Raw genomic sequence first — 144,179 nt, 5'->3', positions numbered from 1 at the left:
AGATAACGCATGTTAGGTCTAGGTTAGGCCTGCGATTTGCCCTCATCAGGGTCATACTTTCGCAGTTTTAACATACATGTTGACCTGATCGAGGGTTTTTTCTGCTTTGGATCACGCAGTAAAGTGGTACCACACTGAAACATTCCATTGAACCTGGTTTCGATCAATATTTTAGAGGATAACGCATGTTAGGTCTAGTTTAGGCCTGGGACTTTCACTCATCAGACTCATACTTTCGCATTCTTCACATACTTGTTGAACGGACCCTATGTTTTTACTGGTTTGGATCACGTAGTAATGTGGTACCACATTGAAACATTCAATTAAACCTGGTCTTGATAAATATTTTAGAGGATAACGCATGTTAGGTCAGGGTAAGGTCTAGGATTTGCCCTCATCAGGCTCATTCTTTCGCATATTTCTCATACTTCATGGCTAGATCCTCGGCTATTTCTGGATTGGATCACGTAGTAATGTGGTACCACACAGAAACAGTCAATTAAACCTGGTTTCGATCAATATTTTAGAGGATACCGCAAGTTAGGTCTGGGATAGGTCTGGGATTTGCCCTCATCAGGCTCATACTTTCGCGTTCTTCACATACATGTTAACAGATCCTGGGATTTTTCTGGTTTTGGATCACGTAGTAATGTGGTACCAGACTGAAACATTCCATTAAACCTGGTTTCGATTAATATTTTAGAGAATAATTAATGTTAGGTCTAGGTTAGGTCTGGGATTTTGTCTCATCAGGCTCATTCGTTCGCATATTTCTCATACTTGATGGCCAGATGCTGGGCTTTTTCTGGATTGCATCACGTAGTAATGAAGTACAACACTGAAACAGTCAATTAAACCTGGTTTCCATCAATATTTTAGAGGACAGCGTATGTTAGGTCTAGGTTAGGCCTGGGATATGCCCTCATCAGACACATACTTTCGCATTCTTCACGTACTTGTTGAACAGCTCACGGGTTTTTTTCTGGTTTGGATCACGTAGTAGTGTGGTACCGCACTGAAACAGTCAATTAAACCTGGTTTCGATCAATATTTTAGAGGATAACGCAAGTTAGGTCTGGGATAGGTCTGGGATTTGCCCTCAGCAGACTCATACTTTCGCATTCTTCACATACTCGTTGAACGGGTCCTGGGTTTTTACTGGTTTGGTTCACGTAGTAATGTGGTACCACACTGAAACATTCAATTAAACCTGGTCTTGATAAATATTTTAGAGGATAACGCATGTTAGGTCTGGGTAAGGTCTAGGATTTGCCCTCATCAGGCTCATACTTTCGCATATTTCTAATACTTCATGGCTAGATCCTGGGCTATTTCTGGATTGGATCACATAGTAATGTGGTACCACATTGAAACAGTCCATTAAACCTGGTTTCGATCAATATTATTGAGGATAACGCATGATAGGTCTGGGTTAGGTCTAGGATTTGCCCTCATCAGGCTCATACTTTCGCATATTTCTCATACTTCATGGCTAGATCCTGGGCTATTCCTGGATTGGATCACGTAGTAATGTGGTACCACACTGAAGCAGTCAATTAAACCTGGTTCCGATCAATATTTTAGAGGATAACGCAAGTTAGGTCTGGGATAGGTCTGGGATTCGCCCTCATCAGGCTCATACTTTCGCGTTTTTCACATACTTGTTGAACTGATCCTGGGTTTTTTGTGGTTTGGATCACGTAGTAATGTGGTACCACACTGAAACAGTCCATTAAACCTGGTTTCGATCAATATGTTAGAGAATAATTCATGTTAGGTCTAGGGTATGTCTGGGATTTGCCCCCATCAGGCTCATACTTTCGCGTTTTTCACATACTTGTTGAACAGATCCTGGGTTTTTTCTGGTTTGGATCGCGTAGTAATGTGTTACCACACTGAAACAGTCCATAAAACCTGGTTTCGATAAATATGTTAGAGAATAATACATGTTAGGTCTAGGGTAGGTCTGGGATTTGCTCTCATCAGGCTCATTCTTTCGCATATTTCTCATACTTGATGGCTAGATCCTGGGCTATTTCTGGATTGGATCACGTAGTAATGTAGTACAACACTGAAACAGACAATTAAACCTGGTTTCCATCAATATTTTAGAGGATAACTCATGCTAGGTCTAGGTTAGGCCTGGGATTTGCCCCCATCAGACCCATACTTTCGCATATTTCTCATACTTCATGGCTAGATCCTGGGCTATTAATGGATTGGATCACGTAGTAATGTGGCACCACACTGAAACAGTCAATTAAACCTGGTTTCGATCTATATTTTTGAGGATAACGCATGTTAGGTCTAGTTTAGGCCTGGGACTTTCACTCATCAGACTCATACTTTCGCATTCTTCACATACTTGTTGAACGGGCCCTATGTTTTTACTGGTTTGGATCACGTAGTAATGTGGTACCACATTGAAACATTCAATTAAACCTGGTCTTGATAAATATTTTAGAGGATAACGCATGTTAGGTCAGGGTAAGGTCTAGGATTTGCCCTCATCAGGCTCATTCTTTCGCATATTTCTCATACTTCATGGCTAGATCCTCGGCTATTTCTGGATTGGATCACGTAGTAATGTGGTACCACACAGAAACAGTCAATTAAACCTGGTTTCGATCAATATTTTAGAGGATACCGCAAGTTAGGTCTGGGATAGGTCTGGGATTTGCCCTCATCAGGCTCATACTTTCGCGTTCTTCACATACATGTTAACAGATCCTGGGATTTTTCTGGTTTTGGATCACGTAGTAATGTGGTACCAGACTGAAACATTCCATTAAACCTGGTTTCGATTAATATTTTAGAGGATAAGGCATGTTATGTCTAGGTCAGGTCTAGGATTTGCCCTCGTCAGGATCGTACTTTCGCATATTTCTCATACTTGATGGCTAGATCCTGGGCTTTTTCTGGATTGCATCACGCAGTAATGTAGTACCACACTGAAACAGTCGATTAAACCTGGTTTCGATAAATATTTTTGAGCATAACGCATGTTAGGTCTAGGTTAGGCCTGGGATTTTCACTCATCAGACACATACTTTGGCATTCATCACATACTTGTTGAACTGATCCTGGGTTTTTTCTAGTTTGGATCACGTAGTAATGTGGTACCACACTGAAACAGTCCATTAAACCTGGTTTCGATCAATATTTTTGAGGATAACGCATGTTAGGTCTGGGTTAGGTCTAGGATTTGCCCTCATCAGGCTCATACTTTCGCATATTTCTCATAATTCATGGCTAGATCCTGGGCTATTTCTGGATTGGATCACGTAGTAATGTGGTACCACACTGAAACAGTCCATTAAACCTGGTTTCGATCAATATTTTTGAGGATAACACATGTTAGGTCTAGGTTAGGACTGGGATTTGCTCTCATCAGGCTCATTCTTTCGCATATTTCTCATACTTGATGGCTAGATCCTGGGCTTTTTCTAGATTGGATCACGTAGTAATGTAGTACCACACAGAAATAGTCGATTAACCCTGGTTTCGATCAATATTTTAGAGGATAACGCATGTTAGGTCTAGGTTAGGCCTGGGATTTGACCTCATCAGGGTCATACTTTCGCAGTTTTAACATACATGTTGACCTAATCCAGGGTCTTTTCTGCTTTGGATCACGTAGTAATGTGGTGCCACACTGAAACATTCCATTAAACCTGGTTTCGATCAATATTTTAGAGGATAACGCAAGTTAGGTCTGGGATAGGTCTGGGATTTGCCCTCGTCAGGATCGTACTTTCGCATTTTTCACATACTTGTTGAACAGATCCTGGGTTTTTTCTGGTTTGGATCACGCAGTAGTGTGGTACCACACTGAAACATTCAATTAAACCTGGTCTTGATAAATATTTTAGAGGATAACGCATGTTAGGTCTAGGTTAGGCCTGGGATTTGCTCTCATCAGGCTCATACTTTCGCATATTTCTCATACGTCATGGCTAGATCCTGGGCTATTTCTGGATTGGATCACGTAGTAATGTGTTACCACACTGAAACAATCCATTAAACCTGGTTTCGATGAATATTTTAGAAGATAACGCATGTTAGGTCTAGGTTAGGCCTGCGATTTGCCCTCATCAGGGTCATACTTTCGCAGTTTTAACATACATGTTGACCTGATCGAGGGTTTTTTCTGCTTTGGATCACGTAGTAAAGTGGTACGACACTGAAACATTCAATTAAACCTGGTCTTGATAAATATTTTAGAGGATAACGCATGTTAGGTCTAGGTTAGGCCTGGGATTTGCTCTCATCAGGCTCGTACTTTCGCATATTTCTCATACTTAATGGGCAGATTCTGGGCTTTTTGTGGATTGGATCACGTAGTAATTTACTAGCACATTGAAACAGTCGATTAAACCTGGTTTCGATCAATATATATGAGCATAACGCATGTTAGGTCTAGGTTAGGACTGGGATTTGCCCTCATCAGACTCATACTTTCGCATTCTTCATATACTTGTTGAACGGATCCTGTGTTTTTACTGGTTTGGATCACGTAGTAATGTGGTACCACACTGAAACATTCAATTGAACCTGGTCTTGATAAATATTTTAGAGGATAACGCATCTTAGGTCAGGGTAAGGTCTAGGATTTGCCCTCATCAGACACATACTTTCGCATTCTTCACGTACTTGTTGAACAGCTCCAGGGTTTTTTTCTGGTTTGGATCACGTAGTAATGTGGTACCACAATGAAACAGTCGATTAAACCTGGTTTCGCTCAATATTTTTGAGGGTAACGCATGTTAGGTCTGGGATAGGTCTGGGATTTGCCCTCATCAGGGTCATACTTTCGCAGTTTTGACATGCATGTTGACCTGATCGAGGGCTTTTCTGCTTTGGATCACGTAGTAAAGCGGTACCACACTAAAACGGTCAATTAAACCTGGTTTCGATCAATATTTTAGAGGATAACGCATGTTAGGTCTAGGTTAGGCCTGAGATTTTCACTCATCAGACACATACTTTCGCATCTTTCACATACTTCTTGAACGGATCCTGGGTTTTTTCTGGTGTGGATCACGTAGTAATGTGGTACCACACTGAAACAATCAATTAAACCTGGTCTTGATAAATATTTTAGAGGATAACGCATGTTAGGTCTGGGTTATGTCTAGGATTTGCCCTCATCAGGCTCATACTTTCGCATATTTTTCATACTTCATGGCTAGATCCTGGGCTATTTCTGGTTTGGATCACGTAGTAATGTGGTACCACACTGAAATATTCAATAAAACCTGGTCATGATAAATATTTTAGTGGATAACGCATGTTAGGTCTGGGTTAGGTCTAGGATTTGCCCTCATCAGGCTCATACTTTCGCATATTTCTCATACTTCATGGCTAGATCCTGGGCTATTTCTGGATTGGATCACGTAGTAATGTGTTACCACACTGAAACAATCCATTAAACCTGGTTTCGATGAATATTTTAGAAGATAAAGCATGTTAAGTCTAGGTTAGGCCTGCGATTTGCCCTCATCAGGGTCATACTTTCGCAGTTTTAACATACATGTTGACCTGATCGAGGGTTTTTTCTGCTTTGGATCACGTAGTAAAGTTGTACCACACTGAAACATTCCATTAAACCTGGTTTCTATCAATATTTTAGAGGATAACGCAATTTAGGTCTGGGATAGGTCTGGGATTTGCCCTCGTCAGGATCATACTTTCGCATTTTTCACATACTTGTTGAACAGATCCTGGGTTTTTTCTGGTTTGGATCACGCAGTAGTGTGGTACCACACTGAAACATTCAATTAAACCTGGTCTTGATAAATATTTTAGATGATAACGCATGTTAGGTCTAGGTTAGGCCTGGGATTTGCTCTCATCAGGCTCGTACTTTCGCATATTTCTCATACTTAATGGGCAGATTCTGGGCTTTTTGTGGATTGGATCACGTAGTAATTTAGTAGCACACTGAAACAGTCGATTAAACCTGGTTTCGATCAATATATATGAGCATAACGCATGTTAGGTCTAGGTTAGGCCTGGGATTTGCCCTCATCAGACTCATACTTTCGCATTCTTCATATACTTGTTGAACGGATCCTGTGTTCTTACTGGTTTGGATCACGTAGTAATGTGGTACCACACTGAAACATTCAATTGAACCTGGTCATGATAAATATTTTAGAGGATAACGCATGTTAGGTCAGGGTAAGGTCTAGGATTTGCCCTCATCAGACACATACTTTCGCATTCTTCACGTACTTGTTGAACAGCTCCAGGGTTTTTTTCTGGTTTGGATCACGTAGTAATGTGGTACCACACTGAAACACTCGATTAAACCTGGTTTCGATCAATATTTTTGAGGGTAACGCATGTTAGGTCTGGGATAGGTCTGGGATTTGCCCTCATCAGGGTCATACATTCGCAGTTTTGACATGCATGTTGACCTGATCGAGGGCTTTTCTGCTTTGGATCACGTAGTAAAGTGGTACCACACTAAAACGATCAATTAAACCTGGTTTCGATCAATATTTTAGAGGATAACGCATGTTAGGTCTAGGTTAGGCCTGAGATTTTCACTCATCAGACTCATACTTTCGCATTCTTCACATACTTGTTGAACGGATCCTGTGTTTTTACTGGTTTGGATCACGTAGTAATGTGGTACCACACTGAAACATTCAATTAAACCTGGTTTCGATCAATATTTTAGAGGATAACGCATGTTAGGTCAGGGTAAGGTCTAGGATTTGCCCTCATCAGGCTCATACTTTCGCATATTTCTAATACTTCATGGCTAGATCCTGGGCTCTTTCTGGATTGGATCACGTAGTAATGTGGTACCACAATTAAACAGTCCATTAAACCTGGTTTCGATCAATATTTTTGAGAATAACACATGTTAGGTCTAGGTTAGGACTGGGATTTGCTCTCATCAGGCTCATTATTTCGCATATTTCTCATACTTGATGGCTAGATCCTGGGCTTTTTCTGGATTGGATCACGTAGTAAGGTAGTACCACACTGAAATAGTCGATTAACCCTGGTTTCGATCAATATTTTAGAGGATAACGCATGTTAGGTCTAGGTTAGGCCTGGCATTTGACCTCATCAGGGTCATACTTTCGCAGTTTTAACATACATGTTGACCTAATCCAGGGTCTTTTCTGCTTTGGATCACGTAGTAATGTGGTACCACACTGAAACAGTCCATTAAACCTGGTTTCGATCAATATTTTAGAGGATAACGCAAGTTATGTCTGGGATAGGTCTGGGGATTTGCCCTCATCAGGCTCATACTTTCGCGTTTTTCACATTCTAGTTGAACAGATCCTGGGTTTTTTCTGGTTTGGATCACCTAGCAATGTGGTACCACACTGAGACAGTCCATTAAACCTGGTTTCGATCAATATTTTAGAGAATAATTCATGTTAGGTCTAGGTTAGGTCTGGGATTTTGTCTCATCAGGCTCATTCGTTCGCATATTTCTCATACTTGATGGCTAGATCCTGGGCTTTTTCTGGATTGCATCACGTAGTAATGAAGTACAACACTGAAACAGTCAATTAAACCTGGTTTCCATCAATATTTTAGAGGACAGCGTATGTTAGGTCTAGGTTAGGCCTGGGATTTGCCCTGATCAGGCTCATACTTTCGCGTTTTTCACATACTTGTTGAACAGATCCTGGGTTTTTTCTGGTTTGGATCGCGTAGTAATGTGTTACCACACTGAAACAGTCCATAAAACCTGGTTTCGATCAATATGTTAGAGAATAATACATGTTAGGTCTAGGGTAGGTCTGGGATTTGCTCTCATCAGGCTCATTCTTTTGCATATTTCTCATACTTGATGGCTAGATCCTGGGCTATTTCTGGATTGGATCACGTAGTAATGTAGTACAACACTGAAACAGACAATTAAACCTGGTTTCCATCAATATTTTAGAGGATTACGCGAGTTATGTCTGGGATAGGTCAGGGGATTTGCCCTCATCAGGCTTATACTTTCGCGTTTTTCACATTCTTGTTGTACAGATCCTGGGTTTTTTCTGGTTTAGATCACCTAGTAATGTGGTCCCACACTGAGCCAGTCCATTAAACCTGATTTCGATCAATATTTTAGAGAATAATTCATGTTAGGTCTAGGTGAGGTAAGGGATTTGCTCTCATCAGGCTCGTACTTTCGCATATTTCTCATACTTGATGGGCAGATTCTGGGCTTTTTCTGGTTTGGATCACGTAGTAATGTGGTACCGCACGGAAACAGTCCATTAAACCTGGTTTCGATCAATATTTTAGAAGATAACGCATGTTAGGTCTAGGTTAGCCCTGGGATTTGCCTTCATCAGACACATACTTTCGCATTCTTCACATACTCGTTGGACAGATCCTGGGTTTTTTTCTGGTTTGGATCACGTAGTTATGTGGTACCACACTGAGACAGTCCATTAAACCTGGTTTCGATCAATATTTTAGAGGATAACGCATGCTAGGTCTAGGTTAGGCCTGGGATTTGCCCTCATCAGACTCATACTTTCGCACACTTCACATACTCGTTGACAAGATCCTGGGTTTTTTTCTGGTTTGGATCACGTAGTTATGTGGTGCCACACTGAAACAGCCCATTAAACCTGGTTTCGACCAATATTTTAGAGGATAACGCATGTTAGGTCTGGGATAGGTCTGGGATTTGCCCTCAACAGGGTCAAACTTTCGCATTTTTCACATACTTGTTGAACAGATCCTGGGTTTTTTCTGGTTTGGATCACGGAGTAATGTGGTACCACACCGAAACAGTCCACTAAACCTGGTTTCGATCAATATTTTAGAGGATAACTCATGCTAGGTCTAGGTTAGGCCTGGGATTTGCCCCCATCAGACCCATACTTTCGCATATTTCTCATACTTCATGGCTAGATCCTGGGCTATTAATGGATTGGATCACGTAGTAATGTGGCACCACACTGAAACAGTCAATTGAACCTGGTTTCGATCAATATTTTAGCGGATAACGCAAGTTATGTCTAGGATAGGGCTGGGATATGCCCTCATCAGGCTCATACTTTCGCGTTTTTCACATACTTGTTGAACAGATCCTGGGTTTTTTCTGATTCGGATCACGTAGTAATGTGGTACCACACTGAAACAGTCCATTAAACCTGGTTTCGATCAGTATCTTTGAGGATAACGCATGTTAGGCCTGGGTTAGGTCTAGGAATTGCCCTCATCAGGCTCATACTGTCGCATATTTCTCATACTTCATGGCTAGATCGTGGGCTATTTCTGGATTGCATCACGTAGTAATGTAGTACCACACTGAAACAGTCAATTAAACCTGGTTTCCATCAATATTTTCGAGGATAACGCATGTTATGTCTAGGTTAGGCCTGGGATTTGCCCTCATCAGGCTCATACTGTCGCATATTTCTAATACTTCATGGCTAGATCCTGGGCTCTTTCTGGATTGGATCACGTATTATTGTTGTACCACACCGAAACAGTCCATTCAACCTGGTTTCGATCAATATTTTTGAGGATAACACATGTTAGGTCTAGGTTAGGTCTGGGATTTGCTCTCATCAGGCTCATTCTTTCGCATATTTCTCATACTTGATGGCTAGATCCTGAGCTTTTTCTGGATTGGATCACGTAGTAATGTGGTACCACACTGAAGCAGTCAATTAAACCTGGTTTCGATCAATATTTCAGTTGATAACGCAAGTTAGGTCTGGGATAGGTCTGGGATTCGCCCTCATCAGGCTCATACTTTCGCGTTTTTCACATCCTTGTTTAACTGATCCTGGGTTTTTTCTGGTTTGGATCACGTAGTAATGTGGTACCACACTGAAACAGTCCATTAAACCTGGTTTCGATCAATATCTTTGAGGATAACGCATGTTAGGTCTGGGACAGGTCTAGAATATGCCCTCATCAGGCTCATACTTTCGCATATTTTTCATACTTGATGGCTAGATCCTGGCTTTTTCTAGGTTGGATCACGTAGTAATATAGTACCACACTGAAACAGTCGATGAACCCTGGTTTCGATCAATATTTTAGAGGATAACACATGTTAGGTCTAGGTTAGGCCTGGGATATGCCCTCATCAGGGTCATACTTTCGCAGTTTTAACATATATGTTGACCTCATCGAGGGTTTTTTCTGCTTTGGATCACTTAGTAATGTGGTACCACACTGAAACAGTCCATTAATCCTGGTTTCGATCAATATCCTTGAGGATAACGCATGTTAGGTCTGGGTTAGGCCTGGGATATTCACTCATCAGACTCATACTTTCGCATTCTTCATATACTTGTTGAACGGATCCTGTGTTTTTACTGGTTTGGATCACGTAGTAATGTGGTACCACACTGAAACATTCAATTAAACCTGGTCATGATAAATATTTTAGTGGATAACGCATGTTAGGTCAGGGTTAGGTCTAGGATTTGCCCTCATCAGGCTCATACTTTCGCATATTTTTCATACTTCATGGCTAGATCCTGGGCTATTTCTGGTTTGGATCACGTAGTAAAGTGGTACCACACTGAAACATTCAATTAAACCTGGTCATGATAAATATTTTAGAGGATAACGCATGTTAGGTCTGGGTAAGGTCTAGGATTTGCCCTCATCAGGCTCATACTTTCGCATATTTCTCATACTTCATGGCTAGATCCTGGGCTATTTCTGGTTTGGATCACGTAGTAATGTGTTACCACACTGAAACAATCCATTAAACCTGGTTTCGATGAATATTTTAGAGGATAACGCATGTTAGGTCTAGGTTAGGCCTGCGATTTGCCCTCATCAGGGTCATACTTTCGCAGTTTTAACATACATGTTGACCTGATCGAGGGTTTTTTCTGCTTTGGATCACGTAGTAAAGTGGTACCACACTGAAACATTCCATTAAACCTGGTTTCGATCAATATTTTAGAGGATAACGCAAGTTAGGTCTGGGATAGGTCTGGGATTCGCCCTCATCAGGCTCATGCTTTCGCGTTTTTCACATACTTCTTGAACAGATCCTGGGTTTTTTCTGGTTTGGATCACATAGTAATGTGGTACCACACTGAAACAGTCCATTAAACCTGGTTTCGATCAATATTTTAGAGGATAATGCATGTTAGGTCTAGGTTAGGCCTGGGATTTGCCCTCATCAGGGTCATACTTTCGCGTTTTTCACATACTTGTTGAACAGATCCTGGGTTTTCTCTAGTTTGGATCACGTAGTAATGTGGTACCACACTGAAACAGTCCATTAAACCTGGTTTCGATCAATATTTTTGAGGATAACGCATGTTAGGTCTGGGTTAGGTCTGGGATTTGCTCTCATCAGGCTCATTCTTTCGCATATTTCACATACTTGATGGCTACATACTGGGTTTTTCCTGGTTTGGATCACGCAGTAATGTGGTACCACACTGAAAGAGTCCACTCAACCTGATTTCGATCAATAATTTAGAGGATAACGCATGTTATGTCTAGGTTAGGCCTGGGATTAGCCCTCATCATATTCATACTTTCGCATACTTCACATACTTGTTGAACAGATGCTGGGTTTTTTTCTGGTTTGGATCACATAGTAATGTGGTACCACACTGAAACAGTCGATTAAACCTGGTTTCGACCTATATTTTTGAGGATAACGCATGTTAGGTCTAGGTTAGGCCTGGGATATTCACTCATCAGACTCATACTTTCGCATTCTTCATATACTTGTTGAACGGATCCTGTGTTTTTACTGGTTTGGATCACGTAGTAATGTGGTACCACACTGAAACATTCAACTAAACCTGGTTTCGATCAATACTTTAGAGGATAACGCATGTTAGGTCAGGGTAAGGTCTAGGATTTGCCCTCATCAGGCTCATACTTTCGCATATTTCTAATACTTCGTGGCTAGATCCTGGGCTCTTTCTGGATTGGATCACGTAGTAATGTGGTACCACACTGAAACAGTCCATTAAACCTGGTTTCGATCAATATTTTTGAGGATAACACATGTTAGGTCTAGGTTAGGACTGGGATTTGCTCTCATCAGGCTCATTCTTTCGCATATTTCTCATACTTGATGGCTAGATCGTGGGCTTTTTGTGGATTGGATCACGTAGTAATGTAGAACCACACTGAAACAGTCAATTAAACCTGGTCATGATAAATATTTTAGTGGATAACGCATGTTAGGTCTGGGATAGTTCTGGGATTTGCCCTCATCAGACTCATAGTTTCGCACACTTCACATACTCGTTGAACAGATCCCGGGTTTTTTTCTGGTTTGGATCACGTAGTAATGCGGTACTACACTGACACAGTCGATTAAACCTGGTTTCGATCAATATTATTGAGCATAACGCATGTTAGGTCTAGGTTAGTCCTGGGATTTTCACTCATCAGACTCATACTTTCGCATTCTTCACATACTTATTGAACGAATCCTGTGTTTTAACTGGTTTGGTTCACGTAGTAATGCGGTACCACACTGAAACATTCAATTAAACCTGGTCTTGATAAATATTTTAGTGGATAACGCATATTAGGTCTGGGTTAGGTCTAGGATTGGCCCTCATCAGGCTCATACTTTCGCATATTTCTCATACTTCATGGCTAGATCCTGGGCTATTTCTGGATTGGATCACGTAGTAATGTAGTACAACACTGAAACAGTCAATTAAACCTGGTTTCCAACAATATTTTAGAGGACAACGCAAGTTAGGTCTGGGTTAGGCCTGGGATTTGCCCTCATCAGACTCATACTTTCGCATACTTCACATACTTGTTGAACAGATCCTGGGTTTTGTTCCGGTTTGGATCACGTAGTAATGTGGTACCACACTGAAACAGTCGATTAAACCTGGTTTCGAACAATATTTTTGAGCATAACGCATGTTAGGTCTAGGTTAGGTCTGGAGATTTGCTCTCATCAGGCTCGTACTTTCGCATATTTCTCATACTTGATGGGCAGACTCTGGGCTTTTTGTGGATTGGATCACGTAGTAATGCAGTAGCACACTGAAACAGTCGATTAAACCTGGTTTCGATCAATATTTATGAGCATAACGCATGTTAGGTCTAGGTTTGGCCTGGGATTTGCCCTCATCAGACACATACTTTCGCATTCTTCACGTAGTTGTTGAACAGCTCCTGGGTTTTTTTCTTGTTTGGATCACGTAGTAATGTGGTACCACACTGAAACAGTTGATTAAACCTGGTTTCGATCAATATTTTTGAGGATAACGCATGTTATGTCTATGTTAGGCCTGAGATTTTCACTCATCAGGGTAATACTTTCGCATTCTTCACATACTTATTGAACGAATCCTGTGTTTTTACTGGTTTGGTTCACGTAGTAATGCGGTACCACACTGAAACATTAAATTAAACCTGGTCTTGATAAATATTTTAGTGGATAACGCATATTAGGTCTGGGTTAGGTCTAGGATTGGCCCTCATCAGGCTCATACTTTCGCATATTTCTCATACTTCATGGCTAGATCCTGGGCTATTTCTGGATTGGATCTCGTAGTAATGTGTTACCACACTGAAACAGTCAAGTAAACCTGGTTTCGATCAATATTTTAGAGGATAACGCAAGTTATGTCTGGGTTAGGTCTAGGATTTGCCCTCATCAGGCTAATACTTTCGCATATTTCTCATACTTCATGGCTAGATCCTTGGCAATTTCTGGATTGCATCACGTGGTAATGTAGCACAACACTGAAACAGTCAATTAAACCTGGTTTCCAACAATATTTTAGAGGACAACGCAAGTTAGGTCTGGGTTAGGCCTGGGATTTGCCCTCATCAGACTCATACTTTCGCATACTTCACATACTTGTTGAACAGATCCTGGGTTTTGTTCCGGTTTGGATCACGTAGTAATGTGGTACCACACTGAAACAGTCGATTAAACCTGGTTTCGATCAATATTTTTGAGCATAACGCATGTTAGGTCTAGGTTAAGTCTGGAGATTTGCTCTCATCAGGCTCGTACTTTCGCATATTTCTCATACTTGATGGGCAGACTCTGGGCTTTTTGTGGATTGGATCACGTAGTAATGCAGTAGCACACTGAAACAGTCGATTAAACCTGGTTTCGATCAATATTTATGAGCATAACGCATGTTAGGTCTAGGTTTGGCCTGGGATTTGCCCTCATCAGACACATACTTTCGCATTCTTCACGTAGTTGTTGAACAGCTCCTGGGTTTTTTTCTTGTTTGGATCACGTAGTAATGTGGTACCACACTGAAACAGTTGATTAAACCTGGTTTCGATCAATATTTTTGAGGATAACGCATGTTATGTCTATGTTAGGCCTGAGATTTTCACTCATCAGGGTAATACTTTCGCAGTTTTGACATGCATGTTGACCTGATCGAGGGCTTTTCTGCTTTAGATCACGTAGTAAAGTGGTACCACACTAAAACAGTCAATTAAACCTGGATTCGATCAATATTTTAGAGGATAACGCAAGTTATGTCTGGGTTAGGTCTAGGATTTGCCCTCATCAGGCTCATACTTTCGCATATTTCTCATACTTCATGGCTAGATCCTGGGCTATTTCTGGATTGGATCATGTGGTAATGTGTTGCCACACTGAAACAGTAAAGTAAACCTGGTTTCGATCAATATTTTTCAGGATAACACATGTTAGGTCTAGGTTAGGTCTGAGATGTGCTCTCATCAGGCTCATTCTTTCGCATATTTCTCATACTTGATGGCTAGATCCTGGGCTTTTTCTGGATTGGATCACGTAGTAATGTAGACCCACACTGAAACAGTCAATTAACCCTGGTTTCGATCACTATTTTAGAGGATAACGCATGTTAGGTATGGGATAGTTCTGGGATTTGCCCTCATCAGACTCATAGTTTCGCACACTTCACATACTCGCTGAACAGATCCTGGTTTTTTTTCTGGTTTGGATCACGTAGTAATGCGGTGCCACACTGACACAGTCGATTAAACCTGGTTTCCATCAATATTATTGAGGATAACGCATGTTAGGTCTAGGTTAGTCCTGGGATTTTCACTCATCAGACTCATACCTTCGCATATTTCTCATACTTCATTGCTAGATCCTGGGCTATTTATAGATTGGATCACGTAGTAATGTGGCACCACACTGAAACAGTCATTTAAACCTGGTTTCGATCAATATTTTAGAGGATAACGCTTGTTAGGTCTACGTTAGGCCTGCGATTTGCCCTCATCAGGGTCATACTTTCGCAGTTTTAACATACATGTTGACCTGATCAAGGGTTTTTTCTGCTTTGGATCACGTAGTAAAGTTGTACCCCACTGAAACAGTCCACTCAACGTGGTTTCTATCAATATTTTAGAGGATAACGCATGTTATGTCCGGGTTAGGTCTAGGATTTGCCCTCATCAGGCTCATACTTTCGCATATTTCTAATACTTCATGGCTAGATCCTGGGCTCTTCCTGGATTGGATCACGTAGTAATGTGGTACCACACTGAAACATTCAATTAAACCTGGTCATGATAAATATTTTAGTGGATAACGCATGTTAGGTCTGGGTTAGGTCTAGGATTTGCCCCCATCAGACCCATACCTTCGCATATTTCTCATACTTCATGGCTAGATCCTGGGCTATTTATAGATTGGATCACGTAGTAATGTGGCACCACACTGAAACAGTCATTTAAACCTGGTTTCGATCAATATTTTAGAGGATAACGCAAGTTAGGTCTGGGTTAGGCCTGGGATTTGCCCTCATCAGACTCATACTTTCGCATACTTCACATACTTGTTGAACAGATCCTGGGTTTTTTTCCGGTTTGGATCACGTAGTAATGAGGTACCACACTGAAACAGTCGATTAAACCTGGTTTCGATCAATATCTTTGAGCATAACGCATGTTAGGTCTAGGTTAGTTCTGGGATTTGCTCTCATCAGGCTCGTACTTTCGCATATTTCTCATACTTGATGGGCAGATTCTGGGCTTTTTGTGGATTGGATCACGTAGTAATTTAGTAGCACACTGAAACAGTCAATTAAACCTGGTTTCGATCAATATATATGAGCATAACGCATGTTAGGTCTAGGTTAGGCCTGGGATTTGCCCTCATCAGACTCATACTTTCGCATTCTTCATATACTTGTTGAACGGATCCTGGGTTTTTTTCTGGTTTGGATCACGTAGTTATGTGGTACCACACTGAAACAGTCGATTAAACCTGGTTTCGATCAATTTTTTTGAGGATAACGCATGTTACGTCTAGGTTAGACCTGGGATTTGCCCTCAGCAGGGTCATACTTTCGCAGTTTTGACATGCATGTTGACCTGATCGAGGGCTTTTCTGCTTTGGATCACGTAGTAAAGTGGAACCACACTAAAACGGTCAATTAAACCTGGTTTCGATCAATATTTTAGAGGATAACGCATGTTAGGTCTAGGTTAGGCCTGCGATTTGCCCTCATCAGGGTCATACTTTCGCAGTTTTAACATACATGTTGACCTGAACGAGGGTTTTTTCTGCTTTGGATCACGTAGTAAAGTGGTACCACACTGAAACAGTCCATTAAACCTGGTTTCGATCAATATATTTGAGGATAACACATGTTAGGTCTAGGTTAGGTCTGGGATTTGCTCTCATGAGGCTCATTCTTTCGCATATTTCACATACTTGGTGGCTAGATACTGGGTTTTTCCTGGTTTGGATCACGCAGTAATGTGGCACCACACTGAAACAGTCCACTCAACCTGGTTTCTATCAATATTTTAGAGGATAACGCATGTTATGTCTAGGTTAGGCCTGGGATTTGCCCTCATCAGACTCATACTTTCGGATTTTTCACATACTTGTTGAACAGATCCTGGGTTTTTTATGGTTTGGATCACGTAGTAATGTGGTACCACACTAAAACAGTCCATGAAACCTGGTTTCGATCAATATTTTAGAGAATAATTCATGTTAGGTCTAGGTTAGGTCTGGGATTTGCTCACGTCAGGCTCATTCTTTCGCATATTTCTCATACTTGATGGCCAGATTCTGGCCTTTTCTGGTTTGGATCACGTAGTAATGTGGTACCACACTGAAGCAGTCCATTAAACCTGGTTTCGATCAATATTTTTGAGGATAACGCATGCTAGGTCTAGGTTAGGCCTGGGATTTGCCCCCATCAGACCCATACCTTCGCATATTTCTCATACTTCATGGCTAGATCCTGGGCTATTTATAGATTGGATCACGTAGTAATGTGGCACCACACTGAAACAGTCATTTAAACCTGGTTTCGATCAATATTTTAGAGGATAACGCAAGTTATGTCTGGGTCAGGTCTAGGATTTGCCCTCATCAGGCTCATACTTTCGCATATTTCTCATACTTCATGGCTAGATCCTGGGCTATTACTGGATTGCATCACGTAGTAATGTAGTGCAACACTGAAACAGTCAATTAAACCTGGTTTCCATCAATATTTTAGAGGACAACGCAAGTTAGGTCTGGGTTAGGCCTGGGATTTGCCCTCATCAGACTCATACTTTCGCATACTTCACATACTTGTTGAACAGATCCTGGGTTTTTTTCCGGTTTGGATCACGTAGTAATGAGGTACCACACTGAAACAGTCGATTAAACCTGGTTTCGATCAATATCTTTGAGCATAACGCATGTTAGGTCTAGGTTAGTTCTGGGATTTGCTCTCATCAGGCTCGTACTTTCGCATATTTCTCATACTTGATGGGCAGATTCTGGGCTTTTTGTGGATTGGATCACGTAGTAATTTAGTAGCACACTGAAACAGTCAATTAAACCTGGTTTCGATCAATATATATGAGCATAACGCATGTTAGGTCTAGGTTAGGCCTGGGATTTGCCCTCATCAGACTCATACTTTCGCATTCTTCATATACTTGTTGAACGGATCCTGGGTTTTTTTCTGGTTTGGATCACGTAGTTATGTGGTACCACACTGAAACAGTCGATTAAACCTGGTTTCGATCAATTTTTTTGAGGATAACGCATGTTACGTCTAGGTTAGACCTGGGATTTGCCCTCAGCAGGGTCATACTTTCGCAGTTTTGACATGCATGTTGACCTGATCGAGGGCTTTTCTGCTTTGGATCACGTAGTAAAGTGGAACCACACTAAAACGGTCAATTAAACCTGGTTTCGATCAATATTTTAGAGGATAACGCATGTTAGGTCTAGGTTAGGCCTGCGATTTGCCCTCATCAGGGTCATACTTTCGCAGTTTTAACATACATGTTGACCAGAACGAGGGTTTTTTCTGCTTTGGATCACGTAGTAAAGTGGTACCACACTGAAACAGTCCATTAAACCTGGTTTCGATCAATATATTTGAGGATAACACATGTTAGGTCTAGGTTAGGTCTGGGATTTGCTCTCATGAGGCTCATTCTTTCGCATATTTCACATACTTGGTGGCTAGATCCTAGGCTTTTTCTGGATTGCATCACGTAGTAATGTAGTACCACACTGAAACAGTCATTAAATCTTGGTTTCCATCAATATTTTAGAGAATAATTCATGTTAGGTCTAGTTTAGGTGTGGGATTTGCTCTCATCAGACTCATTCTTTCGCATATTTCTCATACTTGATGGCTAGATCCTGGGCTTTTTCTGGATTGCGTCACGCAGTAATGTAGTACAACACTGAAACAGTCAATTAAACCTGGTTTCCATCAATATTTTAGAGGACAACGCATGTTAGGTCTAGGTTAGGTCTGGGATTTGCTCACGTCAGGCTCATTCTTTCGCATATTTCTCATACTTGATGGCCAGATTCTGGCCTTTTCTGGTTTGGATCACGTAGTAATGTGGTACCACACTGAAGCAGTCCATTAAACCTGGTTTCGATCAATATTTTTGAGGATAACGCATGCTAGGTCTAGGTTAGGCCTGGGATTTGCCCCCATCAGACCCATACCTTCGCATATTTCTCATACTTCATGGCTAGATCCTGGGCTATTTATAGATTGGATCACGTAGTAATGTGGCACCACACTGAAACAGTCATTTAAACCTGGTTTCGATCAATATTTTAGAGGATAACGCAAGTTATGTCTGGGTCAGGTCTAGGATTTGCCCTCATCAGGCTCATACTTTCGCATATTTCTCATACTTCATGGCTAGATCCTGGGCTATTACTGGATTGCATCACGTAGTAATGTAGTGCAACACTGAAACAGTCAATTAAACCTGGTTTCCATCAATATTTTAGAGGACAACGCAAGTTAGGTCTGGGTTAGGCCTGGGATTTGCCCTCATCAGACTCATACTTTCGCATACTTCACATACTTGTTGAACAGATCCTGGGTTTTTTTCCGGTTTGGATCACGTAGTAATGAGGTACCACACTGAAACAGTCGATTAAACCTGGTTTCGATCAATATCTTTGAGCATAACGCATGTTAGGTCTAGGTTAGTTCTGGGATTTGCTCTCATCAGGCTCGTACTTTCGCATATTTCTCATACTTGATGGGCAGATTCTGGGCTTTTTGTGGATTGGATCACGTAGTAATTTAGTAGCACACTGAAACAGTCAATTAAACCTGGTTTCGATCAATATATATGAGCATAACGCATGTTAGGTCTAGGTTAGGCCTGGGATTTGCCCTCATCAGACTCATACTTTCGCATTCTTCATATACTTGTTGAACGGATCCTGGGTTTTTTTCTGGTTTGGATCACGTAGTTATGTGGTACCACACTGAAACAGTCGATTAAACCTGGTTTCGATCAATTTTTTTGAGGATAACGCATGTTACGTCTAGGTTAGACCTGGGATTTGCCCTCAGCAGGGTCATACTTTCGCAGTTTTGACATGCATGTTGACCTGATCGAGGGCTTTTCTGCTTTGGATCACGTAGCAAAGTGGAACCACACTAAAACGGTCAATTAAACCTGGTTTCGATCAATATTTTAGAGGATAACGCATGTTAGGTCTAGGTTAGGCCTGCGATTTGCCCTCATCAGGGTCATACTTTCGCAGTTTTAACATACATGTTGACCAGAACGAGGGTTTTTTCTGCTTTGGATCACGTAGTAAAGTGGTACCACACTGAAACAGTCCATTAAACCTGGTTTCGATCAATATATTTGAGGATAACGCATGTTAGGTCTAGGTTAGGTCTGGGATTTGCTCTCATGAGGCTCATTCTTTCGCATATTTCACATACTTGGTGGCTAGATACTGGGTTTTTCCTGGTTTGGATCACGCAGTAATGTGGCACCACACTGAAACAGTCCACTCAACCTGGTTTCGATCAATATTTTAGAGGATAACGCATGTTATGTCTAGGTTAGGGCTGGGATTAGCCCTCATCAGATTCATACTTTCGCATACTTCACATACTTGTTGAACAGATCCTGGGTTTTTGTCTGGTTTGGATCACGTAGTAATGTGGTACCACACTGAAACAGTCGATTAAACCTGGTTTCGATCTATATTTTTGAGGATAACGCATGTTAGGTCTAGGTTAGGCCTGGGATTTGCCCTCATCAGACTCATACTTTCGGATTTTTCACATACTTGTTGAACAGATCCTGGGTTTTTTATGGTTTGGATCACGTAGTAATGTGGTGCCACACTAAAGCAGTCCATGAAACCTGGTTCGATCAATATTTTAGAGAATAATTCATGTTAGGTCTAGGTTAGGTCGGGGATTTGCTCACGTCAGGCTCATCCTTTCGCATATTTCTCATACTTGATGGCTAGATCCTAGGCTTTTTCTGGATTGCATCACGTAGTAATGTAGTACCACACTGAAACAGTCATTAAATCTTGGTTTCCATCAATATTTTAGAGAATAATTCATGTTAGGTCTAGTTTAGGTGTGGGATTTGCTCTCATCAGACTCATTCTTTCGCATATTTCTCATACTTGATGGCTAGATCCTGGGCTTTTTCTGGATTGCGTCACGCAGTAATGTAGTACAACACTGAAACAGTCAATTAAACCTGGTTTCCATCAATATTTTAGAGGACAACGCATGTTAGGTCTAGGTTAGGCCTGGGATTTGCCCTCATCAGGGTCATACTTTCGCATATTTCTCATACTTGATGGCCAGATTCTGGGCCTTTTCTGGTTTGGATCTCGTAGTAATGTGGTACCACACTGAAACAGTCCATTAAACCTGGTTTCGATCAATATTTTTGAGGATAACGCATGTTAGGTCTGGGTGCGGTCTAGGATTTGCCCTCATCAGGCACATACTTTCGCATATTTCTCATAATTCATGGCTAGATCCTGGGCTATTTCCGGATTGCATCACGTAGTAATGTAGTACCACACTGAAACATTCAATTAAACCTGGTCATGATAAATATTTTAGTGGATAACGCATGTTAGGTCTGGGTTAGGTCTAGGATTTGCCCTCATCAGGCTCATACTTTCGCGTTTTTCACATACTTGTTGAACAGATCTCGGTTTTTTCTGGTTTGGATCACGTAGTAATGTGTTACCACACTGAAACAATTCATTAAACATTGTTTCGATGAATATTTTAGAGGATAACGCATGTTAGGTCTAGGTTAGGCCTGCGATTTGCCCTCATCAGGGTCATACTTTCGCAGTTTTAACATACGTGTTGACCTGATCGAGGGTTTCTTCTGCTTTGGATCACGTAGTAAAGTGGAACCACACTGAAGCATACCAATAAACCTGGTTTCGATTTTTATTTTAGAGGATAACACATGTTAGGTCTAGGTTATGTCTAGGATTTGCCCTCGTCAGGATCATACTTTCGCATATTTCTAATACTTCATGGCTAGATCCTGGGCTCTTCCTGGATTTGATCACGTAGTAATGTGGTACCACACTGAAACAGTCCATTAAACCTGGTTTAGATCAATATTTTTGAGGATAACACATGTTAGGTCTAGGTTAGGTCTGGGATTTGCTCTCATCAGGCTCATTCTTTCGCATATTTCACATACTTGATGGCTAGATACTGGGTTTTTCCTGGTTTGGATCACGCAGTAATGTGGTACCACACTGAAACAGTCCACTCAACCAGGTTTCGATCAATATTTCAGAGGATAACGCATGTTATGTCTAGGTTAGGCCTGGGATTAGCCCTCATCAGATTCATACTTTCGCATACTTCACATACTTGTTCAACAGATCCTGGGTTTTTTTCTGGTTTGGATCACGTAGTAATGTGGTACCACACTGAAACAGTCGATTAAACCTGGTTTCGATCCATATTTTTGAGGATAACGCATGTTAGGTCTAGGTTAGGCCTGGGATATGCCCTCATCAGGGTCATACTTTCGCAGTTTTGACATACATGTTGACCTCATCGAGGGTTTTTTCTGCTTTGTATCACGTAGTAAAGTGGTGCCACACTAAAACTGTCAATTAAACCTGGTATCGATCAATATTTTAGAGAATAATTCATGTTAGGTCTAGGTTAGGTCTGGGATTTGCTCACACCAGGCTCATTCTTTCGCATATTTCTCATACTTGATGGCTAGATCCTGGGCTTTTTCCGGATTGCGTCACGCAGTAATGTAGTACAACACTGAAACAGTCAATTAAACCTGGTTTCCATCAATATTTTAGAGGATAACGCATGTTATGTCTAGGTTAGGGCTGGGATTAGCCCTCATCAGATTCATACTTTCGCATACTTCACATACTTGTTGAACAGATCCTGGGTTTTTGTCTGGTTTGGATCACGTAGTAATGTGGTACCACACTGAAACAGTCGATTAAACCTGGTTTCGATCTATATTTTTGAGGATAACGCATGTTAGGTCTAGGTTAGGCCTGGGATTTGCCCTCATCAGACTCATACTTTCGGATTTTTCACATACTTGTTGAACAGATCCTGGGTTTTTTATGGTTTGGATCACGTAGTAATGTGGTACCACACTAAAACAGTCCATGAAACCTGGTTCGATCAATATTTTAGAGAATAATTCATGTTAGGTCTAGGTTAGGTCGGGGATTTGCTCACGTCAGGCTCATCCTTTCGCATATTTCTCATACTTGATGGCTAGATCCTAGGCTTTTTCTGGATTGCATCACGTAGTAATGTAGTACCACACTGAAACAGTCATTAAATCTTGGTTTCCATCAATATTTTAGAGAATAATTCATGTTAGGTCTAGTTTAGGTGTGGGATTTGCTCTCATCAGACTCATTCTTTCGCATATTTCTCATACTTGATGGCTAGATCCTGGGCTTTTTCTGGATTGCGTCACGCAGTAATGTAGTACAACACTGAAACAGTCAATTAAACCTGGTTTCCATCAATATTTTAGAGGACAACGCATGTTAGGTCTAGGTTAGGCCTGGGATTTGCCCTCATCAGGCTCATACTTTCGCATATTTCTAATACTTCATGGCTAGATCCTGGGCTCTTCCTGGATTGGATCACGTAGTAATGTGGTACCACACTGAAACATTCAATTAAACCTGGTCATGATAAATATTTTAGTGGATAACGCATGTTAGGTCTGGGTTAGGTCTAGGATTTGCCCCCATCAGGCTCATACTTTCGCGTTTTTCACATACTTGTTGAACAGATCTCGGTTTTTTCTGGTTTGGATCACGTAGTAATGTGGTACCACACTAAAACAGTCCATGAAACCTGGTTTCGATCAATATTTTAGAGAATAATTCATGTTAGGTCTAGGTTAGGTCTGGGATTTGCTCACGTCAGGCTCATTCTTTCGCATATTTCTCATACTTGATGGCCAGATTCTGGCCTTTTCTGGTTTGGATCACGTAGTAATGTGGTACCACACTGAAGCAGTCCATTAAACCTGGTTTCGATCAATATTTTTGAGGATAACGCATGCTAGGTCTAGGTTAGGCCTGGGATTTGCCCCCATCAGACCCATACCTTCGCATATTTCTCATACTTCATGGCTAGATCCTGGGCTATTTATAGATTGGATCACGTAGTAATGTGGCACCACACTGAAACAGTCATTTAAACCTGGTTTCGATCAATATTTTAGAGGATAACGCAAGTTATGTCTGGGTCAGGTCTAGGATTTGCCCTCATCAGGCTCATACTTTCGCATATTTCTCATACTTCATGGCTAGATCCTGGGCTATTACTGGATTGCATCACGTAGTAATGTAGTGCAACACTGAAACAGTCAATTAAACCTGGTTTCCATCAATATTTTAGAGGACAACGCAAGTTAGGTCTGGGTTAGGCCTGGGATTTGCCCTCATCAGACTCATACTTTCGCATACTTCACATACTTGTTGAACAGATCCTGGGTTTTTTTCCGGTTTGGATCACGTAGTAATGAGGTACCACACTGAAACAGTAGATTAAACCTGGTTTCGATCAATATCTTTGAGCATAACGCATGTTAGGTCTAGGTTAGTTCTGGGATTTGCTCTCATCAGGCTCGTACTTTCGCATATTTCTCATACTTGATGGGCAGATTCTGGGCTTTTTGTGGATTGGATCACGTAGTAATTTAGTAGCACACTGAAACAGTCAATTAAACCTGGTTTCGATCAATATATATGAGCATAACGCATGTTAGGTCTAGGTTAGGCCTGGGATTTGCCCTCATCAGACTCATACTTTCGCATTCTTCATATACTTGTTGAACGGATCCTGGGTTTTTTTCTGGTTTGGATCACGTAGTTATGTGGTACCACACTGAAACAGTCGATTAAACCTGGTTTCGATCAATTTTTTTGAGGATAACGCATGTTACGTCTAGGTTAGACCTGGGATTTGCCCTCAGCAGGGTCATACTTTCGCAGTTTTGACATGCATGTTGACCTGATCGAGGGCTTTTCTGCTTTGGATCACGTAGTAAAGTGGAACCACACTAAAACGGTCAATTAAACCTGGTTTCGATCAATATTTTAGAGGATAACGCATGTTAGGTCTAGGTTAGGCCTGCGATTTGCCCTCATCAGGGTCATACTTTCGCAGTTTTAACATACATGTTGACCTGAACGAGGGTTTTTTCTGCTTTGGATCACGTAGTAAAGTGGTACCACACTGAAACAGTCCATTAAACCTGGTTTCGATCAATATATTTGAGGATAACACATGTTAGGTCTAGGTTAGGTCTGGGATTTGCTCTCATGAGGCTCATTCTTTCGCATATTTCACATACTTGGTGGCTAGATACTGGGTTTTTCCTGGTTTGGATCACGCAGTAATGTGGCACCACACTGAAACAGTCCACTCAACCTGGTTTCTATCAATATTTTAGAGGATAACGCATGTTATGTCTAGGTTAGGCCTGGGATTTGCCCTCATCAGACTCATACTTTCGGATTTTTCACATACTTGTTGAACAGATCCTGGGTTTTTTATGGTTTGGATCACGTAGTAATGTGGTACCACACTAAAACAGTCCATGAAACCTGGTTTCGATCAATATTTTAGAGAATAATTCATGTTAGGACTAGGTTAGGTCTGGGATCTGCTCACGTCAGGCTCATTCTTTCGCATATTTCTCATACTTGATGGCCAGATTCTGGCCTTTTCTGGTTTGGATCACGTAGTAATGTGGTACCACACTGAAGCAGTCCATTAAACCTGGTTTCGATCAATATTTTTGAGGATAACGCATGCTAGGTCTAGGTTAGGCCTGGGATTTGCCCCCATCAGACCCATACCTTCGCATATTTCTCATACTTCATGGCTAGATCCTGGGCTATTTATAGATTGGATCACGTAGTAATGTGGCACCACACTGAAACAGTCATTTAAACCTGGTTTCGATCAATATTTTAGAGGATAACGCAAGTTATGTCTGGGTCAGGTCTAGGATTTGCCCTCATCAGGCTCATACTTTCGCATATTTCTCATACTTCATGGCTAGATCCTGGGCTATTACTGGATTGCATCACGTAGTAATGTAGTGCAACACTGAAACAGTCAATTAAACCTGGTTTCCATCAATATTTTAGAGGACAACGCAAGTTAGGTCTGGGTTAGGCCTGGGATTTGCCCTCATCAGACTCATACTTTCGCATACTTCACATACTTGTTGAACAGATCCTGGGTTTTTTTCCGGTTTGGATCACGTAGTAATGAGGTACCACACTGAAACAGTCGATTAAACCTGGTTTCGATCAATATCTTTGAGCATAACGCATGTTAGGTCTAGGTTAGTTCTGGGATTTGCTCTCATCAGGCTCGTACTTTCGCATATTTCTCATACTTGATGGGCAGATTCTGGGCTTTTTGTGGATTGGATCACGTAGTAATTTAGTAGCACACTGAAACAGTCAATTAAACCTGGTTTCGATCAATATATATGAGCATAACGCATGTTAGGTCTAGGTTAGGCCTGGGATTTGCCCTCATCAGACTCATACTTTCGCATTCTTCATATACTTGTTGAACGGATCCTGGGTTTTTTTCTGGTTTGGATCACGTAGTTATGTGGTACCACACTGAAACAGTCGATTAAACCTGGTTTCGATCAATTTTTTTGAGGATAACGCATGTTACGTCTAGGTTAGACCTGGGATTTGCCCTCAGCAGGGTCATACTTTCGCAGTTTTGACATGCATGTTGACCTGATCGAGGGCTTTTCTGCTTTGGATCACGTAGTAAAGTGGAACCACACTAAAACGGTCAATTAAACCTGGTTTCGATCAATATTTTAGAGGATAACGCATGTTAGGTCTAGGTTAGGCCTGCGATTTGCCCTCATCAGGGTCATACTTTCGCAGTTTTAACATACATGTTGACCAGAACGAGGGTTTTTTCTGCTTTGGATCACGTAGTAAAGTGGTACCACACTGAAACAGTCCATTAAACCTGGTTTCGATCAATATATTTGAGGATAACACATGTTAGGTCTAGGTTAGGTCTGGGATTTGCTCTCATGAGGCTCATTCTTTCGCATATTTCACATACTTGGTGGCTAGATACTGGGTTTTTCCTGGTTTGGATCACGCAGTAATGTGGCACCACACTGAAACAGTCCACTCAACCTGGTTTCGATCAATATTTTAGAGGATAACGCATGTTATGTCTAGGTTAGGGCTGGGATTAGCCCTCATCAGATTCATACTTTCGCATACTTCACATACTTGTTGAACAGATCCTGGGTTTTTGTCTGGTTTGGATCACGTAGTAATGTGGTACCACACTGAAACAGTCGATTAAACCTGGTTTCGATCTATATTTTTGAGGATAACGCATGTTAGGTCTAGGTTAGGCCTGGGATTTGCCCTCATCAGACTCATACTTTCGGATTTTTCACATACTTGTTGAACAGATCCTGGGTTTTTTATGGTTTGGATCACGTAGTAATGTGGTACCACACTAAAACAGTCCATGAAACCTGGTTCGATCAATATTTTAGAGAATAATTCATGTTAGGTCTAGGTTAGGTCGGGGATTTGCTCACGTCAGGCTCATCCTTTCGCATATTTCTCATACTTGATGGCTAGATCCTAGGCTTTTTCTGGATTGCATCACGTAGTAATGTAGTACCACACTGAAACAGTCATTAAATCTTGGTTTCCATCAATATTTTAGAGAATAATTCATGTTAGGTCCAGTTTAGGTGTGGGATTTGCTCTCATCAGACTCATTTTTTCGCATATTTCTCATACTTGATGGCTAGATCCTGGGCTTTTTCTGGATTGCGTCACGCAGTAATGTAGTACAACACTGAAACAGTCAATTAAACCTGGTTTCCATCAATATTTTAGAGGACAACGCATGTTAGGTCTAGGTTAGGCCTGGGATTTGCCCTCATCAGGGTCATACTTTCGCATATTTCTCATACTTGATGGCCAGATTCTGGGCCTTTTCTGGTTTGGATCTCGTAGTAATGTGGTACCACACTGAAACAGTCCATTAAACCTGGTTTCGATCAATATTTTTGAGGATAACGCATGTTAGGTCTGGGTGCGGTCTAGGATTTGCCCTCATCAGGCACATACTTTCGCATATTTCTCATAATTCATGGCTAGATCCTGGGCTATTTCCGGATTGCATCACGTAGTAATGTAGTACCACACTGAAACATTCAATTAAACCTGGTCATGATAAATATTTTAGTGGATAACGCATGTTAGGTCTGGGTTAGGTCTAGGATTTGCCCTCATCAGGCTCATACTTTCGCGTTTTTCACATACTTGTTGAACAGATCTCGGTTTTTTCTGGTCTGGATCACGTAGTAATGTGTTACCACACTGAAACAATCCATTAAACATTGTTTCGATGAATATTTTAGAGGATAACGCATGTTAGGTCTAGGTTAGGCCTGCGATTTGCCCTCATCAGGGTCATACTTTCGCAGTTTTAACATACGTGTTGACCTGATCGAGGGTTTCTTCTGCTTTGGATCACGTAGTAAAGTGGAACCACACTGAAGCATACCAATAAACCTGGTTTCGATTTTTATTTTAGAGGATAACACATGTTAGGTCTAGGTTATGTCTAGGATTTGCCCTCGTCAGGATCATACTTTCGCATATTTCTAATACTTCATGGCTAGATCCTGGGCTCTTCCTGGATTTGATCACGTAGTAATGTGGTACCACACTGAAACAGTCCATTAAACCTGGTTTAGATCAATATTTTTGAGGATAACACATGTTAGGTCTAGGTTAGGTCTGGGATTTGCTCTCATCAGGCTCATTCTTTCGCATATTTCACATACTTGATGGCTAGATACTGGGTTTTTCCTGGTTTGGATCACGCAGTAATGTGGTACCACACTGAAACAGTCCACTCAACCAGGTTTCGATCAATATTTCAGAGGATAACGCATGTTATGTCTAGGTTAGGCCTGGGATTAGCCCTCATCAGATTCATACTTTCGCATACTTCACATACTTGTTCAACAGATCCTGGGTCTTTTTCTGGTTTGGATCACGTAGTAATGTGGTACCACACTGAAACAGTCGATTAAACCTGGTTTCGATCCATATTTTTGAGGATAACGCATGTTAGGTCTAGGTTAGGCCTGGGATATGCCCTCATCAGGGTCATACTTTCGCAGTTTTGACATACATGTTGACCTCATCGAGGGTTTTTTCTGCTTTGTATCACGTAGTAAAGTGGTGCCACACTAAAACTGTCAATTAAACCTGGTATCGATCAATATTTTAGAGAATAATTCATGTTAGGTCTAGGTTAGGTCTGGGATTTGCTCACACCAGGCTCATTCTTTCGCATATTTCTCATACTTGATGGCTAGAACCTAGGCTTTTTCTGGATTGCATCACGTAGTAATGTAGTACCACACTGAAACAGTCAATAAATCTTGGTTTCCATCAATATTTTAGAGAATAATTCATGTTAGGTCTAGTTTAGGTGTGAGATTTGCTCGCATCAGACTCATTCTTCCGCATATTTCTCATACTTGATGGCTAGATCCTGGGGTTTTTCTGGATTGCGTCACGCAGTAATGTAGTACAACACTGAAACAGTCAATTAAACCTGGTTTCCATCAATATTTTAGAGGACAACGCATGTTAGGTCTAGGTTAGGCCTGGGATTTGCCCTCATCAGGGTCATACTTTCGCATATTTCTCATACTTGATGGCCAGATTCTGGGCCTTTCCTGGTTTGGATCACGTAGTAATGTGGTACCACACTGAAACAGTCCATTAGACCTGGTTTCGATCAATATTTTTGAGGATAACGCATGTTAGGTCTGGGTGAGGTCTAGGATTTGCCCTCATCAGGCTCATACTTTCGCATATTTCTCATAATTCATGGCTAGATCCTGGGCTATTTCTGGATTGCATCACGTAGAAATGTAGTACCACACTGAAACAGTCAATTAAACCTGGTTTCCATCACTATTTTAGAGGACAACTCAAGTTAGGTCTGGGATAGGTCTGGGATTTGCCCTCGTCAGGATCATACTTTTGCATTTTTCACATACTTGTTGAACAGATCCTGGGTTTTTTCTGGTTTGGATCACGCAGTAGTGTGCTACCACACTGAAACATTCAATTAAACCTGGTCTTGATAAATATTTTAGAGGATAACGCATGTTAGGTCTAGGTTAGGCCTGGGATTTGCCCTCATCAGGGTCATACTTTCGCAGTTTTAACATACATGTTGACCTAATCGAGGGTTTTTTCTGCTATGGATCACGTAGTAAAGTGGTACCACACTAAAACAGTCAATTAAACCTGGTTTCCATGAATATTTTAGAGGACAAGGCAAGTTAGTTCTGGGTTAGTCCTGGGATTTGCCCTCATCAGACTCATACTTTCGCATACTGCACATACTTGTTGAACAGACCCTGGGTTTTTTTCCGGTCCGGATCACGTAGAAATGTGGTACCACAATGAAACAGTCCATTAAACCTGGTTTCGATCAATATTTTAGAGAATAACGCATGTTAGGTCTTGGTTAGGTCTGGGATTTGCTCTCATCAGGCTCGTACTTTCGCATATTTCTCATAGTTGATGGCCAGATTCTGGGTTTTTTCTGGTTTGGATCACGTAGTAATGTGGTACCACACTGAAATAGTCGATTAAACCTGGTTTCTATCAATATTTTTGAGGGTAACGCATGTTAGGTCTAGGATAGGTCTGCGATTTGCCCTCATCACGCTCATCGTTTCGCGTTTTTCACATACTTGTTGCACAGATCCTGGGTTTTTTCTGGTTTGGATCACGTAGTGATGTGGTACCACACTGAAACAGTCCATTAAACCTGGTTTCGATCAATATTTTAGAGGATAACGCATGTTAGGTCTTGGTTAGGCCTGGGATTTTCCCTCATCAGACACATACTTTCGCATTCTTCACATACTTTTTGAACGTATCCTGGGTTTTTTCTGATTTGGATCACGTAGTAATGTGGTACCACACTGAAACTGTCGAATAAACCAGCTTTCGATCAATATTTTTGAGAATAACTCATGCCAGGTCTAGGTTAGGTCTGGGATTTGCTCTTATCAGGCTCGTACTTTCGCAAATTTCTCATACTTGATGGCCAGATTCTGTGCTTTTTCTGGTTTGGATCACGTAGTAATGTGGTACCACACTGAAACAGTCCATTAAACCTGGTTTCGATCAATATCATAGATGATAACGCATGTTAGGTCTAGGTTAGGCCTGGGATTTGCCCTCATCAGGGTCATATTTCCACGTTCTTCACATACTTGTTGAACAGATCCTGGGTATTTTTCTGGTTTGGATCACGTAGTAATGTGGCACCACACAGAAATAGTCGATTAAACCTGGTTTCGATCAATATTTTAGAGGATAACTCATGTTAGGTCTAGGATAGGTCTGGGATTTGCCCTCATCACGCTCATAGTTTCGCGTTTTTCACATACTTGTTGAACAGATCCTGGGTTTTTTCTGGTTTCGATCATGTAGTAATGTGGTACCACACTGGAACAGTCCATTAAACCTGGTTTCGATCAGTATTTTAGAGAATAACGCATGTTAGGCCTTGGTTAGGTCTGGGATTTGCTCCCATCAGGCTCGTACTTTCGCATATTTCTCATAGTTGATGGCCAGATTCTGGGCTTTTTCTGGTTTGGATCACGTAGTAATGTGGTACCACACTGAAACAGTCGATTAAACCTGGTTTCTAACAATATTCTTGAGGGTAACGCATGTTAGGTCTAGGTTAGGCCTGGGATTTTCCCTCATCCGACACATACTTTCGCATTCTTCACATACTTCTTGAACGGATCCTGGGTTTTTTCTGGTTTGGATCACGTAGTAATGTGGTAGCACACTGAAACAGTCCATTAAACCTGGCTTCGATCAATATTTTAGAGGATAACGCATGTTATGTCTAGGTTAGGCGTGGGATTTGCCCTCATCAGACACATACTTTCGCATTCTCCACATACTTGTTGAACAGATCCTGGGTTTTTTCAGGTTTGGACACATAGTAATGTGGTACCACACTGAAACATTCAATTAAACCTGGTCTTGATAAATATTTTAGAGGATAACGCATGTTAGGTCTGGGTTAGGTCTAGGATTTGCCCTCATCAGGCTCGTACTTTCGCATATTTCTCATACTTGTTGAACAGATCCTGGGTTTTTTCTGGTTTCGATCATGTAGTAATGTGGTACCACACTGGAACAGTCCATTAAACCTGGTTTCGATCAGTATTTTAGAGAATAACGCATGTTAGGTCTTGGTTAGGTCTGGCATTTGCTCTCTTCAGGCTCGTACTTTCGCATATTTCTCATAGTTGATGGCCAGATTCTGGGCTTTTTCTGGTTTGGATCACGTAGTAATGTGGTACCACACTTTAACAGTCGATAAAACCTGGTTTCGATTAATATTTTAGGGGATAACGCCGGTTATGTCTCGGTTAGGTCTGGGATTTGCCCTCATCTGGCTCATACTTTCGCATTTTGGCATACATGTTGGCTAGATCCTGGGCTTTTTCTGCTTTGGATCACGTAGTAATGCGGTGCCACACCGAAGCAGTCAATTAAACCTGGTTGCGATTAATATTTTGCAGGATAACGCTGGTTATGTCTCGGTTAGGTCTGGGATTTGCCCTCATCTGGCTCGTACTTTCGCATTTTTCGCAAACTTGTTGGCAAGGTCCTAGGCTTTTTCTGGTTTGGATCGCGTAGTAATGCGGTACCACACTGTAACAGTCAATTAAACCTGGTTGCGATTAATATTTTACAGGATAACGCTGGTTATGTCTCGGTTAGGTCTGGGATTTGCCCTCATCTGGCTCGTACCTTCGCTTTTTTCGCCTACTTGCTGGCAAGGTCCTAGGCTTTTTCTGGTTTGGATCACGTAGTAATGCGGTACCACACTGTAACAGTCAATTAAACCTGGTTGCGATTAATATTTTGCAGGATAACGCTGGTTATGTCTCGGTTAGGTCTGGGATTTGCCCTCATCTGGCTCGTACTTTCGCATTCTCCACATACTTGTTGGCCAGATCCCGGCCTTTTTCTGGTTTGGATCACGAACTAATGCGGCACCGGACCGATACAGTCAATGGTTGCGATTAATATTTTGGAGGATAACGCCGGTTATGTCTTGGTTAGGTCTAGGATTTGTCCTCATCTGTCATGTACCTTCGCATTTTTTGCATACTTGTTGGCCAGATCATGGCCTTTTTCTGGTTCGGATTACGTAGTAATGCGGTACCACACCGAAGCAGTCAATTAAACCTGGTTGCGATTAATATTTTAGAGGATAACGCTGGTTATGTCTGGGTTAGTTCTGGTATCTGCCCTCATCGGGCTCGTTCTTTCGCATTTTTGCATAATTGTTGGCCAGAACCTCGCCTTTTTCTGGTTTGGATCACGTAGTAATGTGGTACCACACCGAAACAGTCAACTACAGCTGGTTGCGATTATTATTTTAGTGGATAACGCCGGATATGTCTCGGTTAGGTCTGGGATTTGCCCTCATCTGGCTCGTACCTTCGCATTTTTCGTCTACTTGTTGGCAAGATCCTGGGCTTTTTCTGGCTTGGACCACGTAGTAATGCGGTACCACACCGATGCAGTCAATTAAACCTGGTTGCGATTGTTATTCTAGACGATAGCGCCGGTTATGTTTGGGTTAGGTCTGGTATTTGCCCTCATCTGGCTCGTACTTTCGCATTTTTCGCATACTTGTTGGCCAGATCCTGGCCTTTTTCTGGTTTGGATCACGTAGTAATGCGGTACCACACCGAAACAGTCAATTAAACCTGGTTGCGATTAATATTTTAGAGGATAACGCTGGTTATGTCTGGGTTAGTTCTGATATTTGCAATCATCTGGCTCATACTTTCGCATTTTTTGCATACTTGTTGGCCAGATCATGGCCTTTTTCTGGTTCGGATCACGTAGTAATGCGGCACCACACCGAAGCAGTCAATTAAACCTGGTTGCGATTAATATTTTAGGGGATACCGCCGGTTATGTCTCGGTTAGGTCTGGGATTTGCCCTCATCTGGCTCATACTTTCGAATTTTGGCATACATGTTGGCCAGATCCTGGCCTTTTTCTGGTTTGGACCACGTAGTAATGTGGTACCACACCGAAAGAGTCAATAGAAGCTGGTTGCGATTAATATTTTAGAGGATAACGCCTGTTATGTCTGGGTTAGGTATGTTATTTGCCCTCATCTGGCTCGTGCTTCCGCATTTTTCGCGTACATGTTGGCCAGATCCTGGCCTTTTTCTGGCATGGACCACGTAGTAATGTGGCACCACACCGAAACAGTCAATAGAAGCTGGCCGCGATTAATATTTTAGAGGAAAACGCCTGTTATGTCTGGGTTAGGTCTGGTATTTGGCCTGATCTGGCTCGTGCTTTCGCATTTTTCGCATACTTGTTGGCCAGATCCTGGCCTTTTTCTGGTTTGGACCATGTAGTAATGTGGGACCACACTCAAGCAGTCAATAAAAGCTGGTTCCGATTAGTATTTTGTAGGATAACGCTGGTTATGTCTGTGATAGTTCTGGTGTTTGCAATCATCTGGCTCGTACCTTCGCATTTTTCGCCTACTTGTTGGCAAGATCCTGGGCTTTTTCTGGTTTGTATCACGTTGTAATGCGGTACCACACCGTAACAGTCAATTAAACCTGGTTGCGATTAATATTTTGGAGGTTAACGCCGGTTATGTCTCGGTTAGGTCTGGGATTTGCCCTCATCTGGCTCGTACCTTCGCATTTTTCGCCTACTTGTTGGCAAGATCCTGGGCATTTCCTGGTTTGGATCTCGTAGTAATGCGGTACCACACCGAAACAGTCAATCAAACCTGGTTGCGATTAATATTTTAGAGGATAACACCGGCTATTTCTCGGTTAGGTCTGGGATTTGTCCTCATCTGTCATGTACCTTCGCATTTTTCGCATACCTGTTGGCCAGATCCTGGCCTTCTTCTGGTCTGTGTCACGTAGTAATGCGGTACCACATCGAAACAGTCAATTAAACCTGGTTGCGATTAATATTTTAAAGGATAACGCTGGTTATGTCTGGGTTAGTTCTGGTATTTGCATTCATCTGGCTCATACTTTCGCAATTTTCGCGTACTTCTAGCCAGATCTTGGGTTTTTTGTGGTTTGGATCCCGTCGTAATGTGGTTCCACACCGAAGCAGTCAATTACACCTGGTTGCGATAAATATTTTGGAGGATAACGCTGGTTATGTTTGCGTTATTTCTGGGATTTGCCATCATCTGGTTCGTGCTTTCGTATTTTTCGCATACTTGTTGGCCAGATCTTGGTCTTTTTCTGGTTTGGATAACGTAGTAATGTGGTAGCACACTGAAACAGTCAATAGAAGCTGGTTCGAATAGTATTTTAGGGGATAACGCTTGTTATGTCTGGGTTAGTTCTGGTATTTGCTCTCATCTGGCTCGTACTTTTGCTTTTTTCGCATACATGTTGGCCAGATCCTGGCGTTTTTCTGGCTTGGACCACGTAGTAATGTGGTACCACACCGAAACAGTCAATAGAAGCTGGTTGCGAATAATATTTTAGAGGATAACGCCTGTTATGTCTGGGTTAGGTCTGGTATTTGCCCTCATCTGGCTCGTGCTTTCGCATTTTTCGCATACTTGTTGGCCAGATCCTGGCCTTTTTCTGGTTTGGGCCATGTAGTAATGTGGGACCACACTCAAACAGTCAATTCAACCTGGTTGCGATTAATATTTTAGAGGATAACGCCGGTTATTTCTCGGTTAGGTCTGGGATTTGCCCACATCTATCACGTACTTTCGCATTTTTCGCATACATGTTGGCCAGATCCTGGTCTTTTTCTGGCTTGGACCACGTAGTAATGTGGTACCACACCGAAACAGTCAATAGAAGCTGGTTGCGAATAATATTTTAGAGGATAACGCCTGTTATGTCTGGGTTAGGTCTGGTATTTGCCCTCATCTGGCTCGTGCTTTCTCATTTTTCGCATACTTGTTGGCCAGATCCTGGCCTTAATCTGGTTTGTATCACGTAGTAATGCGGTACCACACCGAAACAGTCAATCAAACCTGGTTGCGATTAATATTTTAGAGGATAACGCCGATTATGTCTCGGTTAAGTCTGGGATTTGCCATCATCTGGCTCGTGCTTTCGTATTTTTCGCATACTTTTTGGCCAGATCTTGGGCTTTTTCTGGTTTGTATAACGTAGTAATGCGGTACCACACCGAAGCAGTCAATTAAACCTGGTGGCGATTATTATTCTAGAGGATAACGCCGGTTATGTTTGGGTTAGGTCTGGTATTTGCCCTTATCTGGCTCGTGCTTTCGCATTTTTCGCATACTTGTTGGCCAGTTCATGGCCTTTTTCTGGTTCGGATCACGTAGTAATGCGGTACCACACCGAAGCAGTCAATTAAACCTGGTTGCGATTAATATTTTAGAGGATAACGGCGGTTATGTCTCGGTTAGGTCTGGGATTTGCCCTCATCTGGCTCGTACTTTCGCTTTTTTCGCATACATGTCGGCCAGATCCTGGCCTTTTTCTGGCTTGGACCACGTAGTAATGTGGTACCACACCGAAACAGTCAATAGAAGCTGGTTGCGATTAATATTTTAGAGGATAACGCCTGTTATGTCTGGGTTAGGTCTGGTATTTGCCCTCATCTGGCTCGTGCTTTCGCATTTTTCGCATACTTGTTGGCCAGATCCTGGCCTTTTTCTGGTTTGGACCAAGTAGTAATGTGGGACCACACTCAAACAGTCAACTAAACCTGGTTGCGATTAATATTTTAGAGAATAACGCCGGTTATGTCTCTGTTAGGTCTCGGATCAGCCCTCATCTGTCACGTACTTTCGCATTTTTCGCATACTTGTTGGCCAGATCCTGGCCTTTTTCTGGTCTGTATCACGTAGCAATGCGGTGCCACACCGAAACAGTCAATTAAACCTGGTTGCGATTAATATTTTAGAGGATAACGCTGGTAATGTCTGGGTTAGTTCTGGTATTGGCAATCATCTGGCTCATACTTTCGCAATTTTCGCGTACTTGTTGGCCAGATCCTGGCCTTTTTCTGGTTTGGACCAAGTAGTAATGTGGGACCACACTCAAACAGTCAATTAATCCTGGTTGCGATTAATATTTTAGAGGATAACGCCGGTTATTTCTCGGTTAGGTCTGGGATTTGCCCACATCTGTCACGTACTTTCGCATTTCTCGCCTGCTTGTTGGCAAGATCCTGGGCTTTTCCTAGTTTGGATCAGGTAGTAATGCGGTACCACACCGAAGCAGTCAATTAAACCTGGTTGCGATTATTATTCTAGAGGACATCGCCGGTTATGTTTGGGTTAGGTCTGGTATTTGCCCTCATCTGGCTCGTACCTTCGCATTTTTCGCCTACTTCTTGGCCAGATCCTGGGTTTTTTCTGGTTTGAATCCCGTAGTAATGTGGTTCCACACCGAAACAGTCAATTAAACCTGGTTGCGATTAATATTTTAGAGGATAACGCTGGTTATGTCTGGGTTAGTTCTGGTATTTGCAATCATCTGGCTCATACTTTCGCATTTTTTCTATACTTGTTGGCCGTTCCTGGGCTTTTTCTGGTTTGGATCACGCAGTAATGCGGTACCACACCGAAGCAGTCAATTAAACCTGGTTGCGATTAATATTTTAGAGGATAACGCCGGTTATGTCTCGGTTAGGTCTGGGATTTGCCCTCATCTGTCTCGTACCTTCGCATTTTTCGCCTACTTGTTGGCAAGATCCTGGGCTTTTTCTGGTTTGTATCACGTTGTAATGCGGTACCACACCGTAACAGTCAATTAAACCTGGTTGCGATTAATATTTTGGAGGATAACGCCGGTTATGTCTCGGTTAGGTCTGGGATTTGCCCTCATCTGGCTCGTACCTTCGCATTTTTCGCCTGCTTGTTGGCAAGATCCTGGGCTTTTCCTAGTTTGGATCACGTAGTAATGCGGTACCACACCGAAGCAGTCATTTAAACCTGGTTGCGATTATTATTCTAGAGGACATCGCCGGTTATGTTTGGGTTAGGTCTGGTATTTGCCCTCATCTGGCTCGTACCTTCGCATTTTTCGCCTACTTCTTGGCCAGATCCTGGGTTTTTTCTGGTTTGAATCCCGTAGTAATGTGGTTCCACACCGAAACAGTCAATTAAACCTGGTTGCGATGAATATTTTAGAGAATAACGCCGGTTATGTCTCGGTTAGGTCTCGGATTAGCCCTCATCTGTCACGTACTTTCGCATTTTTCGCGTACTTGTTGGCCAGATCCTGGCCTTTTTCTGGTCTGTATCACGTAGTAATGCGGTGCCACACCGAAACAGTCAATTAAACCTGGTTGCGATGAATATTTTGGAGGATAACGCCGGTTATGTCTCGGTTAGGTCTGGGATTTGCCCTCATCTTGGTCGTGCTTTCGTATTTTTGCCTACTTGTTGGCAAGATCCTGGGCTTTTTCTGGTTTGGATCACGTAGTAATGTGGTTCAACACCGTAACAGTCAATTAAACCTGGTAGCGATTAATATTTTAGAGGATAACGCCGGTTATGTCTCTGTTAGGTCTGGTATTTGCCCTCATCTGTCTCGTACTTTCGCATTTTTCGCCTACTTGTTGGCCAGATCCTGGGCTTTTTCCGGTTTGTATCACGTAGTAATGTGGTACCACACTGAAACAGTCAATAGAAGCTGGTTCCGAATAGTATTTTATAGGATAACGCAGGTAACGTCTGGATTAGTTCTGGTATTTGCAATCATCTGGCTCATACTTTCGCGGTTTTCGCATACTTGTTGGCCAGATCCTGGGTTTTTTCTGGTTTGGATCCCGTAGTAATGAGGTTCCACACCGAAGCAGTCAATTAAACCTGGTTGCGATTAATATTTTAGAGGATGACGCCGGTTATGTCTCGGTTAGGTGTGGTATTTGCCCTCATCCGGCTCGTACATTCGCATTTCTCGCATACTTGTTGGCCAGATCCCGGCCTTTTTCTGGTTTGGATCACGTACTAATGGGGTACCAGGCCGAAACATTTCATTAAACCTGGTTGCGATTAATATCTTAGAGGACAACGCCGGTTATGTCTGGGTTAGGTCTGCGATTTGCCCTTATCTGGCTCGTACTTTCTCATTTTTCGCATACTTGTTGGCCAGATCCTAGGCTGTTTCTGGTTTGGATCACGCAGTAATGCGGTACCACACCGAAGCAGTCAATTGAACCTGGTTGCGATGAACATTTTGGAGGATAACGCTGGTTATGTTTGGGTTTCTCCTGGTATTTGCAATCATCTGGCTCGTACTTTCGCATTTCTCGCATACTTGTTGGCCAGATCCCGGCCTTTTTCTGGTTTGGATCACGTACTAATGGGGTACCAGGCCGAAACAGTTAATTAAACCTGGTTGCGATTAATATCTTAGAGGACAACGCCGGTTATGTCTTGGTTAGGTCTGGTATTTGCCCTCATGTGGCTCGAACTTTCGCATTTTTCGCATTCTTGTTAGCCAGATCCTGGCCTTTTTCTGGCTCGGACCACGTAGTAATGTGGTACCACGCCGAAACTGGCAATTAAACCTGGTTGCGACTAATATTTTGGAGGATAACGCCGGTTATGTCTCGGTTAGGTCTGGGATTTGCCCTCATCTTGGTCGTGCTTTCGTATTTTTGCCTACTTGTTGGCAAGATCCTGGGCTTTTTCTGGTTTGGATCACGTAGTAATGTGGTTCAACACCGTAACAGTCAATTAAACCTGGTAGCGATTAATATTTTAGAGGATAACGCCGGTTATGTCTCGGTTAGGTGTGGTATTTGCCCTCATCTGTCTCGTACTTTCGCATTTCTCGCATACTTGTTGGCCAGATCCCGGCCTTTTTCTGGTTTGGATCACGTACTAATGGGGTACCAGGCCGAAACAGTTAATTAAACCTGGTTGCGATTAATATCTTAGAGGACAACGCCGGTTATGTCTCGGTTAGGTCTGGTATTTGCCCTCATCCGGCTCGTACTTTCGCATTTCTCGCATACTTGTTGGCCAGATCGTGGCAATTTTCTAGCTTGGACCACGTAGTAATGTGGTACCACACCGAAACAGTCAATAGAAGCTGGTTGCGATTAATATTTTACAGGATAACGCTGGTTATGTCTGGGTTAGTTCTGGTATTTGCAATCATCTGGCTCATACTTTCGCAATTTTCGCGTACTTTTTGGCCAGATCTTGGGTTTTTTCTGGTTTGGATCACGCACTAATGGGGTACCAGGCCGAAACAGTCATTTAAACCTGGTTTCGATTAATATTTTAGAGGATAACGCCGGCTATATCTCGGTTAGGTCTGGGATTTGCCCTCATCTGGCTCGTACATTCGCATTTCTCGCATACTTGTTGGCCAGATCCTGGGCTGTTTCTGGTTTGGATCACGTAGTAATGCGGTACCACACCGAAGCAGTCAATTAAACCTGGTTGCGATGAACATTTTGGAGGATAACGCTGGTTATGTGTGGGATAGTTCTGGTATTTGCAATCATCAGGCTCGTACTTTTGCATTTTTCGCCTACTTGTTGGCAAGATCCTGGGCTTTTGCTGGCTTGGACCACGTAGTAATGTGGTACCACACTGAAACAGTCAATTAAACCTGGTTCCGATTAATATTTTAGAGGATAATGCCGGTTATGTCTGGGTTAGGTCTGGTATTTGCCCTCATCTGGCTCGTACTTTTGCATTTTTCGCATACTTGTTGGCCAGATCCCGGCCTTTTTCTGGTTTGGATCACGTACTAATGGGGTACCAGGCCGAAACTGTTAATTAAACCTGGTTGCGATTAATACCTTAGAGGACAACGCCGGTTATGTCTCGGCTAGGTCTGGTATTTGCCCTTATCTGGCTCGTACATTCGCATTTCTCGCATACAGGTTGGCCAGTTCCTGGGCTTTTTCTGGTTTGGATCACGTAGTAATGTGGTACCACACTGAAACAGTCAATTAAACCTGGTTCCGATTAATATTTTAGAGGATAATGCCGGTTATGTCTGGGTTAGGTCTGGTATTTGCCCTCATCTGGCTCGTACTTTTGCATTTTTCGCATACTTGTTGGCCAGATCCCGGCCTGTTTCTGGTTTGGATCACGTACTAATGGGGTACCAGGCCGAAACTGTTAATTAAACCTGGTTGCGATTAATATCTTAGAGGACAACGCCGGTTATGTCTCGGTTAGGTCTGGTATTTGCCCTCATCTGGCTCGTACTTTCGCATTTTTCGCATACTTGTTGGCCAGATCCCGGCCTTTTTCTGGTCTGGATCACGTACTAATGGGGTACCAGGCAGAAACATTTCATTAAACCTGGTTACGATTAATATCTTAGAGGTCAACGCCGGTTATGTCTGGGTTAGGTCTGGGATTTGCCCTTATCAGGCTCGTACTTTCGCATTTTTCGCATACTTGTTGGCCAGATCCTGGGCTGTTTCTGGTTTGGATCACGTAGTGATGCGGTACCACACCGAAGCAGTCAATTAAACCTGGTTGCGATGAACATTTTGGAGGATAACGCTGGTTATGTTTGGGTTTGTCCTGGTATTTGCAATCATCTGGCTCGTACTTTCGCATTTTTCGCATACTGGGTGGCCAGTTCCTGGGCTTTTTCTGGTTTGGATCACGTAGTAATGTGGTGCCACACTGAAGCAGTCAATAAAGGCTGGTTCCGATTAGTATTTTAGAGGATAACGCTGGTTATGTCTGGGTTAGGTCTGGTATTTGCCCTCATCTGGCTCGTACTTTCGCATTTTTCGCATACTTGTTGGCCAGATCCCGGCCTTTTTCTGGCTTGGATCACGTAGTAATGCGGTACCACACCGAAACAGTCAACTAAACCTGGTTGCTGTTAATATTTTAGAGGTTAACGCTGATTATGTCTCGGTTAGGGCTGGGATTTGCCCACATCTGGCTCGTACTTTCGCATTTTTCGCATACTTGTTGGCCAGATCCCGGCCTTTTTCTGGTTTGGATCACGTACTAATACGGTACCAGGCCGAAACAGTTAATTAAACCTGGTTGCGATGAATATTTTAGAGGACAACGCCGGTTATGTCTCGGTTAGGTCTGGTATTTGCCCTCATCTGGCTCGTACTTTCGCATTTTTCGCATACTTGTTGGCCAGATCCCGGCGTTTTTCTGGTTTGGATCACGTAGTAATGCGGTACCACACCGAAGCAGTCAATTAAACCTGGTTGCGATTAATATTTTAGAGGATAACGCTGATTATGCCTCGGTTAGGTCTGGGATTTGCCCTTATCTGGCTCGTACATTCGCATTTTTCGCATACTTGTTGGCCAGATCGTGGCCTATTTCCGGCTTGGACCACGTAGTAATGTGGTATCACACCGAAACAGTCAATTAAAACTGGTTGCGATTAATATTTTGGAGGATAACGCCGGTTATGTCTCGGTTAGGTCTGGGATTTGCCCTTATCTGGCTCGTACATTCGCATTTTTCGCATACTTGTTGGCCAGATCGTGGCCTATTTCCGGCTTGGACCACGTAGTAATGTGGTATCACACCGAAACAGTCAATTAAACCTGGTTGCGATTAATATTTTGGAGGATAACGCCGGTTATGTCTGGGTTAGGTCTGGGATTTGCCCTTATCTGGCTCGTACATTCGCATTTCTCGCATACAGGTTGGCCAGTTCCTGGGCTTTTTCTGGTTTGGATCACGTAGTAATGTGGTACCACACTGAAACAGTCAATTAAACCTGGTTCCGATTAATATTTTAGAGGATAATGCCGGTTATGTCTGGGTTAGGTCTGGTATTTGCCCTCATCTGGCTCGTACTTTTGCATTTTTCGCATACTTGATGGCCAGATCCCGGCCTTTTTCTGGTTTGGATCACGTACTAATGGGGTACCAGGCCGAAACTGTTAATTAAACCTGGTTGCGATTAATATCTTAGAGGACAACGCCGGTTATGTCTCGGCTAGGTCTGGTATTTGCCCTCATCTGGCTCGTACTTTCGCATTTTTCGCATCCTGGGTGGCCAGTTCCTGGGCTTTTTCTGGTTTGGATCACGTAGTAATGTGGTGCCACACTGAAGCAGTCAATTAATGCTGGTTCCGATTAGTATTTTAGAGGATAACGCTGGTTATACCTGGGTTAGTTCTGGTATTTGCAATCATCAGGCTCGTACCTTCGCATTTTTCGCCTACTTGTTGGCTAGATCCTGGGCTTTTTCTGGTTTGGATCACGTAGTAATGCGGTACCACACCGATGCAGTCAATAAAACCTGGTTGCGATTAATATTTCAGAGGATAACGCTGGTTATGTCTCGGTTAGGTCTGGGATTTGCCCACATCTGGCTCGTACTTTCGCATTTTTCGCATACTTGTTGGCCAGATCCTGGCCTTTTTCTGGTTTTGATCACGTACTAATGCGGTACCACACCGAAGCAGTCAATTAAACATGGTTTCGATTAATATTTTAGAGGATAACGCCGGTTATATCTCGGTTAGGTCTGGGATTTGCCCTCATCTGGCTCGTACCTTCGCATTTTTCGCATACTGGGTGGCCAGTTCCTGGGCTTTTTCTGGTTTGGATCACGTAGTAATGTGGTGCCACACTGAAGCAGTCAATAAAGGCTGGTTCCGATTAGTATTTTAGAGGATAACGCTGGTTATGTCTGGGTTAGGTCTGGTATTTGCCCTCATCTGGCTCGTACTTTCGCATTTTTCGCATACTTGTTGGCCAGATCCTGGCCTTTTTCTGTCTTGGACCACGTAGTAATTTGGTACCACACTGAAACAGTTAATTAAACCTGGTTCCGATTAGTATTTTAGAGGATAACGCCGGTTATGTCTCGGTTAGGTCTGTTATTTGCCCTCATCTGGCTCGTACTTTCGCATTTTTTGCATACTTGTTGGCCAGATCCCGGCCTTTTTCTGGCTTGGATCACGTACTAATGCGGTACCAGACCGAAATAGTCAATTAATCCTGGTTGCGATTAATATTTTAGAGGATAACGCCGGTTATGTCTCGGTTAGTTCTGGGATTTGCCCACATCTGGCTAGTACGTTCGCATTTTTCGCATACTTGTTGGCCAGATCCCGGCCTTGTTCTGGCTTGGATCACGTACTAATGCGGTACCACACCGAAGCAGTCAATGAAACCTGGTTGCGATTAATATTTCAGAGGATAACGCTGGTTATGTCTCGGTTAAGTTTGGGTTTTGCCCACATCTGGCTCGTACTTTCGCATTTTTCGCATATTTGTTGGCCAGATCCTGGCCTTTTTCTGGCTTGGACCACGTAGTAATTTGGTACCACACTGAAACAGTTATTTAAACCTGGTTCCGATTAATATTTTAGAGGATAACGCCGGTTATGTCTGGGTTAGGTCTGGGATTTGCCCTCATCTGGCTCGTACTTTCGCATTTTTCGCTTACTTGTTGGCCAGATCCCGGCCTCATTCTGGTTTGGATCACGTACTAATGCGGTACCAGGCCGAAACAGTTAATTAAACCTGGTTGCGATAAATATTTTAAAGGATAACGCCGGTTATGTCTCGGTTAGGTCTGTTATTTGCCCTCATCTGGCTCGTACCTTCGCATTTTTCGCCTACTTGTTGGCCAGATCCTGGCCTTTTCCTGGTTTAGATCACGTAGTAATGCGGTACCACACCGAAACAGTCAATTAAACCTGGTTGCGATAAATATTTTAGAGGATAACGCCGGTTATGTCTCGGTCAGGTCTGTTATTTGCCCTCATCCAGCTCGTACTTTCGCATTTTTCGCATACTTGTTGGCCAGATCCCGGCCATTTTCTGGCTTGGATCACGTACTAATGCGGTACCAGACCGAAACAGTCAATTAATCCTGGTTGTATTTAATATTTTAGAGGATAAGGCTGTTATGTCTCGGTTAGTTCTGGGATTTGCCCTCATCTGGCTAGTACCTTCGCATTTCTCGCAAATTTGTCGGCCAGATCCCGGCCTTTTTCTGGTTTGGATCACGTACTAATGCGGTACCAGACCGAAACAGTCAATTAATCCTGGTTGCGATTAATATTTTAGAGGATAACGCCGGTTATGCCTCGGTTAGTTCTGGGATTTGCTCTCATCTGGCTAGTACCTTCGCATTTTTCGCCTACTTGTCGGCTAGATCCTGAGCCTTTTCTGGTTTGGATCCCGTAATAATGACGCTCCACACCGAAACATTCAATTAAGCCTGGGTTCGATTAATATTTTAGAGGATAACTCCGGTTATATCTCGGTTAGATCTGGGATTTGCCCTCATCTGGCTCGTACCTTCGCATTTTTCGCATTCTTGTGGGCCAGATCCTGGCCTTTTTCTGGCCCGGACCACGTAGTAATGTGGTACGACGCCGAAACAGGCAATTAAACCTGGTTGCGATTAATATTTTAGAGGATAACGCCGGTTATGTCTCGGTTAGGTCTGGTATTTGCCCTCATCTGTCTCGTACTTTCGCATTTTTCGCATACTTGTTGGCCAGCTCCTGGCATTTTTCTGGTCTGTATCACGTAGTATTGCGGTACCACTCCGAAACAGTCAACTAAACCTGGTTGCGATTAATATTTTAGAGGATAACGCTGGTTATGTCTGGGTTAGTTCTGGGATTTGCCCTCACCTGGCTCGTACTTTCGCATTTTTCGCATACTTGTTTGCCAGATCGTCGCAATTTTCTAGCTTGGACCACGTAGTAATGTGGTACCACACCGAAACAGTCAATAGAAGCTGGTTGCGATTAATATTTTACAGGATAACGCTGGTTATGTCTGGGTTAGTTCTGGTATTTGCAATCATCTGGCCCATACTTTCGCGTTTATCGCATACTTCTTGGCCAGTTCCTGGGCTTTTTCTGGTTTGGATCACGTAGTAATGTGGTACCACACCGAAGCAGTCAATTAAACCTGGTTGCGATTAATATTTTAGAGGATAACGCTGGTTATGTCTGGATTAGTTCTGGTATTTGCAATCATCAGGCTCGTACCTTCGCATTTTTCGCCTACTTGTTGGCAAGATCCTGAGCTTTTTCTGGTTTGGATCACGTAGTAATGCGGTACCACACCGAAACAGTCAATTAAGCCTGGTTGCGATTAATATTTTACAGGATAACGCTGGTTATGTCTCGGTTAAGTTTGGGTTTTGCCCACATCTGGCTCGTACTTTCGCATTTTTCGCATACTTGTTGGCCAGATCCTGGCCTTTTTCTGGCTTGGACCACGTAGTAATTTGGTACCACACTGAAACAGTTATTTAAACCTGGTTCCGATTAATATTTTAGAGGATAACGCCGGTTATGTCTGGGTTAGGTCTGGGATTTGCCCTCATCTGGCTCGTACTTTCGCATTTTTCGCTTACTTGTTGGCCAGATCCCGGCCTCATTCTGGTTTGGATCACGTACTAATGCGGTACCAGGCCGAAACAGTTAATTAAACCTGGTTGCGATAAATATTTTAAAGGATAACGCCGGTTATGTCTCGGTTAGGTCTGTTATTTGCCCTCATCTGGCTCGTACCTTCGCATTTTTCGCCTACTTGTTGGCCAGATCCTGGCCTTTTCCTGGTTTAGATCACGTAGTAATGCGGTACCACACCGAAACAGTCAATTAAACCTGGTTGCGATAAATATTTTAGAGGATAACGCCGGTTATGTCTCGGTCAGGTCTGTTATTTGCCCTCATCCAGCTCGTACTTTCGCATTTTTCGCATACTTGTTGGCCAGATCCCGGCCATTTTCTGGCTTGGATCACGTACTAATGCGGTACCAGACCGAAACAGTCAATTAATCCTGGTTGTATTTAATATTTTAGAGGATAAGGCTGTTATGTCTCGGTTAGTTCTGGGATTTGCCCTCATCTGGCTAGTACTTTCGCATTTTTCACATACTGGGTGGCCAGTTCCTGGGCTTTTTCTGGTTTGGATCACGTAGTAATGTGGTGCCACACTGAAGCAGTCAATTAAAGCTGGTTCCGATTAGTATTTTAGAGGATAACGCTGGTTATGTCTGGGTTAGTTCTGGTATTTGCAATCATCTGGCCCATACTTACGCGTTTATCGCATACTTCTTGGCCAGATCCAGGGTTTTCTCTGGTTTGGATCCCGTAGTAATGCGGTACCACACCGAAACAGTCAATTAAACCTGGTTGCGATTAATATTTTAGAGGATAACGCCGGTTATGTCTCGGTTAGGTCTGGGATTTGCCCTCATCTGGCTCGTACCTTCGCATTTTTCGCATACTTGTTGGCCAGATACTGGCCTTTTTCTGGTCTGTATCACGTAGTAATGCGGTACCACACCGAAACAGTCAATTAAACCTGGTTGCGATTAATATTTTAGAGGATAACCCTGGTTATGTCTGGGTTAGTTCTGGTGTTTGCAATCATCTGGCTCATACTTTCGCAATTTTCGCGTGCTCGTTGGCCAGATCTTGGGTTTTTTGTGGTTTGGATCCCGTCGTAATGTGGTTCCATTCCGAACCAGTCAATGAAACCTGGTTGCGATGAATATTTTGGAGGATAACGCCGGTTATGTCTCGGTTAGGTCTGGGATTTGCCCTTATCTGGCACGTACTTTCGCATTTCTGGCATACTTGTTGGCCAGATCCTGGGCTGTTTCTGGTTTGGATCACGTAGTAACGCGGTACCACACCGAAACAGTCAATTAAACCTGGTTGCGATTAATATTTCAGAGGATAAGGCTGGTTATGTCTCGGGTAAGTCTGGGATTTGCCCACATCTGGCTCGTACTTTCGCATTTTTCGCATACTTGTTGGCCAGATCCTGGCCTTTTTCTGTCTTGGACCACGTAGTAATTTGGTACCACACTGAAACAGTTAATTAAACCTGGTTCCGATTAATATTTTAGAGGATAACGCCGTTTATGTCTGGGTTAGGTCTGGTATTTGCCCTCATCTGGCTCGTACTTTCGCATTTTTCGCATACTTGTTGACCAGATCCCGGCCTTTTTCTGGCTTGGATCACGTACTAATGCGGTACCAGAACGAAACAGTCAATTAATCCTGGATGCGATTAATATTTTAGAGGATAACGCCGGTTATGTCTCGGTTAGTTCTGGGATTTGCCCTCATCTGGCTAGTACCTTCGCATTGTTCGCCTATTTGTTGGCCAGATCCTGGCCTTTTCCTGGTTTAGATCACGTAGTAATGCGGTACCACACCGAAACAGTCAATGAAACCTGGTTGCGATAAATATTTTAGAGGATAACGCCGGTTATGTCTCGGTTATGTCTGTTATTTGCCCTCATCTGGCTCGTACTTTCGCATTTTTCGCATACTTGTTGGCCAGATCCCGGCCTTTTTCTGGCTTGGATCACGTACTAATGCGGTACCAGACCGAAACAGTCAATTAATCCTGGTTGCGATTAATATTTTAGAGGATAACGCGGGTTATGTCTCGGTTAGTTCTGGGATTTGCCCTCATCTGGCTAGTACCTTCGCATTTTTCGCATACTTGTTGGCCAGATCCCGGCCTTTTTCTGGCTTGGATCACGTACTAATGCGGTACCACACCGAAGCAGTCAATGAAACCTGGTTGCGATTAATATTTCAGAGGATAACGCTGGTTATGTCTCGGTTAAGTTTGGGATTTGCCCACATCTGGCTCGTACCTTCGCATTTTTCGCCTACTTGTTGGCTAGATCCCGGCCTTTTTCTGGCTTAGATCACGTACTAATGCGGTACCAGAACGAAACAGTCAATTAATCCTGGTTGCGATAAATATTTTAAAGGATAACGCCGGTTATGTCTCGGTTAGGTCTGTTATTTGCCCTCATCTGGCTCGTACCTTCGCATTTTTCGCCTACTTGTTGGCCAGATCCTGGCCTTTTCCTGGTTTAGATCACGTAGCAATGCGGTACCACACCGAAACAGTCAATTAAACCTGGTTGCGATAAATATTTTAGAGGATAACGCTGTTATGTCTCGGTCAGGTCTGTTATTTGCCCTCATCCGGCTCGTACTTTCGCATTTTTCGCATACTTGTTGGCCAGATCCCGGCCATTTTCTGGCTTGGATCACGTACTAATGCGGTACCAGACCGAAACAGTCAATTAATCCTGGTTGCGATTAATATTTTAGAGGATAACGCCGGTTATGTCTCGGTTAGTTCTGGGATTTGCCCTCATCTGGCTAGTACCTTCGCATTTCTCGCATACTTGTCGGCCAGATCCCGGCCTTTTTCTGGCCCGGACCACGTAGTAATGCGGTACCAGACCGAAACAGTTAATTAAACCTGGTTCCGATTAATATTTTAGAGGATAACGCCGGTTATGTCTGGGTTAGGTCTGGTATTTGCCCTCATCTGGCTCGTACTTTCGCATTTTTCGCATACTTGTTGGCCAGATCCTGGCATTTATCTGGTCTGTATCACGTAGTATTGCGGTACCACTCCGAAACAGTCAATTAAACCTGGTTGCGATTAATATTTTAGAGGATAACGCTGGTTATGTCTGGGTTAGTTCTGATATATGCAATCATCTGGCTCGTACTTTCGCATTTTTCGCATACTTGTGGGCCAGATCCCGGCCTTTTTCTGGCTTGGATCACGTAGTAATGCGGTACCACACCGAAACAGTCAATTAAACCTGGTTGCGATAAATATTTTAGAGGATAACGCCGGTTATGTCTCGGTCAGGTCTGTTATTTGCCCTCATCCGGCTCGTACTTTCGCATTTTTCGCATACTTGTTGGCCAGATCCCGGCCATTTTCTGGCTTGGATCACGTACTAATGCGGTACCAGACCGAAACAGTCAATTAATCCTGGTTGTATTTAATATTTTAGAGGATGAGGCTGTTATGTCTCGGTTAGTTCTGGGATTTGCCCTCATCTGGCTAGTACCTTCGCATTTCTCGCAAACTTGTCGGCCAGATCCCGGCCTTTTTCTGGTTTGGATCACGTACTAATGCGGTACCAGACCGAAACAGTCAATTAATCCTGGTTGCGATTAATATTTTAGAGGATAACGCCGGTTATGCCTCGGTTAGTTCTGGGATTTGCCCTCATCTGGCTAGTACCTTCGCATTTTTCGCCTACTTGTTGGCTAGATCCTGAGCTTTTTCTGGTTTGGATCCCGTAATAATGACGCTCCACAACGAAACATTCAATTAAGCCTGGGTTCGATTAATATTTTAGAGGATTACTCCGGTTATATCTCAGTTAGATCTGGGATTTGCCCTCATCTGTCTCGTACTTTCGCATTTTTCGCATACTTGTTGGCCAGATCCTGGCATTTTTCTGGTCTGTATCACGTAGTATTGCGGTACCACTCCGAAACAGTCAACTAAACCTGGTTGCGATTAATATTTTAGAGGATAACGCTGGTTATGTCTGGGTTAGTTCTGGGATTTGCAATCATCTGGCCCATACTTTCGCGTTTATCGCATACTTCTTGGCCAGTTCCTGGGCTTTTTCTGGTTTGGATCACGTAGTAATGTGGTACCACACTGAAACAGTCAATTAAACTTGGTTCCGATTAATATTTTAGAGGATAATGCCGGTTATGTCTGCGTTAGGTCTGGTATTTGCCCTCATCTGGCTCGTACTTTTGCATTTTTCGCATACTTGTTGGCCAGATCCCGGCCTTCTTCTGGTTTGCATCACGCACTAATGGGGTACCAGGCCGAAACAGTTAATTAAACCTGGTTGCGATTAATATCTTAGAGGACAACGCCGGTTATGTCTCGCTTAGGTCTGGTATTTGCCCTCATCTGGCTCGTACTTTCGCATTTTTCACATACTGGGTGGCCAGTTCCTGGGCTTTTTCTGGTTTGGATCACGTAGTAATGTGGTGCCACACTGAAGCAGTCAATTAAAGCTGGTTCCGATTAGTATTTTAGAAGATAACGCTGGTTATGTCTGGGTTAGTTCTGGTATTTGCAATCATCAGGCTCGTACTTTCGCATTTTTCGCCTACTTGTTGGCTAGATCCTGGGCGTTTTCTGGTTTGGATCACGTAGTAATGCGGTACCACACCGATGCAGTCAATAAAACCTGGTTGCGATTAATATTTCAGAGGATAACGCTGGTTATGTCACGGTTAGGTCTGGGATTTGCCCACATCTGGCTCGTACATTCGCATTTTTCGCATACTTGTTGCCCAGATCCTGACCTTTTGCTGGCTTGGACCACGTAGTAATTTGGTACCACACTGAAACTGTCAATTAAACTTGGTTCCGATTAATATTTTAGAGGATAATGCCGGTTATGTCTGCGTTAGGTCTGGTATTTGCCCTCATCTGGCTCGTACTTTCGCATTTTTCGCATACTGGGTGGCCAGTTCCCGGGCTTTTTCTGGTTTGGATCACGTAGTAATGTGGTGCCACACTGAAGCAGTCAATAAAAGCTGGTTCCGATTAGTATTTTAGAGGATAATGCTGGTTATGTCTGGATTAGTTCTGGTATTTGCAATCATCAGGCTCGTACCTTCGCATTTTTCGCCTACTTGTTGGCAAGATCCTGAGCTTTTTCTGGTTTGGATCACGTAGTAATGTGGTGCCACACTGAAGCAGTCAATTAAAGCTGGTTCCGATTAGTATTTTAGAAGATAACGCTGGTTATGTCTGGGTTAGTTCTGGTATTTGCAATCATCAGGCTCGTACTTTCGCATTTTTCGCCTACTTGTTGGCTAGATCCTGGGCGTTTTCTGGTTTGGATCACGTAGTAATGCGGTACCACACCGAAGCAGTCAATTAAACCTGGTTGCGATTAATATTTTAGAGGATAACGCCGGTTATGTCTCGGTTAGGTCTGTTATTTGCCCTCATCTGGCTCGTACTTTCGCATTTTTCGCATACTTGTTGTCCAGATCCCGGCCTTTTTCTGGTTTGGATCACGTACTAATGCGGTACCAGACCGAAACAGACAATTAACCCTGGTTGCGATTAATATTTTAGAGGATAACGCCGGTTATGTCTCGGTTAGTTCTGGGATTTGCCCTCATCTGGCAAGTACCTTCGCATTTTTCGCCTGCTTGTTGGCTAGATCCTGAGCTTTTCTGGTTTGGATCCCGTAATAATGACGCTCCACACCGAAACATTCAATTATGCCTGGGTTCGATTAATATTTTAGAGGATAACGCCGGTTATATCTCGATAAGGTCTGGGATTTGTCCTCATCTGGCTCGTACCTTCGCATTTTTCGCATTCATGTGGGCCAGATCCTGGCCTTTTTCTGGCCCGGACCACGTAGTACTGTGGTACGACGCCGAAACAGGCAATTAAACCTGGTTGCGATTAATATTTTAGAGGATAACGCCGGTTATGTCTTTTAGGTCTGGGATTTGCCCTCATCTGTCTCGTACTTTCGCATTTTTCGCATACTTGTTGGTCAGATCCTGGCATTTATCTGGTCTGTTTTACGTAGTATTGCGGTACCACTCCGAAACAGTCAATTAAACCTGGTTGCGATTAATATTTTAGAGGATAACGCTGGTTATGTCTGGGTTAGTTCTGGTATATGCAATCATCTGGCTCATACTTTCGCAATTTTCGCGTACTCGTTGGCCAGATCTTGGGGTTTTTGTGGTTTGGATCCCGTCGTAATGTGGCTCCACACCGAAGCAGTCAATTGAACCTGGTTGCGATTAATATTTTAGAGGATAACACTGGTTATGTCTGGGTTAGTTCTGGTATTTGCAATCATCTGGCTCGTACCTTCGCATTTTCCGCCTACTTGTTGGAAGATCCTGGGCTTTTTCTGGTTTGGCTCACGTAGTAATGCGGCACCGCACCGTAACAGTCAATTAAACCTGGTTGCGATTAATATTTTGGAGGATAACGCCGGTTATGTCACGGTTAGTTCTGGGATTTGCCCTCATTTGGCTCGTACCTTCGCATTTTTCGCCTACTTGTTGGCTAGATCCTGGGCTTTTTCTGGTTTGGATCACGTAGTAATGCGGTACCACACCGAAGCAGTCAATTATACCTGGTTGCGATTAATATTTCAGAGGATAACGCTGGTTATGTCTCGGGTAAGTCTGGGATTTGCCCACATCTGGCTCGTACTTTCGCATTTTTCGCATACTTGTTGGCCAGATCCTGGCCTTTTTCTGTCTTGGACCACGTAGTAATTTGGTACCACACTGAAACAGTTAATTAAACCTGGTTCCGATTAATATTTTAGAGGATAACGCCGTTTATGTCTGGGTTAGGTCTGGTATTTGCCCTCATCTGGCTCGTACTTTCGCATTTTTCGCATACTTGTTGACCAGATCCCGGCCTTTTTCTGGCTTGGATCACGTACTAATGCGGTACCAGAACGAAACAGTCAATTAATCCTGGTTGCGATTAATATTTTAGAGGATAACGCCGGTTATGTCTCGGTTAGTTCTGGGATTTGCCCTCATCTGGCTAGTACCTTCGCATTGTTCGCCTACTTGGTGGCCAGATCCTGGCCTTTTCCTGGTTTAGATCACGTAGTAATGCGGTACCACACCGAAACAGTCAATTAAACCTGGTTGCGATAAATATTTTAGAGGATAACGCCGGTTATGTCTCGGTTATGTCTGTTATTTGCCCTCATCTGGCTCGTACTTTCGCATTTTTCGCATACTTGTTGGCCAGATCCCGGTCTTTTTCTGGCTTGGATCACGTACTAATGCGGTACCAGACCGAAACAGTCAATTAATCCTGGTTGCGATTAATATTTTAGAGGATAACGCGGGTTATGTCTCGGTTAGTTCTGGGATTTGCCCTCATCTGGCTAGTACCTTCGCATTTTTCGCATACTTGTTGGCCAGATCCCGGCCTTTTTCTGGCTTGGATCACGTACTAATGCGGTACCACACCGAAGCAGTCAATGAAACGTGGTTGCGATTAATATTTCAGAGGATAACGCTGGTAATGTCTCGGTTAAGTTTGGGATTTGCCCACATCTGGCTCGTACCTTCGCATTTTTCGCCTACTTGTTGGCTAGATCCCGGCCTTTTTCTGGCTTAGATCACGTACTAATGCGGTACCAGAACGAAACAGTCAATTAATCCTGGTTGCGATAAATATTTTAAAGGATAACGCCGGTTATGTCTCGGTTAGGTCTGTTATTTGCCCTCATCTGGCTCGTACCCTCGCATTTTTCGCCTACTTGTTGGCCAGATCCTGGCCTTTTCCTGGTTTAGATCACGTAGTAATGCGGTACCACACCGAAACAGTCAATTAAACCTGGTTGCGATAAATATTTTAGAGGATAACGCTGTTATGTCTCGGTCAGGTCTGTTATTTGCCCTCATCCGGCTCGTACTTTCGCATTTTTCGCATACTTGTTGGCCAGATCCCGGCCATTTTCTGGCTTGGATCACGTACTAATGCGGTACCAGACCGAAACAGTCAATTAATCCTGGTTGCGATTAATATTTTAGAGGATAACGCCGGTTATGTCTCGGTTAGTTCTGGGATTTGCCCTCATCTGGCTAGTACCTTCGCATTTCTCGCATACTTGTCGGCCAGATCCCGGCCTTTTTCTGGCCCGGACCACGTAGTAATGCGGTACCAGACCGAAACAGTCAATTAATCCTGGTTGCGATTAATATTTTAGAGGATAACGCCGGTTATGCCTCGGTTAGTTCTGTGATTTGCCCTCATCTGGCTAGTACCTTCGCATTTTTCGCCTACTTGTTGGCTAGATCCTGAGCTTTTTCTGGTTTGGATCCCGTAATAATGACGCTCCACACCGAAACATTCAATTAAGCCTGGGATCGATTAATATTTTAGAGGATAACTCCGGTTATATCTCGGTTAGGTCTGGGATTTGCCCTCATCTGGCTCGTACCTTCGCATTTTTCGCATTCTTGTGGGCCAGCTCCTGGCATTTTTCTGGTCTGTATCACGTAGTATTGCGGTACCACTCCGAAACAGTCAACTAAACCTGGTTGCGATTAATATTTTAGAGGATAACGCTGGTTATGTCTGGGTTAGTTCTGGGATTTGCCCTCACCTGGCTCGTACTTTCGCATTTTTCGCATACTTGTTGGCCAGATCGTCGCAATTTTCTAGCTTGGACCACGTAGTAATGTGGTACCACACCGAAACAGTCAATAGAAGCTGGTTGCGATTAATATTTTACAGGATAACGCTGGTTATGTCTGGGTTAGTTCTGGTATTTGCAATCATCTGGCCCATACTTTCGCGTTTATCGCATACTTCTTGGCCAGTTCCTGGGCTTTTTCTGGCTTGGATCACGTACTAATGCGGTACCAGAACGAAACAGTCAATTAATCCTGGTTGCGATTAATATTTTAGAGGATAACGCCGGTTATGTCTCGGTTAGTTCTGGGATTTGCCCCCATCTGGCTAGTACCTTCGCATTGTTCGCCTACTTGTTGGCCAGATCCTGGCCTTTTCCTGGTTTAGATCACGTAGTAATGCGGTACCACACCGAAACAGTCAATTAAACCTGGTTGCGATAAATATTTTAGAGGATAACGCCGGTTATGTCTCGGTTAGGTCTGTTATTTGCCCTCATCTGGCACGTACTTTCGCATTTTTCGCATACTTGTTGGCCAGATCCCGGCCTTTTTCTGGCTTGGATCACGTACTAATGCGGTACCAGACCGAAATAGTCAATTAATCCTGGTTGCGATTAATATTTTAGAGGATAACGCCGGTTATGTCTCGATGAGTTCTGGGATTTGCCCTCATCTGGCTAGTACCTTCGCATTTTTCGCATACTTGTTGGCCAGATCCCGGCCTTGTTCTGGCTTGGATCACGTACTAATGCGGTACCACACCGAAGCAGTCAATGAAACCTGGTTGCGATTAATATTTCAGAGGATAACGCTGGTTATGTCTCGGTTAAGTTTGGGATTTGCCCACATCTGGCTCGTACTTTCGCATTTTTCGCATACTTGTTGGCCAGATCCTGGCCTTTTTCTGGCTTGGACCACGTAGTAATTTGGTACCACACTGAAACAGTTATTTAAACCTGGTTCCGATTAATATTTTAGAGGATAACGCCGGTTATGTCTGGGTTAGGTCTGGTATTTGCCCTCATCTGGCTCGTACTTTCGCATTTTTCGCTTACTTGTTGGCCAGATCCCGGCCTCATTCCGGTTTGGATCACGTACTAATGCGGTACCAGGCCGAAACAGTTAATTAAACCTGGTTGCGATAAATATTTTAAAGGATAACGCCGGTTATGTCTCGGTTAGGTCTGTTATTTGCCCTCATCTGGCTCGTACCTTCGCATTTTTCGCCTACTTGTTGGCCAGATCCTGGCCTTTTCCTGGTTTAGATCACGTAGTAATGCGGTACCACACCGAAACAGTCAATTAAACCTGGTTGCGATAAATATTTTAGAGGATAACGCCGGTTATGTCTCGGTCAGGTCTGTTATTTGCCCTCATCCGGCTCGTACTTTCGCATTTTTCGCATACTTGTTGGCCAGATCCCGGCCATTTTCTGGCTTGGATCACGTACTAATGCGGTACCAGACCGAAACAGTCAATTAATCCTGGTTGTATTTAATATTTTAGAGCATAAGGCTGTTATGTCTCGGTTAGTTTTGGGATTTGCCCTCATCTGGCTAGTACCTTCGCATTTCTCGCAAACTTGTCGGCCAGATCCCGGCCTTTTTCTGGCCCGGACCACGTAGTAATGTGGTACGACGCCGAAACAGGCAATTAAACCTGGTTGCGATTAATATTTTAGAGGATAACGCCGGTTATGTCTCGGTTAGGTCTGGTATTTGCCCTCATCTGTCTCGTACTTTCGCATTTTTCGCATACTTGTTGGCCAGATCCTGGCATTTTTCTGGTCTGTATCACGTAGTATTGCGGTACCACTCCGAAACAGTCAATTAAACCTGGTTGCGATTAATATTTTAGAGGATAACGCTGGTTATGTCTGGGTTAGTTCTGGGATTTGCCCTCACCTGGCTCGTACTTTCGCATTTTTCGCATACTTGTTGGCCAGATCGTCGCAATTTTTTAGCTTGGACCACGTAGTAATGTGGTACCACACCGAAACAGTCAATAGAAGCTGGTTGCGATTAATATTTTACAGGATAACGCTGGTTATGTCTGGGTTAGTTCTGGTATTTGCAATCATCTGGCCCATACTTTCGCGTTTATCGCATACTGGGTGGCCAGTTCCTGGGCTTTTTCTGGTCTGGATCACGTAGTAATGTGGTGCCACACTGAAGCAGTCAATAAAAGCTGGTTCCGATTAGTATTTTAGAGGATAACGCTGGTTATGTCTGGGTTAGTTCTGGTATTTGCAATCATCAGGCTCGTACCTTCGCATTTTTCGCCTACTTGTTGGCAAGATCCTGAGCTTTTTCTGGTTTGGATCACGTAGTAATGCGGTACCGCACCGCAACAGTCAATTAAACCTGGTTGCGATTAATATTTTGGAGGATAACGCCGGCTATGTCTGGGTTAGTTCTGGGATTTGCCCTCATCTGGCTCGTACCTTCGCATTTTTCGCATACTTGTTGGCCAGATCCTGGCCTTTTTCTGGCTTGGACCACGTAGTAATTTGGTACCACACTGAAACAGTTAATTAAACCTGGTTCCGAATAATATTTTAGAGGATAACGCCGGTTATGTCTGGGTTAGGTCTGGTATTTGCCCTCATCTGGCTCGTACTTTCGCATTTTTCGCATACTTGTTGGCCAGATCCCGGCCTTTTTCTGGCTTGGATCACGTACTAATGCGGTACCAGACCGAAACAGTCAATTAATCCTGGTTGCGATTAATATTTTAGAGGATAACGCCGGTTATGTCTCGGTTAGTTCTGGGATTTGCCCTCATCTGGCTAGTACCTTCGCATTGTTCGCCTACTTGTTGGCCAGATCCTGGCCTTTTCCTGGTTTAGACCACGTAGTAATGCGGTACCACACCGAAACAGTCAATTAAACCTGGTTGCGATAAGTATTTTAGAGGATAACGCCGGTTATGTCTCGGTTAGGTCTGTTATTTGCCCTCATCTGGCTCGTACTTTCGCATTTTTCGCATACTTGTTGGCCAGATCCCGGCCTTTTTCTGGCTTGGATCACGTAGTAATGCGGCACCACACTGAAACAGTTAATTAAACCTGGTTCCGATTAATATTTTAGAGGATAACGCCGGTTATGTCTGGGTTAGGTCTGGTATTTGCAATCATCTGGCTCGTACCTTCGCATTTTCCGCCTACTTGTTGGAAGATCCTGGGCTTTTTCTGGTTTGGATCACGTAGTAATGCGGCACCGCACCGTAACAGTCAATTAAACCTGGTTGCGATTAATATTTTAGAGGATAACGCCGGTTATGTCTCGGTTAGTTCTAGGATTTGCCCTCATCTGGCTAGTACCTTCGCATTGTTCGCCTACTTTTTGGCCAGATCCTGGCCTTTTCCTGGTTTAGATCACGTAGTAATGCGGTACCACACCGTAGCAGTCAATTAAACCTGGTTGCGATAAATATTTTAGAGGATAACGCCGGTTATGTCTCGGTTAGGTCTGTTATTTGCCCTCATCTGGCTCGTACTTTCGCATTTTTCGAATACTTGTTGGCCAGATCCCGGCCTTTTTCTGGCTTGGATCACGTACCAATGCGGTACCAGACCGAAACAGTCAATTAATCCTGGTTGCGATTAATATTTTAGAGGATAACGCCGGTTATGTCTCGGTTAGTTCTGGGATTTGCCCTCATCTGGCTAGTACCTTCGCATTTTTCGCATACTTGTTGGCCAGATCCCGGCTTTTTTCTGGCTTGGTTCACGTACTAATGCGGTACCACACCGAAGCAGTCAATTAAACCTGGTTGCGATTAATATTTCAGAGGATAACGCTGGTTATGTCTCGGTTAAGTTTGGGATTTGCCCACATCTGGCTCGTACTTTCGCATTTTTCGCATACTTGTTGGCCAGATCCTGGCCTTTTTCTGGCTTGGACCACGTAGTAATTTGGTACCACACTGAAACAGTTTTTTAAACCTGGTTCCGATTAATATTTTAGAGGATAACGCCGGTTATGTCTGGGTTAGGTCTGGTATTTGCCCTCATCTGGCTCGTACTTTCGCATTTTTCGCTTACTTGTTGGCCAGATCCCGGCCTCATTCTGGTTTGGATCACGTACTAATGCGGTACCAGGCCGAAACAGTTAATTAAACCTGGTTGCGATAAATATTTTAGAGAATAACGCCGGTTATGTCTCGGTCAGGTCTGTTATTTGCCCTCATCCGGCTCGTACTTTCGCATTTTTCGCATACATGTTGGCCAGATCCCGGCCATTTTCTGGCTTGGATCACGTACTAATGCGGTACCAGACCGAAACAGTCAATTAATCCTGGTTGCGATTAATATTTTAGAGGATAACGACGGTTATGTCTCGGTTAGTTCTGGGATTTGCCCTCATCTGACTAGTACCTTCGCATTTTTCGCATACTTGTTGGCCAGATCCCGGCCTTTTTCTGGCTTGGATCACGTACTAATGCGGTACCAGACCGAAACAGTCATTTAAACCTGGTTGCGATTAATATTTTAGAGGATAACGCTGGTTATGTCTGGGTTAGTTCTGGTATTTGCAATCATCTGGCTCATACTTTCGCAATTTTCGCGTACTCGTTGGCCAGATCTTGGGTTTTTTGTGGTATGGATCCCGTCGTAATGTGGTTCCACACCGAAGCAGTCAATTAAACCTGGTTGCGATGAATATTTTGGAGGATAACGCCGGTTATGTCTCGGTTAGGTCTGGGATTTGCCCTCATCTGGCTCGTACCTTCGCATTTTTCGCCTACTTGTTGGCCAGATCGTGGCCTTTTTCCAGCTTGGACCACGTAGTAATGTGGTATCACACCGAAACTGTCAATGGAAGCTGGTTGCGATTAATATTTTAGAGGATAACGCCGGTCATGTCTGGGTTAGGTCTGGTATTTGCCCTCATCTGGCTCGTACTTTCGCATTTTTCGCATACTTGTTGGCCAGATCCCGGCCTTTTTCTGGCTTGGATCACGTACTAATGCGGTACCAGACCGAAACAGTCAATTAATCCTGGTTGCGATTAATATTTTAGAGGATAACGCCGGTTATGTCTCGGTTAGTTCTGGGATTTGCCCTCATCTGGCTAGTACCTTCGCATTGTTCGCCTACTTGTTGGCCAGATCCTGGCCTTTTCCTGGTTTAGATCACGTAGTAATGCGGTACCACACCGAAACAGTCAATTAAACCTGGTTGCGATAAATATTTTAGAGGATAACGCCGGTTATGTCTGGGTTAGGTCTGGTATTTGCCCTCATCTGGCTCGTACTTTCGCATTTTTCGCATACTTGTTGGCCAGATCCCGGCCTTTTTCTGGCTTGGATCACGTAGTAATGCGGTACCACACTGAAACAGTTAATTGAACCTGGTTCCGATTAATATTTTACAGGATAACGCCGGTTATGTCTGGGTTAGGTCTGGTATTTGCAATCATCTGGCTCGTACCTTCGCATTTTCCGCCTACTTGTTGGAAGATCCTGGGCTTTTTCTGGTTTGGATCACGTAGTAATGCGGCACCGCACCGTAACAGTCAATTAAACCTGGTTGCGATTAATATTTTAGAGGATAACGCCGGTTATGTCTCGGTTAGTTCTAGGATTTGCCCTCATCTGGCTAGTACCTTCGCATTGTTCGCCTACTTGTTGGCCAGATCCTGGCCTTTTCCTGGTTTAGATCACGTAGTAATGCGGTACCACACCGAAACAGTCAATTAAACCTGGTTGCGATAAATATTTTAGAGGATAACGCCGGTTATGTCTCGGTTAGGTCTGTTATTTGCCCTCATCTGGCTCGTACTTTCGCATTTTTCGCATACTTGTTGGCCAGATCCCGGCCTTTTTCTGGCTTGGATCACGTACTGATGCGGTACCAGACCGAAACAGTCAATTAATCCTGGTTGCGATTAATATTTTAGAGGATAACGCCGGTTATGTCTCGGTTAGTTCTGGGATTTGCCCTCATCTGGCTAGTACCTTCGCATTTTTCGCATACTTGTTGGCCAGATCCCGGCCTTTTTCTGGCTTGGTTCACGTACTAATGCGGTACCACACCGATGCAGTCAATTAAACCTGGTTGCGATTAATATTTCAGAGGATAACGCTGGTTATGTCTCGGTTAAGTTTGGGATTTGCCCACATCTGGCACGTACTTTCGCATTTTTCGCATTCTTGTTGGCCAGATCCTGGCCTTTTTCTGGCTTGGACCACGTAGTAATTTGGTACCACACTGAAACAGTTTTTTAAACCTGGTTCCGATTAATATTTTAGAGGATAACGCCGTTTATGTCTGGGTTAGGTCTGGTATTTGCCCTCGTCTGGCTCGTACTTTCGCATTTTTCGCTTACTTGTTGGCCAGATCCCGGCCTCATTCTGGTTTGGATCACGTACTAATGCGGTACCAGGCCGAAACAGTTAATTAAACCTGGTTGCGATAAATATTTTAGAGGATAACGCCGGTTATGTCTCGGTTAGGTCTGTTATTTGCCCTCATCTGGCTCGTGCCTTCGCATTTTTCGCCTACTTGTTGGCCCGATCCTGGCCTTTTCCTGGTTTAGATCACGTAGTAATGCGGTACCACACCGAAACAGTCAATTAAACCTGGTTGCGATAAATATTTTAGAGGATAACGCCGGTTATGTCTCGGTCAGGTCTGTTATTTACCCTCATCCGGCTCGTAATTTCGCATTTTTCGCATACATGTTGGCCAGATCCCGGCCATTTTCTGGCTTGGATCACGTACTAATGCGGTACCAGACCGAAACAGTCAATTAATCCTGGTTGCGATTAATATTTTAGAGGATAACGCCGGTTATGTCTAGGTTAGTTCTGGGATTTGCCCTCATCTGACTAGTACCTTCGCATTTTTCGCATACTTGTTGGCCAGATCCCGGCCTTTTTCTGGCTTGGATCACGTACTAATGCGGTACCAGACCGAAACAGTCATTTAAACCTGGTTGCGATTAATATTTTAGAGGATAACGCTGGTTATGTCTGGGTTAGTTCTGGTATTTGCAATCATCTGGCTCATACTTTCGCAATTTTCGCGTACTCGTTGGCCAGATCTTGGGTTTTTTGTGGTATGGATCCCGTCGTAATGTGGTTCCACTCCGAAACAGTCAATTAAACCTGGTTGCGATTAATATTTTAGAGGATAACGCTGGTTATGTCTGGGTTAGTTCTGGTATATGCAATCATCTGGCTCATACTTTCGCAATTTTCGCGTACTCGTTGGCCAGATCGTGGCCTTTTTCCAGCTTGGACCACGTAGTAATGTGGTATCACACCGAAACTGTCAATGGAAGCTGGTTGCGATTAATATTTTAGAGGATAACGCCGGTCATGTCTGGGTTAGGTCTGGTATTTGCCCTCATCTGGCTCGTACTTTCGCATTTTTCGCATACTTGTTGGCCAGATCCCGGCCTTTTTCTGGCTTGGATCACGTTCTAATGCGGTACCAGACCGAAACAGTCAATTAATCCTGGTTGCGATTAATATTTTAGAGGATAACGCCGGTTATGTCTCGGTTAGTTCTGGGATTTGCCCTCATCTGGCTAGTACCTTCGCATTGTTCGCCTACTTGTTGGCCGGATCCTGGCCTTTTCCTGGTTTAGATCACGTAGTAATGCGGTACCACACCGAAACAGTCAATTAAACCTGGTTGCGATAAATATTTTAGAGGATAACGCCGGTTATGTCTCGGTTTGGTCTGTTATTTGCCCTCATCTGGCTCGTACTTTCGCATTTTTCGCATACTTGTTGGCCAGATCCCGGCCTTTTTCTGGCTTGGATCACGTAGTAATGCGGTACCACACCGAAACAGTCAATTAAACCTGGTTGCGATAAATATTTTAGAGGATAACGCCGGTTATGTCTCGGTTAGGTCTGTTATTTGCCCTCATCTGGCTCGTACTTTCGCATTTTTCGCATACTTGTTGGCCAGATCCCGGCCTTTTTCTGGCTTGGATCACGTACTAATGCGGTACCAGACCGAAACAGTCAATTAATCCTGGTTGCGATTAATATTTTAGAGGATAACGCCGGTTATGTCTCGGTTAGTTCTGGGATTTGCCCTCATCTGGCTAGTACCTTCGCATTTTTCGCATACTTGTTGGCCAGATCCCGGCCTTTTTCTGGCTTGGTTCACGTACTAATGCGGTACCACACCGAAGCAGTCAATTAAACCTGGTTGCGATTAATATTTCAGAGGATAGCGCTGGTTATGTCTCGGTTAAGTTTGGGATTTGCCCACATCTGGCTCGTACCTTCGCATTTTTCGCATACTTGTTGGCCAGATCCTGGCCTTTTTCTGGCTTGGACCACGTAGTAATTTGGTACCACACTGAAACAGTTTTTTAAACCTGGTTCCGATTAATATTTTAGAGGATAACGCCGGTTATGTCTGGGTTAGGTCTGGTATTTGCCCTCATCTGGCTCGTACTTTCGCATTTTTCGCTTACTTGTTGGCCAGATCCCGGCCTTTTTCTGGCTTGGATCACGTACTAATGCGGTACCAGACCGAAACAGTCAATTAATCCTGGTTGCGATTAATATTTTAGAGGATAACGCCGGTTATGTCTCGGTTAGTTCTGGGATTTGCCCTCATCTGGCTAGTACCTTCGCATTTTTCGCATACTTGTTGGCCAGATCCCGGCCTTTTTCTGGCTTGGTTCACGTACTAATGCGGTACCACACCGAAGCAGTCAATTAAACCTGGTTGCGATAAATATTTTAGAGGATAACGCCGGTTATGTCTCGGTCAGGTCTGTTATTTGCCCTCATCCGGCTCGTACTTTCGCATTTTTCGCATACATGTTGGCCAGATCCCGGCCATTTTCTGGCTTGGATCACGTACTAATGCGGTACCAGACCGAAACAGTCAATTAATCCTGGTTGCGATTAATATTTTAGAGGATAACGCCGGTTATGTCTCGGTCAGGTCTGTTATTTGCCCTCATCTGACTAGTACCTTCGCATTTTTCGCATACTTGTTGGCCAGATCCCGGCCTTTTTCTGGCATGGATCACGTACTAATGCGGTACCAGACCGAAACAGTCATTTAAACCTGGGTGCGATTAATATTTTAGAGGATAACGCTGGTTATGTCTGGGTTAGTTCTGGTATTTGCAATCATCTGGCTCATACTTTCGAATTTTTCGCATACTTGTTGGCCAGATCCCGGCCTTTTTCTGGCTTGGATCACGTAGTAATGCGGTACCACACCGAAACAGTCAATTAAACCTGGTTGCGATAAATATTTTAGAGGATAACGCCGGTTATGTCTCGGTTAGGTCTGTTATTTGCCCTCATCTGGCTCGTACTTTCGCATTTTTCGCATACTTGTTGGCCAGATCCCGGCCTTTTTCTGGCTTGGATCACGTACTAATGCGGTACCAGACCGAAACAGTCAATTAATCCTGGTTGCGATTAATATTTTAGAGGATAACGCCGGTTATGTCTCGGTTAGTTCTGGGATTTGCCCTCATCTGGCTAGTACCTTCGCATTTTTCGCATACTTGTTGGCCAGATCCCGGCCTTTTTCTGGCTTGGTTCACGTACTAATGCGGTACCACACCGAAGCAGTCAATTAAACCTGGTTGCGATTAATATTTCAGAGGATAGCGCTGGTTATGTCTCGGTTAAGTTTGGGATTTGCCCACATCTGGCTCGTATTTTCGCATTTTTCGCATACTTGTTGGCCAGATCCTGGCCTTTTTCTGGCTTGGACCACGTAGTAATTTGGTACCACACTGAAACAGTTATTTAAACCTGGTTCCGATAAATATTTTACAGGATAACGCCGGTTATGTCTGGGTTAGGTCTGGTATTTGCCCTCATCTGGCTCGTACTTTCGCATTTTTCGCTTACTTGTTGGCCAGATCCCGGCCTCATTCTGGTTTGGATCACGTACTAATGCGGTACCAGGCCGAAACAGTTAATTAAACCTGGTTGCGATAAATATTTTAAAGGATAACGCCGGTTATGTCTCGGTTTGGTCTGTTATTTGCCCTCATCTGGCTCGTACCTTCGCATTTTTCGCCTACTTGTTGGCCAGATCCTGGCCTTTTCCTGGTTTAGATCACGTAGTAATGCGGTACCACACCGAAACAGTCAATTATACCTGGTTGCGATAAATATTTTAGAGGATAACGCCGGTTATGTCTCGGTCAGGTCTGTTATTTGCCCTCATCCGGCTCGTACTTTCGCATTTTTCGCATACTTGTTGGCCAGATCCCGGCCATTTTCTGGCTTGGATCACGTACTAATGCGGTACCAGACCGAAACAGTCAATTAATCCTGGTTGCGATTAATATTTTAGAGGATAACGCCGGTTATGTCTCGGTTAGTTCTGGGATTTGCCCTCATCTGGCTAGTACCTTCGCATTTCTCGCATACTTGTCGGCCAGATCCCGGCCTTTTTCTGGTTTGGATCACGTACTAATGCGGTACCAGACCGAAACAGTCAATTAATCCTGGTTGCGATTAATATTTTAGAGGATAACGCCGGTTATGCCTCGGTTAGTTCTGGGATTTGCCCTCATCTGGCTAGTACCTTCGCATTTTTCGCCTACTTGTTGGCTAGATCCTGAGCTTTTTCTGGTTTGGATCCCGTAATAATGACGCTCCACACCGAAACATTCAATTAAGCCTGGGTTCGATTAATATTTTAGAGGATAACGCCGGTTATGTCTCGGTTAGGTCTGGGATTTGCCCTCATCTGGCTCGTACCTTCGCATTTTTCGCATTCTTGTGGGCCAGATCCTGGCCTTTTTCTGGCCCGGACCACGTAGTAATGTGGTACGACGCCGAAACAGGCAATTAAACCTGGTTGCGATTAATATTTTAGAGGATAACGCCGGTTATGTCTCGGTTAGGTCTGGTATTTGCCCTCATCTGTCTCGTACTTTCGCATTTTTCGCATACTTGTTGGCCAGATCCTGGCATTTTTCTGGTCTGTATCACGTAGTATTGCGGTACCACTCCGAAACAGTCAATTAAACCTGGTTGCGATTAATATTTTAGAGGATAACGCTGGTTATGTCTGGGTTAGTTCTGGTATATGCAATCATCTGGCTCATACTTTCGCAATTTTCGCGTACTCGTTGGCCAGATCTTGGGTTTTTTGTGGTTTGGATCCCGTTGTAATGTGGTTCCACACCGAAGCAGTCAATTAAACCTGGTTGCGATTAATATTTTAGAGGATAACGCTGGTTATGTCTGGGTTAGTTCTGGTATTTGTAATCATCTGGCTCGTACCTTCGCATTTTCCGCCTACTTGTTGGCCAGATCGTGGCCTTATTCCAGCTTGGACCACGTAGTAATGTGGTACCACACCGAAACTGTCAATGGAAGCTGGTTGCGATAAATATTTTAGAGGATAACGCCGGTTATGTCTCGGTTAGTTCTGGGATTTGCCCTCATCTGGCTAGTGCCTTCGCATTGTTCGCATACTTGTTGGCCAGATCCCGGCCTTTTTCTGGCTTGGATCACGTACTAATGCGGTACCAGACCGAAACAGTCAATTAAACCTGGTTGCGATTAATATTTTAGAGGATAACGCTGGTTATGTCTCGGTTAAGTCTGGGATTTGCCCACATCTGGCTGGTACTTTCGCATTTTTCGCATACTTGTTGGCCAGATCCTGGCCTTTTTCTGTCTTGGACCACGTAGTAATTTGGTACCACACTGAAACAGTTAATTAAACCTGGTTCCGATTAATATTTTAGAGGATAACGCCGGTTATGTCTGGGTTAGGTCTGGTATTTGCCCTCATCTGGCTCGTACTTTCGCATTTTTCGCATACTTGTTGGCCAGATCCCGGCCTTTTTCTGGCTTGGATCACGTACTAATGCGGTACCAGACCGAAACAGTCAATTAATCCTGGTTGCGATTAATATTTTAGAGGATAACGCCGGTTATGTCTCGGTTAGTTCTGGGATTTGCCCTCATCTGGCTAGTACCTTCGCATTTTTCGCATACTTGTTGGCCAGATCCCGGCCTTTTTCTGGCTTGGTTCACGTACTAATGCGGTACCACACCGAAGCAGTCAATTAAACCTGGTTGCGATTAATATTTCAGAGGATAACGCTGGTTATGTCTCGGTTAACTTTGGGATTTGCCCACATCTGGCTCGTACTTTCGCATTTTTCGCATACTTGTTGGCCAGATCCTGGCCTTTTTCTGCCTTGGACCACGTAGTAATTTGGTACCACACTGAAACAGTTTTTTAAACCTGGTTCCGATTAATATTTTAGAGGATAACGCCGGTTATGTCTGGGTTAGGTCTGGTATTTGCCCTCATCTGGCTCGTACTTTCGCATTTTTCGCTTACTTGTTGGAAGATCCTGGGCTTTTTCTGGTTTGGATCACGTAGTAATGCGGTACCACACCGAAACAGTCAATTAAACCTGGTTGCGATAAATATTTTAGAGGATAACGCCGGTTATGTCTCGGTTAGTTCTGGGATTTGCCCTCATCTGGCTAGTGCCTTCGCATTGTTCGCATACTTGTTGGCCAGATCCCGGCCTTTTTCTGGCTTGGATCACGTACTAATGCGGTACCAGACCGAAACAGTCAATTAAACCTGGTTGCGATTAATATTTTAGAGGATAACGCTGGTTATGTCTCGGTTAAGTCTGGGATTTGCCCACATCTGGCTGGTACTTTCGCATTTTTCGCATACTTGTTGGCCAGATCCTGGCCTTTTTCTGTCTTGGACCACGTAGTAATTTGGTACCACACTGAAACAGTTAATTAAACCTGGTTCCGCTTAATATTTTAGAGGATAACGCCGGTTATGTCTGGGTTAGGTCTGGTATTTGCCCTCATCTGGCTCGTACTTTCGCATTTTTCGCATACTTGTTGGCCAGATCCCGGCCTTTTTCTGGCTTGGATCACGTACTAATGCGGTACCAGACCGAAACAGTCAATTAATCCTGGTTGCGATTAATATTTTAGAGGATAACGCCGGTTATGTCTCGGTTAGTTCTGGGATTTGCCCTCATCTGGCTAGTGCCTTCGCATTGTTCGCCTACTTGTTGGCCAGATCCTGGCCTTTTCCTGGTTTAGATCACGTAGTAATGCGGTACCACACCGAAACAGTCAATTAAACCTGGTTGCGATAAATATTTTAGAGGATAACGCCGGTTATGTCTCGGTTAGGTCTGTTATTTGCCCTCATCTGGCTCGTACTTTCGCATTTTTCGCATACTTGTTGGCCAGATCCCGGCCTTTTTCTGGCTTGGATCACGTACTATTGCGGTACCAGGCCGAAACAGTCAATTAATCCTGGTTGCGATTAATATTTTAGAGGATAACGCCGGTTATGTCTCGGTTAGTTCTGGGATTTGCCCTCATCTGGCTAGTACCTTCGCATTTTTCGCATACTTGTTGGCCAGATCCCGGCCTTTTTCTGGCTTGGTTCACGTACTAATGCGGTACCACACCGAAGCAGTCAATTAAACCTGGTTGCGATTAATATTTCAGAGGATAACGCTGGTTATGTCTCGGTTAACTTTGGGATTTGCCCACATCTGGCTCGTACTTTCGCATTTTTCGCATACTTGTTGGCCAGATCCTGGCCTTTTTCTGCCTTGGACCACGTAGTAATTTGGTACCACACTGAAACAGTTTTTTAAACCTGGTTCCGATTAATATTTTAGAGGATAACGCCGGTTATGTCTGGGTTAGGTCTGGTATTTGCCCTCATCTGGCTCGTACTTTCGCATTTTTCGCTTACTTGTTGGCCAGATCCCGGCCTCGTTCTGGTTTGGATCACGTACTAATGCGGTACCAGGCCGAAACAGTTTATTAAACCTGGTTGCGATAAATATTTTAGAGGATAACGCCGGTTATGTCTCGGTCAGGTCTGTTATTTGCCCTCATCCGGCTCGTACTTTCGCATTTTTCGCATACATGTTGGCCAGATCCCGGCCATTTTCTGGCTTGGATCACGTACTAATGCGGTAGCAGACCGAAACAGTCATTTAAACCTGGTTGCGATTAATATTTTAGAGGATAACGCTGGTTATGTCTGGGTTAGTTCTGGTATTTGCAACCATCTGGCTCATACTTTCGCAATTTTCGCGTACTCGTTGGCCAGATCTTGGGTTTTTTGTGGTATGGATCCCGTCGTAATGTGGTTCCACACCGAAGCAGTCAATTAAACCTGGTTGCGATGAATATTTTGGAGGATAACGCCGGTTATGTCTCGGTTAGGTCTGGGATTTGCCCTCATCTGGCTCGTACCTTCGCATTTTTCGCCTACTTGTTGGCCAGATCGTGGCCTTTTTCCAGCTTGGACCACGTAGTAATGTGGTACCACACCGAAACTGTCAATGGAAGCTGGTTGCGATTAATATTTTAGAGGATAACGCCGGTTATGTCTCGGTTAGTTCTGGGAGTTGCCCTCATCTGGCTAGTACCTTCTCATTTTTCGCCTACTTGTTGGCTAGATCCTGAGCTTTTCTGGTTTGGATCCCGTAATAAAGACGCTCCGCAAAGAAACATTCAATTAAGCCTGGGTTCGATTAATATTTTAGAGGATAACGCCGGATATGTCTGGGTTAGGTCTGGGATTTGCCCCCATCTGTCTCGTACTTTCGCATTTTTCGCATACTTGTTGGCCAGATCCTGGCATTTTCCTGGTATGTATCACGTAGTATTGCGGTACCACTCCGAAACAGTCAATTAAACCTGGTTGCGATTAATATTTTAGAGGATAACGCTGGTTATGTCTGGGTTGGTTCTGGTATATGCAATCATCTGGCTCATACTTTCGCAATTTTCGCGTACTCGTTGGCCAGATCTTGGGTTTTTTGTGGTTTCGATCCCGTCGTAATGTGGTTCCACAACGAAGCAGTCAATTAAACCTGGTTGCGATGAATATTTTGGAGGATAGCGCCGGTTATGTCTCGGTTAGGTCTGGCATTTGCCCCTATCTGGCTCGTACTTTCGCATTTCTCGCATACTTTTTGGCCAGATCCAGGGCTTTTTCTGGTTTGTATCCCGTCATAATGTGGTTCCACACCGAAGCAGTCAATTAAACCTGGTTGCGATGAATATTTTGGAGGATAACGCCGGTTATGTCTCGGTTAGGTCTGGGATTTGCCCCCATCTGGCTCGTACTTTCGCATTTCACGCATACTTGTTGGCCAGATCCAGGGCTTTTTCTGGTTTGTATCCCGTCATAATGTGGTTCCACACCGAAACAGTCAATTAATCCAGGTTGCGATTAATATTTTAGAGGATAACGCTGGTTATGTCTGGGTTAGTTCTGGTATTTGCAATCATCTGGCACGTACCTTCGCATTTTTCGCCTACTTGTTGGCAAGATCCTGGGCTTTTTCTGGTTTGGACCACGTAGTAATGCGGTACCACACCGTAACAGTCAATTAATCCTGGTTGCGATTAATAGTTTAGAGGATAACGCCGGTTATGTCTAGGTTAGGTCTGCTATTTGCCCTCATCTGGCTCGCACTTTCGCATTTTTCGCATACTTGTTGGCCAGATCGTGGCCTTTTTCTGGCTTGGACCACGTAGTAATTTGGTACCAGACCGAAACAGTCAATTAATCCTGGTTGCGATTAATATTTTAGAGGATAACGCCGGTTATGTCTCGGTTAGTTCTGGGATTTGCCCTCATCTGGCTAGTGCCTTCGCATTGTTCGCCTACTTGTTGGCCAGATCCTGGCCTTTTCCTGGTTTAGATCACGTAGTAATGCGGTACCACACCGAAACAGTCAATTAAACCTGGTTGCGATAAATATTTTAGAGGATAACGCCGGTTATGTCTCGGTTAGGTCTGTTATTTGCCCTCATCTGGCTCGTACTTTCGCATTTTGCGCATACTTGTTGGCCAGATCCCGGCCTTTTTCTGGCTTGGATCACGTACTAATGCGGTACCAGACCGAAACAGTCAATTAATCCTGGTTGCGATTAATATTTTAGAGGATAACGCCGGTTATGTCTCGGTTAGTTCTGGGATTTGCCCTCATCTGGCTAGTACCTTCGAATTTTTCGCATACTTGTTGGCCAGATCCCGGCCTTTTTGTGGCTTGGTTCACGTAGTAATGCGGTACCACACCGAAGCAGTCAATTAAACCTGGTTGCGATTAATATTTCAGAGGATAACGCTGGTTATGTCTCGGTTAACTTTGGGATTTGCCCACATCTGGCTCGTACTTTCGCATTTTTCGCATACTTGTTGGCCAGATCCTGGCCTTTTTCTGCCTTGGACCACGTAGTAATTTGGTACCACACTGAAACAGTTTTTCAAACCTGGTTCCGATTAATATTTTAGAGGATAACGCCGGTTATGTCTGGGTTAGGTCTGGTATTTGCCCTCATCTGGCTCGTACTTTCGCATTTTTCGCTTACTTGTTGGAAGATCCTGGGCTTTTTCTGGTTTGGATCACGTAGTAATGCGGTACCACACCGAAACAGTCAATTAAACCTGGTTGCGATAAATATTTTAGAGGATAACGCCGGTTATGTCTCGGTTAGTTCTGGGATTTGCCCTCATCTGGCTAGTGCCTTCGCATTGTTCGCATACTTGTTGGCCAGATCCCGGCCTTTTTCTGGCTTGGATCACGTACTAATGCGGTACCAGACCGAAACAGTCAATTAAACCTGGTTGCGATTAATATTTTAGAGGATAACGCTGGTTATGTCTCGGTTAAGTCTGGGATTTGCCCACATCTGGCTGGTACTTTCGCATTTTTCGCATACTTGTTGGCCAGATCCTGGCCTTTTTCTGTCTTGGACCACGTAGTAATTTGGTACCACACTGAAACAGTTAATTAAACCTGGTTCCGCTTAATATTTTAGAGGATAACGCCGGTTATGTCTGGGTTAGGTCTGGTATTTGCCCTCATCTGGCTCGTACTTTCGCATTTTTCGCATACTTGTTGGCCAGATCCCGGCCTTTTTCTGGCTTGGATCACGTACTAATGCGGTACCAGACCGAAACAGTCAATTAATCCTGGTTGCGATTAATATTTTAGAGGATAACGCCGGTTATGTCTCGGTTAGTTCTGGGATTTGCCCTCATCTGGCTAGTGCCTTCGCATTGTTCGCCTACTTGTTGGCCAGATCCTGGCCTTTTCCTGGTTTAGATCACGTAGTAATGCGGTACCACACCGAAACAGTCAATTAAACCTGGTTGCGATAAATATTTTAGAGGATAACGCCGGTTATGTCTCGGTTAGGTCTGTTATTTGCCCTCATCTGGCTCGTACTTTCGCATTTTTCGCATACTTGTTGGCCAGATCCCGGCCTTTTTCTGACTTGGATCACGTACTATTGCGGTACCAGACCGAAACAGTCAATTAATCCTGGTTGCGATTAATATTTTAGAGGATAACGCCGGTTATGTCTCGGTTAGTTCTGGGATTTGCCCTCATCTGGCTAGTACCTTCGCATTTTTCGCATACTTGTTGGCCAGATCCCGGCCTTTTTCTGGCTTGGTTCACGTACTAATGCGGTACCACACCGAAGCAGTCAATTAAACCTGGTTGCGATTAATATTTCAGAGGATAACGCTGGTTATGTCTCGGTTAACTTTGGGATTTGCCCACATCTGGCTCGTACTTTCGCATTTTTCGCATACTTGTTGGCCAGATCCTGGCCTTTTTCTGCCTTGGACCACGTAGTAATTTGGTACCACACTGAAACAGTTTTTTAAACCTGGTTCCGATTAATATTTTAGAGGATAACGCCGGTTATGTCTGGGTTAGGTCTGGTATTTGCCCTCATCTGGCTCGTACTTTCGCATTTTTCGCTTACTTGTTGGCCAGATCCCGGCCTCGTTCTGGTTTGGATCACGTACTAATGCGGTACCAGGCCGAAACAGTTTATTAAACCTGGTTGCGATAAATATTTTAGAGGATAACGCCGGTTATGTCTCGGTCAGGTCTGTTATTTGCCCTCATCCGGCTCGTACTTTCGCATTTTTCGCATACATGTTGGCCAGATCCCGGCCATTTTCTGGCTTGGATCACGTACTAATGCGGTACCAGACCGAAACAGTCAATTAATCCTGGTTGCGATTAATATTTTAGAGGATAACGCCGGTTATGTCTCGGTTAGTTCTGGGATTTGCCCTCATCTGACTAGTACCTTCGCATTTTTCGCATACTTGTTGGCCAGATCCCGGCCTTTTTCTGGCTTGGATCACGTACTAATGCGGTAGCAGACCGAAACAGTCATTTAAACCTGGTTGCGATTAATATTTTAGAGGATAACGCTGGTTATGTCTGGGTTAGTTCTGGTATTTGCAACCATCTGGCTCATACTTTCGCAATTTTCGCGTACTCGTTGGCCAGATCTTGGGTTTTTTGTGGTATGGATCCCGTCGTAATGTGGTTCCACACCGAAGCAGTCAATTAAACCTGGTTGCGATGAATATTTTGGAGGATAACGCCGGTTATGTCTCGGTTAGGTCTGGGATTTGCCCTCATCTGGCTCGTACCTTCGCATTTTTCGCCTACTTGTTGGCCAGATCGTGGCCTTTTTCCAGCTTGGACCACGTAGTAATGTGGTACCACACCGAAACTGTCAATGGAAGCTGGTTGCGATTAATATTTTAGAGGATAACGCCGGTTATGTCTCGGTTAGTTCTGGGAGTTGCCCTCATCTGGCTAGTACCTTCTCATTTTTCGCCTACTTGTTGGCTAGATCCTGAGCTTTTCTGGTTTGGATCCCGTAATAAAGACGCTCCGCAACGAAACATTCAATTAAGCCTGGGTTGGATTAATATTTTAGAGGATAACGCCGGATATGTCTGGGTTAGGTCTGGGATTTGCCCCCATCTGTCTCGTACTTTCGCATTTCACGCATACTTGTTGGCCAGATCCAGGGCTTTTTCTGGTTTGTATCCCGTCATAATGTGGTTCCACACCGAAACAGTCAATTAATCCAGGTTGCGATTAATATTTTAGCGGATAACGCTGGTTATGTCTGGGTTAGTTCTGGTATTTGCAATCATCTGGCACGTACCTTCGCATTTTTCGCCTACTTGTTGGCAAGATCCTGGGCTTTTTCTGGTTTGGACCACGTAGTAATGCGGTACCACACCGTAACAGTCAATTAATCCTGGTTGCGATTAATAGTTTAGAGGATAACGCCGGTTATGTCTCGGTTAGGTCTGCTATTTGCCCTCATCTGGCTCGCACTTTCTCATTTTTCGCATACTTGTTGGCCAGATCGTGGCCTTTTTCTGGCTTGGACCACGTAGTAATTTGGTACCACACTGAAACAGTTAATTAAACCTGGTTCCGATTAATATTTTAGAGGACAACGCCGGTTATGTCTCGGTTAGTTCTGGGATTTGCCCTCATCTGGCTAGTACCTTCGCATTTTTCGCATACTTGTTGGCCAGATCCCGGCCTTTTTCTGGCTTGGATCACGTTCTGATGCGGTATAAGACCGAAAGAGTCAATTAATCCTGGTTGAGATTAATATTTTAGAGGATAACGCCGGTTATGTCTTGGTTAGTTCTGGGATTTGCCCTCATCTGGCTAGTACCTTCGCATTGTTCGCCTACTTGTTGGCCAGATCCCGGCCTTTTCCTGGTTTAGATCACGTAGTAATGCGGTACCACACCGAAACAGTAAATTAAACCTGGTTGCGATAAATATTTTGGAGGATAACGCCGGTTATGTCTCGGTTAGGTCTGCTATTTGCCCTCATCTGGCTCGTACTTTCGCATTTTTCGCATACTTGTTGGCCAGATCCCGGCCTTTTTCTGGCTTTGATCACGTACTAATGCGGTACCAGACCGAAACAGTCAATTAATCCTGGTTGCGATTAATATTTTAGAGGATAACGCCGGTTATGTCTCGGTTAGTTCTGGGATTTGCCCTCACCTTGCTAGTACCTTCGCATTTTTCGCCTACTTGATGGCCAGATCCTGGCCTTTTCCTGGTTTAGATCACGTAGTGATGTGGTACCACACCGAAACAGTCATTTAAACCTGGTTGCGATTAATATTTTAGAGGATAACGCTGGTTATGTCTGGGTTAGTTCTGGTATTTGCAATCATCTGGCTCATACTTTCGCATTTTTCGCATACTTGTTGGCCAGATCGTGGCCTTTTTCTGGCTTGGACCACGTAGTAATTTGGTACCACACTGAAACAGTTAATTAAACCTGGTTCCAATTAATATTTTGGAGGATAACGCCGGTTATGTCTGGGTTAGGTCTGGTATTTGCCCTCATCTGGCTCGTACCTTCGCATTTTTCGCATACTTGTTGGCCAGATCCCGGCCTTTTTCTGGCTTGGATCACGTACTAATGCGGTACCACACTGAAACAGTCAATTAAACCTGGTTGCGATAAATATTTTAGAGGATAACGCCGGTTATGTCTCGGTTAGGTCTGTTATTTGCCCTCATCTGGCTCGTACCTTCGCATTTTTCGCATACTTGTTGGCCAGATCCCGGCCTTTTTCTGGCTTGGATCACGTACTAATGCGGTACCACACCGAAGCAGTCAATTAAACCTGGTTGCGATTAATATTTCAGAGGATAACGCTGGTTATGTCTCGGTTAAGTTTGGGATTTGCCCACATCTGGCTCGTACTTTCGCATGTTTCGCATACTTGTTGGCCAGATCCTGGCCTTTTTCTGGCTTGGACCACGTAGTAATTTCGTACCACACTGAAACAGTTATTTAAACCTGGTTCCGATTAATATTTTAGAGGATAACGCCGGTATGTCTGGGTTAGGTCTGGTATTTGCCCTCATCTGGCTCGTACTTTCGCATTTTTCCCATAGTTGTTGGCCAGATCCCGGCCTTTTTCTGGCTTGGATCACGTACTAATGCGGTACCAGACCGAAACAGTCAATTAATCCTCGATGCGATTAATATTTTAGAGGATAACGCCGGTTATGTCTCGGATAGTTCTGGGATTTGCCCTCATCTGGCTGGTACCTTCGCATTGTTCGCCTACTTGTTGGCCAGATCCTGGCCTTTTCCTGGTTTAGATCACGTAGTAATGCGGTACCACACCGAAACAGTCAATTAAACCTGGTTGCGATGAATATTTTAGAGGATAACGCCGGTTATGTCTCGGTTAGGTCTGTTATTTGCCCTCATCTGGCTCGTACTTTCGCATTTTTCGCATACTTGTTGGCCAGATCCCAGCCTTCATCTGGCTTGGATCACGTACTAATGCGGTACCAGACCGAAACAGTCAATTAATCCTGGTTGCGATTAATATTTTAGAGGATAACGCCGGTTATGTCTCGGTTAGTTCTGGGATTTGCCCCCATCTGGCTAGTACCTTCGCATTTTTCGCATACTTGTTGGCCAGATCCCGACCTTCATCTGGCTTGGATCACGTACTAATGCGGTACCAGACCGAAACAGTCAATTAATCCTGGTTGCGATTAATATTTTAGAGGATAACGCCGGTTATGTCTCGGTTAGTTCTGGGATTTGCCCTCATCTGGCTAGTACCTTCGCATTTTTCGCACACTTGTTAGCCAGATCACGGCCTTTTTCTGGCTTTGATCACGTACTAATGCGGTACCAGACCGAAACAGTCAATTAATCCTGGTTGCGATTAATATTTTAGAGGATAACGCCGGTTATGTCTCGGATAGTTCTGGGATTTGCCCTCACCTGGCTAGTACCTTCGCATTTTTCGCCTACTTGTTGGCCAGATCCTGGCCTTTTCCTGGTTTATATCACGGAGTGATGTGGTACCACACCGAAACAGTCATTTAAACCTGGTTGCTATTAATATTTTAGAGGATAACGCTGGTTATGTCTGGGTTAGTTCTGGTATTTGCAATCATCTGGCTCATACTTTCGCAATTTTCGCGTACTCGTTGGCCAGATCTTTGGTTTTTTGTGGTATGGATCCCGTCGTAATGTGGTTCCACACCGAAGCAGTCAATTAAACCTGGTTGCGATGAATATTTTGGAGGATAACGCCGGTTATGTCTAGGCTAGGTCTGGGATTTGCCCTCATCTGGCTCGTTCTTTCGCATTTTTCGCATACTTGTTGGCCAGATCGTGGCCTTTTTCTGGCTTGGACCACGTAGTAATTTGGTACCACACTGAAACAGTTAATTAAACCTGGTTCCGATTAATATTTTAGAGGATAACGCCGGTTATGTCTGGGTTAGGTCTGGTATTTGCCCTCATCTGGCTCGTACTTTCGCATTTTTCGCATACTTGTTGGCCAGATCCCGGCCTTTTTCTGGCTTGGATCACGTACTAATGCGGTACCAGACCGAAACAGTCAATTAATCCTGGTTGCGATTAATATTTTAGAGGATAATGCCGGTTATGTCTCGGTTAGTTCTGGGATTTGCCCTCATCTGGCTAGTGCCTTCGCATTGTTCGCCTACTTGTTGGCCAGATCCTGGCCTTTTCCTGGTTTAGATCACGTAGTAATGCGGTACCACACCGAAACAGTCAATTAAACCTGGTTGCGATAAATATTTTAGAGGATAACGCCGGTTATGTCTCGGTTAGGTCTGTTATTTGCCCTCATCTGGCACGTACTTTCGCACTTTCGCATACTTGTTGGCCAGATCCCGGCCTTTTTCTGGCTTGGATCACGTACTAATGCGGTACCAGACCGAAGCAGTCAATTAATCCTGGTTGCGATTAATATTTTAGAGGACAACGCCGGTTATGTCTCGGTTAGTTCTGGGATTTGCCCTCATCTGGCTAGTACTTTCGCATTTTTCGCATACTTGTTGGCCAGATCCCGGCCTTTTTCTGGCTTGGATCACGTACTAATGCGGTACCAGACCGAAACAGACAATTAATCCTGGTTGCGATTAATATTTTAGAGGATAACGCCGGTTATGTCTCGGTTAGTTCTGGGATTTGCCCTCACCTTGCTAGTACCTTCGCATTTTTCGCCTACTTGTTGGCCAGATCCTGGCCTTTTCCTGGTTTAGATCACGTAGTGATGTGGTTCCACACCGAAACAGTCATTTAAACCTGGTTGCGATTAATATTTTAGAGGATAACGCTGGTTATGTCTGGGTTAGTTCTGGTATTTGCAATCATCTGGCTCATACTTTCGCATTTTTCGCATACTTGTTGGCCAGATCGTGGCCTTTTTCCGACTTGGACCACGTAGTATTGTGGTACCACACTGAAACAGTTAATTAAACCTGGTTCCAATTAATATTTTGGAGGATAACGCCGGTTATGTCTGGGTTAGGTCTGGTATTTGCAATCATCTGGCTCATACTTTCGCAATTTTCGCGTACTCGTTGGCCAGATCTTTGGTTTTTTGTGGTATGGATCCCGTCGTAATGTGGTTCCACACCGAAGCAGTCAATTAAACCTGGTTGCGATGAATATTTTGGAGGATAACGCCGGTTATGTCTCGGTTAAGTTTGGGATTTGCCCACATCTGGCTCGTACTTTCGCATGTTTCGCATACTTGTTGGCCAGATCCTGGCCTTTTTCTGGCTTGGATCACGTACTAATGCGGTACCAGACCGAAACAGTCAATTAATCCTGGTTGCGATTAATATTTTAGAGGATAACGCCGGTTATGTCTCGGTTAGTTCTGGGATTTGCCCTCATCTGGCTAGTCCCTTCGCATTTTTCGCCTACTTGTTGGCCAGATCCTGGCCTTTTCCTGGTTTAGATCACGGAGTGATGTGGTACCACACCGAAACAGTCATTTAAACCTGGTTGCGATTAATATTTTAGAGGATAACGCTGGTTATATCTGGGTTAGTTCTGGTATTTGCAATCATCTGGCTCATACTTTCGCAATTTTCGCGTACTCGTTGGCCAGATCTTGGGTTTTTTGTGGTTTGGATCCCGTCGTAATGTGGTTCCACACCGAAGCAGTCAATTAAACCTGGTTGCGATGAATATTTTGGAGGATAACGCCGGTTATGTCTCGGTTAGGTCTGGGATTTGCCCTCATCTGGCTCGTACTTTCCCATTTTTCGCATACTCGTTGGCCAGATCGAGCCTTTTTTCCGGCTTGGACCACGTAGTAATGTGGTACCACACTGAAACTGTCAATGGAAGCTGGTTGCGATTAATATTTTAGAGGATAACGCCGGATATGTCTGGGTTAGGTCTGGGATTAGCCCCCATCTGGCTCGTACTTTCGCATTTCTCGCATACTTGTTGGCCAGATCCAGGGCATTTTCTGGTTTGTATCCCGTCGTAATGCGGTACCGCACCGTAACAGTTTATTAAACCTGGTTGCGATAAATATTTTAGAGGATAACGCCGGTTATGTCTCTGTTAGGTCTGTTATTTGCCCTGATCTGGTTCGTACTTTCGCATTTTTCGCATACTTGTTGGCCAGATCCCGGACTTTTTCTGGCTTGGAACACGTACTAATGCGGTAGCAAACCGAAACAGTCAATTAATCCTGGTTGCGATTAATATTTTAGAGGATAACGCCGGTTATGTCTCGGTTAGGTCTGGGATTTGCCTTCATCTGGCTCGTACCATCGCATTTTTCGCAAACCTGTTGGCCAGATCCTGGCCTTTTCCTGGTTTGGATCACGTAGTAATGCGGTACCACACCGAAACAGTCAATTAAACCTGGTTGCGATTAATATTTTAGAGGTTAACGCTGGTTATGTCTGGGTTAGTTCTGGGATTTGCCCTCATCTGGCTAGTACCTTCGCATTTTTCGCCTACTTGTTGGCCAGATCCTGGCCTTTTCCTGGTTTAGATCACGGAGTGATGTGGTACCACACCGAAACAGACATTTAAACCTGGTTGCGATTAATATTTTAGAGGATAACGCTGGTTATGTCTGGGTTAGTTCTGGTATTTGCAATCATCTGGCTCATACTTTCGCAATTTTCGCGTACTCGTTGGCCAGATCTTTGGTTTTTTGTGGTATGGATCCCGTCGTAATGTGGTTCCACACCGAAGCAGTCAATTAAACCTGGTTGCGATGAATATTTTGGAGGATAACGCCGGTTATGTCTCGGCTAGGTCTGGGATTTGCCCTCATCTGGCTCGTACTTTCGCATTTTTCGCATACTTGTTGGCCAGATCGTGGCCTTTTTCTGGCTTGGACCACGTAGTAATTTGGTACCACACTGAAACAGTTAATTAAACCTGGTTCCGATTAATATTTTAGAGGATAACGCCGGTTATGTCTGGGTTAGGTCTGGTATTTGCCCTCATCTGGCTCGTACTTTCCCATTTTTCGCATACTCGTTGGCCAGATCGAGCCTTTTTTCCGGCTTGGACCACGTAGTAATGTGGTACCACACTGAAACTGTCAATGGAAGCTGGTTGCGATTAATATTTTAGAGGATAACGCCGGATATGTCTGGGTTAGGTCTGGGATTAGCCCCCATCTGGCTCGTACTTTCGCATTTCTCGCATACTTGTTGGCCAGATCCAGGGCATTTTCTGGTTTGTATCCCGTCGTAATGCGGTACCGCACCGAAGCAGTCAATTAAACCTGGTTGCGATAAATATTTTAGAGGATAACGCCGGTTATGTCTCGGTTAGGTCTGTTATTTGCCCTTATCTGGCACGTACTTTCGCACTTTCGCATACTTGTTGGCCAGATCCCGGCCTTTTTCTGGCTTGGATCACGTACTAATGCGGTACCAGACCGAAGCAGTCAATTAATCCTGGTTGCGATTAATATTTTAGAGGATAACGCCGGTTATGTCTCGGTTAGGTCTGGGATTTGGCCTCATCTGGCACGTACTTTCGCATTTCTCGCATACTTGTTGTCCAGATCTTGGGTTTTTTGTGGTTTGGATCCCGTCGTAATGTAGTTCCACGCCGATGCAGTCAATTAAACCTGGTTGCGATGAATATTTTGGAGGATAACGCCGGTTATGTCTCGGTTAGGTCTGGGATTTGCCCTCATCTGGCTCGTACTTTCGCATTTTTCGCAAACCTGTTGGCCAGATCCTGGCCTTTTCCTGGTTTGGATCACGTAGTAATGCGGTACCACACCGAAACAGTCAATTAAACCTGGTTGCGATTAATATTTTAGAGGTTAACGCTGGTTATGTCTGGGTTAGTTCTGGGGATTTGCAATCATCTGGATCATACTTTCGCAATTTTCGCGCACTTGTTGGCCAGATCTTGGGTTTTTTCTGGCATGGACCACGTAGTAATTTGGTACCACACTGAAACAGTCAATAAAACCTGGATGCGATTAATATTTTAGAGGTTAACGCCGGTTATGTTTCGGTTAGGTCTGGAATTTGGCCTCATCTGGCACGTACTTTCGCATTTTCCGCCTACTTGTTGGCAAGATCCTGGGCTTTTTCTGGTTTGGATCACGTAGTAATGCGGTACTGCACCGTAACAGTCAATTAAACCTGGTTGCGATTAATATTTTGGAGGATAACGCCGGTTATGTCACGGTTAGTTCTGGGATTTGCCCTCATCTGGCTGGTACCTTCGCATTTTTCGCCTACTTGTTGGCTAGATCCTGGGCTTTTTCTGGTTTGGATCACGTAGTAATGCGGTACCACACTGAAACAGTCAATAAAACCTGGATGCGATTAATATTTTAGAGGTTAACGCCGGTTATGTTTCGGTTAGGTCTGGAATTTGGCATCATCTGGCACGTACTTTCGCATTTTCCGCCTACTTGTTGGCAAGATCCTGGGCTTTTTCTGGTTTGGATCACGTAGTAATGCGGTACTGCACCGTAACAGTCAATTAAACCTGGTTGCGATTAATATTTTGGAGGATAACGCCGGTTATGTCTCGGTTAGGTCTGGGATTTGCCCTCATCTGGCTCGTACTTTCGCATTTTTCGCAAACCTGTTGGCCAGATCCTGGCCTTTTCCTGGTTTGGATCACGTAGTAATGCGGTACCACACCGAAACAGTCAATTAAACCTGGTTGCGATTAATATTTTAGAGGTTAACGCTGGTTATGTCTGGGTTAGTTCTGGGATTTGCCCTCATCTGGCTAGTACCTTCGCATTTTTCGCCTACTTGTTGGCCAGATCCTGGCCTTTTCCTGGTTTAGATCACGGAGTGATGTGGTACCACACCGAAACAGACATTTAAACCTGGTTGCGATTAATATTTTAGAGGATAACGCTGGTTATGTCTGGGTTAGTTCTGGTATTTGCAATCATCTGGCTCATACTTTCGCAATTTTCGCGTTCTCGTTGGCCAGATCTTTGGTTTTTTGTGGTATGGATCCCGTCGTAATGTGGTTCCACACCGAAGCAGTCAATTAAACCTGGTTGCGATGAATATTTTGGAGGATAACGCCGGTTATGTCTCGGCTAGGTCTGGGATTTGCCCTCATCTGGCTCGTACTTTCGCATTTTTCGCATACTTGTTGGCCAGATCCCGGCCTTTTTCTGGCTTGGATCACGTACTAATGCGGTACCAGACCGAAACAGTCAATTAATCCTGGTTGCGATTAATATTTTAGAGGATAATGCCGGTTATGTCTCGGTTAGTTCTGGGATTTGCCCTCATCTGGCTAGTACCTTCGCATTGTTCGCCTACTTGTTGGCCAGATCCCGGCCTTTTTCTGGCTTGGATCACGTACTAATGCGGTACCAGACCGAAACAGTCAATTAATCCTGGTTGCGATTAATATTTTAGAGGATAATGCCGGTTATGTCTCGGTTAGTTCTGGGATTTGCCCTCATCTGGCTAGTACCTTCGCATTGTTCGCCTACTTGTTGGCCAGATCCTGGCCTTTTCCTGGTTTAGATCACGTAGTAATGCGGTACCACACCGAAACAGTCAATTAAACCTGGTTGCGATAAATATTTTAGAGGATAACGCCGGTTATGTCTCGGTTAGGTCTGTTATTTGCCCTTATCTGGCACGTACTTTCGCACTTTCGCATACTTGTTGGCCAGATCCCGGCCTTTTTCTGGCTTGGATCACGTACTAATGCGGTACCAGACCGATGCAGTCAATTAATCCTGGTTGCGATTAATATTTTAGAGGATAACGCCGGTTATGTCTCGGTTAGGTCTGGGATTTGGCCTCATCTGGCACGTACTTTCGCATTTCTCGCATACTTGTTGTCCAGATCTTGGGTTTTTTGTGGTTTGGATCCCGTCGTAATGTAGTTCCACGCCGATGCAGTCAATTAAACCTGGTTGCGATGAATATTTTGGAGGATAACGCCGGTTATGTCTCGGTTAGGTCTGGGATTTGCCCTCATCTGGCTCGTACTTTCGCATTTTTCGCAAACCTGTTGGCCAGATCCTGGCCTTTTCCTGGTTTGGATCACGTAGTAATGCGGTACCACACCGAAACAGTCAATTAAACCTGGTTGCGATTAATATTTTAGAGGTTAACGCTGGTTATGTCTGGGTTAGTTCTGGTATTTGCAATCATCTGGATCATACTTTCGCAATTTTCGCGCACTTGTTGGCCAGATCTTGGGTTTTTTCTGGCATGGACCACGTAGTAATTTGGTACCACACTGAAACAGTCAATAAAACCTGGATGCGATTAATATTTTAGAGGTTAACGCCGGTTATGTTTCGGTTAGGTCTGGAATTTGGCCTCATCTGGCACGTACTTTCGCATTTTCCGCCTACTTGTTGGCAAGATCCTGGGCTTTTTGTGGTTTGGATCACGTAGTAATGCGGTACTGCACCGTAACAGTCAATTAAACCTGGTTGCGATTAATATTTTGGAGGATAACGCCGGTTATGTCACGGTTAGTTCTGGGATTTGCCCTCATCTGGCTGGTACCTTCGCATTTTTCGCCTACTTGTTGGCTAGATCCTGGGCTTTTTCTGGTTTGGATCACGTAGTAATGCGGTACCACACTGAAACAGTCAATAAAACCTGGATGCGATTAATATTTTAGAGGTTAACGCCGGTTATGTTTCGGTTAGGTCTGGAATTTGGCATCATCTGGCACGTACTTTCGCATTTTCCGCCTACTTGTTGGCAAGATCCAGGGCTTTTTCTGGTTTGGATCACGTAGTAATGCGGTACTGCACCGTAACAGTCAATTAAACCTGGTTGCGATTAATATTTTGGAGGATAACGCCGGTTATGTCACGGTTAGGTCTGGGATTTGCCCTCATCTGGCTCGTACCTTCGCATTTTTCGCATTCTTGTGGGCCAGATCCTGGCCTTTTTCTGGCCCGGACCACGTAGTAATGTGGTACCACGCCGAAACATTCAATTAATCCTGGTTGCGATTTATATTTCAGAGGATAACGCTGGTTATGGCTGGGTTAGTTCTGGTATTTGCAATCATCTGGATCATACTTTCGCAATTTTCGCGTACTTGTTAGCCAGATTTTGGGTTTTTTTCTGGCTTGGACCACGTAGTAATTTGGTACCACACTGAAACAGTCAATTAAACCTGGTTGCGATTAATATTTTAGAGGATAACGCCGGTTATGTCTCGGTTAGGTCTGGGATTTGGCCTCATCTGGCACGTACTTTCGCATTTCTCGCATACTTGTTTTCCAGATCTTGGGTTTGTTGTGGTTTAGATCCCGTCGTAATGTGGTTCCACACCGAAGCAGTCAATTAAACCTGGTTGCGGATAATATTTTGGAGGATAACGCCGGTTATGTCTGGGTTAGGTCTGGTATTTGCCCTTATCTGGCTCGTACTTTCGCATTTCTCGCATACTTATTGGCCAGATCCTGGGCTGTTTCTGGTTTGATCACGTACTAATGCGGTACCAGACCGGAACAGTCAATTAATCCTGGTTGCGATTAATATTTTAGAGGATAACGCCGTTTATGTCTCGGTTAGTTCTGGGATTTGCCCTCATCTGTCTAGTACCTTCGCATTTTTCGCCTACTTGTTGGCTAGATCCTGAGCTTTTTCTGGTTTGTATCCCGTAACAATGACGCTCCACACCGAGACAGTCAATTAAACCTGGTTGCGATTAATATTTCGGAGGATAACGCCGGTTATGTTTCGGATAGGTCTGGAATTTGGCCTCATCTGGCACGTACTTTCGCATTTCTCGCATACTTGTTGGCCAGATCCAGGGCATTTTCTGGTTTGTATCCCGTCGTAATGTGGCTCCACACCGAAAAAGTCAATTAATCCTGGTTGCGATTAATATTTTAGAGGATAACGCTGGTTATGTCTGGGTTAGTTCTGGTATTTGCAATCATCTGGCTCGTACTTTCGCATTTTCCGCCTACTTGTTGGCAAGATCCTGGGCTTTTTCTGGTTTGGATCACGTCGTAATGCGGTACCGCACCGTAACAGTCAATCAAACCAGGTTGCGATTAATATTTTGGAGGATAACGCCGGTTATGTCACGGTTAGTTCTGGGATTTGCCCTCATCTGGCTCGTACCTTCGCATATTTCGCCTACTTGTTGGCTAGATCCTGGGCTTTTTCTGGTTTGGATCACGTAGTAATGCGGTAGCACACCGAAGCAGTCAATTAAACCTGGTTGCGATTAATATTTCGGAGGATAACGCTGGTTATGTCTGGGTTAGTTCTGGTATTTGCAATCATCTGGCTCATACTTTCGCATTTCTCGCATACTTGTTGGCCAGATCCAGGGCATTTTCTGGTTTGCACCCCGTCGTAATGTGGTTCCACACCGAAACAGTCAAATAATCCTGGTTGCGATTAATATTTTAGAGGATAACGCTGGTTATGTCTGGGTTAGTTCTGGTATTTGCAATCATCTGGCTCGTACCTTCGCATTTTCCGCCTACTTGTTGGCAAGATCCTGGGCTTTTTGTGGTTTGGATCACGTAGTAATGCGGTACCACACCGTAACAGTCAATTAAACCTGGTTGCGGTTAATATTTTGGAGGATAACGCCGGTTATGTCTGGGTTAGGTCTGGTATTTGCCCTTATCTGGCTCGTACTTTCGCATTTCTCGCATACTTATTGGCCAGATCCTGGCCTTTTTCTGGCCCGGACCACGTAGTAATGTGGTACCACGCCGAAACAGGCAATTAAACCTGGTTGCGATTAATATTTTAGAGGATAACGCCGGTTATGTCTCGGTTAGGTCTGGGATTTGGCCTCATCTGGCACGTACTTTCGCATTTCTCGCATACTTGTTGTCCAGATCCTGGCCTTTTTCTGGCTTGGACCACGTAGTGATGTGGTACCACACCGAAACAGTCAATTAAACCTGGTTGCGTTTAATATTTTAGAGGATAACGGCGGTTATGTCTGGGTTAGGTCTGGGATTTGCCCCCATCTGGCTCGTACTTTCGCATTTCTCGCATACTAGTTGGCCAGATCGTGGCCTTTTTCAGGCTTGGACCACGTAGTATTGTGGTACCACACCGAAACAGTCAATAGAAGCTGGTTGCGATTAATATTTTAGAGGATAACGCCGGTTATGTCTGGATTAGGTCTGTGATTTGCCCCCATCTGGCTCGTACTTTCGCATTTCTCGCATACTTGTTGGCCAGATCCAGGGCTTTTTCTGGTCTGTATCACGTAGTATTGCTGTACCACACCGAAACAATCAATTAATCCTGGTTGCGATTGATATTTTAGAGGATAACGCCGGTTATGTCTCGGTTAGTTCTGGGATTTGCCCTCATCTGGCTCGTGCCTTCGCATTTTTCGCATTCTTTTGGGCCAGATCCTGGCCTTTTGCTGGCTCGGACCACGTAGTAATGTGGTACCACGCCGAAACAGGCAATTAAACCTGGTTGCGATTAATATTTTAGAGGATAACGCAGGTTATGTCTCGGTTAGTTCTGGGATTTGCCCTCATCTGGCTCGTCCCTACGCATTTTTCGCATTCTTGTGGGCCAGATCCTGGCCTTTTGCTGGCTCGGACCACGTAGTAATGTGGTACCACGCCGAAACAGGCAATTAAACCTGGTTGCGATTAATATTTTAGAGGATAACGCCGGTTATGTCACGGTTAGTTCTGGTATTTGCAATCATCTGGCTCGTACTTTCGCATTTTCCGCCTACTTGTTGGCAAGATCCTGGGCTTTTTCTGGTTTGGATCACGTAGTAATGCGGTAGCACACCGAAGCAGTCAATTAAACCTGATTGCGATTAATATTTCGGAGGATAACGCTGGTTATGTCTGGGTTAGTTCTGGTATTTGCAATCATCTGGCTCGTACCTTCGCATTTCTCGCATACTTATTGGCCAGATCCTGGGCTGTTTCTGGTTTGATCACGTACTAATGCGGTACCAGACCGAAACAGTCAATTAATCCTGGTTGCGATTAATATTTTAGAGGATAACGCCGTTTATGTCTCGGTTAGTTCTGGGATTTGTCCTCATCTGTCTAGTACCTTCGCATTTTTCTCCTACTTGTTGGCTAGATCCTGAGCTTTTTCTGGTTTGGTTCCCGTAATAATGAAGCTCCACACCGAAACAGTCAATTAAACCTGGGTTCGATTAATATTTTAGAGGATAACGCCGGTTATATCTCGGTTAGGTCTGGGATTTGCCCTCATCTGGCTCGTACCTTCGCATTTTTCGCATCCTTGTGGGCCAGATCCTGGCCTCCTTCTGGCCCGGACCACGTACTAATGTGGTACCACGCCGAAACAGGCGATTAAACCTGGTTGCGATTAATATTTTAGAGGATAACGCCGATTATGTCTCGGTTAGGTCTGGTATTTGCAATCATCTGGATCATACTTTCGCCATTTTCGCGTACTTGTTGGCCAGATCCAGGGCATTTTCTGGTTTGTATCCCGTCGTAATGTGGTTCCACACCGAAACAGTCAATTAATCCTGGTTGCGATTAATATTTTAGAGGATAACGCTGGTTATGTCTGGGTTAGTTCTGGTATTTGCAATCATCTGGCTCGTACCTTCGCATTTTCCGACTACTTGTTGGCAAGATCCTGGGCTTTTTCTGGTTTGCATCACATAGTAATGCGGTACCACAACGTAACAGTCAATTAAACCTGGTCGCGGTTAATATTTTGGCATATAACGCCGGTTATGTCTGGGTTAGGTCTGGTATTTGCCCTTATCTGGCTCGTACTTTCGCATTTCTCGCATACTTATTGGCCAGATCCTGGGCTGTTTCTGGTTTGATCACGTACTAATGCGGTACCAGACCGAAACACTCAATTAATCCTGGTTGCGATTAATATTTTAGAGGATAACGCCGTTTATGTCTCGGTTAGTTCTGGGAGTTGTCCTCATCTGTCTAGTACCTTCGCATTTTTCTCCTACTTGTTGGCTAGATCCTGAGCTTTTTCTGGTTTGGTTCCCGTAATAATGAAGCTCCACACCGAAACAGTCAATTAAACCTGGGTTCGATTAATATTTTAGAGGATAACGCCGGTTATATCTCGGTTAGGTCTGGGATTTGCCCTCATCTGGCTCGTACCTTCGCATTTTTCGCATACTTGTGGGCCAGATCCTGGCCTTCTTCTGGCCCGGACCACGTACTAATGTGGTACCACGCCGAAACAGGCGATTAAACCTGGTTGCGATTAATATTTTAGAGGATAACGCTGGTTATGTCTCGGTTAAGTTTGGGATTTGCCCACATCTGGCTCGTACTTTCGCATGTTTCGCATACTTGTTGGCCAGATCCTGGCCTTTTTCTGGCTTGGACCACGTAGTAATTTCGTACCACACTGAAACAGTTATTTAAACCTGGTTCCGATTAATATTTTAGAGGATAACGCCGGTATGTCTGGGTTAGGTCTGGTATTTGCCCTCATCTGGCTCGTACCTTCGCATTTTTCGCATACTTGTTGGCCAGATCCCGGCCTTTTTCTGGCTTGGATCACGTACTAATGCGGTACCACACCGAAGCAGTCAATTAAACCTGGTTGCGATTAATATTTCAGAGGATAACGCTGGTTATGTCTCGGTTAAGTTTGGGATTTGCCCACATCTGGCTCGTACTTTCGCATGTTTCGCATACTTGTTGGCCAGATCCTGGCCTTTTTCTGGCTTGGACCACGTAGTAATTTCGTACCACACTGAAACAGTTATTTAAACCTGGTTCCGATTAATATTTTAGAGGATAACGCCGGTATGTCTGGGTTAGGTCTGGTATTTGCCCTCATCTGGCTCGTACTTTCGCATTTTTCCCATAGTTGTTGGCCAGATCCCGGCCTTTTTCTGGCTTGGATCACGTACTAATGCGGTACCAGACCGAAACAGTCAATTAATCCTCGATGCGATTAATATTTTAGAGGATAACGCCGATTATGTCTCGGTTAGGTCTGGTATTTGCAATCATCTGGATCATACTTTCGCCATTTTCGCGTACTTGTTGGCCAGATCTTGGGATTTTTCTGGCTTGGACAACGTAGTAATTTGGTACCACACTGAAACAGTCAATTAAACCTGGTTGCGATTAATATTTTAGAGGATAACGCCGGTTATGTCACGGTTAGGTCTGGGATTTGGCCTCATCTGGCTCGTACTTTCGCATTTCTCGCATACTTGTTGGCCAGATCCAGGGCTTTTTCTGGTTTGTATGCCGTCGAAATGTGGTTCCACACCGAAAAAGTCAATTAATCCCGGTTGCGATTAATATTTTAGAGGATAACGCTGGTTAAGTCTGGGTTAGTTCTGGGATTTGCCCTCATCTGGCTAGTACCTTCGCATTTTTCGCCTACTTGTTGGCTAGATCCTGAGCTTTTTCTGGTTTGGATCCCGTAATAATGACGCTCCACTCCGAAACAGTCAATTAAACCTGGGTTCGATTAATATTTTAGAGGGTAACGCCGGTTATATCTCGGTTAGGTCTGGGATGTGCCCTCATCTGGCTCGTCCCTTCGCATTTTTCTCCTACTTGTTGGCTAGATCCTGGCCTTTTGCTGGCTCGGACCACGTAGTAATGTGGTACCACGCCGAAACAGGCAATTAAACCTGGTTGCGATTAATATTTTAGAGGATAACGCAGGTTATGTCTCGGTTAGGTCTGGTATTTGCCCTCATCTGTCTCGTACTTTCGCATTTTTCGCATACTTGTTGGCCAGATCCTGGCCTTTTGCTGGCTCGGACCACGTAGTAATGTGGTACCACGCCGAAACAGGCAATTAAACCTGGTTGCGATTAATATTTTAGAGGATAACGCCGGTTATGTCACGGTTAGTTCTGGTATTTGCAATCATCTGGCTCGTACTTTCGCATTTTCCGCCTACTTGTTGGCAAGATCCTGGGCTTTTTCTGGTTTGGATCACGTAGTAATGCGGTAGCACACCGAAGCAGTCAATTAAACCTGATTGCGATTAATATTTCGGAGGATAACGCTGGTTATGTCTGGGTTAGTTCTGGTATTTGCAATCATCTGGCTCGTACCTTCGCATTTCTCGCATACTTATTGGCCAGATCCTGGGCTGTTTCTGGTTTGATCACGTACTAATGCGGTACCAGACCGAAACAGTCAATTAATCCTGGTTGCGATTAATATTTTAGAGGATAACGCCGTTTATGTCTCGGTTAGTTCTGGGATTTGTCCTCATCTGTCTAGTACCTTCGCATTTTTCTCCTACTTGTTGGCTAGATCCTGAGCTTTTTCTGGTTTGGTTCCCGTAATAATGAAGCTCCACACCGAAACAGTCAATTAAACCTGGGTTCGATTAATATTTTAGAGGATAACGCCGGTTATATCTCGGTTAGGTCTGGGATTTGCCCTCATCTGGCTCGTACCTTCGCATTTTTCGCATCCTTGTGGGCCAGATCCTGGCCTCCTTCTGGCCCGGACCACGTACTAATGTGGTACCACGCCGAAACAGGCGATTAAACCTGGTTGCGATTAATATTTTAGAGGATAACGCCGATTATGTCTCGGTTAGGTCTGGTATTTGCAATCATCTGGATCATACTTTCGCCATTTTCGCGTACTTGTTGGCCAGATCCAGGGCATTTTCTGGTTTGTATCCCGTCGTAATGTGGTTCCACACCGAAACAGTGAATTAATCCTGGTTGCGATTAATATTTTAGAGGATAACGCTGGTTATGTCTGGGTTAGTTCTGGTATTTGCAATCATCTGGCTCGTACCTTCGCATTTTCCGACTACTTGTTGGCAAGATCCTGGGCTTTTTCTGGTTTGCATCACATAGTAATGCGGTACCACACCGTAACAGTCAATTAAACCTGGTCGCGGTTAATATTTTGGCATATAACGCCGGTTATGTCTGGGTTAGGTCTGGTATTTGCCCTTATCTGGCTCGTACTTTCGCATTTCTCGCATACTTATTGGCCAGATCCTGGGCTGTTTCTGGTTTGATCACGTACTAATGCGGTACCAGACCGAAACACTCAATTAATCCTGGTTGCGATTAATATTTTAGAGGATAACGCCGTTTATGTCTCGGTTAGTTCTGGGATTTGTCCTCATCTGTCTAGTACCTTCGCATTTTTCTCCTACTTGTTGGCTAGATCCTGAGCTTTTTCTGGTTTGGTTCCCGTAATAATGAAGCTCCACACCGAAACAGTCAATTAAACCTGGGTTCGATTAATATTTTAGAGGATAACGCCGGTTATATCTCGGTTAGGTCTGGGATTTGCCCTCATCTGGCTCGTACCTTCGCATTTTTCGCATACTTGTGGGCCAGATCCTGGCCTTCTTCTGGCCCGGACCACGTACTAATGTGGTACCACGCCGAAACAGGCGATTAAACCTGGTTGCGATTAATATTTTAGAGGATAACGCCGATTATGTCTCGGTTAGGTCTGGTATTTGCAATCATCTGGATCATACTTTCGCCATTTTCGCGTACTTGTTGGCCAGATCTTGGGTTTTTTCTGGCTTGGACAACGTAGTAATTTGGTACCACACTGAAACAGTCAATTAAACCTGGTTGCGATTAATATTTTAGAGGATAACGCCGGTTATGTCACGGTTAGGTCTGGGATTTGGCCTCATCTGGCTCGTACTTTCGCATTTCTCGCATACTTGTTGGCCAGATCCAGGGCTTTTTCTGGTTTGTATGCCGTCATAATGTGGTTCCACACCGAAAAAGTCAATTAATCCTGGTTGCGATTAATATTTTAGAGGATAACGCTGGTTAAGTCTGGGTTAGTTCTGGGATTTGCCCTCATCTGGCTAGTACCTTCGCATTTTTCGCCTACTTGTTGGCTAGATCCTGAGCTTTTTCTGGTTTGGATCCCGTAATAATGACGCTCCACACCGAAACAGTCAATTAAACCTGGGTTCGATTAATATTTTAGAGGGTAACGCCGGTTATATCTCGGTTAGGTCTGGGATGTGCCCTCATCTGGCTCGTCCCTTCGCATTTTTCTCCTACTTGTTGGCTAGATCCTGGCCTTTTGCTGGCTCGGACCACGTAGTAATGTGGTACCACGCCGAAACAGGCAATTAAACCTGGTTGCGATTAATATTTTAGAGGATAACGCAGGTTATGTCTCGGTTAGGTCTGGTATTTGCCCTCATCTGTCTCGTACTTTCGCATTTTTCGCATACTTGTTGGCCAGATCCTGGCATTTTTCTGGTCTGTGTCATGTAGTATTGCGATACCACACCGAAACAGTCAATTAATCCTGGTTGCGATTGATATTTTAGAGGATAACGCCGGTTATGTCTCGGTTAGTTCTGGGATTTGCCCTCATGTGGCTAGTACCTTCGCATTTCTCGCATACTTGTTGGCCAGATCCTGGCTGTTTCTGGTTTGGATCACGTACTAATGCGGTACCAGACCAAAACAGTCAATTAATCCTGGTTGCGATTAATATTTTAGAGGATAACGCCCGTTATGTCTCGGTTAGGTCTGGTATTTGCCCTCATCTGGCTCGTACTTTCGCATTTCTCGCATACTTGTTGGCCAGATCCTGGGCTGTTTCTAGTTTAGATCACGTACTAATGTGGTTCCACACCGAAACAGTCAATTAATCCTGGTTGCGATTAATATTTTAGGGGATAACGCTGGTTATGTCTGGTATTTGCAATCATCTGGCTCGTACCTTCGCATTTTCCGCCTACTTGTTGGCAAGATCCTGGGCTTTTTCTGGTTTGGATCACGTAGTAATGCGGTACCACACCGTAACAGTCAATTAAACCTGGTTGCGGTTAATATTTTGGAGGATAACGCCGGTTATGTCTGGGTTAGGTCTGGGATTTGCCCTTATCTGGCTCGTACTTTCGCATTTCTCGCATACTTGTTGGCCAGATCCTGGCCTTTTTCTCGCATACTTGTTGGCCAGATCCTGGCCTTTTTCTGGTCTGTATCACGTAGTAATGCGGTACCACACCGAAACAGTCAATTAAACCTGGTTGCGATTAATATTTTAGAGGATAACGCTGGTTATGTCTGGGTTAGTTCTGGTATTTGCAATCATCTGGCTCATACTTTCGCAATTTTCGCGAACTCGTTGGCCAGATCTTGGGTTTTTTGTGGTTTGGATCCCGTCGTATTGTGGTACCACACCGAAACAGTCAATAGAAGCTGGTTGCGATTAATATTTTAGAGGATAACGCCGGTTATGTCTCGGTTAGTTCTGGGATTTGCCCTCATCTGGCTAGTACCTTCGCATTTTTCGCCTACTTGTTGGCTAGATCCTGAGCTTTTTCTGGTTTGAATCCCGTAATAATGACGCTCCACACCGAGACAGTCAATTAAACCTGGGTTCGATTAATATTTTAGAGGATAACGCCGGTTATATCTCGGTTGGACCTGGGATTTGCCCTCATCTGGCTCGTCCCTTCGGATTTTTCGCATACTTGTTGGCCAGATCCTGGCATTTTTCTGGTCTGTATCCCGTCGTAATGTGGTTCCACACCGAAACAGTCAATTAATCCTGGTTGCGATTAATATTTTAGAGGATAACGCTGGTTATGTCTGGGATAGTTCTGGTATTTGCAATCATCTGGCTCGTACCTTCACATTTTCCGCCTACTTGTTGGCAAGATCCTGGGCTTTTTGTGGTTTGGATCACGTAGTAATGCGGTACCACACCGTAACAGTCAATTAAACCTGGTTGCGATTAATAGTTTGGAGGATAACGCCGGTTATGTCTGGGTTAGGTCTGGTATTTGCCCTTATCTGGCTCGTACTTTCGCATTTCTCGCATACTTGTTGGCCAGATCCTGGCTGTTTCTGGTTTGGATCACGTACTAATGCGGTACCAGACCAAAACAGTCAATTAATCCTGGTTGCGATTAATATTTTAGAGGATAACGCCCGTTATGTCTCGGTTAGGTCTGGTATTTGCCCTCATCTGGCTCGTACTTTCGCATTTCTCGCATACTTGTTGGCCAGATCCTGGGCTGTTTCTAGTTTAGATCACGTACTAATGTGGTTCCACACCGAAACAGTCAATTAATCCTGGTTGCGATTAATATTTTAGGGGATAACGCTGGTTATGTCTGGTACTTGCAATCATCTGGCTCGTACCTTCGCATTTTCCGCCTACTTGTTGGCAAGATCCTGGGCTTTTTCTGGTTTGGATCACGTAGTAATGCGGTACCACACCGTAACAGTCAATTAAACCTGGTTGCGGTTAATATTTTGGAGGATAACGCCGGTTATGTCTGGGTTAGGTCTGGGATTTGCCCTTATCTGGCTCGTACTTTCGCATTTCTCGCATACTTGTTGACCAGATCCTGGGCTGTTTCTGGTTTGGATCACGTACTAATGCGGTACCAGACCAAAACAGTCAATTAATCCTGTTTGCGATTGATATTTTAGAGGATAACGCCGGTTATGTCTGGGTTAGGTCTGGGATTTGCCCTTATCTGGCTCGTACTTTCGCATTTCTCGCATACTTGTTGGCCAGATCCTGGGCTGTTTCTAGTTTAGATCACGTACTAATGTGGTTCCACACCGAAACAGTCAATTAATCCTGGTTGCGATTAATATTTTAGGGGATAACGCTGGTTATGTCTGGTATTTGCAATCATCTGGCTCGTACCTTCGCATTTTCCGCCTACTTGTTGGCAAGATCCTGGGCTTTTTCTGGTTTGGATCCCGTAATAATGACGCTCCACACCGAAACAGTCAATTAATCCTGGTTGCGATTAATATTTTAGAGGATAACGCCGGTTATATCTCGGTTAGGTCTGGGATTTGCCCTCATCTGGCTCTTACCTTCGCATTTTTCGCATTCTTGTGGGCCAGATCCTGTCCTTTTTCTGGCCCGACCACGTAGTAATGCCGTACCACACCGTAACAGTCAATTAAACCTGGTTGCGGTTAATATTTTGGAGGATAACGCCGGTTATGTCTGGGTTAGGTCTGGGATTTGCCCTTATCTGGCTCGTACTTTCGCATTTCTCGCATACTTGTTGGCCAGATCCTGGGCTGTTTCTGGTTTGGATCACGTACTAATGCGGTACCAGACCAAAACAGTCAATTAATCCTGGTTGCGATTGATATTTTAGAGGATAACGCCGGTTATGTCTCGGTTAGTTCTGGGATTGACCCTCATCTGGCTAGTACCATCGCATTTCTCGCATACTTGTTGGCCAGATCCTGGGCTGTTTCTGGTTTGGATCACGTACTAATGCGGTACCAGACCAAAACAGTCAATTAATCCAGGTTGCGATTAATATTTTAGAGGATAACGCCCGTTATGTCTCGGTTAGGTCTGGTATTTGCCCTCATCTGGCTCGTACTTTCGCATTTCTCGCATACTTGTTGGCCAGATCCTGGGCTGTTTCTACTTTAGATCACGTACTAATGTGGTTCCACACCGAAACGGTCAATTAATCCTGGTTGCGATTAATATTTTAGGGGATAACGCTGGTTATGTCTGGTATTTGCAATCATCTGGCTCGGACCTTCGCATTTTCCGCCTACTTGTTGGCAAGATCCTGGGCTTTTTCTGGCCTGGACCACGTAGTAATGCGGTACCACACCGTAAACAGTCAATTAAACCTGGTTGCGGTTAATATTTTGGAGGATAACGCCGGTTATGTCTGGGTTAGTTCTGGTATTTGCAATCATCTGGCTCGTACCATCGCATTTTTCGCCTACTTGTTGGCCAGATCCTGGGATGTTTCTGGTTTGGATCACGTACTAATGCGGTACCAGACCGAAACAGTCAATTAATCCTGGTTGCGATTAATATTTTAGAGGATAACGCCGGTTATGTCTCGGTTAGGTCTGGTATTTGCCCTCATCTGGCTCGTACTTTCGCATTTCTCGCATACTTGTTGGCCAGATCCTGGCCTTTTCCTGGATTAGATCACGTAGTAATGCGGTACCGCACCGAAACAGTCAATTAAACCTGGTTGCGATTAATATTTTAGAGGATAACGCCGGTTATGTCTCGGTTAGGTCTGGTATTTGCCCTCATCTGTCTCGTACTTTCGCATTTTTCGCATACTTGTTGGCCAGATCCTGGCATTTTTCTGGTCTGTATCACGTAGTATTGCGGTACCACACCGAAACAGTCAATTAAACCTGCTTGCGATTAATATTTTAGAGGATAACGCCGGTTATTTCTAGGTTAGGTCTGGGATTTGCCCTCATCTGGCTCGTACTTTCGCATTTCTCGCATACTTGTTGGCCAGATCCTGGGCTGTTTCTAGTTTAGATCACGTACTAATGTGGTTCCACACCGAAACAGTCAATTAATCCTGGTTGCGATTAATATTTTAGGGGATAACGCTGGTTATGTCTGGTATTTGCAATCATCTGGCTCGTACCTTCGCATTTTCCGCCTACTTGTTGGCAAGATCCTGGGCTTTTTCTGGTTTGGATCACGTAGTAATGCGGTACCACACCGTAACAGTCAATTAAACCTGGTTGCGGTTAATATTTTGGAGGATAACGCCGGTTATTTCTAGGTTAGGTCTGGGATTTGCCCTCATCTGTCACGTACTTTCGCATTTTTCGCATACTTGTTGGCCAGATCCTGGCATTTTTCTGGTCTGTATCACGTAGTATTGCGGTACCACACCGAAACAGTCAATTAAGCCTGGTTGCGATTAATATTTTAGAGGATAACGCCGGTTATTTCTAGGTTAGGTCTGGGATTTGCCCTCATCTGTCACGTACTTTCGCATTTTTCGCATACTTGTTGGCCAGATCCTGGCCTTTTTCTGGCCTGTATCACGTAGTATTGCGGTACCACACCGAAACAGTCAATTAAACCTGGTTGCGATTAATATTTTAGAGGATAACGCCGGTTATTTCTAGGTTAGGTCCGGGATTTGCCCTCATCTGTCACGTACTTTAGCATTTTTCGCATACTTGTTGGCCAGATCCTGGCTGTTTCTGGTTTGGGTCACGTACTAATGCGGTACCAGACCAAAACAGTCTATTAATCCTGGTTGCGATTAATATTTTAGAGGATAACGCCGGTTATTTCTAGGTTAGGTCTGGGATTTGCCCTCATCTGTCACGTACTTTCGCATTTTTCGCATACTTGTTGGCCAGATCCTGGCCTTTTTCTGGTCTGTATCACGTAGTAATGCGGTACCACACCGAAACAGTCAATTAATCCTGGTTGCGATTATTATTTTAGAGGATAACGCTGGTTATGTCTGGGTTAGTTCTGGTATATGCAATCATCTAGCTCATACTTTCGCAATTTTCGCGTACTGGTTGGCCAGATCTTGGGTTTCTTGTGGTTTGGATCACGTACTAATGCGGTACCACACCGAAACAGTCAATTAAACCTGGTTGCGATTAATATTTTAGAGGATAACGCCGGTTATGTCTCGGTTAGGTCTAGGATTTGCCGTCATCTGTCTCGTACTTTCGCGTATTTCGCATACTTGTTGGCCAGATCCTGGCCTATTTCTGATTTGGATCCCGTAGTAATGTGGTACCACACTGAAACAGTCAATAAAAGCTGGTTGCGATTAATATTTTAGAGGATAACGCCGGTTATGTCTCGGTTAGGTCTGGGATTTGCCCTCATCTGTCTCGTACTTTCGCATTTTTCGCATACTTGTTGGGCAAATCCTGGCATTTTTCTGGTCTGTATCACGTAGTATTGCGGTACCACACCGAAACAGTCAACTAAACCTGGTTGCGATTAATATTTTAGAGGATAACGCCGGTTATTTCTAGGTTAGGTCCGGGATTTGCCCTCATCTGTCACGTACTTTCGCATTTTTCGCATACTTGTTGGCCAGGGCCTGGCCTTTTTCTGGTCTGTATCACGTAGTAATGCGGTACCACACCGAAACAGTCAATTAAACCTGGTTGCGATTAATATTTTAGAGGATAACGCTGGTTATGTCTGGGTTAGTTCTGGTATTTGCAATCATCTGGCTCATACATTCGCAATTTTCGCGAACTCGTTGGCCAGATCTTGGGTTTTTTGTGGTTTGGATCCCGTCGTATTGTGGTACCACACCGAAACAGTCAATAGAAGCTGGTTGCGATTAATATTTTAGAGGATAACGCCGGTTATGTCTCGGTTAGTTCTGGGATTTGCCCTCATCTGGCTAGTACCTTCGCATTTTTCGCCTACTTGTTGGCTAGATCCTGAGCTTTTTCTGGTTTGAATCCCGTAATAATGACGCTCCACACCGAGACAGTCAATTAAACCTGGGTTCGATTAATATTTTAGAGGATAACGCCGGTTATATCTCGGTTGGACCTGGGATTTGCCCTCATCTGGCTCGTCCCTTCGGATTTTTCGCATACTTGTTGGCCAGATCCTGGCATTTTTCTGGTCTGTATCCCGTCGTAATGTGGTTCCACACCGAAACAGTCAATTAATCCTGGTTGCGATTAATATTTTAGAGGATAACGCTGGTTATGTCTGGGATAGTTCTGGTATTTGCAATCATCTGGCTCGTACCTTCACATTTTCCGCCTACTTGTTGGCAAGATCCTGGGCTTTTTGTGGTTTGGATCACGTAGTAATGCGGTACCACACCGTAACAGTCAATTAAACCTGGTTGCGATTAATAGTTTGGAGGATAACGCCGGTTATGTCTGGGTTAGGTCTGGTATTTGCCCTTATCTGGCTCGTACTTTCGCATTTCTCGCATACTTATTGGCCAGATCCTGTGCTGTTTCTGGTTTGATCACGTAGTAATGTGGTACCACACCGCAACAGTCAATAGAATCGCTGGTTGCGATTAATATTTTAGAGGATAACGCCGGTTATGTCTGGGTTAGGCCTGGTAGTTGCTCCCATCTGGCTCGTACTTACGCATTTCTCGCATACTTGTTGGCCAGATCCAGGGCATTTTCTGGTTTGTATCCCGTCGTAAATGTGGTTCCACACCGAAACAGTCAATTAATCCTGGTTGCGATTAATATTTTAGGGGATAACGCTGGTTATGTCTGGTATTTGCAATCATCTGGCTCGTACCTTCGCATTTTCCGCCTACTTGTTGGCAATTCCTGGGCTTTTTCTGGTTTGGATCACGCAGTAATGCGGTACCACACCGTAACTGTCAATTAAACCTGGTTGCGGTTAATATTTTGGAGGATAACGCCGGTTATGTCTGGGTTAGTTCTGGTATTTGCAATCATCTGGCTCATACTTTCGCATTTCTCGCATACTTGTTGGCCAGATCCAGGGCATTTTCTGGTTTGTATCCCGTCGTAATGTGGTTCCACACCGAAACAGTCAATTAATCCTGGTTGCGATTAATATTTTAGAGGATAACGCTGGTTATGTCTGGGTTAGTTCTGGTATTTGCAATCATCTGGCTCGTACCTTCGCATTTTCCGCCTGCTTGTTGGCAAGATCCTGGGCTTTTTCTGGTTTGGATCACGTAGTAATGCGGTAGCACACCGAAGCAGTCAATTAAACCTGATTGCGATTAATATTTCGGAGGATAACGCTGGTTATGTCTGGGTTAGTTCTGGTATTTGCAATCATCTGGCTCATACTTTCGCATTTCTCGCATACTTGTTGGCCAGATCCAGGGCATTTTCTGGTTTGTATCCCGTCGTAATGTGGTTCCACACCGAAACAGTCAATTAATCCTGGTTGCGATTAATATTTTAGAGGATAACGCTGGTTATGTCTGGGTTAGTTCTGGTATTTGCAATCATCTGGCTCGTACCTTCGCATTTTCCGCCTACTTGTTGGCAAGATCCTGGGCTTTTTCTGGTTTGGATCACGTAGTAATGCGGTACCACACCGTAGCAGTCAATTAAACCTGGTCGCGGTTAATATTTTGGCATATAACGCCGGTTATGTCTGGGTTAGGTCTGGTATTTGCCCTTATCTGGCTCGTACTTTCGCATTTCTCGCATACTTATTGGCCAGATCGTGGGCTGTTTCTGGTTTGATCACGTACTAATGCGGTACCAGACCGAAACAGTCAATTAATCCTGGTTGCGATTAATATTTTAGAGGATAACGCCGTTTATGTCTCGGTTAGTTCTGGGATTTGTCCTCATCTGTCTAGTACCTTCGCATTTTTCTCCTACTTGTTGGCTAGATCCTGAACTTTTTCTGGTTTGGTTCCCGTAATAATGAAGCTCCACACCGAAACAGTCAATTAAACCTGGGTTCGATTAATATTTTAGAGGATAACGCCGGTTATATCTCGGTTAGGTCTGGGATTTGCCCTCATCTGGCTCGTACCTTCGCATTTTTCGCATACTTGTGGGCCAGATCCTGGCCTTCTTCTGGGCCGGACCACGTAGTAATGTGGTACCACGCCGAAACAGGCGATTAAACCTGGTTGCGATTAATGTTTTAGAGGATAACGCCGATTAAGTCTCGGTTAGGTCTGGTATTTGCAATCATCTGGATCATACTTTCGCCTTTTTCGCGTACTTGTTGGCCAGATCTTGGGTTTTTTCTGGCTTGGACAACGTAGTAATTTGGTACCACACTGAAACAGTCAATTAAACCTGGTTGCCATTAATATTTTAGAGGATAACGCCGGTTATGTCACGGTTAGGTCTGGGATTTGGCCTCATCTGGCTCGTACTTTCGCATTTCTCGCATACTTGTTGGCCAGATCCAGGGCTTTTTCTGGTTTGTATGCCGTCGTAATGTGGTTCCACACCGAAAAAGTCACTTAATCCTGGTTGCGATTAATATTTTAGAGGATAACGCCGGTTATATCTCGGTTAGGTCTGGGATTTGCCCTCATCTGGCTCTTACCTTCGCATTTTTCGCATTCTTGTGGGCCAGATCCTGTCCTTTTTCTGGCCCGACCACGTAGTAATGCCGTACCACACCGTAACAGTCAATTAAACCTGGTTGCGGTTAATATTTTGGAGGATAACGCCGGTTATGTCTGGGTTAGGTCTGGGATTTGCCCTTATCTGGCTCGTACTTTCGCATTTCTCGCATACTTGTTGACCAGATCCTGGGCTGTTTCTGGTTTGGATCACGTACTAATGCGGTACCAGACCAAAACAGTCAATTAATCCTGGTTGCGATTGATATTTTAGAGGATAACGCCGGTTATGTCTCGGTTAGTTCTGGGATTTGCCCTCATCTGGCTAGTACCTTCGCATTTTTCGCCAACTTGTTGGCTAGATCCTGAGCTTTTTCTGGTTTGGATCCCGTAATAATGACGCTCCACACCGAAACAGTCAATTAATCCTGGTTGCGATTAATATTTTAGAGGATAACGCCGGTTATATCTCGGTTAGGTCTGGGGTTTGCCCTCATCTGGCACTTACCTTCGCATTTTTCGCATTCTTGTGGGCCAGATCCTGTCCTTTTTCTGGCCCGACCACGTAGTAATGCCGTACCACACCGTAACAGTCAATTAAACCTGGTTGCGGTTAATATTTTGGAGGATAACGCCGGTTATGTCTGGGTTAGGTCTGGGATTTGCCCTTATCTGGCTCGTACTTTCGCATTTCTCGCATACTTGTTGGCCAGATCCTGGGCTGTTTCTGGTTTGGATCACGTACTAATGCGGTACCAGACCAAAACAGTCAATTAATCCTGGTTGCGATTAATATTTTAGAGGATAACGCCCGTTATGTCTCGGTTAGGTCTGGTATTTGCCCTCATCTGGCTCGTACTTTCGCACTTCTCGCATACTTGTTGGCCAGATCCTGGGCTGTTTCTACTTTAGATCACGTACTAATGTGGTTCCACACCGAAACGGTCAATTAATCCTGGTTGCGATTAATATTTTAGGGGATAACGCTGGTTATGTCTGGTATTTGCAATCATCTGGCTCGTACCTTCGCATTTTCCGCCTACTTGTTGGCAAGATCCTGGGCTTTTTCTGGCCCGGACCACGTAGTAATGCGGTACCACACCGTAACAGTCAATTAAACCTGGTTGCGGTTAATATTTTGGAGGATAACGCCGGTTATGTCTGGGTTAGTTCTGGTATTTGCAATCATCTGGCTCGTACCATCGCATTTTTCGCCTACTTGTAGGCCAGATCCTGGGATGTTTCTGGTTTGGATCACGTACTAATGCGGTACCAGACCGAAACAGTCAATTAATCCTGGTTGCGATTAATATTTTAGAGGATAACGCCGGTTATGTCTCGGTTAGGTCTGGTATTTGCCCTCATCTGGCTCGTACTTTCGCATTTCTCGCATACTTGTTGGCCAGATCCTGGCATTTTTCTGGTCTGTATCACGTAGTATTGCGGTACCACACCGAAACAGTCAATTAAACCTGGTTGCGATTAATATTTTAGAGGATAACGCCGGTTATTTCTAGGTTAGATCTGGGATTTGCCCTCATCTGTCACGTACTTTCGCATTTTTCGCATACTTGTTGGCCAGATCCTGGCATTTTTCTAGTCTGTATCACGTAGTATTGCGGTACCACACCGAAACAGTCAATTAAGCCTGGTTGCGATTAATATTTTAGAGGATAACGCCGGTTATTTCTAGGTTAGGTCTGGGATTTGCCCTCATCTGTCACGTACTTTCGCATTTTTCGCATACTTGTTGGCCAGATCCTGGCCTTTTTCTGGCCTGTATCACGTAGTATTGCGGTACCACACCGAAACAGTCAATTAAACCTGGTTGCGATTAATATTTTAGAGGATAACGCCGGTTATTTCTAGGTTAGGTCCGGGATTTGCCCTCATCTGTCACGTACTTTAGCATTTTTCGCATACTTGTTGGCCAGGGCCTGGCCTTTTTCTGGTCTGTATCACGTAGTAATCCGGTACCACACCGAAACAGTCAATTAATCCTGGTTGCGATTATTATTTTAGAGGATAACGCTGGTTATGTCTGGGTTAGTTCTGGTATATGCAATCATCTGGCTCATACTTTCGCAATTTTCGCGTACTCGTTGGCCAGATCTTGGGTTTCTTGTGGTTTGGATCACGTACTAATGCGGTACCACACCGAAACAGTCAATTAAACCTGGTTGCGATTAATATTTTAGAGGATAACGCCGGTTATGTCTCGGTTAGGTCTAGGATTTGCCGTCATCTGTCTCGTACTTTCGCGTATTTCGCATACTTGTTGGCCAGATCCTGGCCTATTTCTGATTTGGATCCCGTAGTAATGTGGTACCACACTGAAACAGTCAATAAAAGCTGGTTGCGATTAATATTTTAGAGGATAACGCCGGTTATGTCTCGGTTAGGTCTGGGATTTGCCCTCATCTGTCTCGTACTTTCGCATTTTTCGCATACTTGTTGGGCAAATCCTGGCATTTTTCTGGTCTGTATCACGTAGTATTGCGGTACCACACCGAAACAGTCAACTAAACCTGGTTGCGATTAATATTTTAGAGGATAACGCCGGTTATTTCTAGGTTAGGTCCGGGATTTGCCCTCATCTGTCACGTACTTTCGCATTTTTCGCATACTTGTTGGCCAGGGCCTGGCCTTTTTCTGGTCTGTATCACGTAGTAATGCGGTACCACACCGAAACAGTCAATTAAACCTGGTTGCGATTAATATTTTAGAGGATAACGCTGGTTATGTCTGGGTTAGTTCTGGTATTTGCAATCATCTGGCTCATACTTTCGCAATTTTCGCGAACTCGTTGGCCAGATCTTGGGTTTTTTCTGGCTTGGACCACGTACTAATGCTGTACCAGACCGAAACAGTCAATTAATCCTGGTTGCGATTAATATTTTAGAGGATAACGCCGGTTATGTCTCGGTTAGGTCTGGTATTTGCCCTCATCTGGCTCGTACTTTCGCATTTCTCGCATACTTGTTGGCCAGATCCTGTCATTTTTCTGGTCTGTATCACGTAGTATTGCGGTACCACACCGAAACAGTCAATTAAACCTGGTTGCGATTAATATTTTAGAGGATAACGCTGGTTATGTCTGGCTTAGTTCTGGTATTTGCAATCATCTGGATCATACTTTCGCAATTATCGCGTACTTGTTGGCCAGATCTTGGGTTTTTGCTGGCTTGGACCACGTAGTAATTTGGTACCACACTGAAACAGTCAATTAAACCTGGTTGCGATTAATATTTTAGAGGATAACGCCGGTTATGTCTCGGTTAGGTCTGGGATTTGGCCTCATCTGGCACGTACTTTTCCATTTCCCGCATACTTGTTGTCCAGATCCTGGCCTTTTTCTGGCTTGGACCACGTAGTGATGTGGTACCACACCGAAACAGTCAATTAAACCTGGTTGCGATTAATATTTTAGAGGATGACGCTGGTTATGTCTGGGTTAGTTCTGGTATTAGCAATCATCTGGCTCATACTTTCGCATTTTTCGCATACTTGTTGGCCAGATCCTGGCCTTTTTCTGGCCCGGACAATGTAGTAATGTGGTGCGACGCCGAAACAGGCAATTAAAACTGGTTGCGATTAATATTTTAGAGGATAACGCCGGTTATGTCTCGGTTAGGTCTGGTATTTGCCCTCATCTGGCTCGTACTTTCGCATTTCTCGCATACTTGTTGGTCAGATCCTGGCCTTTTCCTGGTTTAGATCACGTAGTAATGCGGTACCACACCGAAACTGTCAATTAAACCTGGTTGCGATTAATATTTTAGAGGATAACGCTGGTTATGTCTGGGTTAGTTCTGGTATTTGCGATCATCTGGATCATACTTTCGCAATTATCGCGTACTTGTTGGCCAGATCTTGGGTTTTTTCTGGCTTGGACCACGTAGTAATTTGGTACCACACTGAAACAGTCAATTAAACCTGGTTGCGATTAATATTTTAGAGGATAACGCCGGTTATGTCTCGGATAGGTCTGGTATTTGCCCTCATCTGTCTCGTACTTTCGCATTTTTCGCATACTTGTTGGCCAGATCCTGGCATTTTTCTGGTCTGTATCACGTAGTATTGCGGTACCACACCGAAACAGTCAATTAAACCTGGTTGCGATTAATATTTTAGAGGATAACGCTGGTTATGTCTGGGTTAGTTCTGGAATTTGCAATCATCTGGATCATACTTTCGCAATTTTCGCGAACTTGTTGGCCAGATCTTGGTTTTTTTCTGGCTTGAACCACGTAGTAATTTGGTACCACACTGAAACAGTCAATTAAACCTGGTTGCGATGAATACTTTAGAGGATAACGCCGGTTATGTCTCGGTTAGGTCAGGGATTTGCCCTCATCTGGCTCGTACTTTCGCATTACTCGCGTACTTGTTGGCCAGATCTTGGGTTTTTCTGGCTTGTAACACGTAGTAATTTGGTACCACACTGCAACAGTCAATTAAACCTGGTTGCGATTAATATCTTAGATGATAACGCCGGTTATATCTCGGTTAGGTCTGGTATTTGCCCTCATCTGGCTCGTACTTTCGCATTTTTCGCATACTTGTTGGACAGATCCCGGCATTTTTCTGGTCTGTATCACGTAGTATTGCGGTACCACACCGAAACAGTCAATTAATCCTGGTTGCGATTAATATTTTAGAGGATAACGCTGGTTATGTCTGGGTTAGTTCTGGTATATGCAATCATCTGGCTCATACTTTCGCAATTTTCGCGAACTCGTTGACCAGATCTTGGGTTTTTTGTGGTTTGGATCCCGTCGTAATGTGGTTCCACACCGAAGCAGTCAATTAAACCTGGTTGCGATGAATATTTTGGAGGATAACGCCGGTTATGCCTCGGTTAGGTCAGGGATTTGCCCTCATCTGGCTCGTACTTTCGCATTTTTCGCATACTTGTTGGCCAGATCGTGGCCTTTTTCCGGCTTCGACCACGTAGTAATGTGGTACCACACCGAAACAGTCAATAGAATCGCTGGTTGCGATTAATATTTTAGAGGATAACGCCGGTTATGTCTCGGTTAGGTCTGGTAGTTGCCCCCATCTGGCTCGTACTTAGGCGTTTCTCGCATACTTGTTGGCCAGATCCAGGGCTTTTTCTGGTTTGTATCCCGTCGTAATGTGGTTCCACACCGAAACAGTCAATTAATCCTGGTTGCGATTAATATTTTAGGGGATAACGCTGGTTATGTCTGGTATTTGCAATCATCTGGCTCGTACCTTCGCATTTTCCGCCTACTTGTTGGCAAGATCATGGGCTTTTTCTGGTTTGGATCACGTAGTAATGCGGTACCACACCGTAACTGTCAATTAAACCTGGTTGCGATTAATATTTTAGAGGTTAACGCCGGTTATGTCTCGGTTAGGTCTGGGATTTGCCCTCATCTGTCTCGTACTTTCGCATTTTCCGCCTACTTGTTGGCAAGATCCTGGGCTTTTTCTGGTTTGGATCACGTAGTAATGCGGTACCACACCGTAACTGTCAATTAAACCTGGTTGCGATGAATATTTTGGAGGTTAACGCCGGTTATGTCTCGGTTAGTTCTGGGATTTGCACTCATCTGGCTAGTACCTTCGCATTTTTCGCCTACTTGTTGGCTAGATCCTGAGCTTTTTCTGGTTTGGATCCCGTAATAATGACGCTCCACACCGAAACAGTCAATTAAACCTGGGTTCGATTAATATCTTAGAGGATAACGCCGGTTACATCTCGGTTAGGTCTGGGATTTGCCCTCATCTGGCTCGTCCCTTCGCATTTTTCGCATTCTTGTGGGCCAGATCCTGGCCTTTTTCTGGCACGGACCACGTAGTTATGTGGTACCACGCCGAAACAGGTAATTAAACCTGGTAGCGATTAATATTTAAGAGGATAACGCCGGTTATGTCGCGGTTAGGTCTGGTATTTGCCCCCATCTGGCTCGTACTTTCGCATTTCTCGCATACTTGTTGGCCAGATCCTGGCATTTTTCTGGTCTGTATCACGTAGTATTGCGGTACCACACCGAAACAGTCAATTAAGCCTGGTTGCGATTAATATTTTAGAGGATAACGCCGGTTATTTCTAGGTTAGGTCTGGGATTTGCCCTCATCTGTCACGTACTTTCGCATTTTTCGCATGCTTCTTGGCCAGAACCTGGCATTTTTCCCGCTTGGACCACGTAGTATTGTGGTACCACACCGAAACAGTCAATAGAAGCTGGTTGCGATTAATATTTTAGAGGATAACGCCGGTTATGTCTCGGTTAGTTCTGGGATTTGCCCTCATCTGGCTAGTACCTTCGCATTTTTCGCCTACTTGTTGGCTAGATCCTGAGCTTTTTCTGGTTTGAAACCCGTAATAATGACGCTCCACACCGAAACAGTCAATTAAACCTGGGTTCGATTAATATTTTAGAGGATAACGCCGGTTATATCTCGGTTGGACCTGGGATTTGCCCTCATCTGGCTCGTCCCTTCGCATTTCTCGCATTCTTGTGGGCCAGATCCTGGCCTTTTTCTGGCCCGGACCACGTAGTAATGTGGTACCACGCCGAAACAAGCAATTAAACCTGGTTGCGATTCATATTTTAGAGGATAACGCCGGTTATGTCTCGGTTATGTCTGGTATTTGCCCTCATCTGGCTCGTACCTTCGCATTTCTCGCATGCTTGTTGGCCAGATCCTGGCCTTTTCCAGGTTTAGATCACGTAGTAATGCGGTACCACACCAAAACAGTCAATTAAACCTGGTTGCGATTAATATTTTAGAGGATAACGCCGGTTATGTCTCGGTTAGGTCTGGGATTTGCCCTCATCTGTCTCGTACTTTCGCATTTTTCGCATACTTGTTGGCCAGATCCTGGCATTTTTCTGGTCTGTATCACGTAGTATTGCGGTATCACACCGAAACAGTCAATTAAACCTGGTTGCGATTAATATTTTAGAGGATAACGCCGGTTATGTCTCGGTTAGGTCTGGGATTTGCCCTCATCTGTCTCGTACTTTCGCATTTTTCGCATACTTTTTGGCCAGGGCCTGGCCTTTTTCTGGTCTGTATCACGTAGTAATGCGGTACCACACCGAAACAGTCAATTAATCCTGGTTCCGATCAATATTTTACAGGATAACGCCGGTTATGTCTGGGTTAGGTCTGGGATTTGCCCTCATCTGGCTCGTACTTTCGCATTTTTCGCATACTTGTTGGCCAGATCCTGGGCTTTTTCTGGCTTGGATAACGTAGTAATGTGGTTCCACACTGAAACAGTCAATTAAGCCTGGTTGCGATTAATATTTTAGAGGATAACGCCGGTTATGTCTCGGTTAGTTCTGGGAGTTGCCCTCATCTGGCTAGTACTTTCGCATTACTCGCATACTTGTTGGCCAGATCCTGGGCTTTTTCTGGTTTGGACTACGTAGTAATGTGGTGCCACACTGGAACAGTCAAATAAACCTGGTTCCGATCAATATTTTACAGGATAACGCCGGCTACGTCTGGGTTAGTTCTGGTATTTGCCCTCATCTGGCTCGTAGCTTCGCATTTTTCGCCTACTTGTTGGCTAGATCCTGGCCTTTTTCTGGTTTGGATCACGTAGTAATGTGGTACCACACTGAGACAGTCAATAAAATCTGGTTCCGGTTAGTATTTTAGAGGAGAACGCTGGTTATGTCTCGGTTAGTTCTGGTATATGCAATCATCTGGCTCATACTTTCGCGTTTTTGGCATACTTCTTGGCCAGATCCTGGCCTTTTTCTGGTTTGGATCACGTAGTAATGCGGAACCACACCGAAACAGTCAATTAAACCTGGTTGCGATTAATATTTTAGAGGATAACGCCGGTTATGTCACGGTAAGGTCTGGGATTTGCTGTCATCTGGCTCGTATTTCGCATTTCTCGCTTACTTGTTGGCAAGATCCTGAGCTTTTTCTGGCTTGGACCACGTAATAATGTTGTATCACACTGAAACAGTCAATTAAACCTGGTTGTGATTAATATTTTGGAGGATAACGCCGGTTATGTCTCCGTTAGGTCTGTGATTTGCCCTCATCTGGCTCGTAGCTTCGCATTTTTCGCCTACTTGTTGGCAAGATCCTGGGCTTCTCCTGGTTTAGATCATGTAGTAATGTGGTTCCATACCGAAACAGTCCATTAAACCTGGTTGCGATTAATATTCTAGAGGATAACGCCGGTTATGTCACGGTTAGGTCTGGGATTTGCCGTCATCTGGCTCGAATTTTCGCATTTTTCACATACTTGTTGGCCAGATCCTGGCCTTTTTCTGTCATGGACCACGCAGTAACGTGGTATCACACTGGAACAGTCAATTAAACCTGGTTGCGGTTAATTTTTTGGAGGATATCGCTGGTTATGTTTGGGTTAGTTCCGGTACTTGCAACCATCTGGCTCATACTTTCTCATTTTTTGGATACTTGTTGGCCAGATCCTGGCCTTCTTCTGGTTTGGATCACGTAGTACTGCGGTACCACACAGAAACAGTCAATTAAACCTGGTTGCGATTAATATTTTAGAGGATAACGCCGGTTATGTCTGGGTTAGGTCTGGGATTTGCCCTCATCTGGCTCGTACTTTCGCATTTTTCGCATACTTGTTGGCCAGATCCTGGGCCTTTTCTGGTTTGGATCACGTAGGAATGTGGTTCCACACCGAAACAGTCAATTAAGCCTGGTTGCAATTAATATTTTAGAGGATAACGCCGGTTATTTCTCGGTTAGGTCTGGGATTTGCCCTCATCTGTCTCGTACTTTCGCATTTTTCGCATACTTGTTGGCCAGATCCTGGCTTTTTTCTGGTTTGGATCACGTAGATATGTGGCACCACACTGAGACAGGCAATAAAAGCTGGTTCCGATTAGTATTTTAGAGGAGAACGCTGGTTATGTCTCGGTTAGTTCTGGTATATGCAATCATCTGGCTCATACTTTCGCGTTTTTCGCATACATGTTGGCCAGATCCTGGCCTTTTTCTGGTTTGGATCACGTAGTAATGCGGTACCACACCGAAACAGTCAATTAAACCTGGTTGCAATAAATATTTTAGAGGATAACGGCGGTTATGTCACGGTTAGGTCTGGGATTTGCCGTCATCTGGCTCGTATTTTCGCATTTTTCCCATACTTGTTGGCCAGATCCTGGCCTTTTTCTGGCTTGGACCACGTTGTAATGTGGTATGACACTGAAACAGTCAATTAAACCTGGTTCCGATTAATATTTTAGAGGATAACGCTGGTTATGTGTGGGTTAAATCTGGTATTTGCCCTTATCTGGCTCGTACTTTCGCGTTTATCGCTTACTTGTTGGCCAGATCCTGGCCTTTCTCTGGGTTGGACCACGCAGTAATGAGATACCACACTGAAACAGTCAATTAAACCTTGTTCCGATTAATATTTTAGAGGTTAACCCTGGTTATGTCTGGGTTAGTTCTGGTATTTGCAATCATCTGGCTCATACTACCGCAATTTTCGCGTACTTGTTGGCCAGATCTTGGGCTTTTTGTGGTTTGGATCCCATCGTAATGTGGTTTCACACCGAAGCAGACAATTAAACCTGGTTGCGATTAATATTTTAGAGGATAACGCCGGTTATGTCTGGGTTAGGTCTGGGATTTGCCCTCATCTAGCTCGTACTTTCGCATTTCTCGCATACTTGTTTGCCAGATCCTGGGCTTTTTCTGGTTCAGATAACGTAGTAATGTGGTTCCACACCGAAACAGTCATTTAAACCTGGTTGCGATTAATATTTGAGAGGATAACGCCGGTTATGTCTGGGTTAGGTCTGGTATTTGCCCTCATCTGGCTCGTACTTCCGCATTTTCCGCATACTTGGTGGCCAGATCCTGGCCTTTTTCTGGTTTGGACCACGTTGTAATGTGGTATCACACTGAAACAGTCAATTAAACCTGGTTCCGATTAATATTTTAGAGGATAACGCTGGTTATGTGTGGGTTAAATCTGGTATTTGCCCTTATCTGGCTCGTACTTTCGCGTTTTTCGCTTACTTGTTGGCCAGATCCTGGCCTTTTTCTGGTTTGGACCACGTAGTAATGTGGTATCACACTGAAGCAGTCGAATAAACCTGGTTCCGATCAATATTTTACAGTATAACGCCGGCTATGTCTGGGTTAGGTCTGGTATTTCCCCACATCTGGCTCGTACTTTCGCATTTTTCGCATACTTGTTGGCCAGATCCTGGGCTTTTTCTGGTTTAGATAACGTAGTAATGTGGTTCCACACCGAAACAGTCATTTAAACCTGGTTGCGATTAATATTTGAGAGGATAACGCCGGTTATGTCTGGGTTAGGTCTGGTATTTGCCCTCATCTGGCTCGTACTTTCGCATTTCTCGCATACTTGTTGGCCAGATCCTGGGCTTTTTCTGGTGTGTACCACGTAGTAATGTGGTACCACACTGAAACAGTCAATAGAAGCTGGTTCCTAATAGTATTTTAGAGGATAACGCAGGTTACCTCTGGGTTAATTCTGGTATTTGCCCTTATCTGGCTCGTACTTTCGCGTTTTTCGCTTACTTGTTGGCCAGATCCTGGCCTTTTTCTGGTTTGGACCACGTAGTAATGTGGTATCACACTGAAGCAGTCGAATAAACCTGGTTCCGATCAATATTTTACAGTATAACGCCGGCTATGTCTGGGTTAGGTCTGGTATTTCCCCACATCTGGCTCGTACTTTCGCATTTTTCGCATACTTGTTGGCCAGATCTTGGGCTTTTTCTGGTTTAGATCATGTAGTAATGCGGTACCACACCGAAACAGTCAATTAAACCTGGTTGCAATAAATATTTTAGAGGATAACGGCGGTTATGTCTCGGTTAGTTCTGGGAGTTGCCCTCATCTGGCTAGTACTTTCGCATTTCTCGCATACTTGTTGGCCAGATCCTGGGCTTTTTCTGGTTTGGACTACGTAGTAATGTGGTGCCACACTGAAACAGTCAAATAAACCTGGTTCCGATCAATATTTTACAGGATAACGCCGGCTACGTCTGGGTTAGTTCTGGTATTTGCCCTCATCTGGCTCGTAGCTTCGCATTTTTCGCCTACTTGTTGGCAAGATCCTGGGCTTTTTCTGGTTTGGTCCACGTAGTAATGCGGTACCACACCGAAGCAGTCAATTAAACCTGGTTGCGATTAATATTTTAGAGGATAACGCCGGTTATGTCACGGTTAGGTCTGGGATTTGCCGTCATCTGGCTCGAATTTTCGCATTTTTCACATACTTGTTGGCCAGATCCTGGCCTTTTTCTGGCTTGGACCACGCAGTAACGTGGTATCACACTGGAACAGTCAATTAAACCTGGTTGCGATTAATTTTTTGGAGGATATCGCTGGTTATGTTTGGGTTAGTTCCGGTACTTGCAACCATCTGGCTCATACTTTCGCATTTTTTGGATACTTGTTGGCCAGATCCTGGCCTTCTTCTGGTTTGGATCACGTAGTACTGCGGTACCACACAGAAACAGTCAATTAAACATGGTTGCGATTAATATTTTAGAGGATAACGCCGGTTATGTCTAGGTTAGGCCTGGGATTTGCCCACATCAGACTCATACTTTCGCATTCTTCACATACTTCTCGAACAGATCCTGCGTTTTTTCTTGTTTCGATCACGTAATGTGGTACCACACTGAAACAGTCCAGTAAACCTGGTTTCGATCAATATTTTAGAGGATAACGCATGTTAGGTCTAGGTTAGGCCAGGGATTTGCCCTCATTAGGGTCATACTTTCGCAGTTTTAACATACATGGTGACCTGATCGAGTGTTTTTTCTGCATCGGATCGCGTAGCAATGTGGTACCACACTAAAACAGTCAATTAAACCTGGTTTCGAACAATGTTTTAGAGGATAACGCAAGTTAGGTCTGGGATAGGTCTGGGATTTGCCCTCATCAGGGTCATGTTTTCGCGTTTTTCACATACTTGATGGCCAGAGTCTGGGCTTTTTCTGGTTTGGATCACGTAGTAATGTGGTACCACACTGAAACAGTCCATTAAACCTTGTTTCGAACAATATTTTTGAGGACAACTCATGTTAGGTCTAGGTTAGGCCATGGATTTTCCCTCATCAAACTCATACTTTCGCATTCTTCACATTCTTGTTGAACAGATTCTGGGTTTTTTCTGGTTTGGATCACGTAGTAATGTGGTACCACACTGAAACAGTCAATTAAACCTGGTTGCGGTTAATATTTTAGTGGATAACGCATGTTAGGTCCAGGTTAGTCCTGGGATTTGCCCCCATCAGACTCATACTTTTGCATTCTTCACATACTTGTTGAACAGCTCCTGGGTTTTTTCTAGTTTGGATCACGTACTAATGTGGTACCACACAGAAACAGTCGATTAAACCTCGTATCGATCAATATTTTTGAGGATAACGCATGTTAGGTCTCGGTTTGGTCTAGGATTTGCCCTCAGCTGGGTCATACTCTCGCATGTTACTCAAACTTCTTGGCCAGATTCTGGGCTTTCACTGGTCTGGATCACGTAGTAATGTGGTACCACACTGAAACAGTCCATTAAACCTGGTTTCGATCAATATTTTAGAGGATAACGCAAGTTAGGTCTGGGATAGGTCTGGGATTTGCCCTCATCTGGCTCATACTTTCGCGTTTTTCACATACTTGTTGAAGAGATCCTGGGCTTTTTCTGGATTGGATCACGTAGTAATGTGGTACCACACCGTAACTGTCAATTAAACCTGGTTGCGATTAATATTTTAGAGGTTAACGCCGGTTATGTCTCGGTTAGGTCTGGGATTTGCCCTCATCTGTCTCGTACTTTCGCATTTTCCGCCTACTTGTTGGCAAGATCCTGGGCTTTTTCTGGTTTGGATCACGTAGTAATGCGGTACCACACCGTAACTGTCAATTAAACCTGGTTGCGATGAATATTTTGGAGGTTAACGCCGGTTATGTCTCGGTTAGTTCTGGGATTTGCACTCATCTGGCTAGTACCTTCGCATTTTTCGCCTACTTGTTGGCTAGATCCTGAGCTTTTTCTGGTTTGGATCCCGTAATAATGACGCTCCACACCGAAACAGTCAATTAAACCTGGGTTCGATTAATATCTTAGAGGATAACGCCGGTTACATCTCGGTTAGGTCTGGGATTTGCCCTCATCTGGCTCGTCCCTTCGCATTTTTCGCATTCTTGTGGGCCAGATCCTGGCCTTTTTCTGGCACGGACCACGTAGTTATGTGGTACCACGCCGAAACAGGTAATTAAACCTGGTAGCGATTAATATTTAAGAGGATAACGCCGGTTATGTCGCGGTTAGGTCTGGTATTTGCCCCCATCTGGCTCGTACTTTCGCATTTCTCGCATACTTGTTGGCCAGATCCTGGCATTTTTCTGGTCTGTATCACGTAGTATTGCGGTACCACACCGAAACAGTCAATTAAGCCTGGTTGCGATTAATATTTTAGAGGATAACGCCGGTTATTTCTAGGTTAGGTCTGGGATTTGCCCTCATCTGTCACGTACTTTCGCATTTTTCGCATGCTTCTTGGCCAGAACCTGGCATTTTTCCCGCTTGGACCACGTAGTATTGTGGTACCACACCGAAACAGTCAATAGAAGCTGGTTGCGATTAATATTTTAGAGGATAACGCCGGTTATGTCTCGGTTAGTTCTGGGATTTGCCCTCATCTGGCTAGTACCTTCGCATTTTTCGCCTACTTGTTGGCTAGATCCTGAGCTTTTTCTGGTTTGAAACCCGTAATAATGACGCTCCACACCGAAACAGTCAATTAAACCTGGGTTCGATTAATATTTTAGAGGATAACGCCGGTTATATCTCGGTTGGACCTGGGATTTGCCCTCATCTGGCTCGTCCCTTCGCATTTCTCGCATTCTTGTGGGCCAGATCCTGGCCTTTTTCTGGCCCGGACCACGTAGTAATGTGGTACCACGCCGAAACAAGCAATTAAACCTGGTTGCGATTCATATTTTAGAGGATAACGCCGGTTATGTCTCGGTTATGTCTGGTATTTGCCCTCATCTGGCTCGTACCTTCGCATTTCTCGCATGCTTGTTGGCCAGATCCTGGCCTTTTCCAGGTTTAGATCACGTAGTAATGCGGTACCACACCAAAACAGTCAATTAAACCTGGTTGCGATTAATATTTTAGAGGATAACGCCGGTTATGTCTCGGTTAGGTCTGGGATTTGCCCTCATCTGTCTCGTACTTTCGCATTTTTCGCATACTTGTTGGCCAGATCCTGGCATTTTTCTGGTCTGTATCACGTAGTATTGCGGTATCACACCGAAACAGTCAATTAAACCTGGTTGCGATTAATATTTTAGAGGATAACGCCGGTTATGTCTCGGTTAGGTCTGGGATTTGCCCTCATCTGTCTCGTACTTTCGCATTTTTCGCATACTTTTTGGCCAGGGCCTGGCCTTTTTCTGGTCTGTATCACGTAGTAATGCGGTACCACACCGAAACAGTCAATTAATCCTGGTTCCGATCAATATTTTACAGGATAACGCCGGTTATGTCTGGGTTAGGTCTGGGATTTGCCCTCATCTGGCTCGTACTTTCGCATTTTTCGCATACTTGTTGGCCAGATCCTGGGCTTTTTCTGGCTTGGATAACGTAGTAATGTGGTTCCACACTGAAACAGTCAATTAAGCCTGGTTGCGATTAATATTTTAGAGGATAACGCCGGTTATGTCTCGGTTAGTTCTGGGAGTTGCCCTCATCTGGCTAGTACTTTCGCATTACTCGCATACTTGTTGGCCAGATCCTGGGCTTTTTCTGGTTTGGACTACGTAGTAATGTGGTGCCACACTGGAACAGTCAAATAAACCTGGTTCCGATCAATATTTTACAGGATAACGCCGGCTACGTCTGGGTTAGTTCTGGTATTTGCCCTCATCTGGCTCGTAGCTTCGCATTTTTCGCCTACTTGTTGGCTAGATCCTGGCCTTTTTCTGGTTTGGATCACGTAGTAATGTGGTACCACACTGAGACAGTCAATAAAATCTGGTTCCGGTTAGTATTTTAGAGGAGAACGCTGGTTATGTCTCGGTTAGTTCTGGTATATGCAATCATCTGGCTCATACTTTCGCGTTTTTGGCATACTTCTTGGCCAGATCCTGGCCTTTTTCTGGTTTGGATCACGTAGTAATGCGGAACCACACCGAAACAGTCAATTAAACCTGGTTGCGATTAATATTTTAGAGGATAACGCCGGTTATGTCACGGTAAGGTCTGGGATTTGCTGTCATCTGGCTCGTATTTCGCATTTCTCGCTTACTTGTTGGCAAGATCCTGAGCTTTTTCTGGCTTGGACCACGTAATAATGTTGTATCACACTGAAACAGTCAATTAAACCTGGTTGTGATTAATATTTTGGAGGATAACGCCGGTTATGTCTCCGTTAGGTCTGTGATTTGCCCTCATCTGGCTCGTAGCTTCGCATTTTTCGCCTACTTGTTGGCAAGATCCTGGGCTTCTCCTGGTTTAGATCATGTAGTAATGTGGTTCCATACCGAAACAGTCCATTAAACCTGGTTGCGATTAATATTCTAGAGGATAACGCCGGTTATGTCACGGTTAGGTCTGGGATTTGCCGTCATCTGGCTCGAATTTTCGCATTTTTCACATACTTGTTGGCCAGATCCTGGCCTTTTTCTGTCATGGACCACGCAGTAACGTGGTATCACACTGGAACAGTCAATTAAACCTGGTTGCGGTTAATTTTTTGGAGGATATCGCTGGTTATGTTTGGGTTAGTTCCGGTACTTGCAACCATCTGGCTCATACTTTCTCATTTTTTGGATACTTGTTGGCCAGATCCTGGCCTTCTTCTGGTTTGGATCACGTAGTACTGCGGTACCACACAGAAACAGTCAATTAAACCTGGTTGCGATTAATATTTTAGAGGATAACGCCGGTTATGTCTGGGTTAGGTCTGGGATTTGCCCTCATCTGGCTCGTACTTTCGCATTTTTCGCATACTTGTTGGCCAGATCCTGGCTTTTTTCTGGTTTGGATCACGTAGATATGTGGCACCACACTGAGACAGGCAATAAAAGCTGGTTCCGATTAGTATTTTAGAGGAGAACGCTGGTTATGTCTCGGTTAGTTCTGGTATATGCAATCATCTGGCTCATACTTTCGCGTTTTTCGCATACATGTTGGCCAGATCCTGGCCTTTTTCTGGTTTGGATCACGTAGTAATGCGGTACCACACCGAAACAGTCAATTAAACCTGGTTGCAATAAATATTTTAGAGGATAACGGCGGTTATGTCACGGTTAGGTCTGGGATTTGCCGTCATCTGGCTCGTATTTTCGCATTTTTCCCATACTTGTTGGCCAGATCCTGGCCTTTTTCTGGCTTGGACCACGTTGTAATGTGGTATGACACTGAAACAGTCAATTAAACCTGGTTCCGATTAATATTTTAGAGGATAACGCTGGTTATGTGTGGGTTAAATCTGGTATTTGCCCTTATCTGGCTCGTACTTTCGCGTTTATCGCTTACTTGTTGGCCAGATCCTGGCCTTTCTCTGGGTTGGACCACGCAGTAATGAGATACCACACTGAAACAGTCAATTAAACCTTGTTCCGATTAATATTTTAGAGGTTAACCCTGGTTATGTCTGGGTTAGTTCTGGTATTTGCAATCATCTGGCTCATACTACCGCAATTTTCGCGTACTTGTTGGCCAGATCTTGGGCTTTTTGTGGTTTGGATCCCATCGTAATGTGGTTTCACACCGAAGCAGACAATTAAACCTGGTTGCGATTAATATTTTAGAGGATAACGCCGGTTATGTCTGGGTTAGGTCTGGGATTTGCCCTCATCTAGCTCGTACTTTCGCATTTCTCGCATACTTGTTTGCCAGATCCTGGGCTTTTTCTGGTTCAGATAACGTAGTAATGTGGTTCCACACCGAAACAGTCATTTAAACCTGGTTGCGATTAATATTTGAGAGGATAACGCCGGTTATGTCTGGGTTAGGTCTGGTATTTGCCCTCATCTGGCTCGTACTTCCGCATTTTCCGCATACTTGGTGGCCAGATCCTGGCCTTTTTCTGGTTTGGACCACGTTGTAATGTGGTATCACACTGAAACAGTCAATTAAACCTGGTTCCGATTAATATTTTAGAGGATAACGCTGGTTATGTGTGGGTTAAATCTGGTATTTGCCCTTATCTGCCTCGTACTTTCGCGTTTTTCGCTTACTTGTTGGCCAGATCCTGGCCTTTTTCTGGTTTGGACCACGTAGTAATGTGGTATCACACTGAAGCAGTCGAATAAACCTGGTTCCGATCAATATTTTACAGTATAACGCCGGCTATGTCTGGGTTAGGTCTGGTATTTCCCCACATCTGGCTCGTACTTTCGCATTTTTCGCATACTTGTTGGCCAGATCCTGGGCTTTTTCTGGTTTAGATAACGTAGTAATGTGGTTCCACACCGAAACAGTCATTTAAACCTGGTTGCGATTAATATTTGAGAGGATAACGCCGGTTATGTCTGGGTTAGGTCTGGTATTTGCCCTCATCTGGCTCGTACTTTCGCATTTCTCGCATACTTGTTGGCCAGATCCTGGGCTTTTTCTGGTGTGTACCACGTAGTAATGTGGTACCACACTGAAACAGTCAATAGAAGCTGGTTCCTAATAGTATTTTAGAGGATAACGCAGGTTACCTCTGGGTTAATTCTGGTATTTGCCCTTATCTGGCTCGTACTTTCGCGTTTTTCGCTTACTTGTTGGCCAGATCCTGGCCTTTTTCTGGTTTGGACCACGTAGTAATGTGGTATCACACTGAAGCAGTCGAATAAACCTGGTTCCGATCAATATTTTACAGTATAACGCCGGCTATGTCTGGGTTAGGTCTGGTATTTCCCCACATCTGGCTCGTACTTTCGCATTTTTCGCATACTTGTTGGCCAGATCTTGGGCTTTTTCTGGTTTAGATCATGTAGTAATGCGGTACCACACCGAAACAGTCAATTAAACCTGGTTGCAATAAATATTTTAGAGGATAACGGCGGTTATGTCTCGGTTAGTTCTGGGAGTTGCCCTCATCTGGCTAGTACTTTCGCATTTCTCGCATACTTGTTGGCCAGATCCTGGGCTTTTTCTGGTTTGGACTACGTAGTAATGTGGTGCCACACTGAAACAGTCAAATAAACCTGGTTCCGATCAATATTTTACAGGATAACGCCGGCTACGTCTGGGTTAGTTCTGGTATTTGCCCTCATCTGGCTCGTAGCTTCGCATTTTTCGCCTACTTGTTGGCAAGATCCTGGGCTTTTTCTGGTTTGGTCCACGTAGTAATGCGGTACCACACCGAAGCAGTCAATTAAACCTGGTTGCGATTAATATTTTAGAGGATAACGCCGGTTATGTCACGGTTAGGTCTGGGATTTGCCGTCATCTGGCTCGAATTTTCGCATTTTTCACATACTTGTTGGCCAGATCCTGGCCTTTTTCTGGCTTGGACCACGCAGTAACGTGGTATCACACTGGAACAGTCAATTAAACCTGGTTGCGATTAATTTTTTGGAGGATATCGCTGGTTATGTTTGGGTTAGTTCCGGTACTTGCAACCATCTGGCTCATACTTTCGCATTTTTTGGATACTTGTTGGCCAGATCCTGGCCTTCTTCTGGTTTGGATCACGTAGTACTGCGGTACCACACAGAAACAGTCAATTAAACATGGTTGCGATTAATATTTTAGAGGATAACGCCGGTTATGTCTAGGTTAGGCCTGGGATTTGCCCACATCAGACTCATACTTTCGCATTCTTCACATACTTCTCGAACAGATCCTGCGTTTTTTCTTGTTTCGATCACGTAATGTGGTACCACACTGAAACAGTCCAGTAAACCTGGTTTCGATCAATATTTTAGAGGATAACGCATGTTAGGTCTAGGTTAGGCCAGGGATTTGCCCTCATTAGGGTCATACTTTCGCAGTTTTAACATACATGGTGACCTGATCGAGTGTTTTTTCTGCATCGGATCGCGTAGCAATGTGGTACCACACTAAAACAGTCAATTAAACCTGGTTTCGAACAATGTTTTAGAGGATAACGCAAGTTAGGTCTGGGATAGGTCTGGGATTTGCCCTCATCAGGGTCATGTTTTCGCGTTTTTCACATACTTGATGGCCAGAGTCTGGGCTTTTTCTGGTTTGGATCACGTAGTAATGTGGTACCACACTGAAACAGTCCATTAAACCTTGTTTCGAACAATATTTTTGAGGACAACTCATGTTAGGTCTAGGTTAGGCCATGGATTTTCCCTCATCAAACTCATACTTTCGCATTCTTCACATTCTTGTTGAACAGATTCTGGGTTTTTTCTGGTTTGGATCACGTAGTAATGTGGTACCACACTGAAACAGTCAATTAAACCTGGTTGCGGTTAATATTTTAGTGGATAACGCATGTTAGGTCCAGGTTAGTCCTGGGATTTGCCCCCATCAGACTCATACTTTTGCATTCTTCACATACTTGTTGAACAGCTCCTGGGTTTTTTCTAGTTTGGATCACGTACTAATGTGGTACCACACAGAAACAGTCGATTAAACCTCGTATCGATCAATATTTTTGAGGATAACGCATGTTAGGTCTCGGTTTGGTCTAGGATTTGCCCTCAGCTGGGTCATACTCTCGCATGTTACTCAAACTTCTTGGCCAGATTCTGGGCTTTCACTGGTCTGGATCACGTAGTAATGTGGTACCACACTGAAACAGTCCATTAAACCTGGTTTCGATCAATATTTTAGAGGATAACGCAAGTTAGGTCTGGGATAGGTCTGGGATTTGCCCTCATCTGGCTCATACTTTCGCGTTTTTCACATACTTGTTGAAGAGATCCTGGGCTTTTTCTGGATTGGATCACGTAGTAATGTGGTACCACACTGAAACAGTCAATTAGACCTGGTTTCGATCAATATTTTAGAGGATAACGCAAGTTATGTCTGGGATAGGTCTGGGATTTGCCCTCATCAGGCTCATACCTTCGCATTTTTCACATACTTGTTGAACACATCCTGGGTTTTTCTGGTTTGGATCACGTAGTAATGTGGTACCACACTGAAACAGACCAGTAAACCTGGTTTCCATCAATATTTTAGAGGATAACGCATGTTAGGTCTAGGTTAAGCCATGGATTTTCGCTCATCAAACTCATACTTTCGCATTCTTCACATTCTTGTTGAACATATTCTGGGCTTTCACTGGTCTGGATCACGTAGTAATGTGGTACCACACTGAAACAGTCCATTAAACCTGGTTTCGATCAATATTTTAGAGGATAACGCAAGTTAGGTCTGGGATAGGTCTGGGATCTGCCCTCATCAGGCTCATACCTTTGCATTTTTCACATACTTCTTGAACACATCCTGGGTTTTGTCTTGTTTAGATCACGTAGTAACGTGGTACCACACTGAAACAGTCAATTAGACCTGGTTTCGATCAATATTTTAGAGGATAACGCAAGTTATGTCTGGGATAGGTCTGGGATTTGCCCCTCATCTGGCTCATACCTTCGCGTTTTTCACATACTTGTTGAAGAGATCCTGGGCTTTTTCTGGATTGGATCACGTAGTAATGTGGTACCACACTGAAACAGTCCATTAGACCTGGTTTCGATCAATATTTTAGAGGATAACGCAAGTTAGGTCTGGGATAGGTCTGGGATCTGCCCTCATCAGGCTCATACCTTTGCATTTTTCACATACTTGTTGAACACATCATGGGTTTTGTCTTGTTTAGATCACGTAGTAATGTGGTACCACACTGAAACAGTCCATTAGACCTGGTTTCGATCAATATTTTACAGGATAACGCAAGTTAGGTCTGGGATAGGCCTGGGATCTGCCCTCATCAGGCTCATAACATTGCATTTTTCACATACTTGTTGAACACATCCTGGGTTTTGTCTTGTTTAGATCACGTAGTAATGTGGTACCACACTGAAACAGTCAATTAGACCTGGGTTCGATCAATATTTTAGAGGATAACGCAAGTTAGGACTGGGATATGTCTGGGATCTGCCCTCATCAGGCTCATACCTTTGCATTTTTCACATACTCGTTGAACAGATCCCTGTATTTTGCTGGTTTGGATCACGTAGTAATGTGGTACCACACTGAAACAGTCAATTAAACCTGGTTTCCATCAATATTATAGAGAATAACACATGCTAGGTCTGTGTTAGGTCCAGGATTAGCCCTCATCAGTCTCATAAATTCGCATTCTTCACATACTTCTTGAACAGATCCTGGGTTTTTTCTGGGTTGGATCACATAGTAATGTGGTACCACACTGAAACAGTCAATTAAACCTGGTTTCGATCAATATTTTATAGGATAACGCCAGTTAGGTCTGGGATAGGTCTGGGATTTGCCCTCATCAGGGTCATATTTTCGCGTTTTTCACATACTTGATGGCCAGAGTCTGTGCTTTTTCTGGTTTGGATCACGTAGTAATGTGGTACCGCACTGAAACAGTCCATTAAACCTTGTTTCGAACAATATTTTTGAGGACAACTCATGTTAGGTCTAGGTTAGGCCAGGGATTTTCCATCATCAGACTCATACTTTCGCATTCTTCACATTCTTGTTGAACATATTCTGGGTTTTTTCTGGTTTGGATCACGTAGTAATGTGGTACCACACTGAAACAGTCAATTAAACCTGGTTTCGGTTAATATTTTAGTGGATAACGCATGTTAGGTCCAGGTTAGTCCTGGGATTTGCCCCCATCAGACTCATACTTTTGCACTCTTCACATACTTGTTGAACAGATCCTGGGATTTTTTCTGGTTTGGATCACGTGGTAATGTGGTATCACAGTGAAACTGTCATTTAAACGTGGTTTCCGTCAATATTTTAGAGGATAGCACAGGTTAGGTCTAGGTTAGGTCTAGGATTTGCCCTCATCAGTCTCATACTTTCGCATTCTTCACATACTTCTCGAACAGATACTGCGTTTTTTCTTGTTTCGATCACGTAGTAATGTGGTACCACACTGAAACAGTCCATTAAACCTGGTTTCGATCAATATTTTAGAGGATAACGCAAGTTAGGACTGGGATAGGTCTCGGATTTGCCCTCATCAGGGTCATATTTTCGCATTTTTCACATACATGTTGAACAGATCCTGGGATTTTTTCTGGTTTGGATCACGTGGTAATGTGGTATCACACTGAAACTGTCATTTAAACGTGGTTTCCGTCAATATTTTAGAGGATAACGCAAGTTATGTCTGGGATAGGTCTGGGATTTGCCCTCACCTGGCTCATACTTTCGCGTTTTTCACATGCTTGTTGAAGAGATCCTGGGCTTTTTCTGGGTTGGATCACATAGTAATGTGGTATCACACTGAAACAGTCAATTAAATCTGGTTTCGATCAACATTGTATAGGATAACGCAAGTTAGGTCTGGGATAGGTCTGGATTTGCCCTCATCAGGGTCATATTTTCGCGTCTTTCACATACTTGTTGTTCAGATCCTGGGTTTTTTCTAGTTGTGATCACGTAGTAATGTGGAATCCCACTGAAACAGTCGACTAAACCTCGTTTCGACCAATATTTTTGAGGGTAACGCATGTTAGGTCTAGTTTAGGCCTGGGATTTTCCCTCATCAGACACATACTTTCGCATTTTTCTCATACTTGTTGAACACATCCTGGGTTTTTCTGGTTTGGATCACGTAGTAATGTGGTACCACACTGAAACAGACCAGTAAACCTGGTTTCGATCAATATTTGAGAGGATAACGCATGTTAGGTCTAGGTTAGGCCAGGGATTTGCCCTCATCAGGGTCATACTTTCGCAGTTTTAACATACATGTTGACCTGATCGAGTGTTTTTTCTGCATCGGATCGCGTAGCAATGTGGTACCACACTAAAACAGTCAATTAAACCTGGTTTCGAACAATGTTTTAGAGGATAACGCAAGTTAGGTCTGGGATAGGTCTGGGATTTGCCCTCATCAGGGTCATGTTTTCGCGTTTTTCACATACTTGATGGCCAGAGTCTGGGCTTTTTCTGGTTTGGATCACGTAGTAATGTGGTACCACACTGAAACAGTCCATTAAACCTTGTTTCGAACAATATTTTTGAGGACAACTCATGTTAGGTCTAGGTTAGGCCAGGGATTTTCCCTCATCAAACTCATACTTTCGCATTCTTCACATTCTTGTTGAACATATTCTGGGTTTTTTCTGGTTTGGATCACGTAGTAATGTGGTACCACACTGAAACAGTCAATTAAACCTGGTTGCGGTTAATATTTTAGTGGATAACGCATGTTAGGTCCAGGTTAGTCCTGGGATTTGCCACCATCAGATTCATACTTTTGCATTCTTCACATACTTGTTGAACAGCTCCTGGGTTTTTTCTAGTTTGGATCACGTACTAATGTGGTACCACACAGAAACAGTCGATTAAACCTCGTATCGATCAATATTTTTGAGGATAACGCATGTTAGGTCTCGGTTTGGTCTAGGATTTGCCCTCAGCTGGGTCATACTCTCGCATGTTACTCAAACTTGTTGGCCAGATTCTGGTCTTTCACTGGTCTGGATCACGTAGTAATGTGGTACCACACTGAAACAGTCCATTAAACCTGGTTTCGATCAATATTTTAGAGGATAACGCAAGTTAGGTCTGGGATAGGTCTGGGATTTGCCCTCATCTGGCTCATACTTTCGCGTTTTTCACATACTTGTTGAAGAGATCCTGGGCTTTTTCTGGATTGGATCACGTAGTAATGTGGTACCACACTGAAACAGTCAATTAGACCTGGTTTCGATCAATATTTTAGAGGATAACGCAAGTTAGGTCTGGGATAGGTCTGGGATCTGCCCTCATCAGGCTCATACCTTTGCATTTTTCACATACTTGTTGAACACATCCTGGGTTTTGTCTTGTTTAGATCACGTAGTAATGTGGTACCACACTGAAACAGTCAATTAGACCTGGTTTCGATCAATATTTTAGAGGATAACGCAAGTTAGGTCTGGGATAGGTCTGGGATCTGCCCTCATCAGGGTCATATTTTCGCATATTTCACATACTTGTTGAACAGATCCTGGGATTTTTTCTGGTTTGGATCACGTCGTAATGTGGTATCACACTGAAACTGTCATTTAAACGTGGTTTCCGTCAATATTTTAGAGGATAGCACATGTTAGGTCTAGGTTAGGTCTAGGATTTGCCCTCATCAGTCTCATACTTTCGCATTCTTCACATACTTCTCGAACAGATCCTGCGTTTTTTCTTGTTTCGATCACGTAGTAATGTGGTACCACACTGAAACAGTCCATTAAACCTGGTTTCGATCAATATTTTAGAGGATAACGCAAGTTAGGACTGGGATAGGTCTCGGATTTGCCCTCATCATGGTCAGATTTTCGCATTTTTCACATACTTGTTGAACAGATCCTGGGATTTTTTCTGGTTTGGATCACGTGGTAATGTGGTATCACACTGAAACTGTCATTTAAACGTGGTTTCCGTCAATATTTTAGAGGATAGCACACGTTAGGTCTAGGTTAGGTCTAGGATTTGCCCTCATCATAGGTCATACTTTCGCAGTTTTAACATACATGTTGTCCTGATCGGGGGTTTTTTCTGCTTTGTATCACGTAGCAAATTGGTACCACACTAAAACTGTCAATTAAACCTGGTTTCGAACAATATTTTGGAGGATAACGCAGGTTATGTCTGGAATAGGTCTGGGATTTGCTATCATCAGGCTCGTACTTTCGCAATCTTCACATGCTTGTTGAACAGATCCGGGGTTTTTTTCTAGTTTGGAACACGTAGTAATGTGGTACCTCACTGAAACAGTCAATTAAACCTGGTGTCCATCAATATTTTAGAGAATAACACATGCTAGGTCTGGGTTAGGTCCAGGATTAGCCCTCATCAGTCTCATACATTCGCATCCTTCACATACTTCTTGAACAGATCCTGGGTTTTTTCTGGGTTGGATCACATAGTAATGTGGTACCACACTGAAACAGTCAATTAAACCTGGTTTCGATCAATATTTTATAGGATAACGCAAGTTAGGTCTGGGATAGGTCTGGGATTTGCCCTCATCAGGGTCATATTTTCGCGTTTTTCACATACTTGATGGCCAGAGTCTGGGCTTTTTCTGGTTTGGATCACGTAGTAATGTGGTACCACACTGAAACAGTCCATTAAACCTTGTTTCGAACAATATTTTTGCGGACAACTCATGTTAGGTCTAGGTTAGGCCAGGGATTTGCCCTCATCAGGCTCATACTTTCGCATTCATCACATACTTCTTGAACAGATTCTGGGTTTTTTCTAGTTTCGATCACGTAGTAATGTGGTACCACACTGAAACAGACTCATTAAACCTGGTTTCGATTAATATTCTAGACGATAACACACGTTAGGTCTAGGTTAGGTCTGGGATTTGCCCTCATCAGGGTCATACTTACGCAGTTTTAACATACATGTTGACCTGATCGATAGTTTTTTCTGCTTTGGATCACGTCGTAAAGTGGTACCACACTGAAACAGTCAATTAAACCTGGTTTCGATCAATATTTTATAGGATAACGCATGTTAGGTCTAGGTTAGGCCTGAGATTTGCCTTCATCAGGGTCATACTTTCGCAGTTTTAACATGCATCTTGACCTGAGCGAATGTTTTTTCTGCATTGGATCGCATAGCAATGTAGTACTACACTAAAACAGTCAATTAAACCTGGCTTCGAACAATGTTTTAGAGGATAACGCAAGTTATGTCTGGGATAGTTCTGGGATTTGCCCTCATCAGGCTCATACTTTCGCGTTTTTCACATGCTTGTTGAAGAGATCCTGGGCTTTTTCTGGGTTGGATCACATAGTAATGTGGTATCACACTGAAACAGTCAATTAAATCTGGTTTCGATCAACATTGTATAGGATAACGCAAGTTAGGTCTGGGATAGGTCTGGATTTGCCCTCATCAGGGTCATATTTTCGCGTCTTTCACATTGTTGATGGCCAGAGTCTGGGCTTTTTCTGGTTTGGATCACGTAGTAATGTGGTACCACACTGAAACAGTCGACTAAACCTCGTTTCGATCAATATTTTTGAGGGTAACGCATGTTAGGTCTCGGTTTGGTCTAGGATTTGCCCTCAGCTGGGTCTTACTCTCGCATGTTACTCAAACCTGTTGGCCAGATTCTGGGCTTTCACTGGTCTGGATCACGTAGTAATGTGGTACCACACTGAAACAGTCAATTAGACCTGGTGTCGATCAATATTTTAGAGGATAACGCAAGTTAGGTCTGGGATAGGTCTGGGATTTTCCCTCATCAGACTCATACTTTCGCATTCTTCACATACTTGTTGTTCAGATCCTGGGTTTTTTCTAGTTGTGATCACGTAGTAATGTGGAATCCCACTGAAACAGTCGACTAAACCTCGTTTCGATCAATATTTTTGAGGGTAACGCATGTTAGGTCTAGTTTAGGCCTGGGATTTTCCCTCATCAGACACATACTTTCGCATTTTTCTCATACTTGTTGAACACATCCTGGGTTTTTCTGGTTTGGATCACGTAGTAATGTGGTACCACACTGAAACAGACCAGTAAACCTGGTTTCGATCAATATTTTAGAGGATAACGCATGTTAGGTCTAGGTTAGGCCAGGGATTTGCCCTCATCAGGGTCATACTTTCGCAGTTTTAACATACATGTTGACCTGATCGAGTGTTTTTTCTGTATCGGATCGCGTAGCAATGTGGTACCACACTAAAACAGTCAATTAAACCTGGTTTCGAACAATGTCTTAGGGGATAACGCAAGTTATGTCTGGGATAGGTCCGGGATTTGCCCGCATCAGGCTCATACTTTCGCGTTTTTCACATACTTCTTAAAGAGATCCTGGGCTTTTTCTGGATTGGATCACGTAGTAATGTGGTACCACACTGAAACAGTCAACTAAACCTGGTTTCGGTTAATATTTTAGTGGATAACGCAAGTTAGGTCTGGGATAGGTCTCGGATTTGCCCTCATCAGGGTCAGATTTTCGCATTTTTCACATACTTGTTGAGCAGATCCTGGGATTCTTTCTGGTTTGGATCTCGTGGTAATGTGGTACCACACTGAAACAGTCAATTAAACCTGGTTGCGGTTAATATTTTAGTGGATAACGCATGTTAGGTCCAGGTTAGTCCTGGGATTTGCCACCATCAGATTCATACTTTTGCATTCTTCACATACTTGTTGAACAGCTCCTGGGTTTTTTCTAGTTTGGATCACGTACTAATGTGGTACCACACAGAAACAGTCGATTAAACCTCGTATCGATCAATATTTTTGAGGATAACGCATGTTAGGTCTCGGTTTGGTCTAGGATTTGCCCTCAGCTGGGTCATACTCTCGCATGTTACTCAAACTTGTTGGCCAGATTCTGGGCTTTCACTGGTCTGGATCACGTAGTAATGTGGTACCACACTGAAACAGTCCATTAAACCTGGTTTCGATCAATATTTTAGAGGATAACGCAAGTTAGGTCTGGGATAGGTCTGGGATTTGCCCTCATCTGGCTCATACTTTCGCGTTTTTCACATACTTGTTGAAGAGATCCTGGGCTTTTTCTGGATTGGATCACGTAGTAATGTGGTACCACACTGAAACAGTCAATTAGACCTGGTTTCGATCAATATTTTAGAGGATAACGCAAGTTAGGTCTGGGATAGGTCTGGGATCTGCCCTCATCAGGCTCATACCTTTGCATTTTTCACATACTTGTTGAACACATCCTGGGTTTTGTCTTGTTTCGATCACGTAGTAATGTGGTACCACACTGAAACAGTCAATTAGACCTGGTTTCGATCAATATTTTAGAGGATAACGCAAGTTAGGTCTGGGATAGGTCTGGGATCTGCCCTCATCAGGGTCATATTTTCGCATATTTCACATACTTGTTGAACAGATCCTGGGATTTTTTCTGGTTTGGATCACGTGGTAATGTGGTATCACACTGAAACTGTCATTTAAACGTGGTTTCCGTCAATATTTTAGAGGATAGCACATGTTAGGTCTAGGTTAGGTCTAGGATTTGCCCTCATCAGTCTCATACTTTCGCATTCTTCACATACTTCTCGAACAGATCCTGCGTTTTTTCTTGTTTCGATCACGTAGTAATGTGGTACCACACTGAAACAGTCCATTAAACCTGGTTTCGATCAATATTTTAGAGGATAACGCAAGTTAGGACTGGGATAGGTCTCGGATTTGCCCTCATCATGGTCAGATTTTCGCATTTTTCACATACTTGTTGAACAGATCCTGGGATTTTTTCTGGTTTGGATCACGTGGTAATGTGGTATCACACTGAAACTGTCATTTAAACGTGGTTTCCGTCAATATTTTAGAGGATAGCACACGTTAGGTCTAGGTTAGGTCTAGGATTTGCCCTCATCATAGGTCATACTTTCGCAGTTTTAACATACATGTTGTCCTGATCGGGGGTTTTTTCTGCTTTGTATCACGTAGCAAATTGGTACCACACTAAAACTGTCAATTAAACCTGGTTTCGAACAATATTTTGGAGGATAACGCAGGTTATGTCTGGAATAGGTCTGGGATTTGCTATCATCAGGCTCGTACTTTCGCAATCTTCACATGCTTGTTGAACAGATCCGGGGTTTTTTTCTAGTTTGGAACACGTAGTAATGTGGTACCTCACTGAAACAGTCAATTAAACCTGGTGTCCATCAATATTTTAGAGAATAACACATGCTAGGTCTGGGTTAGGTCCAGGATTAGCCCTCATCAGTCTCATACATTCGCATCCTTCACATACTTCTTGAACAGATCCTGGGTTTTTTCTGGGTTGGATCACATAGTAATGTGGTACCACACTGAAACAGTCAATTAAACCTGGTTTCGATCAATATTTTATAGGATAACGCAAGTTAGGTCTGGGATAGGTCTGGGATTTGCCCTCATCAGGGTCATATTTTCGCGTTTTTCACATACTTGATGGCCAGAGTCTGGGCTTTTTCTGGTTTGGATCACGTAGTAATGTGGTACCACACTGAAACAGTCCATTAAACCTTGTTTCGAACAATATTTTTGCGGACAACTCATGTTAGGTCTAGGTTAGGCCAGGGATTTGCCCTCATCAGGCTCATACTTTCGCATTCATCACATACTTCTTGAACAGATTCTGGGTTTTTTCTAGTTTCGATCACGTAGTAATGTGGTACCACACTGAAACAGACTCATTAAACCTGGTTTCGATTAATATTCTAGACGATAACACACGTTAGGTCTAGGTTAGGTCTGGGATTTGCCCTCATCAGGGTCATACTTACGCAGTTTTAACATACATGTTGACCTGATCGATAGTTTTTTCTGCTTTGGATCACGTCGTAAAGTGGTACCACACTGAAACAGTCAATTAAACCTGGTTTCGATCAATATTTTATAGGATAACGCATGTTAGGTCTAGGTTAGGCCTGAGATTTGCCCTCATCAGGGTCATACTTTCGCAGTTTTAACATGCATCTTGACCTGAGCGAATGTTTTTTCTGCATTGGATCGCATAGCAATGTAGTACTACACTAAAACAGTCAATTAAACCTGGCTTCGAACAATGTTTTAGAGGATAACGCAAGTTATGTCTGGGATAGTTCTGGGATTTGCCCTCATCAGGCTCATACTTTCGCGTTTTTCACATGCTTGTTGAAGAGATCCTGGGCTTTTTCTGGGTTGGATCACATAGTAATGTGGTATCACACTGAAACAGTCAATTAAATCTGGTTTCGATCAACATTGTATAGGATAACGCAAGTTAGGTCTGGGATAGGTCTGGATTTGCCCTCATCAGGGTCATATTTTCGCGTCTTTCACATTGTTGATGGCCAGAGTCTGGGCTTTTTCTGGTTTGGATCACGTAGTAATGTGGTACCACACTGAAACAGTCGACTAAACCTCGTTTCGATCAATATTTTTGAGGGTAACGCATGTTAGGTCTCGGTTTGGTCTAGGATTTGCCCTCAGCTGGGTCTTACTCTCGCATGTTACTCAAACCTGTTGGCCAGATTCTGGGCTTTCACTGGTCTGGATCACGTAGTAATGTGGTACCACACTGAAACAGTCAATTAGACCTGGTGTCGATCAATATTTTAGAGGATAACGCAAGTTAGGTCTGGGATAGGTCTGGGATTTTCCCTCATCAGACTCATACTTTCGCATTCTTCACATACTTGTTGTTCAGATCCTGGGTTTTTTCTAGTTGTGATCACGTAGTAATGTGGAATCCCACTGAAACAGTCGACTAAACCTCGTTTCGATCAATATTTTTGAGGGTAACGCATGTTAGGTCTAGTTTAGGCCTGGGATTTTCCCTCATCAGACACATACTTTCGCATTTTTCTCATACTTGTTGAACACATCCTGGGTTTTTCTGGTTTGGATCACGTAGTAATGTGGTACCACACTGAAACAGACCAGTAAACCTGGTTTCGATCAATATTTTAGAGGATAACGCATGTTAGGTCTAGGTTAGGCCAGGGATTTGCCCTCATCAGGGTCATACTTTCGCAGTTTTAACATACATGTTGACCTGATCGAGTGTTTTTTCTGTATCGGATCGCGTAGCAATGTGGTACCACACTAAAACAGTCAATTAAACCTGGTTTCGAACAATGTCTTAGGGGATAACGCAAGTTATGTCTGGGATAGGTCCGGGATTTGCCCGCATCAGGCTCATACTTTCGCGTTTTTCACATACTTGTTAAAGAGATCCTGGGCTTTTTCTGGATTGGATCACGTAGTAATGTGGTACCACACTGAAACAGTCAACTAAACCTGGTTTCGGTTAATATTTTAGTGGATAACGCAAGTTAGGTCTGGGATAGGTCTCGGATTTGCCCTCATCAGGGTCAGATTTTCGCATTTTTCACATACTTGTTGAGCAGATCCTGGGATTCTTTCTGGTTTGGATCACGTGGTAATGTGGTACCACACTGAAACAGTCAATTAAACCTGGTTTCGATCAATATTTTAGAGGATAACGCAAGTTAGGTCTGGAATAGGTCTGGGATCTGCCCTCATCAGGCTCATACCTTTGCATTTTTCACATACTTGTTGAACACATCCTGGGTTTTGTCTTGTTTAGATCACGTAGTAATGTGGTACCACACTGAAACAGTCAATTAGATCTGGTTTCGATCAATATTTTAGAGGATAACGCAAGTTAGGTCTGGGATAGGTCTGGGATCTGCCCTCATCAGGCTCATACCATCGAAATTTTTCACATACTTGTTGAACACATTCTGGGTTTTTCTGGTTTGGATCACGTAGTAATGTGGTACCACACTGAAACAGACCAGTAAACCTTGTTTCGATCAATATTTTAGAGGATAACGCATGTTAGGTCTAGGTTAGGCCAGGGATTTGCCCTCATCAGGGTCATACTTTCGCAGTTTTAACATACATGTTGACCTGATCGAGTGTTTTTTCTGCATCGGATCGCGTAGCAATGTGGTACCACACTAAAACAGTCAATTAAACCTGGTTTCGAACAATGTTTTAGAGGGTAACGCAAGTTAGGACTGGGATAGGTCCGGGATTTGCCCTCATCAGGCTCATACTTTCGCCTTTTCACATACTTGTTGAAGAGATCCTGGGCTTTTTCTGGATTGGATCACGTAGTAATGTGGTACCACACTGAAACAGTCCATTAAACCTGGTTTCGATCAATATTTTAGAGAATAATTCATGTTAGGTCTAGGTTAGGTCTGGCATCTGCTCTCATCGGGCTCGTACTTTCGCATATCTCTCATACTTGATGGCCAGATTCTAGGCTTTTTCTGGTTTGGATCACGTAGTAATGTGGTACCACACTGAAACAGTCCATTAAACCTGGTTTCGATCAATATTTTAGAGGATAACGCATGTTATGTCTAGGTTAGGCCTGGGATTTGCCCACATCAGACTCATACTTTCGCATTCTTCACATACTTCTCGAACAGATCCTGCGTTTTTTCTTGTTTCGATCACGTAGTAATGTGGTACCACACTGAAACAGTCCAGTAAACCTGGTTTCGATCAATATTTTAGAGGATAACGCATGTTAGGTCTAGGTTAGGCCAGGGATTTGCCCTCATTAGGGTCATACTTTCGCAGTTTTAACATACATGTTGACCTGATCGAGTGTTTTTTCTGCATCGGATCGCGTAGCAATGTGGTACCACACTAAAACAGTCAATTAAACCTGGTTTCGAACAATGTTTTAGAGGATAACGCAAGTTAGGTCTGGGATTCCCCGACGGCGTCAGCACGGTGTGTTATGCGGATGACACACTGGTGCTGGCCGTCGGGGCGCACTGGGGGAGGGCCATGCGTCGCGCGGAGGAGGGGTCGCAACGCGTCGTCGACCGTATCAGGGGGATGGGGATGACGGTGGCGGTCCATAAGACCGAGGTGATTGCGTTTCATTCACCTCGGCAGGATCCGCCACCCCCTCTGATTCGGGTGGGTGGGGCTGACATCGAGGTGAAGCCCCAGATCAGGTATCTAGGGCTGATCCTCGATAGCCACTGGCGTTTCGAGAAGCATTTCCGCTGCCTGGTCCCCCGGTTGGAAAGGATGGTTGGGGCTCTGGGCCGGATCCTGCCCAACCTGGGGGGCCCGGCGGGCCGAGTTCGTCGCCTCTATGTGGCAATGGTCCAGTCGGTGGCCCTATACGGGGCCCCCGTCTGGGCGGACGACCTGGCTGCCTCCCGGCGCAGCATGACTATGCTGCGTCGGGTGCAGAGGCGCATGGCGCTCAGGGTCGTCCGCGGGTATCGGACCATGTCACATGAGGCGGCGACGGTTCTAGCGGGGATGCCGCCCATGGACCTGCTCGCGCGGTCGCACGCGGTCATGTACCGGCACCGCGTCCACCGTCGCGCGGGGGTGGGGGCGGTCCCGGGCGGGCAGGAACCTGCTTGGGGCGATTTGAAGCGCCAGGCCCGGCAGTCCGTGTTGCTCGCGTGGCAGGAGCGGCTGGCTCTGCCAACCGCGGGGCACCGGACTGTCGGGGCTGTTCGGCCACTCCTGAAGGAGTGGCTGGACAGAGGCCATGGCAGCCACACCTACCGGATGGCACAGGTATTTTCCGGGCATGGCAGCTTCGGAAGATACCTGTGCCGGATAGGGAAGGAGCCGACGGCGCGTTGCTGCCACTGCGACGCTGAGCAGGACACGGCGGATCATACCCTGGAGGTATGCCCCGCGTGGGAGGGGGAGCGCCGTGTCCTGGTCGGCGTCGTCGGGCGGGATGTCTCGCTGCCGGGCGTGGTGCGCGCCATGATCGGCAGCGAGGAGAAGTGGAGGGCCGTGGCCTCCTTCTGCGAGAACGTAATGTTGCAGAAGGAGGCCGCGGGGAGGGAGCGCGAGCTTCAGCGGCGTGCTGAAGCGCGCGCTCGTGCGGTGGCCCGAGGTCGTCGCCCGGTCGCGAGGCGTCGCGGGCGGCCGCCTCGGCGTGGCGGATGACCTAGGCTGGGAGGGGGGTCCTGAGGGGACCCTCCTCCCGCCAGGCGGCGCCGGGTCGGACCGGTTGGGGGTAGGAGTGCCTTCCCCTACCGGTCCGCCGCAAGGGGAGGCACCCTCGGCGGTCTGGTGCGGCCATGAACGCCCGGCCGCCGAGGGATGGAAACGGGGTCGCGGGCGGTTGCGAGTTGGGGCTCGCAGCCGCCACTAAACGCGGCCCCGGGACGGATAGCGGCGGGATGGAGTGGCCCCGTCCCGCCGCTATGAGGCAGTGTGTCTACTGGGGGGACCGATTGTCCCCCCGGGGGATGGGTGCGAAAGCGCGGGCACGGGGAGGATACCGGAAGAATGCTTCGAGCGATTCCCGGTATCCTCCCAAAGAGTGGCGAAGGGTCACCGTGGGGTTTTTAGTGGGTAGGTCCCGCGCCTGTCGTTGTACGGGCGCGGGGAATCCCACACACGCCTCCCACCTCTCCCCACGGAGGTGGGAGGGAGTCTTTCGAAGATTTTCCCCACGACAAAAAAAAAAAAAAAAAAAAAAAAAAAAAAAAAAAAGTTAGGTCTGGGATAGGTCTGGGATTTGCCCTCATCAGGGTCATGTTTTCGCGTTTTTTACATACTTGATGGCCAGAGTCTGGGCTTTTTCTGGTTTGGATCACGTAGTAATGTGGTACCACACTGAAACAGTCCATTAAACCTTGTTTCGAACAATATTTTTGAGGACAACTCATGTTAGGTCTAGGTTAGGCCATGGATTTTCCCTCATCAAACTCATACTTTCGCATTCTTCACATTCTTGTTGAACATATTCTGGGTTTTTTCTGGTTTGGATCACGTAGTAATGTGGTACCACACTGAAACAGTCAATTAAACCTGGTTGCGGTTAATATTTTAGTGGATAACGCATGTTAGGTCCAGGTTAGTCCTGGGATTTGCCCCCATCAGACTCATACTTTTGCATTCTTCACATACTTGCTGAACAGCTCCTGGGTTTTTTCTAGTTTGGATCACGTACTAATGTGGTACCACACAGAAACAGCCGATTAAACCTCGTATCGATCAATATTTTTGAGGATAACGCATGTTAGGTCTCGGTTTGGTCTAGGATTTGCCCTCAGCTGGGTCATACTCTCGCATGTTACTCAAACTTGTTGGCCAGATTCTGGGCTTTCACTGGTCTGGATCACGTAGTAATGTGGTACCACACTGAAACAGTCCATTAAACCTGGTTTCGATCAATATTTTAGAGGATAACGCAAGTTAGGTCTGGGATAGGTCTGGGATTTGCACCCATCTGGCTCATACTTTCGCGTTTTTCACATACTTGTTGAAGAGATCCTGGGCTTTTTCTGGATTGGATCACGTAGTAATGTGGTACCACACTGAAACAGTCAATTAGACCTGGTTTCGATCAATATTTTAGAGGATAACGCAAGTTAGGTCTGGGATAGGTCTGGGATCTGCCCTCATCAGGCTCATACCTTTGCATTTTTCACATACTTGTTGAACACATCCTGGGTTTTGTCTTGTTTAGATCACGTAGTAATGTGGTACCACACTGAAACAGTCAATTAGACCTGGTTTCGATCAATATTTTAGAGGATAACGCAAGTTAGGTCTGGGATAGGTCCGGGATCTGCCCTCATCAGGCTCATACCTTCGCATTTTTCACATACTTGTTGAACACATCCTGGGTTTTTCTGGTTTGGATCACGTAGTAATGTGGTACCACACTGAAACAGACCAGTAAACCTGGTTTCCATCAATATTTTAGAGGATAGCGCATGTTAGGTCTAGGTTAGGCCATGGATTTTCCCTCATCAAACTCATACTTTCGCATCCTTCACATTCTTGTTGAACATATTCTGGGCTTTCACTGGTCAGGATCACGTAGTAATGTGGTACCACACTGAAACAGTCCATTAAACCTGGTTTCGATCAATATTTTAGAGGATAACGCAAGTTAGGTCTGGGATAGGTCTGGGATCTGCCCTCATCAGGCTCATACCATTGCATTTTTCACATACTTCTTGAACACATCCTGGGTTTTGTCTTGTTTAGATCACGTAGTAATGTGGTACCACACTGAAACAGTCAATTAGACCTGGTTTCGATCAATATTTTAGAGGATAACGCAAGTTATGTCTGGGATAGGTCTGGGATTTGCCCTCATCTGGCTCATACCTTCGCGTTTTTCACATACTTGTTGAAGAGATCCTGGGCTTTTTCTGGATTGGATCTCGTAGTAATGTGGTACCACACTGAAACAGTCCATTAGACCTGGTTTCGATCAATATTTTACAGGATAACGCAAGTTAGGTCTGGGATAGGTCTGTGATCTGCCCTCATCAGGCTCATAACATTGCATTTTTCACATACTTGTTGAACACATCCTGGGTTTTGTCTTGTTTAGATCACGTAGTAATGTGGTACCACACTGAAACAGTCAATTAGACCTGGGTTCGATCATTATTTTAGAGGATAACGCAAGTTAGGACTGGGATATGTCTGGGATCTGCCCTCATCAGGCTCATACCTTTGCATTTTTCACATACTCGTTGAACAGATCCCTGTATTTTGCTGGTTTGGATCACGTAGTAATGTGGTACCACACTGAAACAGTCAATTAAACCTGGTTTCCATCAATATTATAGAGAATAACACATGCTAGGTCTGTGTTAGGTCCAGGATTAGCCCTCATCAGTCTCATAAATTCGCATTCTTCACATACTTCTTGAACAGATCCTGGGTTTTTTCTGGGTTGGATCACATAGTAATGTGGTACCACACTAAAACAGTCAATTAAACCTGGTTTCGGTCAATATTTTATAGGATAACGCAAGTTAGGTCTGGGATAGGTCTAGGATTTGCCCACATCAGGGTCATATTTTCGCGTTTTTCACATACTTGATGGCCAGAGTCTGTGCTTTTTCTGGTTTGGATCACGTAGTAATGTGGTACCGCACTGAAACAGTCCATTAAACCTTGTTTCGAACAATATTTTTGAGGACAACTCATGTTAGGTCTAGGTTAGGCCAGGGATTTTCCATCATCAGACTCATACTTTCGCATTCTTCACATTCTTGTTGAACATATTCTGGGTTTTTTCTGGTTTGGATCACGTAGTAATGTGGTACCACACTGAAACAGTCAATTAAACCTGGTTTCGGTTAATATTTTAGTGGATAACGCATGTTAGGTACAGGTTAGTCCTGGGATTTGCCCCCATCAGACTCATACATTCGCATTCTTCACATACTTCTTGAACAGATCCTGGGCTTTTTCTGGGTTGGATCACATAGTAATGTGGTACCACACTGAAACAGTCAATTAAACCTGGTTTCGATAAATATTTTATAGGATAACGCAAGTTAGGTCTGGGATAGGTCTGGGATTTGCCCTCATCAGGGTCATATTTTCGCGTTTTTCACATACTTGATGGCCAGAGTCTGTGCTTTTTCTGGTTTGGATCACGTAGTAATGTGGTACCGCACTGAAACAGTCCATTAAACCTTGTTTCGAACAATATTTTTGAGGACAACTCATGTTAGGTCTAGGTTAGGCCAGGGATTTTCCATCATCAGACTCATACTTTCGCATTCTTCACATTCTTGTTGAACATATTCTGGGTTTTTTCTGGTTTGGATCACGTAGTAATGTGGTACCACACTGAAACAGTCCATTAAACCTGGTTTCGATCAATATTTTAGAGGATAACGCAAGTTAGGACTGGGATAGGTCTCGGATTTGCCCTCATCAGGGTCATATTTTCGCATTTTTCACATACTTGTTGAACAGATCCTGGGATTTTTTCTGGTTTGGATCACGTGGTAATGTGGTATCACACTGCAACTGTCATTTAAACGTGGTTTCCGTCAATATTTTAGAGGATAGCACATGTTAGGTCTAGGTTAGGTCTAGGATTTGCCCTCATCAGTCTCATACTTTCGCATTCTTCACATACTTCTCGAACAGATCCTGCGTTTTTTCTTGTTTCGATCACGTAGTAATGTGGTACCACACTGAAACAGTCCATTAAACCTGGTTTCGATCAATATTTTAGAGGATAACGCAGGTTATGTCTGGAATAGGTCTGGGATTTGCTATCATCAGGCTCGTACTTTCGCAATCTTCACATGCTTGTTGAACAGATCCGGGGTTTTTTTCTAGTTTGGAACACGTAGTAATGTGGTACCTCACTGAAACAGTCGAGTCAACCTGGTTTCGATCAATATTTTTGAGGATAACGCATGTTAGGTCTAGGTTAGGCCTGGGATTTTCCCACATCAGACTCATGCTTTCGCATTCTTCACATACTTGTTGGAGAAATCCTGGGCATTTTCTGGATTGGATCACGTAGTAATGTGGTACCACACTGAAACAGTCCATTCAACCTGGTTTCGATCAATATTTTAGAGAATAATTCATGTTAGGTCTAGGTTAGGTCTGGGATTTGCTCTCATCAGGCTCGTACTTTCGCATTCTTCACATACTTGTTGAACAGATCCTGGGTTTTGTCTTGTTTAGATCACGTAGTAATGTGGTACCACACTGAAACAGTCAATTAGACCTGGTTTCGATCAATATTTTAGAGGATAACGCAAGTTAGGTCTGGGATAGGTCTGGGATCTGCCCTCATCAGGCTCATACCTTTGCATTTTTCACATACTTGTTGAACACATCCTGGGTTTTGTCTTGTTTAGATCACGTAGTAATGTGGTACCACACTGAAACAGTCAATTAGAACTGGTTTCGATCAATATTTTAGAGGATAACGCAAGTTAGGTCTGGGATAGGTCTCGGATTTGCCCTCATCAGGGTCAGATTTTCGCATTTTTCACATACTTGTTGAGCAGATCCTGGGATTCTTTCTGGTTTGGATCACGTGGTAACGTGGTACCACACTGAAACAGTGAATTAATCCTGGTTTCGATCAATATTTTAGAGGATAACGCAAGTTAGGTCTGGGATAGGTCTGGGATCTGCCCTCATCAGGCTCATACCTTTGCATTTTTCACATACTTGTTGAACACATCCTGGGTTTTGTCTTGTTTAGATCACGTAGTAATGTGGTACCACACTGAAACAGTCAATTAGACCTGGTTTCGATCAATATTTTAGAGGATAACGCAAGTTAGGTCTGGGATAGGTCTGGGATCTGCCCTCATCAGGCTCATACCTTTGCATTTTTCACATACTTGTTGAACACATCCTGGGTTTTGTCTTGTTTAGATCACATAGTAATGTGGTACCACACTGAAACAGTCAATTAAACCTGGTTTCGATCAAAATTTTATAGGATAACGCAAGTTAGGTCTGGGATAGGTCTGGGATTTGCCCTCATCAGGGTCATATTTTCGCGTTTTTCACATACTTGATGGCCAGAGTCTGTGCTTTTTCTGGTTTGGATCACGTAGTAATGTGGTACCGCACTGAAACAGTCCATTAAACCTTGTTTCGAACAATATTTTTGAGGACAACTCATGTTAGGTCTAGGTTAGGCCAGGGATTTGCCCTCATCAGGGTCATACTTTCGCAGTTTTAACATACATGTTGACCTGATCGAGTGTTTTTTCTGCACCGGATCGCGTAGCAATGTGGTACCACACTAAAACAGTCAATTAAACCTGGTTTCGAACAATGTTTTAGAGGATAACGCAAGTTACGTCTGGGATAGGTCCGGGATTTGCCCTCATCTGGCTCATACTTTCGCGTTTTTCACATACTTGTTGAAGAGATCCTAGGCTTTTTCTGGATTGGATCACGTAGTAATGTGGCACCACACTGAAACAGTCCATTAAACCTGGTTTCGATCAATATTTTAGAGAATAATTCATGTTAGGTCTAGGTTAGGCCTGGCATCTGCTCTCATCGGGCTCGTACTTTCGCATATTTCTCATACTTGATGGCCAGATTCTAGGCTTTTTCTGGTTTGGATCACGTAGTAATGTGGTACCACACTGAAACAGTCAATTAAACCTGGTTGCGGTTAATATTTTAGTGGATAACGCATGTTAGGTCCAGGTTAGTCCTGGGATTTGCCCCCATCAGACTCATACTTTTGCATTCTTCACATACTTGTTGAACAGCTCCTGGGTTTTTTCTAGTTTGGATCACGTAGTAATGTGGTACCACGCAGAAACAGTCGATTAAACCTCGTATCGATCAATATTTTTGAGGATAACGCATGTTAGGTCTCGGTTTGGTCTAGGATTTGCCCTCAGCTGGGTCATACTCTCGCATGTTACTCAAACTTGTTGGCCAGATTCTGGGTTTTCACTGGTCTGAATCACGTAGTAATGTGGTACCACACTGAAACAGTCAATTAGACCTGGGTTCGATCAATATTTTAGAGGATAACGCAAGTTAGGACTGGGATATGTCTGGGATCTGCCCTCATCAGGCTCATACCTTTGCATTTTTCACATACTCGTTGAACAGATCCCTGTATTTTGCTGGTTTGGATCACGTAGTAATGTGGTACCACACTGAAACAGTCAATTAAACCTGGTTTCCATCAATATTATAGAGAATAACACATGCTAGGTCTGTGTTAGGTCCAGGATTAGCCCTCATCAGTCTCATACATTCGCATTCTTCACATACTTCTTGAACAGATCCTGGGCTTTTTCTGGGTTGGATCACATAGTAATGTGGTACCACACTGAAACAGTCAATTAAACCTGGTTTCGATCAATATTTTATAGGATAACGCAAGTTAGGTCTGGGATAGGTCTGGGATTTGCCCTCATCAGGGTCATATTTTCGCGTTTTTCACATACTTGATGGCCAGAGTCTGTGCTTTTTCTGGTTTGGATCACGTAGTAATGTGGTACCGCACTGAAACAGTCCATTAAACCTTGTTTCGAACAATATTTTTGAGGACAACTCATGTTAGGTCTAGGTTAGGCCAGGGATTTTCCATCATCAGACTCATACTTTCGCATTCTTCACATTCTTGTTGAACATATTCTGGGTTTTTTCTGGTTTGGATCACGTAGTAATGTGGTACCACACTGAAACAGTCAATTAAACCTGGTTTCGGTTAATATTTTAGTGGATAACGCATGTTAGGTCCAGGTTAGTCCTGGGATTTGCCCCCATCAGACTCATACTTTTGCACTCTTCACATACTTGTTGAACAGATCCTGGGATTTTTTCTGGTTTGGATCACGTGGTAATGTGGTATCACAGTGAAACTGTCATTTAAACGTGGTTTCCGTCAATATTTTAGAGGATAGCACAGGTTAGGTCTAGGTTAGGTCTAGGATTTGCCCTCATCAGTCTCATACTTTCGCATTCTTCACATACTTCTCGAACAGATCCTGCGTTTTTTCTTGTTTCGATCACGTAGTAATGTGGTACCACACTGAAACAGTCCATTAAACCTGGTTTCGATCAATATTTAAGAGGATAACGCAAGTTAGGACTGGGATAGGTCTCGGATTTGCCCTCATCAGGGTCATATTTTTGCATTTTTCACATACTTGTTGAACAGATCCTGGGATTTTTTCTGGTTTGGATCACGTGGTAATGTGGTATCACACTGCAACTGTCATTTAAACGTGGTTTCCGTCAATATTTTAGAGGATAGCACATGTTAGGTCTAGGTTAGGTCTAGGATTTGCCCTCATCAGTCTCATACTTTCGCATTCTTCACATACTTCTCGAACAGATCCTGCGTTTTTTCTTGTTTCGATCACGTAGTAATGTGGTACCACACTGAAACAGTCCATTAAACCTGGTTTCGATCAATATTTTAGAGGATAACGCAAGTTAGGACTGGGATAGGTCTCGGATTTGCCCACATCATGGTCAGATTTTCGCATTTTTCACATACTTGTTGAACAGATCCTGGGATTTTTTCTGGTTTGGATCACGTGGTAATGTGGTATCACACTGAAACTGTCATTTAAACGTGGTTTCCGTCAATATTTTAGAGGATAGCACATGTTAGGTCTAGGTTAGGTCTAGGATTTGCCCTCATCAGGGTCATACTTTCGCAGTTTTAACATACATGTTGTCCTGATCGGGGGTTTTTTCTGCTTTGTATCACGTAGCAAATTGGTACCACACTAAAACTGTCAATTAGACCTGGTTTCGAACAATATTTTGGAGGATAACGCAGGTTATGTCTGGAATAGGTCTGGGATTTGCTATCATCAGGCTCGTACTTTCGCAATCTTCACATGCTTGTTGAACAGATCCGGGGTTTTTTTCTAGTTTGGAACACGTAGTAATGTGGTACCTCACTGAAACAGTCGATTAAACCTGGTTTCGATCAATATTTTTGAGGATAACGCATGTTAGGTCTAGGTTAGGCCTGGGATTTTCCCACATCAGACTCATGCTTTCGCATTCTTCACATACTTGTTGGAGAAATCCTGGGCATTTTCTGGATTGGATCACGTAGTAATGTGGTACCACACTGAAACAGTCCATTCAACCTGGTTTCGATCAATATTTTAGAGAATAATTCATGTTAGGTCTAGGTTAGGTCTGGGATTTGCTCTCATCAGGCTCGTACTTTCGCATTCTTCACATACTTGTTGAACAGATCCTGGGTTTCTTCTGGTTTGGATCACGTAGTAATGTGGTTCCACACTGAAACAGTCCATTAAACCTGGTTTCGATCAATATTTTAGAGGATAACGCATGTTAGGTCTAGGTTACGCCTGGGATTTTCCCACATCAGACTCATACTTTCGCATTCTTCACATACTTGTTGGAGAAATCCCGGGCATTTTCTGGATTGGATCACGTAGTAATGTGGTACCACACTGAAACAGTCCATTCAACCTGGTTTCGATCAATATTTTAGAGAATAATTCATGTTAGGTCTAGGTTAGGTCTGGGATTTGCTCTCATCAGGCTCGTACTTTCGCATATTTCTCATACTTCATGGCCAGATTCTAGGCTTTTTCTGGTTCGGATCACGTAGTAATGTGGTACCACACTGAAAGAGTCCATTAAACCTGGTTTCGATCAATATTTTAGAGGATAACGCATGTTATGTCTAGGTTAGGTCTGGGATTTGCCCTCATCGGGGTCATACTTTCGCAGTTTTAACATACATGTTGACCTGATCGATGGTTTTTTCTGCTTTGGATCACGTCGTAAAGTGGTACCAGACTGAAACAGTCAATTAAACCTCGTTTCGATCAATATTTTATAGGATAACGCAAGTTAGGTCTGGGATAGGTCTCGGATTTGCCCTCATGAGGGTCAGATTTTCGCATTTTTCACATACTTGTTGAGCAGATCCTGGGATTCTTTCTGGTTTGGATCACGTGGTAACGTGGTACCACACTGAAACAGTCCATTCAACCTGGTTTCGATCAATATTTTAGAGAATAATTCATGTTAGGTCTAGGTTAGGTCTGGGATTTGCTCTCATCAGGCTCGTACTTTCGCATTCTTCACATACTTGTTGAACAGATCCTGGGTTTCTTCTGGTTTGGATCACGTATTAATGTGGTACCACACTGAAACAGTCCATTACACCTGGTTTCGATCAATATTTTAGAGAATAAGTCATGTTAGGTCTAGGTTAGGTCTGAGATTTGCTCTCATCAGACTCATACTTTCGCATATTACTCATTCTTGTTGGCTAGATCCTGGGCTTTTTCTGGATTGGATCACGTATTAATGTGGTACCACACTGAAACTGTCATTTAAACGTGGTTTCCGTCAATATTTTAGAGGATAACACATGTTAGGTCTAGGGTAGGTCTAGGATTTGCCCTCATCAGTCTCATACTTTCGCAGTTTTAACATACATGTAAACCTGATCGATGGTTTTTTCTGCTTTGGATCACGTCGTAAAGTGGTACCACACTGAAACAGTCAATTAAACCTGGTTCCGATCAATATTTTATAGGATAACGCAAGTTAGGTCTGGGACAGGTCAGGGGTTTGCTCTCATCAGGGTCATATTTTCGCGTTTTTCACATACTTGTTGAACAGATCC

Source organism: Colletes latitarsis, unplaced genomic scaffold, assembly GCF_051014445.1.
Source record: "Colletes latitarsis isolate SP2378_abdomen unplaced genomic scaffold, iyColLati1 scaffold0027, whole genome shotgun sequence".
NCBI classification, from domain to species: Eukaryota; Metazoa; Arthropoda; class Insecta; order Hymenoptera; family Colletidae; genus Colletes; species Colletes latitarsis.
Note: the sequence above shows the minus strand (reverse complement) of the source record.